The following is a 144,179-nucleotide window of genomic DNA, read 5'->3' as shown; positions in this document are numbered from 1 at the left end:
CCTCAAATATCTCTGCGGTTCAGGGACAGACTGACCTGACAGTTTCAACATGGCTGCTGCTTGGTTCCAGCGTGTGCGACGTCAGATTCGTTTGGACTGCAATGACACCGTTAACAAATTGTCTCTCAATAAATGCAAGGAATTTCATAAACGCTTTACAAATTCCATGTGCATCTAAACTGGCTGTTGTGGATTAATGACACTAAACGAGTCTGGACAGAGTCTGTTCCCGTCTGAGGAGATCCGGATCTGCGAGGACAACAAACTGTTGGGTGTTGAACCCCATCTATTCCGATTCCAGTGTCCTTGCTAAAGGCCAAAATATGTGAAAACACAATAGTTATAAGGAGTGTTAAAAAAAAATTGATTCTGCGATATATTGCAATATTATGTCCATATCAATTTTTTTTATTCATTTATTTTTTTTTTTAAACCTTTATTTAACCAGGAAAGTCTTTTCCACTACAGGAGACATTGTAACTGCACAAAGAAGTGCTGAAACCTGGGCATGTTGACCAGCTTGTGTTGTTTAAATAAAATCTAAAAAAAAAGTATTAATTTTCTGCTTTTATTTGTTGTTCTAGACATACAGTATACCTCAGTTAAGTTGCACTAAAGTCAAAGTTGGTTTAAAAGCCACAGACAGATTGTGTGTTATTTTTTTATTTTAAGTTGTTGGCACATGGCATGTTAAAGCCAATGTTTTGAGTGTAAAATATGCCAGTAAAATATATTTCATACATAATGTTCCCATAAAGGTGTACACAGTTACAGATTAGTTGTTTAAGTCATATATTTAAAAAAAAAATTGCAATAATCGTATGGAATCAAATTAGGCTCATAAAGATTTTGTGCGTAAAAAAAATATTTAGACCTGTAAAAACCATTTTGTCTGCAAAGTTGCATTTGTGTGCGTGTGAGAACTTTTCTCTTACAAGTACAAAACCAAATACACAGATGACTTGTGACCCTGATTTAACTGCGTTTGTACATCAGCCAATCAGCACTCAGCTTACTAAACACCATCGGACGGCTTCCCACTGGAAACGCCCACTTCCTCCTTCATTGCACGATGAGCAATGGCGGAGCGGCATAATGCAAGTGAACAGGTGAGTTAAAAAAATCTGTTCACACGGAGTTTGGAAGTGAAGTTTAATTGTTAATTACACCAAAAACAGGGTTTGTGTAGCTTTGAACAAATAAATAAGGACAATTACACTTATAGAACTGCTTTCAAACTAACCACATTTATTGTTATTGAACCCATAAACAAGTAAGAACAAATATATATATATATATATATATATATATATACCAGTGGTTCTACAACTTTTTTGGCTCATGTACCCCCTTTCTCTCATTTCTGAATCCATGTACCCCCTTATGTCCAACTACCACATTTTGCTCAGAATACTATGAAAAAACAACTATAGATCATAATGATGGAAATAATGAGTGATAACACACATTTTAAAGAATCTCATTTTGTAAATAAGTGGAAATAATCAGTATTTAGTGCCTCATGAATAGATTTATTTCTATAGTTATCATTTATGGTCATTTCCCTCCTGATGTGGGACCATGAGAATTATCCTTGTTTTTTCAGTTAGTGTTCTAATCAGTATCATTTCTATCATCATTTTGTGTATTTTCTGTATCAATGTGTGTGTTTCTGGTGTAATTTTGTGTATTTTGTTTTTGTGTGTGGTTGGTATTATCTAAATTATTCCTTCTCAGTCTGTTTCTTGTGTCATTTTGAATGTTTTGTTGTCGTTTTGTGTGTTGCTGGTTTAATTCATTATTATTTTTATGTCTCACGCAAACAAGCATTGTAAGTGGTGGGGCGGCGCCCTAGCGCCCTCTATTGGTGAGACAGTTTAAGCAGCTGCATGCTGGTGGGTTGATGGTCTCCAATGGCAGACTCCCCACATCACCTCACAGGTCACGTGATGTACGGCCCTCCGCCATGATGGAAGAACAAGACACCACAGGAAACGTTTCAGCGCAGCAGAGAGCCCACAGCGATGGTAAACAGCGCTGTGTTTGGGTGTTCTAACACGGCTGGGACACAAGTCTTTTTTCAGGAAATTAAATTAAACTAAGCTAAATTAACTAAATTGTTTTATTTGCATTGATCCAAGTGTGCAGATCTATTTTTTACACAAAAATAAAATAGCTCAGATTCTGAAAAACCAGCATTGCACACACATACTACAGATTAAAGGGCCCATGTTACGATAAATCAACTTTTCTGTGCTTTAAACATCATAAAGTGTTATTAGGGCTTCATACACATGTTCAAAGTGTTTTTTTTTTTTTATTGATTCCCTCAATCATTAGTTCGAGGGTGATTTGCTCCTTTCTTACTACAGGGTGAGCCCAAACACCTCGCTACAATTTGATGACAGTGAAAAATTAGCCTACTTACTGTATTTAACCACATGGAGTTCATTATGAATAAAAGCAGCTTCTTCACAAATCCAGCAACAAACAAACTGGTTGTAAACTTCCAGTTCCTTGAAACTTTTCATGTGGTCCACTGTGTAGGAGCTAGATGTAAAGACGAGGTAGTTCACAATGTCAGGATATGTCACTCCTTGGAAATAAGAGATATCTTCATTCCATTTGTCAACAGAATTGTTGTAGGCGTCATTCCAGCCAATCAGACCCAGTTTCTCCTTGTACTGACTTCTCTCAGCTTCTAGTAGAGTGTCAACATAAAGTAGACGACCTTCGACAATCGTTTAGCACATGGGCTGCTTTCAATAAGTCAAAAAAAAAATAACACGATTATTCAAGTAAACACACCCACGCAGGTGCATCCGTATAGGGCCATCATCACCAAACAGTCCAAGCTGTTCTAAAACATTCTAATGACCCTGATTCATTAGAAACAGCTGTTTAATCAACTCAACAGGTGAAAAACAGCAGCTCTCTGCAGTTGGTTTGTGGACAGTCATGGCTAAGAAGACAAAGGAGCTCAGTGAGGACCTGCAGCTGTGCATTGTGGCTGCGCACAAATCAGGAAAGGTCCATAAGGCCATATCCAAATGTTTTCAAGTTCCAGTGGCTACAGTGCAAAGTATTATTAAAAAACACAAGACGTTCCACACTGTGAAAAATCTTAGCAGACGTGGTCGGAAGACGAAAGTGACATCTGCGCTGGCCAGGAGGATAGTGAGAGAGGTGAACAAGAATCCAAGGATCACCACCAAAGTCATTCTGGTGAATCTGGGCTCTGCTGGTGGCAACATCTCAAGGCAGACAGTCCAACAGACGCTTCACACTGCTGAGTTCCATGGACGCAGACCAAGGAGGACACCACTTCTCCAGATAAGGCACACAAAAGCCTGTTTGATCTTTGCAAAAGCTCATCAGGACAAAGAAGATGACTTCTGGTCCTCTGTTTTATGGTCAGATGAAACAAAAATTGAGTTGTTTGGTCACAATGATGTATCCTTCATTTGGTGTAGAAAAGGAGAAGCCTTCAACCCTAAGAACACTGTCCCCACCCCACTGTCACATATGGTGGTGGAAAACCTAATGTTTTGGGGGTGTTTTTCAGCCAATGGACCAGGGAACCTAATCACAGTAAACAGCATCATGAAAAAAGATGCATACATCAAGATTCTCAACAACATCATCATGTCATCTGCTGAGAAACTTGGCCTTGGCCACCAGTGGACATTTCAGCAGGACAACAACCCAAAACATACAGCAAAACCACAAAAGTGCACGTTTTTGTTTAATGAAGGCCAGTAGGTTTTATTTAATTCCAGCTCCACTGACACCACAGAGATGATCAGATCCTACAGTCACTTCTACATCAGTCTCACGCCTTCGTTAAGTCACGAGTGCAGCGTGCAACGTCATTAATGTGCCTGAAGGAGCTGCTGCTTCTTCTTCGGTGGTGTCGGGGATGATCAAACCCAACCAACTGATACGTTTCACAAAGTGGGATAAAAAAACACTCCAGTTCAAATATAAATATTAACACTGTGTTAGACGTGTTTCCCATGGTGTTTGCTCAACTCAAAGGTGCAGCTGTATGATCCTGAACGACCTCTCGCACACAGACAGTTAACCTCTGAGGTATTTAACATTCTCCAAAGGAATGTTTTTAGAGTTAAGTTTTACTGTTTTTCCCTTTGGGGCAAAATATAAGTTTGACAGTTTAGATTTCTGGTACTTGTCAACATATGTGACATTAGGTGGAAAGGGTTAATAAGTGCTGAACATGTCGTAGAAGTGGAAAAAGATTGCAAATAAGGGATAAATATTTGCTGGGGAAGTGTCAGAAATGGGAGTAATGTAGCAAAAATGCATTAAAAGGAGCAAAAATATGGCCAAAAAGTGATAAAATTACTTTTTGTCAAAAATATGTTAAAATATGGCAAGTTTGGTGTAGTTGCAGAAAGATGGTTAAAAAAAAGCAAAAATTGACTCAAATTGTTAAAAAAAAAAAAAAAAAAAGGATATTCTGAGTTTCTTGAAGGTATCTGGCCACCCCCTCTCCCAGTGTCTTACGACTCCAAATGGGGTCTTGACCACAAAGTTGAGAACCCCCACTTTAGCAGATACTATTATGCGTGTTTTGGTGTGAAAGTTCAACATGGGACGATGACATCACTGACTGAACCATTTAAAGAGAGAGATTATAAATAAAGGTTAAAAAAAGCTCATATCTCAGTTTTGTTTATCCCACTTTGTGAAACACACGCCGCACTAGCTAGCAGACGAGCGTCTTACAGCGCCACAGAGTCCGTAGCTCTGAGGATGTGGTCCACGCTCAGCCTGTCCAAAGGAGTCTGTGACGGGTGAGACAGGATGACGTTTCCCTCTTCGTCCAATAGGAAGTCTCCTCCCATCTGTGAAGGAAGAGCAGAATCCACCCCATCATCATCATCATCTCATTTATAAAAGCAAGAGTTTAAAAATCGTTTAGTGCTTTTAAAAAGGTGATGAAAAAAAAAAATGTAGACAGAGGATAATAAGTTAAAGTATAATGATGTGCAGGTGCTTTACTATTTTTTTTCCATACATTTTTCTACTTGTTTCTCTCTGCGTTTCCCTTTATTCGTTTGTTTCTCTTTATTCGTAATCCATGTATCCTTCATTCTTTGGTTATTCCGTTTGAAATCCAAATCAAAATAACAAACAGTGTGGTTATTTTATTTTACCGATTTAACACCAAAGCAGAAAAATCAAGGAGGAGCCCTGGTAACACGCCCCACCAGGCACGGCGCCAGGGTTTTTTCTCTCCCGGAAGAGTTGAGGCGCCAGGGTTTTTTCTTGCAGGAAAAACTGCGCTCACATGAAGCAGAGGTGACAGGTAGCGAGATAGAAATGGGTAAAAGTTTGTAGAGGCTTCCTGGGAGACGGACTCTTGGTCTTTATTTACTAGAGGAACTCTTTTTTTTCTTAATTATCCATTGCATTGGACTGTTAGTGCAGTGGTTCCCAAACGGCGATGCAAGTCTGGGTGTGCCGTGGCATTTTGTGACAACCATACATTATTATTGCAATATACAACAACACAAAAATAATTATTTTTTCAATTTACTACTTTGTATGCACTCATTTCATAATACAAAGGCAAACTCTATACTTGTATAGTAATATAGCTGTCTTTGTCACATTTTTTTTTGGCCATCAGCCAATCAAGTGTGTTTGTTTTCAGCCAATCATATGGCTTCTTACATTTTCTCCACACTTTTAAACCAATTGCAGAGCTACTGATATGTGTGCGCATGCGCAGTATTCAAACTAGAGTGTGGAGAAAATGTAAGAAGCCACATGATTGGCTGAAAGCAAACACACATGATTGGCTGATGAATCTGTCAATAAGTTTTATCAGCAAATGGTGACGTTCATTGACCCGCGACGTCAGGGCAGTCTCATAATTCACCACACACACACACACACACACACATTTCTCTCACAAATACACAGAGGTTTCACAGCACAGAAGCAGTTTGTAAATGCACATTCAGCAATTTGCATTATCTGTGGATTTATATTACGTGTGCCTCAAAATAATATTTGAAGTAGAGCGTGTGCATTTCAGAATTTATATTACAAGTTTGCATAAAATATATATTTGCAAAACAAAGCATGTGCATTCATGAAAAACCCTGCAAGAGTTGATTCATTATGATACTGTTGTGATTCTATACTAAAGCTACCTTAGCTAAAACAAACTAATCACCAAGAAAGAAAACCCAGACAACAGGATGACCAACAACTACAGGGAAGCTAAAATAACAAAACCCAGCAATAGAAGGTTCAAACAAAACAACAAACAAACCTCCCTACGTCTCAGTGCTCAGCTCTGCTGCCAACCTTAATAATGTCCCTCACTCTGAGTGCAACAGCAACCAGGTGTGCTGCAGCCACTCAGCAAGAGGGAGGGGGGAGACCAGAGGGAGAGAGAACACACAACAGCCTGCCACACAAAGACAACGGGGAACGTTTCTCCCTCCGAGATCAATCAAGGCTCAACATCGTTTTTGGATTTTAAACAGCCATTTATTACCATGTCTTTACATGTCAAATGCCATCAGAAGTAAGAAAATAAAAATTCATTCAACTCGCTTAAAAACACACATTTTACACGTTTGACAAATGAAATACCTCATTAGCTGCATCAACTCCAAGGTAATAAAGCTGAAGTCTAACTAAATATCTTTTTATTAACTTTTCTCAGGTAGGCTATCATCACCTTGTGCCACATGTACTTATTACCCCAGCAACGCAATAAAACGGAACAAAAAAAAAGTTCTGTAATTTCAACCAAAAACGTGAATTACATCTACATGAATTACCTGAATTATTACTTATTTATTGAATATCTCTATGTCCTATTTATTTGTATTTTTAAATGAATATAAAAATGATGAATTGCATTCACGAGAGAATCTCTGACAGCAGCTACAGGGACTTTATTAAGATTTTAAAAATCCTTGAATCTAAAGAATATAAATAACTGTAATTTTTTATCATTAACTATATTTAGAAGAAAAAAAAATTAAATCTAGTAAGATTTTATAAAGTGAAATAGTAAAAAAATGTATATAGCATAATTCAAAATGTATAAAAATTGATATGATTGAACTTAAACATTAGTAATTTCTAAAGAAATTATAAAAATTATATGAAGTATCAAATGATGATGTATTTGATCAATATTTTATTCATTTATTTATTAAAGTTAAATAGTGTAAATGCATAAACAATAACATTAAAACTATACAATTGGGTAAAACAATAGCGGTAACCAATAAAAACTGGATTAACATTGTAAAATTACTTGAAAAATAAAACTTAAAATATCGATTTAAAATTAAAACAATAGGCTGTAAATACCAGTTTGATTTGTTGGATGTAAAATGTGTTTCTCTTTAAAATAAATAAAGCCAGCGTTGACTGATAGTGGCCTAAAGCATGCACGACAGCACCCCTCTAGCACCGACAGAATGGAACAGTCCATACCTGGTAAATATCTTCCATTAGTCGTGGAGGAACATCAGGATAGCCTCTGTTCAGGACCCCGTACTCTGAATAGCGCAGCAGGCAGTCAAAGCCCATCACCTTAGAGTAGGACGAGCCCAGGCCCAGAGTTTTGTAGAGCTGCAGAAAATCCACCAAAAAGGTTAAAAATCACACGTCAGAAACACTCCCGAGGACGCCTCCCCGCTGCCCCTGCCCACCTGTCTCTGCTGGTCCAGAACCAGCTCAAAGCTACTTCCTGTCTGTTGGAGCCAAAGCGCGGCTGCATCCAGACCGTTGAACGACACCACCACAACACGCACGGACCGAGCCTGTAGGAGGCGCTGCAGAGACAAACATCAAATAATCACACGAGCAAAGGTGGCAACATACGATTACACAGATGAATAATTAACCTAACCTCCCCCCCCCCCCCCCCCAAGATAATGTTTTTCTAAGCTTCTACATGAGCTACATGGCTGATTTCTGTTCAGATTGAAGTAGAACACTCAGTGGTTACAGATCATTTGACATTTTTGAAATAAATGATACCGAGTGACAATAAATCATGTTTTAAATACAGAAATCTGTAGTCCACCTAAAACACCTAGAGATTTACATAAAAAATGAAGCCAATTATCATTAACAAAGGCTATAAAATCAAAAACAATTGAATTACTGTATGGACAACAGCTGCAGCAAATGTGTTGATAAACATTAGGCCAAAGATACACATGTTTTTGTACAAAACAGTTCAGGTGGAAGCTCACTTTGCCACAATTGTGCCAAGGTTTTCCACAAGTTTGGAAACAAGTTTGTAACTGTAACATTGGGGTTAAAGACGTTAAACAGAGTAAAAAAAAACTATAAATAGATAAATACTGTAAATCCCGAGGAAACGTAAAAACTTTTTGCAGTCATTATTACATTATGGGGCATGCAAAATACTTATCCTAATAGTTTAATTACATTTTATATAGACACATATTTACACAAACATATTTGTGTATGATACTACTCTCTACATAGAAGCAATAAGCCCTGTAATCCATAAACAATTAATGCACTCTAGTAAGTAAGTAGTTTATTAATGAAGCACTTTTTACAGATAAAATCACAAAGTGCTGTACAGAGTTGTGGTAAAAGTACAAGTGCAACACAATAGAATAAACAACAAGAGTGCATAAATATAAGAACAGCAACATTAAAGGATAAATAAAAATTTAAATCCAGTAACTAAAAGTTTTTCTGTAAAGTGTAGTCTTCAGCAGTTTTTAAAAAGTGTCCACACAGTTGAGCTCCCTGAGAGACTGGTGCAGGTTATTCCAGAGTCTGGGAGCTACAGCCTGGAACACCAGGTCTCCTCTGGTCTTAAATTTAGTTTTTGACCTGAAGACCGAAAGCATCGCCCTGATGAGTAGGGGCACAACAAGTCCGAGATATATTTAGGGGCCTGACCATGTAATGCTCGGAACGTGAGAACTAATATTTTATATTCTATGCAAAACTTAACTGGAAGCCAGTGCAGAGTAGCAAGAATGGGGTGATGTGGGATGTTCTAGAAGCACCAGTTAAAAGTCTGGCAGCAGCGTTCTGAACGATCTGGAGTCTGTTTAGGGTCGACTTATTAAAACAAGTAAAAACAGAATTACAGTAGTCAATACGAGATGATATAAATGCGTGTATGACCAGTTCCAGATCTGATTTTGATAATAGATGCCTCACTTTAGAGATATTTCTCAGGTGGTAAAAACAGTTTTTAGTCAATTGACGACAATGTCCCTCCAAAGACATGGACTGATCAAAAACAACCCCAAGGTTTCTGAGGCTGGTTTTAACAGATGAGTCCAGATCACCAAGAGAGTTTTTAATTAGAGGATGTTTTTATCAGGAGCAATGATCAGAGTTTCTGTTTTGTTTGAATTTATCTGGAGATAATTTGATGACAACCAGTTTTTGATACAGGATATACAGTCTAAGAACTCTGATAAAAAGTGAAACTCAGAGTCATTAAAGGAGCAGTACAACTGGATATCATCAGCATAAAAATGATAAGATACATTTTTAAAACCACGGATCAACCGACCAAGAGGCATTAGATACAATAAAAACAAAACAGGCCCCAGAACAGAGCCCTGGGCTACTCCACATGACAGGTTGACATATTGGACATAACATCGTTAATAGCAACATTAAAGGTTCTTCCATTAATGTAAGAGGTAAACCACTGGAGAACACTATGATTTAATAAAACTGTTACATTATTAGGGGAAAAATATTTTGTCTGCCCTGTTCGAGCCCAAAATGTAACAAGACACAAATTATTATTTTAAAAAATGGAATAAAACCTGAAATGACCAGTTGTAACATTTTGGGTTTTATATAAAAATAAATGTTACATTTTGGGCTCAGCAGTTTTGTTACATTATTGGCCAGATACTTCTATTTTTTTTTTTTTTTTTTTTAAGAACAATTGGGATCTTGTTACATATCGGGCTCTAACAAGCCCACTCACTGTAAAGTTAAAGTAATTTAAAAACATCTAATTATTATTTTTTTAATGTACAGCAAAATGACTCGTTGCATACGTTAAATGTTTGGAGTTAAAATGGTTGAATACTAGGGATGTAACGATTAATCGTAAGGCAGTTAAAAATCGATTCATAGGTATCACGGTTGATATCGATTTTCTGACAATTGAATCGCAGTACTTTTTTTAACCAGCAGAGGGCGCTATCCGGGAGTGTTGGCGGCGGGCGGAGTCTGCTAATACTTTCTTTCTGGCTGCCTTCTACTCTTAAATATGTTAATAAATGATTCATTACCCCTTTAGCACCGAAAGAATATCTATAATATTACTTGAATATCTGTAAAAGTCACGGTTTTCTATTAGCTCTGTCTGCTAGCATAGCTTCTCTTCTTCACTGCAAGATATCTGCATGCCAACCAACCACTGTATTACCAGCGCCCTCTGTTGGTCCAAACAAATATGACGTAAATCAGTGTAATCACGGTTTTTTTTTTTTTATTCCAAAGTCCAATTGTTAAGGCACAAAATACATTTTCAGTTGCACTTTTAAAAGAAAAAGAACTATTATGCAGTTCTGCATAGTTTATTATAGAACCAGAATTTAAATTAATAGGCTTCATTTTCATTTGTATTATTCATTTATTTATTTAATTCAAGATTTATTTTTAGTTAAATTGCATTGTTTTGAATAGTTTATCAAGGAATTCTTTTGACAATGAAAAATAAAAGAAAAATAATACAGTATTTTCTAGTTTTTTTCTCAAAAAAAAAATTGTCTACAGTCCCATTTTGTAAATGAAAAAATCGTGAGAGAATCGTATCGTGAACCCAGTATCGTGAATCGAATCGTATCGGGAGTTGAGTGAATCGTTACATCCCTATTGAATACTGATGAGAACAAACCTGATTGGTCTCCAGCAAGGTCACATGGTCGCGTCACGGCAGTCATGCAACGTGTCTCAGAAGAACAAGCAGCAGCTTCTGACCTGGACTCAGATACTGGCCCAACGTGAGGGTCCTGTAGGTGGACGCAGAGTCAGACGTTAAGCTACATCACATGACCCTAGTTACCCCCACCAGTACCTCCCACTGCGTCCGTCCACCAGTGGCGTGTCAGGACTCAGTCTGTGGGCCGCCTCTTTGGACAGCTGAAGGTCAGTGGTCTGCAGACCCTGGTCCACAGACTCCAGGAACGTGTCCCATTCAGTCTGTGGGACCAAACACTGACTCAGATCCACTTCTCTCTCTCTCTCTCTCTCTCTCACGCACGCACGCACGCACGCACGCGTGTGTGATACAAACCTCCAGCTGCAGGAGTTCCTCCACCTGCTCCCTCACCTCAGCATGACTGCAACACAGAACACACGTGAGAACTACAACTCCAGACCCCCAGGGGGCGCTACAGCAAAACTGGTGAGATTAACTGGCAACATAGTGCTCACACGCTAATGTTTTGGTTTAAGTGGTGATCGTTTTAGTTGGTGAGCAAATTATCATTGGTGCTATAAGTTGCTGCAGAGAGGTCAAATGATATTTTTGATATTTGTACTTGAATTATAGTTAGTTACAATTTACTCCATCTCGCAAGTTTAAAAAACATCAAATCAACTGTATTTACCATTTTCTAACTATTTGTAATTGATATTGCGTTGTACATCGTGATGTTAACTTTAGGCATACATCGTATCGTGACATGTAAATTGTGAATCGTATCATCAGATTCATGACAATGCACAGCCCTAATGTATCGTGTGTAGGGCTGTGACAAGATATCGTGCCACGAGATCTCGCGAGTTTAAACCAGACATTTCTTGTCGCGTTAAAAAAAAAAAATGTCTCGCAATTTTTTTTTTTGTGAGCTAGTCAAACTTCTATTTATGACCTGTGGGGACAGTAATGTGCCTTTGCTATGTCTAGCCTACCAGAACCTAAAGCAAGACAAGGAAAAGAAGAGTAAATTCTAGTTTTAGTTTCATTTTATGGAAGAAGTTGTTCATTAACAGTTAAAAGAACATGGCTGTGTAGTTGCAGCATGTTGTTAAGCTTTGTTTGCACATTTTGCACTCTGTGTTGACAGAGTAGAACTTTCATTTGGTTTTGTACATAATATTGTTTGCACTTGAAAAAAAGAACAAAAATACATTATTTTATTTAGTTTCAATTTGTGGAAGTAGTAGTTCACTGAAAGCTGAGGCTTACATCATGCATGTAAAGAGTTATAATAAAACATTTCAAAATGCATGTGCAACTCAGGTCAATAAAAGTCTGTTGGTCCAGTCATAGATTTTGTCATTGTAGTTTTCTTAAAATCTCATCTCGTTCTCGTGAACCCAATATTGTCTCATCTCGTCTCGTGAGCCGAGTATCGTCACACCCCTAATTGTGTGTATATACAGTTAGGTCCATAATTATTTGGACTGAGACATTTTTTTTTATTTTGGTTCTGTACAGTACCAAAAGGAATTTTAAATTAAAGAACTCAGATGCAGTTGAAGTGCAGACTTTCAGCTTTTATTCAGTGGTTGTAACAAAATATTGCATAAAAACCTGAGAAACTAAAAATTTTTTTAAACACAATCCCTTTTTTTCCAGTGGCTCAAAAGTAACTGGACAAACTAAATAACAAGATAAAATGTTATTTTCTAATACTTGATTGAAAACCCTTTGTTGCCAATGATTGCCTGAAGTCTTGAACTCATGGACATCACCAGACGCTGGGTTTCCTCCTTTTTAATGTCTTTCTTCTTGAAGTTTAGTCATTATCAGGTAAAATGCATACTCAATTGGGATCAAGTGACTGACTTGACCATTCAAGAATATTTCACTTCTTTGCTTTAATAAAGTCCTGGGTTGCTTTGGCTGTATGTTTAAGGTCATTGTCCATCTGTATTATGAAATGCCGCCCAATCAATGCGGCTGGATTTGAGCAGACAGTATGTCCCTGAACACCTCAGAATCCATCTGACTGGTTCTGTCCCGTGTCCCATCATCAATAAACCCCAGTGACCCAGTGCCACTAGCAGCCATGCATGTCCAACCACCACACTGCCTCCACCATGTTTTACACATGGAGCTTTGGATCATGAGCTGTACCACACCTTCTCCATACTTTTATCTTACCATCATTCTGGTAGAGGTTGATCTTAGTTTAATTTTTTATTTTTATTGAGCAAAGTCCAATAGTCTTTCTATTCTTGAGGCTTGTGAATGTCTGGCACCGTGCAGTGAACCCTCTGTATTTACACTCATATAGTTTTATGTAGACCTTGACAATGACACGCCTACCTCCTGGAGAGGGTTTTTAAACTTGGTTGGCTGTTGTGAAGATGTTTCTCTTCACCATGGAAATGATTCTACAATCATCCACCACTGCTGTCTACATCCAGGTTTTTTTGCTTTGCCAAGTTCACCAGTGCTTGCTTTCTTTTTCAGAATGTACAAAACTGTAGATTTAGCCACTCCTAATATTGTAGCTATTTCATTAATGGTTTTTTTCTGTTTTCGTAGCTTAAGAATGTCTTGTTTCACCTGCATGGAGAGTTCCTTTGACCACATGTTGTCTTCACAGCAAAATCTTACAAAAACAAGCACCACACCTCAAATCAACTCCAGGGCTTTTGTAAGTTTAATTGGTGATGACATAATGAAGTAATTGCTCATACCTGCCCATGAAATGGCTTTAGAGTCAATTGTCCAATTATTTTTGGTCCCTTTTTAAACAGGGTAGCACATGTTAAGGTGCTGAAACTCCTAAACCTTCATTCATTCATTCTGAATGTGGACACCCTCATATGAAAGCTGAGAGTCTGCACTTTATGTCCATTATGTCACATAATAGGAAAATGTTTCATTATACAGGTAACAAAACAAAACTTGTGTCCGTGTCCATATAGATATGGACCTAACTCATATATTGATTAAAGGCGTCACAACGTATATATATATATACGTTGTGACGCCTTTAATCAAGCAGATTTTAAAAGGCTTTGATGACTTAAAGGAAAAAAGTTCCAGTGCTCTTTGATAACTTAGAGTAAAGGTTTCAAAGAAACTCATCGTGCTGGTGGTGAGAAAATCACTGATCTGCTTCCTTTTAAAATCTGCTTGATTAAAGGCGTCACAACGCTTTGGTGGAATCTTTGAACCTTTATTTTCCATAATGTTATGTGTATAATGCATATGTATTTAGTCAGGATTAGTTTCCAGGAAACTTTGAGCTGCTTGTGCAAAAAAAAAAAAAATCTCCTTTTCTTCCTAAATCATCTTATGGATGCAAAAACTTGAGGTAGGGTTCTAATCGAGTTTATTTGTTCCAATGCTTTGATGGACCACCCTAATACAGTGTGTGTGTATATATATATATATATATATATACACACATCTGTCAATCACTAATATATATATATATATATTAGTGATTGACAGATTCGTCAGCCGGCCGATTTTTGTGTGTTTCATGTGTATCGGCATCGGCGATGCGTGCTGCTGCGTTCGCCGACCCGCCTTATATACTGAGCGGCCGCCACAGGCTGCTCCGTGTTGCTGGAGACAGAGGCTCCAGAGCCCCTCCCCCCACTAGCAGAGCGTGAAGGAAGCTCTTCAACCCCAACGGCAAGTTTTAAACTCTTTTAACTGTTTTACTTAGCATTGTTCCGTTTTGTCGTCGCAGTTGTATTTAACAAGCAGCTGGCTGGAGGTTTGGCATTTGTGTTTCGCTCTCCCTCCCTCACTGCTTCTCACTCAGCACAATGTTGAGAAGGAGAGTTTGAACAGTTTGTTGCTTAATGCGCATCTGACATCACGTTATTTTCCTCTGCTAATTTATGTTCTGGAGTTGTGTTGGAATGGACTATTATTCATATTTTTTGTGTTTAATACTATAATTATATATCGTTATACTCAATAATCCTGTTAATAAAATATCTTCAGTCAGGCCAACTTTTGTCAAAGCTATTTTCAGGACAAGGACGAACAGTTCTTTCATAATATTTCACGATGTCTCTATTTTTTTTTTTTTACTTGTTCTTGTTTTACATCACCTGTTTTTATTTGTTAAATATTTTTACTTGGTGCCATTCTACCTCCCCTTTGTTAATTTCAATAACTGTTCCTTTTTTCTTTATTTGAGACGTGCAACATTTGTTATCACCACTGTGTAATTTTATGATGTAAATTGAGGGAGCAAAAGTAGTATGAGCTCCAAATATCAGCTCAATAAAATCTTAGTCTGTATCGGTCATCGGCTAAGGTTGATGGGAAAAAAAAAAAAAATCAGCATCGGCCCTAAAAAAAAAAAATCCATATAAGTTGATCTCTAATACAGTATATATATATATATATACACACATGTGTATAGGGACACGGACAAGTTTTGTTTTGTTACCTGTATAATGAAACATTTTCCTATTATGTGACATAATGGACAGAAAGTACAGACTCAGCTTTCACACATTCAGAATGAATGAAGGTTTAGGAGTTTCAGCACCTTAACATGTGCTACCCTGTTCAAAAAGGGACTAAAAGTAATTGGACAATTGACTCTAAAGCCATTTCATGGGCAGGTATGAGCAATTCCTTCATTATGTCATCACCAATTAAACTTACAAAAGCCCTGGAGTTGATTTGAGGTGTGGTGCTTGTATTTGTAAGATTTTGCTGTGAAGACAACATGTGGTCAAAGGAACTCTCCATGCAGGTGAAACAAGACATTTTTAAGCTATGAAAACAGAAAAAAAAAACATTTGCAAAATAGCTACAATATTAGGAGTGGCTAAATCTACAGTTTTGTACATTCTGAAAAAGAAAGAAAGCACTGGTGAACTTGGCAACGCAAAAAAACCTGGATGTAGACAGCAGTGGTGGATGATTGTAGAATCATTTCCATGGTGAAGAGAAACATCTTCACAACAGCCAACCAAGTTTAAAAACCCTCTCCAGGAGGTAGGCGTGTCATTGTCAAGGTCTACCATAAAGATAAAACTATATGAGTGTAAATACAGAGGGTTCACTACACGGTGCCAGACACTCACAAGCCTCAAGAATAGAAAGACTATTGGACTTTGCTCAATAAAAATAAAAAATTAAACTAAGATCAACCTCTACCAGAATGATGTAAGATAAAAGTATGGAGAAGGTGTGGTACAGCTCATGATCCAAAGCTCCATGTGTAAAACATGGTGGAGGCAGTGTGGTGGTTGGACATGCATGGCTGCTAGTGGCACTGGGTCACTGGGGTTTATTGATGATGGGACACAGGACAGAACCAGTCAGATGGATTCTGAGGTGTTCAGGGACATACTGTCTGCTCAAATCCAGCCGCATTGATTGGGCGGCGTTTCATAATACAGATGGACAATGACCTTAAACATACAGCCAAAGCAACCCAGGACTTTATTAAAGCAAAGAAGTGAAATATTCTTGAATGGTCAAGTCAGTCACTTGATCCCAATTGAGTATGCATTTTACCTGATAAAGACTAAACTTCAAGAAGAAAGACATTAAAAAGGAGGAAACCCAGCGTCTGGTGATGTCCATGAGTTCAAGACTTCAGGCAATCATTGGCAACAAAGGGTTTTCAATCAAGTATTAGAAAATAACATTTTATCTTGTTATTTAGTTTGTCCAGTTACTTTTGAGCCACTGGAAAAAAGGGATTGTGTTTAAAAATTGTTTTAGTTTCTCAGGTTACTGTAGCTACTGCACAAAACCAAAATAAAAAAAAAATGTCTCAGTCCAAATAATTATGGACCTAACTGTATATACACACAATTAGGGGTGTGACGATACTTGGCTGACCAGACCAGATGAGACACAATTTTGGGTTCACGAGAACGAGATGAGATTTTAAGAAAACTACAATGACAAAATCTATGACTGGACCAACAGACTTTTATTGAACTGAGTTGCACATGCATTTTGAAATGTTTTATTATAACTCTTTACATGCATGATGTAAGCCTCAGCTTTCAGTGAACTACTACTTCCACAAATTGAAACTAAATAAAATAATATATTTCTTTCTTTTTTTCAAGTGCAAACAATATTATGTACAAAACCAAATGAAAGTTCTACTCTGTCAACACAGAGTGCAAAGACATTGTCAGTGGCTGCAGGATGTTCTAAGTCAGTGTTTTTCAATCTTTTTTAAGCCACAGTACATCTTTTTATCAAAAAAAATCCTAAGGCAAACCATCAACCGAAAATGTAAAAAAAAAAAAAGAAAAAAAAACAACTTTGTAGCCTATATTAACAATATACAGTCATTCTTATCAAAGTGTCTGGAATAGCAATCAAATAAACACAAATAAAAAATTTTTTTTAAATTTCATATTTCTTTTCTCTAGTAAAAACTGCAATTAACAATCTGCAATCTGTGTTTTTAGGGAATCAAATGGAACATGAAATAACAAAGGTATTAAAAACAAAAACTCTCTTCATACCTCTTAAATGAAATCTAAATAGCACAAATAAATCATAATTACATTAACACCTGGAAAATAGATCAGTCCACGTCACATGATTTTACATGCGCGCCACTATACGTTATACAATAAGCTTTCCGTAAATGGTTGGGTTTTACACCCTCGCCCACACATGGAGGTGGTACACAGGAGAGCAGCAGATGAGATGAGTAGTAGACATCGAGTGTGTCACGGTACAGTGGTTGAAAACGCTGTTCTAGGTAATATTTTTATGCAAATTTCAGTTAGTTTTTTGCAGAACAAAACCATAATTTTTTCTAATGTGCCTTTTTAAATTTTTCATCTGGCTCACTGTGTTTTAGTGTGGAGCAATTGTCTTGCGCAACCTTTAAAAATGAATTCGTTTGCATAGAATTTGGAGCCATATAATTTTGCAAGATATGAAACCAAATGCAAGGTTTGAACCTAAAATTTTTTTAGACTATGCCAACACATATACTGTGTGTGTGTGTATATATATATATATATATTATATGTGTGTGTGTGTTTTATGAGTAAGTGCAAACTAGAAGACAATAATATTGAAATTGCTCTGTCCCTCCCCCAACCCAAAATGTGTGGCCCCGTGAGATCAAACCATTCCTCCATATTTGGCCCCTGAGCAAAAATTACATCATGCTTTAAAACTCTGAGTGTGTTTGAGAAAAGTCATAAAAACATATAAGAGCTGCAACGTTATCCATTTATAGGGTTTTATTCTTCATCGTATCTGTTAAATCAGGGGTTCTCAACCTTGGGTTCGGGAGACACTGGACACTGCAAGAAGATTGTTTTAACATTTTGAGCCAATTTTTGCTTATTTTTACCCTTTTTGCTACGACACCTGATTTGCCATATTTTAACCTATTTATCACTTTTTTGTTCTTTTTAACGCATTTTTGCTACATTACTCCATCAAATTTTAATGACTTCAGCACATTTCTTTTACACTTATAAACCTTTTCCCCACTTCAAAAAGTACCTAAACACTTACTTGTTAGAGCAAGTATTCTAGTCCAATCTGACCTAGCATTGTGTTTTGTTACACTTTATACTAGATTACGTTCTCTTATACTTGCCATATTTTAACCTATTTTCATCACTTTCTTACTCCTTATAATTCATTTTTCTTACATTACTTTTATTTCTGCCACGTCTCCATCACATGTTAATGCATTTTGTGCAAATTCTTGGCACTTAAACTCGTTCCACCACTTTATGTCACACATGTTGATCCATGATTGTCACTTAACCCCTTCTCACCATATTTCATGCTTATTTTTTTAACCACATTCACAATTTGTCATGCTCATTTTTTGCCAGTTTAAACTAAATGTTCCAATGTTGACACTTTTAACCCTTTTTACCACTTTTCCATCCTTTTTTGGCCACTCTAATCTGCAACTTTTAACCAATTTCTGGGGTTTTTAAAATCCCAAATCAACACCTTTTCCACCGTTTTTGTCACTTTTAACCCATTTTCACTACATTTTATGTTTATTTTTGCCAATTTATACAAATTTCCCCCCCACCCCAAAAAAAAAAAAAAAAAAAAAAAAAAATCTAATTGCACCATCTTTTCCACCATTTTTGGTCATTTTTAACCCATTTAATTTCTGATTAAAACTAGGATTTATATCTTTAAGATGACTATATATTATGAAGCAACAGTGGATATTATTCGGATGAATAAATGAAGAGATGTCCAGAAATAAAACAGTATTTGGCAAAAAAGAAAAAGTAGATGCCGTCGCTGCGCGCCAGTGACACGCGACACCATCCATCCCCCCCCAAAGAATTTGGCAAAAATTACGCTATATAGTGGCTTTTGGTGCATTACATTAGATAATGTTTAATTTAGTTGAATTCAGTAATGTTGTGAATGTTAAGATTTATCATATTACTGGGGAAATGTTTAGAGAGAATGTGTTTCTCTTCAGTTGCAGCCACCAGATATTAGGTTTGACCAGCAGAGGGCACTGGTAACCCAGTGTTTGGCTGGGATGCAGCTATTCTGCATAGTGAAAAAGAGATGCTACGCGCTAGCGGACAGAGCTAATAGAAAAACGTGATTTGACAGATATTCACGTCATATTACAGATATTCTTTCAGTGCTAAAGGGGTAAGGAATCATTTATGAACATGTTTAAGAGTAGAAGGCGGACAGAAAGAAAGTAGTAGGCCATTCCGCCCGCCGCCTACGCTCCTGGACATCCCTGAATGTCGTTATCACAGATCCATAGAACAATGGACCATCATTTGACCCGGGGTCAACAATCTCTGGGACCTTTATTTTGGGGGTCGTGGACTGAAAAGGTTGAGAACCAACATGTTAAACTGATTGCGATATTAATAATTAACACTTACTGATAAAGTTTCTGCCACACCGCCTCCGCCTCACTTCGATTTCTCACCCCGATGCTGATCAAACACAATCAATCATTAATAAGCTGTTCATATCCCAATAAAACCATAAAGAATGGAGGGACTTGTTCTCGTCACCTTTTGTAGAAGTCGGTCCCCGCTGTGATCAAACCGAACAAGGTCGTGATTTTATGAGGAACAAATTCTTTCAGAGATGCTGCGTAGACGGAACAAAAGGATCATTGTTGGTTAATTAGAGCTGTAACCAACGGCATGAACGGGATTATTTCTCAACACCTTCATACCCAGCAGGCTTAGAGTAAAGTTCACCCCACACTCAACTACAGGCTTGGAACACAACATCGGGATTTGATCAGACTTTCCCTGAATTAATAACACTGTTTGGAAACAGCCTCAAAACTGGGCAAATATAAAATAAAAAAAACAAGCACCAAATTTCACTGATTTTTTATCAAATTTAAGCTCAACACTCAGAAGGAAACAGCTTTAATTCTGCAGACGAAACGTTGCATTAACTCTTCAGCCCTGGGAATTAAAATAACACAATTTTATAAGTATACTTAAAAGTACCTACATTTCACTTCAACTTATGTTCAATTTCCTACTTTCCCTAATGTTTTTAAAATAATGATTCAAAAGACTAAAAAGCCAATGTACCAGTTATTATGGTATGGAAGCATAAAAATAATGTTTAAATGAGAACTATAAAATTCACTAAAACTAAAAAAAAATTAAAAGTAGTTTAAAGATGCCTGAACCATAAGGAAATGAAAATTAAGTATGTTTACATTTTCAAATGTCAGAGTAAAATAACTTCGATAATAAAACAGGTATGTTTTTTTCAGAATTGAAGAATTAATAGGACATTAAATTTACATTTAGAAAAAGTCAAATTTATTTTTAGCAACAATTTAAAGTTTGAATATGGATTTTTGAGTCATAATGGGTTTTAAAAAAAATTTGTCACAAAATATGTAATATGTACAGACCTTAGGGAAAAATAAATCTAATTTGACAGAAATTGTAATTTTAAAGTCTTTAAAAACTTAAAAAGGAAAAAAAAAAAAAAAAAAAAACTTCTCTCAGGTAATTAAAGACTAACTTTTGTTTTAATGCCAAAAATTTAGGCGACACAGACACATTTTAACAATTTGTCTTAAGTCTTTAAAAACTAATATATACATTAAAAAAATTATACAAAAACCTTTTTTTTTAAAAAAAAAAAGTAATTAAAGACAAACTTGTTATTTTAACGCCAAACTTTAGACTACATAAAGACACCTTTTAAAACAAACTTTGTTTAAAATTTTAGTTTAAGTGTTTAAAAACTGAAAACATTAATATATTTAGTTATTTATACAAAAAACATTTTTTCTCAAGTGATTAAATACTTACATGAAGACACATTTTAACAAACAAACTTTGTTTAAAAATGTATCTTGAAATTATTTTTTATATATATACACATATATACATACACACATACAAGTATTTTCTCAGGGTAATTAAAGACTAATTTGTGTTTTAATGCCAAAAATTTAGGCTACACAGAGACACATTTTAACAAGCAAATTTATCTTAAAAGTCTTTAAAAACTAATATATACATTAAAAAAAATACACAAAAACGTTTTTTTAAAAAAAAAAAAAAAAAAAAAAAAGTAATTAAAGAATAACTTGTGTTATTTTAATGCCAAACTTTAGACTACATAAAGACACCTTTTAAAACAAACTTTGTTTAAAAATGTATTTTAAAGTTATTTAATATATATATAAAATTACTTACAATTTTTTTTTCTCAGATAATTAAAGACTAACTCGTGTTATTCTAATGCCGAACTTTAGGCTAACTAGAGACACAGTATAAAAACAAACTAACTTTGTTTAAAAAGTGGTTTCCTGGTATTTTATATATAAAAGTTTGTTAAAATGCCTGTTTTTTAAACGGAGCTCGTCACGTGTCTGTCCTCACCTGCTGCTTCCTGTTTGGCGTTCTGCAGGATGACTCTGCTCAGGCTGACCAACAGATTCAGAGCAGCTTTCAGGTTCTCCTCCACCTGGGCTTCGTCCTCAGCCATGACACCGGTCTGTTGCGACCAGTACACGACCTGGGAACCAGTGACAGCCACAGAACGCCAGCGTGCCCTCAAATACCATAGCGACAGCCTGAGCAACACGTGTCTGAGTCACGTGGTCACACCGCCCCGCCCCTCACAGGCTTGTTCTCTGGTTCTTAGAGTAAAGTGACATCTAGTGGTGAACAGGAGAATCTACAGAGGTTTATCGTAACAAAAAATAAATAAATAAATCAACGCTAAAAGACACTTAATGACATAAAAATACACAAAACTGAAGCAAAAATAGACACAAATATTCCAGAAAATACAGAAGATGACTACAAACATACACAAAATGACCAAAAAACATGCAAACATTTACAAAAATACTTCAAATATACGTAACATCATACACAAAATGATAACAAAAACACACAAAACATCAAAAATATGCAAAAATACTCCAACTATACACAACGAAATAATGATAACAAAAATGCACGTACAGTTATACACATATGTCGTTAGCAATTATTAAAATGTTTCATATCAAGCTTTCCCACATTTTACCATTGAAAAAAAAAATTAAATCAAGGGGTATACTGACACAAAAAAGTTTAAATCTATATCTAATATATCTTATATCTGCCAAGTTTCAGAAAATGACAAGAGTGAGACTTCAGTGACCTGATGTGTTCCGGTGAAAAAAAATGTCCTTTTTGACCTTACATTTTATTTATAAGCACATTTCAAAAACACTTTACAAGTAAATAAAATTTTTAAAAAAAACTATCAACAATAAAAGTAAATAGAGAAAATACAAAAGCAGGAAGCAGAGGAGCTCTAAATATAATACTGCTTCTCACATTGGATATGAGTATCATCAACTGTAATGCAGATTTCACTTGTTACAAATACACATGTGGCAAATGTAGAAAGAACATCACCATGGCAGTGCCAGGTATGTTCTGACCAATGCTGAGTGAGGGAGTGAGAGCTGAAATGACACACACACACACACACAACTAATAATGCATACTTTTTTTAAATTGTAAATATTTGTTTTATTACTTGTATTTTGTACTATTTTCCTGTTTTCCTAAACTATGATAAAAGCAAACCAAAAACAAATCTCAGTTGTTCTTTTGTATATTTCTCATGTCACACACTCCTCATCAATAAACCTCAGCAAGAACTGAAAAAAGTGGCTCCCCCTCCTGTTGTGCCTTGTGTACATAAAAATATCTGATATTAATATTGGATCAGGACACCACTATATTTTAATAGCCTCGTTTCAACCCATAGAGGACAGTCACTCTTACATTTTTAAAACAAAATATGCCAAATTAAAATATTTTCAATAAAAAGTCAAGAGTTGAAGAAGAATCAGTCAACAACATGACTTCATACCCAAATATATTTGCTTTCAGTTGGTCAGTTTATTGCTAACGTTGCACATTTAGGATGTATTGTCTGCTTATTGGCAGGTGGTAGGACGCTACGCACTGTTAAATCATCACATGTGCTCATGAAACATTTTTGCCACTTCTATTCAATTCATATTTAATATTAATACCTCAACAGAGTTTAAGTATATGACATAACTCTCACCTTGAGTTATTTGGTATGTTTTTTTATTTACATTTTTTGTTTTTTATTGTTCTTAGCCCTGTTTGGATTTTTTATTAAATATTTGTTATGATTATTTTATTGTTTGTTTGTAACTCGTGTGCAGCACTTTGGTTAACTCTTGTTGGCAAAAAAACTAAAAAAAAAACTAAAAGTCCTCAATAAATAAAGTGGTTTGGATTATTAATTATATTTAATCATCAAAATTAAATGTTTCATGTAAATAAATACAATACTAACACGAAAAGGTGCTTCTTCGTAGCAGCCAATCAGCATTCAGAATCTATTACTGTGGATTCTAACCATGACATCAAAGGCAAACACAGGAGTTCTAAAAAGAATCAGACACAACAGTCAGTTCCTTTCTTGCTTTAAACAAAGGTGGACGCTTTTTCTCTCTGCACCATCGACCCATAACTGGAGCTTGTTGCACTTTTTGTCTTGTACTGTCTTTTGTCAGAATCTAACACAAGCCTCTATCCAAAACTGAAATTATGGAATGGATCAGCTGGTCTCTCGATGCAATCAACAATGTTTTTACGACAGAAGTAATGGACATAGAAGCACCCACCTGTCCTACCGGAACGTACGCTGCCGGATACACGATGGACTCGTCGGACAGTTGGAGGGTCACGTGCCTGTCTATCCCTTCTGTTAACGTTGAGGAGTTCGTCCCAATAATTGGACTTATGATAGCATTTTTGCTGCTGCTTTTAGCTGTCAGTTTTCTGATTTACTACAAAGTCCGGACTCTGACTAATGCGAATAAGGAACTCAAATGCCAGCTGAATGCAACTTTAAAGCAACTACACAAGATGGAATCCAACGTGGAGAAGTTAGCAGCCCAGGTTGGGATTAAAGATGTGGAAAACACCACTGATCCATTTTAACAATTTTTATTTTGGCGACTTTGATGAAGATGAGCCTGTGGCGCATCAATCCACCTGACGGGAGAACCAAAGCAGGCTTGTAGGAAGAAGGTTAGGAAGCAGAAGAAGAAGAAGCAGAAGAAGAAGAAGCAGAAGAAGAAGAAGAAGAAGAAGAAGAAGAAGAAAGCCACTGGGCCAAAAGGAGACCAATCTGCATCTCCTGAAAACAAGAGTCAGGTACAAGTGAACCATCCACCAGCCACTCTGTATCAGCCTGTAGCTGCTCCAGTGAGTCCCTGTGAACCACGGAACATCCTGCTTCAGACTGTACACTGACTGTACACTGACTGTACACTGACTGTACACTGACTGTACACTGACTGTACACTGACTGTACCTGACTCACTGCGAGTTATTAAAGTGAACTGAGAAGACTTTGCCTTTTTGTTTTATTGGAAATAAGAAAAGTTGATTAAATTTTCACATTCATCAAAGTGTTTACGGCACTGAAAATAAACCGAGGTATGTCTGGATATAAATAATAATAATAATAATAATAATAATAATAATAATAATAATAATAATAATAGTACTTCTGACAGTGAAATTATAGTAATATACATGAAGTGGTTCTAAAGCACAATAATATAAAATATGTGTAATGTATTGAGTGGTTCAGTCCTCAAAGTGTGAACAAAGGAGAATGGACATGATGGCGGCCATCTTACTACAGTGTAACCACGCAGAGCAGCTGCCCGTTACGTTTACTGTAAAAATACAACACTCAAGTAGTGAACTTACCTCAGGCTGCTGACAAACTTTCTTGCCAAGATAAAATGAATGGCCAGACTTGCTGCTCTGTCACCTGGTGACTGTGGTCCGCTGAGTATTTGCTGCGATGAAGGCATGACTATTTATTTTGAAAGTATAAAAATAGTTTATCCTGACAAAAAAACATGTATACTGTATATCAGTTAATACTTTAGATTTATCACTGTTACAAAAAAAAATAAAAAAATTACAAGCTACAATTTTTTTATTTGTCTTTTGTGAATCTGGATGGGGAGGCACCAGGGCCACCCATGTGGCCCCTCCCATGGATATATCAACCAAAACCAACCAAAAAAACAAAACAACGGATATAAGATTTTAAAGATACACTAACTCTAAAACTGAAAGTTTGACCTGATGGTGGCGCTGCATGAAAGGTCACGTCATCACCACAACCAATAGGGTTCACACTGTAGTGGTCATTAATATTGTTTGTAAATTTGAGATTATTTGGATGAAAACTATTCAAGATGAATTCATTCTAATTTAGAACAGGTCAATGTTTCATTATCAAGGGCTTATTTACTGTATGTATTCAACAAATAAACAAAGTGCCTGACATAAAAACATGGTCAACAATTTTCTGAAAATCCTTTTCTGGAGACAAATATCTCTGAGGTCAGATTGACCCCAATAGTAAAATGTGTTTGTAATATTTGAGAATAACAGGAGAGTTAAATGTGGACCTGTCAATCACAGTGTTGTTCAGCAGGAACTTTTTTATTCAATCTTTTGTCATGGAAAAGCAGGAAGTCAAGTCTTCCCGGGACAAAAAACTCAAAGTCGAGTTGCAAGTCCTTCATGATTATGTCTAAAGTCACGTGACTCCAGTTCATACCTCTGGTAAATAGTTCCATTAGCTCCACCATTATCTCCTCACATTTTCACTGACTTTTATTTGTTATCAGGATGATTTCAGCAAAACTTTAACCAAAGACAGACCTTAGAACAGGGAAGATTCCATTACATTTTGGACGTGATCTGGATCAAAATACTGATTCTGGATCAGTTTGAAAAATGGAAAAATCCTATCATGGCGGAAAATTCAAAGATTCATATCTCGGTTCATAATTGTTTCATTTGGATCAGAACTGGATTGTTCATTTCATGGTGATTTTTTTTAAAAAGGTGTTGGTGTCCATACATTTATAGATAATTCATAATATCTGGAAAAGAGGGGAGTTTTTTTTTTTTCTTTTACATCATTTCACAACTCAGAAAACAGTTTTGTAATTTCAGGATGTGTGCATGTATAAAAAAAGGGGAAATCTGATGTTTGTTCCTATAGGGTCACTCCATGTCATTTCAACACATTTCCAGGACATCCCACGCACTTTGGTCTCAAAATTTTTTGAAATTTTTACCAGTTGTTCCGTGATTATTTCATAGGCACAGTGTCACATTTCTGTTTGATTGGATCAATACTTTTTGAGATATGGACAATTTAGTGAGGGAGGTATTTGACAATTTTTGCACGTCCCTTTTTTTTCTTCATTTTCAGCTTCCAATATCTCAGGAACTACATCACATAAGAAACTGAAATGTGGTATAGTAATACAGCTCCACCTACTCTCTCAGAATATACAAAAAGATCTGCTATACATCCCATCTGATGGACATGCCAGCTCCTCAAAATCAGATAAACATGTGTGGGTTTGGGTCTGTAACATGTTTGGGCCTTCAGTAAATAACTTAGCATATGCCTCAGCTTCCTGTAATTATATCAACTTTGAGCTATGAACATAGACTGTTCACGTCACTAATGATTAGTCACATATATACATTGGTTTATGGGGTGGCGGTCTCTTGAAATGCAAAATAATACTTTTTTTTCTTTGGCCCATAACTGCATGTGGGAATGTAAGAAATAGTGGGATATAAATGAATATTGTTTTATGAAACTTCTACATTTTTATTTTGGACCCAAACTTTAGGGTTTAGGGGCCATAGTCATGTAAAAAACATTAAAACATCAAATTATTTTTGATTGAATGAATGTCTTAGCAGCAGACTCAATGTCTATAGAAATACACCGTAGGTCCTACGGTGTATACTAAAAAAATTGTGGGTAATCAAACTTTGGGGCATATATATTAGCTAAAACCACTTTAAAGTTGAAGAGTTTACTTCTATTTTATTTGGATCGGTAATAATAAAATGTGGATCAAAAGATATTTGCTTGTTGATCAATATTGCCACGCCCCTCGACTTGCCTTGAAAAGTCAAATGGAAAAGCTGGCCAACCCATCCACTTCTTAATTGACCGTTATCAGAGTTTTTAAGATGGTTTTCCTGAATACATTCAATTCCAGCATTTAGACTTTTCAAGTGTGCAAGAGCCTTCTTTGTCTTCACAGGACGGTTCAATCCTGAAACATTCCAGGTAACCATGTGTAATGAACAAGCCATCAAATTGTCTTGGCCGATAACATTAATTTAATTTAAACAGTTTTGGCTTAATCTCAGTGACAATGCATTCAAACCCTCCCCAGAAACCCCCGGTGAAACTAGCTGCAGGAACAAACAGCACACCGTCCCTATCTAAATTAAACACCTCCATAACAACCGTTCCCAAATTAACTTTGCTGAACGATGTTTTGAGGTCAGCCAGTAAAGTCGATCTGTGTTCAGCCAGGCTATCAGCTTTGCTAATAGCGGGCTCCGATTCGGTTCTATCGCTGGGTCCCGTCTTGGCAATTTTAGGTGGCATTGTCGTCAGCGAGGCAGTCCCTCAATAAGCACATAATGTTTCACTTATTGGCCTGTCCATCTTGTGCACTTCCTTCAAATTTGTAAAATAATATCTTAAAAATAATCATGGACCTGGTTAGAGAATGGTATACCTCGTAAATGTACCTTTTCAAAGTGAGAACTCATACTGTGCTTTTCACACTCGAAAATTTAGCTTTACTATCAATAATAACAATACATTTTATTTATAAGCACATTTCAAAAACACTTTACAAGTAAATAAAATAAAAAAAAACTATCAACAATAAAAGTAAATAGAGAAAATACAAGAGCAGGAAGCAGAGGAGCTCTAAATATAATACTGCTTCTCACATTGGATATGAGTATCATCAACTGTAATGCAGATTTCACTTGTTACAAATACACATGTGGCAAATGTAGAAAGAACATCACCATGGCAGTGCCAGGTATGTTCCGACCAATGCTGAGTGAGGGAGTGAGAGCTGAAATGACACACACACACACACACATACACACACACAACTAATAATGCATACTTTTTTAAAATTGTAAATATTTGTTTTATTACTTGTATTTTGTACTATTTTCCTGTTTTCCTAAACTACGATAAAAGCAAACAAAAAACAAATCTCAGTTGTTCTTTTGTATATTTCTCATGTCACACACTCCTCATCAATAAACCTCAGCAAGAACTGAAAAAAGTGGCTCCTCCTCCTGTTGTGCCTTGTGTACATAAAAATATCTGATATTAATATTGGATCAGGACACCACTATATTTTAATAGCCTCGTTTCAACCCATAGAGGACAGTCACTCTTACATTTTTAAAACAAAATATGCCAAATTAAAATATTTTCAATAAAAAGTCAAGAGTTGAAGAAGAATCAGTCAACAACATTACTTCATACCCAAATATATTTGCTTTCAGTTGGTCAGTTTATTGCTAACGTTGCACATTTAGGATGTATTGTCTGCTTATTGGCAGGTGGTAGGACGCTACGCACTGTTAAATCATCACATGTGCTCATGAAACATTTTTGCCACTTCTATTCAATTCATATTTAATATTAATACCTCAACAGAGAGTTGAAGTATATGACATAACTCTCACCTTGAGTTATTTGGTATGTTTTTTTATTTACATTTTTTGTTTTTTATTGTTCTTCGCCCTGTTTGGATTTTTTATTAAATATTTGTTATGATTATTTTATTGTTTGTTTGTAACTCGTGTGCAGCACTTTGGTTAACTCTTGTTGGCAAAAAAACTAAAAAAAAAACTAAAAGTCCTCAATAAATAAAGTGGTTTGGATTATTAATTATGTTTAATCATCAAAATTAAATGTTTCATGTAAATAAATACAATACTAACACGAAATGGTGCTTCTTCGTAGCAGCCAATCAGCATTCAGAATCTATTACTGTGGATTCTAACCATGACATCAAAGGCAAAAACAGGAGTTCTAAAAAGAATCAGACACAACAGTCAGTTCCTTTCTTGCTTTAAACAAAGGTGGACGCTTTTTCTCTCTGCACCATCGACCCATAACTGGAGCTTGTTGCACTTTTTGTCTTGTACTGTCTTTTGTCAGAATCTAACAGAAGCCTCTATCCAAAACTGAAATTATGGAATGGATCAACTGGTCTCTCGATGCAATCAACAATGTTTTTACGACAGAAGTAATGGACATAGAAGCACCCACCTGTCCTACCGGAACGTACGCTGCCGGATACACGATGGACTCGTCGGACAGTTGGAGGGTCACGTGCCTGTCTATCCCTTCTGTTAACGTTGAGGAGTTCGTCCCAATAATTGGACTCATGATAGCATTTTTGCTGCTGCTTTTAGCTGTCAGTTTTCTGATTTACTACAAAGTCCGGACTCTGACTAATGCGAATAAGGAACTCAAATGCCAGCTGAATGCAACTTTAAAGCAACTACACAAGATGGAATCCAACTTGGAGAAGTTAACAGCCCAGCGTGGGATTAAAGATGTGGAAAACACCACTGATCCATTTTAACAATTTTTATTTTGGCGACTTTGATGAAGATGAGCCTGTGGAGCATCAATCCACCTGACGGGGGAACCAAAGCAGGCTTGTAGGAGGAGGAAGAGGAAGAGGAAGAGGAAGAGGAAGAGGAGGAGGAGGAAGAGGAAGAGGAAGAGGAAGAAGAAGAAGAAAAGTGAACCATCCACCAGCCACTCTGTATCAGCCTGTAGCTGCTCCAGTGAGTCCCTGTAAACCACGGAACATCCTGCTTCAGACTGTACACTGACTGTACACTGACTGTACACTGACTGTACCTGACTCACTGCGAGTTATTAAAGTGAACTGAGAAGACTTTGCCTTTTTGTTTTATTGGAAATAAGAAAAGTTGATTAAATTTTCACATTCATCAAAGTGTTTACGGCACTGAAAATAAACCGAGGTATGTCTGGATATAAATAATAATAATAATAATAATAATAATAATAATAATAGTACTTCTGACAGTGAAATTATAGTAATATACATGAAGTGGTTCTAAAGCACAATAATATAAAATATGTGTAATGTATTGAGTGGTTCAGTCCTCAAAGTGTGAACAAAGGAGAATGGACATGATGGCGGCCATCTTACTACAGTGTAACCACGCAGAGCAGCTGCCCGTTACGTTTACTGTAAAAATACAACCCTCAAGTAGTGAACTTACCTCAGGCTGCTGACAAACTTTCTTGCCAAGATAAAATGAATGGCCAGACTTGCTGCTCTGTCACCTGGTGACTGTGGTCCGCTGAGTATTTGCTGCGATGAAGGCATGACTATTTATTTTGAAAGTATAAAAATAGTTTATCCTGACAAAAAAACATGTATACTGTATATCAGTTAATACTTTAGATTTATCACAGTTACAAAAAATAAAAAAAAAATTACAAGCTACAATTTTTTTATTTGTCTTTTGTGAATCTGGATGGGGAGGCACCAGGGCCACCCATTTGGCCCCTCCCATGGATATATCAACCAAAACCAACCAAAAAACAAAACAACGTATATAAGATTTTAAAGATACACTAACTCTAAAACTGAAAGTTTGACCTGATGGTGGCGCTGCATGAAAGGTCACGTCATCACCACAACCAATAGGGTTCACACTGTAGTGGTCATTAATATTGTTTGTAAATTTGAGATTATTTGGATGAAAACTATTCAAGATGAATTCATTCTAATTTAGAACAGGTCAATGTTTCATTATCAAGGGCTTATTTACTGTATGTATTCAACAAATAAACAAAGTGTCTGACATAAAAACATGGTCAACAATTTTCTGAAAATCCTTTTCTGGAGACAAATATCTCTGAGGTCAGATTGACCCCAATAGTAAAATGTGTTTGTAATATTTGAGAATAACAGGAGAGTTAAATGTGGACCTGTCAATCACAGTGTTGTTCAGCAGGAACTTTTTTATTCAATCTTTTGTCATGGAAAAGCAGGAAGTCAAGTCTTCCCGGGACAAAAAACTCAAAGTCGAGTTGCAAGTCCTTCATGATTATGTCTAAAGTCATGTGACTCCAGTTCATACCTCTGGTAAATAGTTCCATTAGCTCCACCATCATCTCCTCACATTTTCACTGACTTTTATTTGTTATCAGGATGATTTCAGCAAAACTTTAACCAAAGACAGACCTTAGAACAGGGAAGATTCCATTACATTTTGGACGTGATCTGGATCAAAATACTGATTCTGGATCAGTTTGAAAAATGGAAAAATCCTATCATGGCAGAAAATTCAAAGATTCATATCTCGGTTCATAATTGTTTCATTTGGATCAGAACTGGATTGTTCATTTCATGGTGATTTTTTTTTAAAAAGGTGTTGGTGTCCATACATTTATAGATAATTGATAATATCTGGAAAAGAGGGGAGTTTTCTTTTTTCTTTTACATCATTTCACAACTCAGAAAACACTTATGTAATTTCAGGATGTGTGCATGTGTAAAAAAAAGGGGGAAATCTGATGTTTGTTCCTATAGGGTCACTCCATGTCATTTCAACACATTTCCAGGACATCCCACGCACTTTGGTCTAAAAAAATTTCTGAAATTTTTACCAGTTGTTCCGTGATTATTTCATAGGCACAGTGTCACATTTCTGTTTGATTGGATCAATACTTTTTGAGATATGGACAATTTAGTGAGGGAGGTATTTGACAATTTTTGCACGTCCCTTTTTTTTCTTCATTTTCAGCTTCCAATATCTCAGGAACTACATCACATAAGAAACTGAAATGTGGTATAGTAATACAGCTCCACCTACTCTCTCAGAATATACAAAAAGATCTGCTATACATCCCATCTGATGGACATGCCAGCTCCTCAAAATCGGATAAACATGTGTGGGTTTGGGTCTGTAACATGTTTGGGCCTACAGTAAATAACTTAGCATATGCCTCAGCTTCCTGTAATTATATCAGCTTTGAGCTATGAACATAGACTGTTCACATCACTAATGATTAGTCACATATATACATTGGTTTATGGGGTGGCGGTCTCTTGAAATGCAAAATAATACTTTTTTTTCTTTGGCCCATAACTGCATGTGGGAATGTAAGAAATAGTGGGATATAAATGAATATTGTTTTATGAAACTTCTACATTTTTATTTTGGACCCAAACTTTAGGGTTATTTCACGACTCGTGAATACTGAAAATTCTTTACTTTGGCTCTGTGTCTTATAATCATTTATTGTTTATTAGTATGTATATAGAAAATTGAAACATACACCCCCTCACTAAATTGTCCTCATCTCAAAAGGTATTTGACATGTGATTACAGAATCTAGGGCGCACGGTGGCTTAGTGGTTAGCACGTCCGCCTCACAGCAAGAAGGTGGTGGACACCTGGGTCCTTTCTGTGTGAAGTTTGCATGTTCTCCCCGTGCTGCGTGGGTTTCCTCCGGGTACTCCGGCTTCCTCCCACAATCCAAAAACATGACTGTAAGGTTGATTGGAGTCTCTAAATTGCCCATAGGAGTGAATGAGAGTGAGTGGTTGTCTGTCTATGTCGCCCTGCGATGGACTGGCGCTCTTTCCAGGGTGTACCCCCGCCCAGCGCCCAATGAGAGACGTAAATTGGCACCGGCAGATCCTCGCGACCCTGACAAACGGGAATTAGCGGGTTTGAAGATGGATGGATGGATTACAGAATCTCTCCTGATCAGTTCTGGTCAAACTACCCTAAGCAGGCCAGATACCATCGTACTGAAAACACCAAGGCCTCTTCCTCAGAGGCTCTGTCATTGTTTTGGCTAGTTCTATCAGAGCACTGAACAACTACAGATTCATGGGACGCTCACACTGACACCTCTGCATCCCAGGGCGGTTTGCTTCAAAACCCTTAAACCAAATAAACCCTGTGTCCACATTTGACCAGCAACCCTTCAACTTGACTCCGTCTCATTTCATTCAAAACCGCAACAATATTCATCAGATCAAACTAAAAATTTACAGTGTGTCTATTGAAAAATCACGGAACAACTGGTAAAAATTTCTGATTTTTTTTTTTAGACCGAAGTGCGTGTGCCATTTGTTAAAATGAGATGGAATGACCCTATAATCCTTGTTTGTATTCAGTTGATGTGTGACGAGAGCATTGTGCTGTGCTGCTAGCACTGTGTGTGGGAGCAGGAGGTGAAGAGGCACAGCAGGATGAAGCAGTCGATGAAGAGGATGGAGTAGAAACATCTCTGTGTGTGTAAACTGCGTCCTCTCTGAAACCGAATCAGCAGCAGAGCCAGCAGACAAAAGAAGGTGACGGTGTTGAGGAGGAGGAAGAGGCGGATGTAGGAGGCGGAGCCGGGTAGACCGTCACTTCCTGCTGTGGCCACCATGTGAACCTCCTTAAATTTGCGGCCCCTGATTAAAGCCGCCTTCCTGTTCCTGCGTCCCTGTGAATAATCCATGAAGGCGTCGCCATCCTCTGGACTGTCCTCGTACGTCCGCTTTGACGTCCTCTGTTTCTCCTTCTTCTCGTTCAACTCGATCTGTGTAAAAATGTCCGGCAGGCTCTCAGAAAGCTTGGCTCTCTTCCCTGCTTTGCCTTTGCTCTGTTTCTTGGACATAGCAAACATTTTCTCTATCACCTCCTCCGTCTTGCGTTTGTCGGAGAAGTGGAGGAGGCGCTCTGCGGTCTTGTGGAAGCTGGCCGTGTTGAGGACTTGTCCCAGGATGTGTCCCTCCATCTGCTGGAAGACAGGCTTCACGTGCTGCAGATTGTCCTCCATCACGTTGACGTACTCCTCCACCTCCTCTGGTGTTCTGTCCACCAGGGCCGCCGTCTTCTCAAACACCACCTTCTTTTTATCCATAAGCACCATGGCAAACAGAGCCTTAGAAGCTGTTTCAGCGGTCAGTAAGTAGACCGTGTAGCTGTGGTATTTCATGTTCACGTAGATGTCTACTCTCTCACTGTCTCCACGCAGGGTAAAGCTCTGAACATCCACGTCTGGTCCAAAGAAGATGTAAGCCACCCTGGTGTGAGGGTACCTTAGTGGGACAGTGACGTTGACGTAGTTGGAGCCATTGTACGGGTATCCTCGAGGGTAGTTCCAGTAACCCATCAGCCCTGGTTTACTGTAGCCTGTGTCATCCATCCAAAACATTTGATATTTGTCCTTCCCATGGGACACAAACGCTCCATTCACGCCATCTACTGTGGTGCCTTTGAATGGAAGCTCTGTGTTGTGAAAGAATGCACTCATGGTCCTGGTGGGGCTGTCAGGATCCACATGGATGTGGTCCACCAAAAGCAGGAGCTGTGGGTGGAGAAGGATGAGGTTCCTCTGGAAGCTCCTGATCTTCAGGCCTGGATCATAAGCAGAGCGCCCCTCCCCTCTAATGAAGACCATCCCGTCTCTTTCCATCGCAGCTTCCACTCGTCCCTGAGCGTCTGCTGCCAGCCCCACTTTGTACTTGAGCCACTTAGAGTCACAGGCCTCCGTCACCTGTCCCGCCCACGGCTTGAAGCAGCTTCCTGACAAGTCTGAGCCAAATACCACAGCGTTGTTTAAGAGCGTGTACTTGGGCCCGTACAGAGCCTCAGTGATGAAAGGGACTCCATTGGGGGCGAAGGTGAACGTGTTCTGGTCGGGGTGCTCGTGGCCAGCATTGAAGTTCCTCCAGCCTTTGATCCACTCTCTGTACTTGTTCTTATGGACTATATCAAAGATGGCCCGTCCTCCCAGCTTCCCAGACTTAAAGGACAGGAAGGTGTTGTTGGTGTCTGCAGGTAAAGCACTCCCGTACGTCACCACCCCCCAGTCCTCGAAGTAGTGAAGCCTGGAGGCCCCAAAGTCTGAGGGGGGTTTGGGGATCAGATCTGGGTTATACCTGAAGAAGAAGGAACCAAATGAAAATCATGGCACTCAGCAACCCTACAGTATGTTTCATGTTTACATGGGCCGTGTTGTAAAAGTCATACTACTCATACTAAATGTGACATCTAAATGAGTACGTAGTGTGTTCACATTAGATCAGTGGTTCTCAACCTTTTCAGCCCCTGACCCCCAAAAATAAAGCTTTCAGAGACTGGGGACACCCCCACTGTTGCTCAAGGTGGTTGAACACAGACATGAACATTGAGGAACAGCCAAATGGAGACAGGGTCATCTATAAGGGGGAACAAAGGGGAGAGTTTTTGGGGTCCATCCATAAAGTCAGCAAAATGATCCTTCTTTCTATGAATCTGTGATAACCACATTTATTTATTCATTTGAATAATATCCACTGTTATTCAGAAAGTTTAACATTATCATAGTCATCTTAAAGATGGAAATCCATGCTTTAATTAGAAATATAAATGGGTTAAAAGTGATTTTTTAAAAATGGTGGAAAAGGTGGTTAAATGGGATTTAAAAACCACAGAAATTGGTTCAAAGTTGCAAATTAGAGTGGACAAAAACAGACAGAAAATGTAGTAAAAAGGGTTCAAAGTGTCAAGATTGGTTTAAAAGTGGCAGAAATAGGAGAGGGGGGGTTGGGGCAATGTAATTCAAAAAGTAGGAAGAATTAGTTTAAACTGGCAAATCGTGAATGTGGTTAAATTGGCAATAATAAGCATGAAATATGCATAACCCATCACACTGCTTCACACCATTTACACTGATGTCCACCCCATATATCAATACTTGCGACCAGTACAAGACGAAACCTTGTCTGTAGTGGTTGCATTTCAGAGCATGGTGGAGGCCGCAAGACGTTTAATGTGAACCCAACCACTAGGAAGGAGTGCATCATAGTGTATCATGTTTCCCTGCAGTCTGTGCCTTCTCCTCGCTCTCTTTTCTGTTTCAGGCGTCTTGATGCTGGAGCTGACGGTTCCTGACCGATGGTTCGCGGCTCAACTAGTCTGGAACACTCTGATGGTCTATCCTTCTATCCTATTCTGTTTGCCCCTCTGTTCACTAACCCACCCAGTCGAAGCGGATGGGGTTAGTGAACAGAGGGGCACCTCTGAACCTGGTTCTGCTGGAGATTTCTTCCTATAAAAAAGTTTTTAAGAGTTTTTTCTTCCCACTGTTGCTAAATGCTTGTTCATGTGGATCTTGTTGGGTTTTTTCTTTCTTACTAAGGACTCTATATTTTGTTAAGCGCTTTGAGATGACTTTGTTGTAATTTGCGCTATGTAAATAAAGTTGAATTGACCTGCATTAAATATGGTGAAAAAGGGTTAAAAATGACAATACTGGGTCAACCTGTGATGTGGGAAAAGTGGTGGAAAGTGTTTTTAAGTGCCAACTATGTCTTGAAAGTAGAAAAAATGTGCAGAAAAGGCATTGAAATGTGGCAGAAATGTGAATAATGTAGCAAAAAAAAAATCATTAAAAAAGCAAAAATATGGCAAGAAAACGTGATGAAAATATTTTAAAATATGGCAAGTTTGGTGTTGAAAAAGGGTAAAAAATAAGCAAAAATTGCCTCAAACCAGAAAAATGCTGCTTATCTGGTTTTTGATGTTTCTGTATTTCTGTTTAGGTTTTAAGTCAGTAAAACAAAATAACCACACCGTTTATTTGTTATGCTGATTTGGTTTTAAAACGGATTAACCAAAGAACGAACAGTACACACAGCCTTTTTTATTAGGAGGAGAATATGAAGTAGTTACCAGATGAACTCTGTGTGGAGCGTACACCAACGCTGGCCTTTCCCCGCCTGTCCGGGTCCCTCTGAAACCCTGTTCTGATGGATGAGGTCTGCCAGCCAGTTCCCACTGCCATTCCTCATCACGTAGTGGTCTAAGAAGACCAGTTGACTTTCTGGTCCATAGAACCAGTTATAGTTAGAGTCAGCAATGGCCACAGTACGCTGAAATCCTAAAAATATCAAATAGATACCATTAAAAAAGTATCCATGGGGATGTGACGATCTCTGAAGGTCAATGAACGAGACAATATACAGTACGATAATTATACGGGACAATATTTTTGGAAAGGGAAAAAAAGACCAAAAACTCTACATCAGACATGGTCAACTGGTTGCCCTGGGGCCACATGTGGCACTCAGTCTAATTTTGTGTGGCCCCCAAAACAAATCTCCAAAAATAGTATTTCAAGTTGGAAGGAAGATAAAGCTCAATGTAATACACAAAAAAATACACAAAGGGCCTCTTATCGCTCTAACTATGGATTTTAATTATTCATCATTTTAAACTTAAGCAACACCTAACCTGGACGGGACCAAGGTATGAAGTGGATCAGATCTAAGCGAGTATAAAAGCTCCGCCTCCTGCTGCACTAACAGTGTTGCTCTTCAATGTCATCATGGATTTATATTTATTATATTTATTTAAGATCATAAGCTGTTCCTCCATTCATTGTAAAGACGCTCAGTCTGCCAGTTCTCTCCATTGATTGGTCAGACGCTGCACTCTCCACCCCTTTAATGTGAACGCGCTCGTACCGAGGCTGTAATCACTTGGCTTAAATTAGCGTGATTTGATTTCAGCTCCTGTCTGACGGGGAACGTTTGGTTAGTTCAAGCTAACAGAGATGAATCCAATCTAGATTCGTAGTACAGGACACAAAATGACAACAAAGTCAGACACAACAACCACTTAAACAAAATGACAAACAACAACACAGTATTACAGAATGGCTCCAAAGACACTCAGACTGTCAACAAAAATGACAGAAAAATACAGAAAACAACAATAAAAACACAGTGACATCAAAAATGCACAAATCGACAACAAAAATGTAGAAAATGACAGAAAAATACATAAAAATTACAAAAACACACATAATGACTAAAAAGTGAAAAAACCAACAAAACCACAGACCCAAAACAACCCTTTCCCCCCTTGTATTAACGCTCAGATTGGTCATTATTTAAATGCTAACATGAATGTTGATAATGTGGCCCTAGGATCAATGTATACTATTATATACATGCAATACAAGGATAATCCACCATGGGGCAGTAATTAGCTCAGCAAAGGCCTTACACGCAACTCTGCAAGATTATCATTTATGAGGAAAGACGCACATTAAGGTAAGAAAAACATTCATATTTTTACTGAAACATCAATAGTTGATGCAGTGTGATATTAGTTTATATTTCATAATCTCTGTTTTACTAAAACAGATTATGTCAGTTCCATTGGTGATATCTCATTGTTGCATGAAAATAGCACTAAAAAATGTTCTTATGTTACTAATTTGTTGACATGTTGGCTATTTAATATGTTTTTGTTGGTTTAAAAATATATATATATATATATATATATATATATATATATATATATATACAGTATATATATATATATATATATATTTGAGCACTGAGACCGGATATAATGAATATGATCCAAATTAAAACTCATAAATGAAAATTTATATTTGAATTATTCTTTTTTATAATTATATGTGTGTGTTTTTAATAGTGAAATTGTGAGAGTAAACAATGATGTGTGGATTTATTCCATGTTTTAAAATTCTCCCTTTCTGTGTAATTCACAACCAACAACGCTCTATGTTTGGGGTTCTCAAAGCGTGGGGCACAGATATTGTAGGGTAGGGATGTCAAAATCATTTTAGTTCAGGAGCCAAATATGGACCAGTTTGACCTCAAGTGGGCCGTAGATTTTAGGTGGGAAAAAATAATTTAGATTTTGTCACCAATTTTTGTGTAATTTCGACGATGTTTGTAAGAAATTGCAAGATTTGTGGAAAAATTGAGACTTATTTCCACAGTTTGTAACTAAAAATGATTGCATTCATGTGATATAAACAAAAGAAAAATGCAAACCCCTAAAATAATGCTGAGTTTTATTAAATTGGTGAATTTGAGATACTGTATGTATCCACAACTGGGTTATTTGGTAATTTACACAATAGATCATGTTTTCTCAGTCATTTTTACTTTGTTTTGCGGGACGATTTGGATGTTCTAAAGGGCCAGATTTGGCCCCCTGGCCTTGAGTTTGACACATGTACTTGACAGACAACATGAATTATTGTGTAATTTACCAATTAATCTAGTAAGAGATATCTCAAATTCAGCAATTTAATAAAACTCAGCATTATTTTAGGGGTTTGCATTTTTCCTTTTTTTATGTCACATGAATGTGATTTTTAATTACTAATTATGGAAAAAACTCAATTTTATTCCAAAAATTTTGCAATTTCTCATCAAATAAATGGTAAAAAGATTTTTTCAACTGAACAGATACAATTGAAAACTAAGGCACAATAATATTAAAATGGTTTAATTTAAATCTATGACACCCCTGCTCTAAAGGGCTGGATTTGGCCCCCGGGCCTTTGGTTTGACACATGTTGTAGGGCCTTCATTCAGTATATGTCACTTACTGTATATGTAGAAATACAAACTAATATGAACATTTCCTGAGATACACACAAACATAGTATTGTGAACGTCAGAGGGTACCAGGCAGGATGGTTCTGTAGAGGAAGTCAAAGTGTCTGAGGAGCCAGGGGTGCTGGAAGTGGCTGATAGCAAAGTGACGCTGCACCAGGAACATATACTGGAACAGAGAGCGAGTGGTGTAGGTCCCATAGGCCACGCCCTCGTACAGCGAGCCGTCAGTCACATCCTGCAGGAGCACCATGGACTTCTCCATGATGGACAAGACCTGCTTGGTCCACAGGTAGGCCTCCTGGAGGTAACCTGGAGCACAGGAGGTAACACACCATTCATTTCATTACATTTAACCCTTATTCTAAATACTGTGGAACAGAATTGCATAACAATATTTGACACGAAAATGACCATTTTCCAATTTAAATGGATTTTGGTAGATCAATAAAAACCATAAATTATCTTAAACAACAAAATAGTGTTTATTATTTCCATCACTGAGTGTGAACATAATGTGTAATATAATTAAAGAACATTAGGACTGCATTGTTCACAAAGCATAAACTTAAGTTTTAATAAGATATATTCATGCTTTTCTGGATTTTCTTGTAAAATTTCTCAAACAAATGTTTTGTTGTGTATTAAAATAAATAAAAAACAGCACTTAGTCCAGAACATTCTCGAAAAGTATAAATTGAACAGTGTAAAATAGTTAGAATATCTGTGGATATCATGAAACAAACAGAGCAACTAATAACGCTGATGAATTTAGTTTGAAATAGTTTTTCTACATAATTTATGATTTATTTATTTTGGTTCTGAACCCTGTCTGAGTGTCAGTGTGGATTGGAGACACTGTCTGCTCCACTAGGACCATTGTCCCTGCTAGCTGCTACATGTTAGCATTGAGGTGCTAGCTGCTACATGTTTAGCATTGAGCGATTAGCTGCTACATGTTTAACATTGAGCTGTTAGCTATTACATGTTAGCATTGAGGTGCTAGCTGCTACATGTTTAGCATTGAGCTGTTAGCTGCTACATATTAAGTATTGAGCTGCTAGCTGATACATGGTTAGCATTGAGGTGCTAGCTGCTACATATTTAGCATTGAGGTGCTAGCTACTACATATTTAGCACTGAAGTGCTAGCCGCTACATGTGTGCTAGTCGCTACATGTTTAGCATTGAGGTGCTAGCTGCAAGCATTAAGGTGCTAGCTGCTGCATGTTTAGCATTGAGATGCTAGCTGCTACATATTTAGTGTTAAAGTGCTAGTTGCTACATGTTTAGCATTGAGGTGCTAGCTACTACATATTTATCATTGAGGTGCAAGCTGCTATATGTTTAGCATTGAGATGCGAGCTGCTACATGTTTAGCATTGAGGTGCTAGCTGCTACATGTTTAGCAATAAGGTGCTAGTTGCTTCATGTTTAGCATTGAGATGCTAGCTGCTACATAGTGTTAAAGTGCTAGTTGCTACATGTTTAGCATTGAGGTGCTAGCTGCTACATATTTAGTGTTAAAGTGTTAGTTGCTACATGTTTAGCATTGAGGTGCTAACTACTACATATTTAGCATTGAGGTGCTAGCTGCTATATGTTTAGCATTGAGATGCGAGCTGCTACATACTTAGCATTGAGATGCGAGCTGCTACATATTTAGCATTGAGGTGCTAGCTGCCACATGTTTAGCAATAAGGTGCTAGCTGCTATATGTTTAGCATTGAGATGCAAACTGCTACATGTTTAGCATTGAGGTGCTAGCTGCTACATGTTTAGCAATAAGGTGCTAGCTGCTTCATGTTTAGCATTGAGGTGCTAGCTGCTTCATGTTTAGCATCGAGGTGCTAGCTGAGGCTAGAAGAGCCAATATCATCCCACCAGCAGCAAAAAGGGGCGTTTTGGTTTGTAAGCAGGTACACGCCCATCACAGGCAGAAACACCCCCTTCTTCTTATTTTCTTCTAAATTGTAACTAAACATACCGTCTTGATCGATATTTCATCTGACCAGATGCAAAAAGGGTTAGGATTACTCCTACTTCTGCTTTGACGGAAGTCAAGTAGCGGAAATGATGTTTTTTCAAAACCTTTCTGATTGGTTGGTGAAAAGGTACCGCAACCCCCACTAAGGTGGTTTTGTAGCCCATCCAAAACGCCCCACAACTGGCCTGAACCTGCTCAGAAGAACTCCGGCGATCCATAAACTCTTTTTTGCAATTTTTTTTTTTTTACACAAATGGCCTTTTGTTTTCCATCCAGTGTTTTTATTTAAACTAAAATTAACTCCCACGAAACACAGCCACAACTTCTCGTCTGGTTCTCCTGTTTCTTGTGCTGTGGTCAGTATTATTGGTATTTATATAACATCTGTAATGGACTGGAAACACAGCTTCTAATGCTTTCTCCAAACAAACGATGATTGCCTGTCTTTAATTAGTGCTGCTAATGAAGACTTCCTTTTCAGTTGTCATAAATAACTTCTAATAATGGTTAATGTTGTGCATTCCAAGCCTGTATGGATGAAATGTTCTTTGGCTCCTTCACCATCTCTACTAGCTGTGCAGAACAAACAAAACAACCAAACAAACACACGTTCATGGGTCAGAATCCACTACCTTGGGTCATGTAAACCAGACTTCCTGTGAGCAGCGCCACACAGTTGGTGGGTTGATGGTTATGCAGGTACTGGAAGCCCCATCCACGGATGTACGACTTATCATACATCTGGCGTGACGCGTTGCCGATCACCTGCAGGAAGCGCTCCTGTTGACCCTTGTTCAAGTACTCATACAGGAAGTCGTAGGCCGTGGCGAAGCCAACCAAAGAGTGTGCTAACGGAACCTCGTCCCAGGGGGCGTCTTTCACCAACCTGCAGTGGATACCAAGACAGAGTCAGGCAGAGACACATGTGGAACACATGGAGAAAAGATTCACTGCAATAATAACAAGGCTTCTCAAATTCCTTTAATGTCCAGTCCCTTTGAAAGCAAACACAACTGCGCTCAGTAGCACTTTACACATTGTTAGCAGCTGCTAGAGCCAGTGTAAAGAGTACTGATATCTCTTAATCAAGTAGAAGTATTGTTACTCGATTGAAATTGGACTCATGTACATATAAGTCCTAGATAAAATACTTAAGTACAAGTAAAAAGTAGCTGAATATGAGAAAAGAGGAGTGTACAGAGAGAACAGGAGCGTTGAGGATCTCCTTTGTTTTGAAATCTGTATACCAACGCTTAGACAATGCAAAATCTCACGCGAGAATGTTGTTCATTAGGGATGTAACGATTAATCTTAAGGCAGTTAAAAATCGATTCACAACCATACTGTGAAAATTGAATCGCAGTACTTTTTTTTTAAACAACAGCTATATCCTCTTGTCCAGAAGTGTTGGCGGCGGGAGGAATCTGCTACTACGTTCTTTCCGGCCGCCTTCTACTCTTAAACATGTTCATAAATGATTCCTGACCCCTTTAGCACTGAAAGAATATCTGTAATATTACGTGAATATGTGTAAGAGTCACGTTTTTCTATTAGCTGTCTGCTAGCATAGCATCTCTTCTTCACTGCAAGAATTTCTGCATGCCAACCGACAACTGGGTTACCAGCGCCCTCTGCTGGTCCAAACAAATATATGATGTAAATATAGTGAGATTATTGATTTTTTTTTTTTTTCTAAAGTCCAATTGTTAAGGCACAAAATACATTTTCAGTTGCACTTTTAAAAAGAAAAAACTATTATGCAGTTTTGCATTGTTTACTATAGAACCAGAATTTAAATTAATAGGCTTCTTCTTCATTTGTATTATTCCTTTATTTATTTCATTCAAGATTTATTTTGTTAAATTGCATTGTTTTTAATAGTTTATCAAGGGATTCTTTTGACAATAAAAAATAAAAGGAAAATAGTACAGTCTACATTTGTGTACAGTCCCGTTTTGTAAAATAAATCGTGAGAGAATCATATCGTGAACCCAGTATCATGAATCAAATCGTATCGGGAGTTGAATGAATCGTTACATCCCTAATGTTCATTGATTACAACTCTGCATTTAACTCTCTTGTCCCAGGTAAACTGGTGGAAAAACTCACGTCTCTTGGTCTCAGTGATGCTATGTGTAAGTGGATTTTTAGCTTTTTAACTGGTAGATCACAGAGAGTAAAAATCTATGACTGTCTTTCTGACGTACTGTTTGTGAGCACTGGATCTCCTCAGGGATGCATTTTTAATCCTTTGCTTTTTGCTTTGTACACTCATGATTGTGCAGCTTCTTCTGACTCCAGTTTGATCATCAAATATGCTGATGATACCACCTTTATTGGTCCATCACTGAGAATGATGAATCATCTCACAGAGCAGAAATTGAAAATGTTGTTCAGTGGAGTAAAGAAAACAACCTCCTGTTGAACACATCTATAACATATTAACTTGTTTTTGCAAAATCCGTGCATCATTCGTTCATTTGTTTTTCATTATGTAACAAAAACATGAAAAACGAAAATAAAACACTCATTATTTGATATTTGTTTCCAAAACCAAAAAGGAAAAAATGGAAAACGCCTTGTTTTTCAGATTCAAGCCATTTTGCTTCGGTACAGAAAACAAAAAACAAAAAACTAACACCTTTATTTGTTTTCTCCATTACCGATTTGCCAAAGTACGTGACCCGGAAGTGAAGCGTTACACATTCCGAGATATCTTTGGCTCTGCAACACTTAGGAGTCTCTAAATCCTCTGAAATGAGGAGGTTCTGTGCCCAACACCAGCTAAAGCGTTTGGGATGCACAGTTGGAAGCAGCGATCTTGTAATGCCGAACTGCTGCTAGCATAGCCGTTACCGTCGGATGAGAGTACACTTCCATGAAAAACGAATGAACGAATGATACACGGATTGTGCAAGTTTCTGGGTTTAACTGGGTCTAATGACCTGCGATGGGACAAAAACACTAATCGCATTGTCAAGAAAGCTCGTCAGCGTCTCTTCTTTCTGCGGAAACTTAGGGAATTTACAAATAACTCTAAGATTTTGCTTAACTTTTATCGCTGCACAATAGAAAGTCTGCTTGTTAGCTGTATGGCTGTGTGGTTCAGTAACATCACAGCCAAAGAAAGGAGAACTCTGAACAAGGTGGTTCGCTCTGCAAGAAGGACTGTGAGCTGCCTGTTCTGGAGGATCTCTATGATTGCAGCTCTGAAAATCATCAATGACTCTTCTGGTACTGGCCACACTAGTAAAGCCATGTTCCAGCTCCTTCCCTCCAGGAGAAGATATCGTTCAGTGAGATGCAGGACATCTCGCCACGATAACAGCTTCTTTCCACAAGCTGTTATCAGGCTGAACAAAGCACTTTGAAGGCTGTTCTTGCACTTTTTTGTTTTATTGTTGTATTGTTTTAAGTAAGCTATATGTGTGTTTTTATAGTGTCAAATGTTTCCCTTTGTACTTTTACTGTGTTAATTATATTTGTGTATTTTGGTGTTTGTTGATGCTGTCTCTGGTGCACACTGGTGTATTTTTGCACAAATATTCCAATGTGGTTTTTTCCCACTGCAAATGGTAAATAAACTGAAACTTGAATTAAATAGTACTCAAAGTAAAAGTTACGGTAACACTTTATAATAACTATCCATTATAAGTAGTTAATAGATCATTAATAAACTGTTAAATGATGAGTTATAAACAGCTTATTGAATATTTGCTAACAGTTTAAGGGTTTATAACTATATCTATAGATAGTCAATAGATAACTTACAAGCTGTTAGTTAACAATTTAAAAATGACATTAACTGTGTTTTAATGATTTATAACTATACCTTATAAATTACTAATATAACTACTACTAAGTAATCTAATTACTAATGGCTTGTTAGGTTTCAGTTAAAACTTTATATACGTTATTCTAAACTATTCCTCATTTACTAACGTATATTTATATATAAATATAGTTATATAAGTTGGTTTAGAACTACAGGAAACGTCTGACATCTGTAATTGTTAACAAAGGTTTCAGTACTAAATATTAAGTTCATTTGCTCTCTCAGATGTGTGTGTGGGGGGCGGTGGCTGCTTCTCGGGGACATCTGAGGACTGCTCTACTGTGGGGGGGTGGCCTGGGGCTCCCTGGCCCCCACTCTTTCTGCTGGCCTGGCTACATCTGTGGGCCCGGGGCGGTTCCTGGGTTTGGAGTAGCAGTTTTTGCACATATACTGGTATACGATGCACTGGCACGCCTTGGGATGTGAGATAAAACTCATACTGGGCTTAACTTTAGACACGTTAATCCCAAATACCTGCTTTAGGTACTACCATTCACTCCTTCCCTCTGTCCACAGCCACCACCATTATAGCTAAGCTTCACATTAGTCACCAGACTGGCTTGATTACACAACATAATAAGCACAATTTGTTCTACTTCACATCTCAACCTCACTGTATAACAATCTATTCTTCCCCACCCTTTATATTTCCTACCTGTCACAGAGCAGCTGTACTACAAACCAGGTTATCAGCAAGTTTACTAAACCAGGTGATTTCAGCCTGGCTACGTGCACATCCACATAAAAGGGGCAGAGATCTGACCAATCACAAACATGGGGAAACTGTGGAGAGCAACTTATGTCACAATTGAGGAATATTTCTTTAAAAATATACAAAATTTAAATCCATAATTCGGACTAAAAACAACACTGTTGCGGCAGAATAAGCAGGACTAAAACAACACAGGCAGAGAATTGATGAGTGTCAATGCTTATATGAGTGAGATTAACCATTGCAGGCAAGCACCACGTACTCTTACACAACATGTTTTGGTCCTGGGTCTTAAAAAAATGACATTCACAACGTTTACAGATGTGGGGGGGGGGGGGGGGGGGGGTGTTCAACTCCAAAATAGACATACACCAAAAACAGTGTTTGTGTAGCTTTGAACAAATAAGTAGGAAAATTACAGTTACAGAACTGCTTTCAAACTAACCACATTTATTTCCACAGAACCCATAAACAGGCAAGAACAAATGTAGTTTATACCAGTGGTTATCAACATTTCTTGGCTCAACTACCTCCTTTCTCTCATTTCTGAATATAATATTTTGTCTAACTACAACATTTTACTCAGAATACTGTAAGAAAAACAACTATAGATCATAATGATGAATGAGTGATAACACACATTTTAAATAATCTCATTTTGTATTTAAGTGGAAAGAAACAGTATTTAGTGCCTCATGAATAGATTTATTATTATTATTATTATTATTATTATAATATTAATTTGAGAAACTCTGGTATATACAATAGAGTGAGTGAGTGTGTGTCATGGTTATTATACTTCTTGTAATTTAATATGTTTGGTTATTTTGTTTTTCAGATTTTACCTATTTTTTATTTAGTTATTTTCCAATGAAGTTTAAGTTTTGCTTCCACAAGATTCTGATTCTGTTAAGTTTTTAAAGCAGAAATAAGTAACTTTTTCGCCTTAATAAATCCTTCTCATAGTCCCTGTGGGGGGTCTTTCATCACCGCCTGCTGTCTACGGCCAGATAACAGCACTTGCAACGTTCCTGTCTCCAACCCGGTGGCAAGACTTACTGATTTACGGCAGCCCAATACAAACACACTGTTGTCGCGGCAACAGGAACGCACACACACTCTCAACCCAGCGCTCCATCAGGCAGCACACACACAAAAAACCATCCATCCATCCATTTTCAGAGCGCTGACCAGCTGCCCGACTGGGCGTGTCTTACTGCTACGGGTGTAACGACCATAATTATGGCATTTTTTAAATTCCCCCCCGATTGGCAGGTCAGCAGAAAGCAGGGGTTTAGTCACTCTTTAAAGGGACCAGCTCATCAGAGTGTTCATGGAAACTCACAAAGACTGAAAGAGACGCAGATAATGCAATAATACGCCTTGAACAACTTTAAATAATGTAAAACCAAAGAATGCTTTGTGCTGTTGTACATTCCTATAATGTTATATAGGCCTATACCTCTCATAAATGTAACAAATTCATAACATCATACTTATTTTAGATTAATGATTCGTGAGTGGAATTTGTAGTTTTTTCACCACGGCAGACGTCACTAACCTTCACCGCCGTCGGATTATTACGTCACCCAGTGGAAGTGCGTCTGATTGTCAAAACAACGTGATGGCCTTTCCCTAACTCCTTTAGGAAGTCTCCTAACACCTTTCCTCAACCCATTGACGTCGTCTACAGGGTTAAGGAAACGTGGATAGGAAAGGAGATAGGAGGGACCAGTCTGGTCTGTTCACTACCATCTGAGAATCTCATTTCCTCTCCGTGGTGGGGGTGGGGCAGGGCTAAGCTAGACCAACAGCTGCTGAGCATATTTCCTGCATTGCAGACTGATCGGGGCCACAGTGCATCTTCAGCAAAGCTCACAGAAAGAAAAGATGAGACTGTTGAAACTTCAATTTAGGATAAATGAACTGAATTCAGGGATTGGGAACTGTACACAGTCTCTGTACCAACATTTAACCCAACATAAGGAAACTCCAGACTGAGTTATACGTGCGGAGGAAAAGGTTGAATGTGAATGTTATTGTTACAATGAGATGCTGCAGTTTGTCCAAAGAAGTGTTTCCTGTTATTCATGGTGAGAGCAACAGATAAATATTATTAGCGTATAGGAAGGAACATGTGCAGTTCCAGGATTCATACATCTGTTTGTCAGGGCCGTAGCACCACATTCTGGGCCCTGGGTACAAACATCTTGTTGGCCCCTACTGTAAGTTATGTACACAAAAACCATAACGGTCTTCTATTAAAATGTACTTAAAGGTATAGTGGACGATTTTCCAGATGTTTACAAAACAAACGCACTCTGCACATGCAACACACTACCTGCTTCCAAGTGGGAACGGCTACGTGTGCGAGAAAGCGTGCACAGCTCTGTTTACAAGATGAAGTCAGCATCGCTGATGCAAGCTTACCTTTCAAAAGAAGATTTGCACTTTTCCCACAATGTCAGACTCACCACCAATAAGGGAAAATCAATTTTCAAAGGACGCGGTGTGCTCGGGCACGAGCATGTACGACGTCCTTATGTAAACATATCACCAGAATGATTGACAACTACAGTAGGAGGACCAATAGTGTTGATGATCCACCCGGAATTACAGTAGAAGCCAAAAAAAAAAACAATGTCCAATATATCTTTAAGTACAAGTAAAATTACTGATTTTAAAATATACTCAAAAAAAGTAATCTGCTGCTTCGTAGACGGCATGAAGAAGAGAAGAGCAAAAAATCCCAATACAGACTTTTTCGAGTCACAGATTTTGTTAATCAGATTTTGGTAAAGAAAAGAGATTTACATCAACTTTATTTACCTTTTACTGATTTTTAGAACAACCCAAAGCAGCACAAGTTGTCATTTTGACTGAAAAAGCTGCTAAATGATCCAGAATGCTTCACCTCCTATAGAACTCAATGGACTAAAAGGGACGATTTACGTCATCAATGACATCATTTCAACATGGTGACGTACAGACTCTCAAACGGTAAAGTAGTCCCATTTTTAAAGTTAATAAAATGAATATGGTGCAAAATAATGTGTTTTGTTAGGTATAGATCTTCTAATAAGTAAATTTCAAAGGTTTTAGGCCACATTTGTAAAAACAGTGGAGGATCTCTTTAATCTATTTTCATCACTTTTTCTTGCCATCTTTTTATGCTTAATCCAATTTCTGCCACTTCTTTATCACATTTCAATACATTTTCTACACATTTTTCCACTTTCAAGACATTTTCAGTACTTATAAACCCTTCCCACCACTTTTCTACATAATGTTGCATATGTTGACCCATTTTTGTCACTTTTAATCTCTTTTCACCATATTTCATGCTTATTTTTGCCAATTTAAACACATTCACCATTTGTCACCCATTTTTTGCCAGTTTAAACTAATTGTTTCAACTTTTTAAATAATTGGGTTGTTTTTTTCGGTGCATCACTACATACTGTACAACCGACTCATGAGTCCGCCATCTTGTAAACATTGCAGCCTCTGAGCTGCTACGGGAAGCAGGAGGGTCAAATGCCATTGTGCTGCTGCTCTTCTTTTTACTTTACTTTATTTCGTGACCCTTTTAATTTTATATCAATGTTTTTTTTTTATTTCGCAAATTTTCGTGCCGCTTTCAGATCAAAAGCTTTTTCTTCACCTTCAATAATAACAATAATATGTTATCACAGGTGTAAAGAGTATAAAGATATATTCTACTCAAGTAGAACTACTGGTACTTGACTGAAAATGTACTCAAGTACAAGTAAGTCATACATAAAATACTCAAGTACAAGTAAAAATGAGCTGATTTAAATAGTAATCAAAGTAAAAGTTACTTTCACCCCCCATGTTTATTTTGGTAATAAATCTTGCATACAGTAAACATCTCATGTATAAACTTAAAAAGGAAGAGACACAATCTTAATTTATTTTCCACAAAAGCATCTGTATAAAAAGGTTTGTCAAAATGTATAATTATTTTTTAAATAAAATAGAAAGTGTCTATCTGTACGGTTGCCGTACAGACAACCCCCGGTGCTATTGGTACGTTACTGAAGTACAAGTACGTAGCGTCTTAGAGTTAGGTTATAATCCAATATTGCAACAATTTTTAGGGTTAGGGTAAGGTTTAGTCTCAGTCACATGACCTAAACTGACCACATAGGGGCGCTACGTACGGATAGAATGTCGGTATATTGATACGGCAACCGTACGTTAGCCACTAAAATAAAACCAATATATTGAATTCAAATTAAAAACAATTCTCAGCCTCTAAGTATAGATACATTTATGAACTCTTTATGAAAACTGAGAAAATAACCTCCACTTAATGCTGTTTTGGTGCCGTACATTACGTTTAATCTGATTGGTCGTCTATAATGTGATGCATTTGACTGTTGTCTGATCATTTCATTTTTTTTGTAGTTTCACAATGTCCATTAATCATTTTAAAACAAAAAATAATAGAGGGTTTTCATCAAACCAGAAGTGGCCATATTGGAGGTACTCAGCAGGTAAACACAGAGGAAATGGAGAATTATTGCCGTGTTTGTGGCTGTACCAATTAGTCAGACCGTGAAAAACATTTGGAGTTTTATAGACTGTCAGAGTTATCACAAATCAGGGAGAACAATGTCAACAGTTATCAGAGGAAAGGAGGAGCTTGTGGTTAGCGAAGCTAAACCTGAAACGATGAGGCAAACATCTGGACAACATCCAAACATTCTAGTGTGATTATGATACGAATATAATTCATATCAAGCTACTACGTGTGGCATTATTGACTTATTCTAATCACATTTAATAGAAGGGCTGCTCGATTATAGAAAAAATAATAATCACGATTATTATAGTCATAATTGAAATCACAATTATTTGTCAAAAAAAGTTCTTTCTTTTTTGTACAAAAAACATAAAACATTCTTTAAACATAAATAAAATCCTTCAAACACTAAAATCAAATATGTTCACTTTTGCACAAAACAAAACACTTGTTGCACGTGATGTGTCTTTGTTCTAGATCATCATCAAACACAGATCATTTCACTTGTTTAACATTGTTTTTGCTGCGTTTCTCTTCCATGTTTCAAGACCACTAGCAACAACTTTACTCACGTTAGCCTGCTAGCTTTGGCTTTGAGAGGGGCGGGGCAGAGGGGAGGAGCTTGCATGCGAGTGGATCAAAGTCGGTATTAATCATAGACATCATATACGTAGACGCTGCATCGACTGTGGAGGGACACGGCAACAGTGCCGCCATCTTGGACCGGTGGTGATGGAGGCAGCGGTGCATAGACATTATGACAGAAAGAGGTAAATCTCTAAGTAGAATTATTCGTTGAATTTTGAACCAATTTCCAAATTGTTTAATCTTTTAAAAACGTCACATGTAGCGATGATACAAGGTGCTTCATTATATATATATATATATATTTAAAATTCTGGTTTTACCACTCAACACAATCTCCACACCCACATCCTTGAATGTTTCAGTTCTTTGTCCACAATAATTAATGATGATAGTAAAATAATAATACAAAATAATATAATAAAAATCCAGTAATAAAAATAAAAACAATATTATTAATAATGAACAATATTTATTATTAATAATAATAATAAGGTAATATAAGAATAAAAAAATAAAGCAATAATAATAATAGCAATACAAAAATAATACAATGAGAACACCAGTAACTATAATATAGAAAAATATTAATAATAAAAAATATGAAAATATGATTATATGATTTATTTATTTATATGATATGATTTATAAGAATAGCAATGACAATAATACAGTAGTAGTACAATTATACAATAATAATAATAATAGTCAAATGCAATAATAGCCTTCAACAATGTTGTCAATAAAAACCTGAGCACATCTGAACGTTTTCTGGGTTACTTTTGCTCTATTTCTATCTATCCATCTATCTATCCATCATCTATCTATCCATCTATCTATCCATCATCTATCTATCCATCTATCTATCCATCATCTATCTATCCATCTATCTATCCATCATCTATCATGTCTGACGTTTGTTACAAACAAACCCCCCTAAAAACTGCTTGAGAATTGAGCGATTTATGATAACTTTAATAGTGTAAACATCATTTCTCTATAGATGTAATGCACTGTAGGAGCGATTGCCATCGGTCCAAGATGGCCGCCCTGTTGATATACCGCTCTAGTGGGTGGCAGCAGTCGATGCGGCGTCTACGTATATAATGTCTATGGTATTAATAACAAACCATAGACATATCAATCTTTGTAGATGTCCGAAATAGTGGTTTTGTTCATTTAGGGTTCTATTCTCCCATGTGCGTAAGTCCAAAAAGCCGTGCAGCGGCGCTGCTTTTGGCTGTGTGCTATTCTCCTCCTGTACTTAAGAATGGTAAAATGGTAAATGGACTAGATTTATATACTGTAGCGCTTTATCACCACTGAAACAGTCTCAAAGCACTTTACATATGAGCTCATTCACCCAATCACTCTCACATTCACACACCAGTGGGACAGGACTGCTATGCAAGGCGCTAGTCAACCACTGGGAGCAACTTAGTGTTCAGTGTCTTGCCCAAGGACACTTCGACACATAGTCAGGTACTGGGATAGAACCCCCAACCTCTCGATCAGAAGACGACCCTCTACCACCTGAGCCACAGTCGCCCTTAAGACTTAAGACAGTCGCTGTGCGCCTTCATCCCAGCTACGCACTGTGTGTTCCCATTCAAATCTGGCTTTACGCGCATTCTCCGGTGTGCGTAAGTTCTTTTCCTCTTACGTTCTTCTAACCCTGGAATAAGTGCAGCGCCCCCATAAGGTGAAACATTATATTGCACTAGAAATGTGGACTTAGTTACATTTGAAGCCACATGGACTTGTGCGTCGTGCAGCAGCAGCTGTGATCACTCAGCTGCTGCTGCGCCATTAATTAAAACTCTGACAGACACAGACTTCTGTCCACGTTGGTCACAGTGATTCAACTATTTTCATACTATGTCCAACGTAAAGTCACAGTTTGATCCACTACAGAGTGAAACAAGCTGTCATATGCAGATGAGGATGGACCACAAACTGTTCCCACACATAATTTAATGAGGCTCAGCTCAGGTCACTTTAAACTATTTATATTTAAAACTGTTTATTATAGAAGTTAATAATTCTGTTTCACTGTAAACATCCCTCTGTATTAAAGCAGGACGCTCTGTGGATGCGTTATATACTCATATCTCCATCATCTAACTCTGTCACGCTTTACAGTGATGATGGAGGAGAGATATTTTAACTGTGACTCAGTCACTCTGCAATAATCTGATCAATGATCTGATCAAATCAACCTGTTACATTGTTTATTAATGAAGGCGTTTCAAATTAAAAGATTTTAATGACATTTACAAGCGTTGGGAAAACTCCATGTTCCGTGATTTCTAGACAGCCCAAAAAAAAATGACATCACCGCCTCCTTTCCTTCAGCCCGCCTTCGATCACAGACTACGCGCTTTTTGGCTCCTTACGCGTGGTGGGCGTGTCAGCAGCCTGGACCGGAGAATAGGCATTGGAGAGAAGTGCGTAACTGCAGGTGCGCAAAAAAGCGCTAAAGTCCAGACGGGAGAATAGAACCCTTAGCAAATAAAACATCTGTAAAAAAAATTAGACATATATATATATATATTATTATTATTATTATTAGTTGTTTTTTTCTCATTATGTTATTTTTGTAATTGTTGGGTGTAATAATCAAAATCGTAATGAAATTTCGATTAATTTAATAGCCTGCTACAGTAACAACACAGCGCTGTATTTCTCATTGTATTCCAGGTAAAAGGTCTGACCTTTATCTAAATGATGACCCAGATTGGGTTAGGGTTAAAACCAGGTAGTTGATAATATCGGGATAAGCAATAGATGGAAAACTCTCTGGGTCGTCATTGATCCAAGACAAGAGAGCCAACACGTATTGATCTACACCACCAATAAAACCGAACTTTTACAAAATTTGTGCTCTTTTCTGCAGACCAAGTCCTTCCCTGTATGCCTTTGCATCCATAACGCATTTTAAGGAGCTTTTCTGTGGTTTATCCATCACACTGTTTACCTCCAATATGGCCGCACATCCGGGTTACTGCTCAGAACGAGACCCTCTATAGTTTACTCAGTAATGGTTGGGTGTAGAAATGTAACTCATTACTTTCCTTATTTTAAAACATACTTAAGTACAAGTACAATTACTGATTTAGAATAATACTCAAAAAGTACAATATTTTTATATTATTATGACCAGTTTCCCACTAATGTCCAATGTAGGTTCAGCTCATCTTTGCATGTATTTAAAAAACAAATGTGTGATTTTATTTATTTTTATCATTTATTTTGATTTAGGAAATGTTTTATTTGAACACGTACGTGATGAGTTTGCTTTACAGAAAATACACTTTTGCTTTTGTCTATTTTATTTGTAAAGTGTAGGAAAAATGACAACAGGTTTTGTCTTCAGCCTGAGGAGTTTAGTGGTTGGATGGATGTGCTTTGTCACTGTTTTTGTTTGTGAAACTGGCCTGTTTATTTGTTTATTAGGGAATCCCCATTAGCTAGTGCCATGGCAACCAGCTAGTCTTCCTGGGGTCGTCGTCTGTTTGGTGTTTATTTTTGGTCCAGTGTCTTGTAAGACCATGTGCATGACACTGAAATAAAAATCAATCAATCATCAAATCAAAACATGATCTGAACTATTAAAGAGATTCTTGGTCTGTTTTTACTTTAGTCCAAACATCTGTTTTATCTTCTGAAAGCTCCACATCAGCAGTGGTTTATGACTTTAATCTATGAAGTCTGTTTCTAGGGCCTTTACTATAGTTCTCTACAGTCAGGACTAAATCCTGGACTTTGTGTCCGCGCTACATCAGGGTTTCTCAAATGGGGGTATGTGTACCCTAGGGGTGCGGGGGGAGGGGGGGGGGGGAATACTTGAGAGAGATGAAATTTAACATTCGAAAGCATTAAAAATATGGGGCTTTACAATGTTTGTTTAGTTAATGATAATCATACTAAATATTATCAGCAAATCACAAAACGACAACAAAATACACACAAAATAACAGAGAAACAAACAAAACGACATGAGGAACAACCAAAAACACACACACACTGAGAGAGAATCATTTAAATAATACCAACAACACAAAAAACAAAAACAAAAACACACAAAAAAACAGAAAAACAACAAAATACACACCAAATTACAAAAAACAAAATGATTTGATGAGAACATTAACTGAAAATACAAAGTTAAGTTTTGGAGATGACCAGAATTCATAAAAATTATATAAATAAATCTATTCAGGAGGCACTAAATCTGGTTTTATTCACTTATTTACAAAGTTAGATTCTTTAAAATGTGTGTCATTATGATTCATAGTTGTTTTTTCACAGAATTCTGAGCAAAATGTAGAAGTCAAACATAAGGAGGGACATGGAATTAAAATGAAGAGTGATGGGTGACGTGAGCTAAAAAAGTTTTAGAACCACTGCTCTACATCAGTGTTTCTCAAATGGGGGTACGTGTACACCGAGGGGTACGGGATGACACTACAGGGGGTCCTTGAGAGAGAGGAGTGAAGTCTTGGTCCCACCCCAGGCGTGAGATGACTGGAAATGATAAAAACTATAGAAATGAATCAATTCAGGAGCCACTATATCAGTGTTTTACAACCTTGGGATTGTGACCCCATGTGGGGTCGCCTGAAATTTCTGAAAAATTAAAATAGATTTTTAATTTTATTTATTTTTTTATTAAAACTACACATTATCTTAAACAGCTGTATTTCTATATTTTCACTTTGTGAAATATACATAAATCTAGTTCAACTAAAATCCAGTAAAAAAATATCTGAGCTGAAACATGATCAAAAATGAATTCTAAAATAAAAAAAATAGTCTTTGGGGTCAACCACTGCACTAAATACTGATTATTTCCACTTATTTACAAAATGAGATTATTTAAAATGTGTGTAATCACTCATTCATTATCATCTATAGTTGTTTTTAAATAGTTTTCTAAGCAAAATGTTGGAGTTGGACTGAAAAACTAAAATGTTGGTACTTGGATTCAGAAATAAGAGAAAGGGGTACTTGAGCTAAAAAGGTTTGAGAACCCCTGATCTACATGATGCAGATCTTTCCTACAGCAGGGCCACTGGGGGCCCGTTCCCACAATTCAAACACAGGAAGAAGTAAAAGACAGAAAAAGTACCAACTAGGCTGAGCCGCCATCCTCTCCATGTAGTCCCTGGCCAGGCTGAGGGCCCCCGCTCTGTGGGGGTAGAGCAGGCAGAACATGGACAGCACTCCCAGGTTGTTCCCGTACACCTCGTTCCAGCGGGCGCTGAACTCAGCAGGGCTCCAGGGGGGCAGGTACTCCTCGGGGTGCTCCAGCATGGTCTCCCCCGCCTCACGGATCCTCCTAGCCATGTCCCGGTGGGTTCCCGCCGCGGCTTCCTGCAGCCGCTCCACGTCTCCGCGGCTGAAGTACAGCATGGGGTGGCCATCGTAGTTCCCCCCCATAAATGGTATTCCTTCAGCGGGGTCGGCGTCAGCTGCAGTCAGCAGGGGCCACAGCAGACTTAAGAAGAAGACTGTGGGGGCCCCACGGGTGTGGCTTCTCATGGTCTCATCAGCGATGAAGCTGTGGCATTGCTGAAGGAGCTCAGCTGAGGAAGAGAGAAAGGATTTAAGGAAGGCGGCCCTTTTGCTTTCTTTTTTTTACTGAAGCTCTGCATTCCTTGAATGATTGGATCCAGCTGTGGCTGATGATGATGATGCAGCCTTTCCACTGATGGAGCAGCAACAAGTTCACATTTATTCAGAGGTCACAGATCACCAGCCCATGGCTGCAGGAACAACCGTTTGGTCATGTGAAACCAAGCTTTAGCACTTTAAAAGTCCAGTTTTATGCTATTTTCACACATCTCCATGTGTTCTAACAATGCCATCAACATAGTATTTAAGGTTTATTTTACTAAACTCTCCTGTTTTCTGCAGTTTTAGCCTCTGAAAAGTCACTTTAATGGCGCTTCTAAAAACAGGCTGTTTTGGGGCCTTGATGCATATGCATGAGTGGGCGTGTCAATCTTTTTTTATCCCATGTACCCCCTTTGTATTTTTGTCAAATCATGTCTTCATGTGTACCCTAGTAACAGCGTCTCTCCTAAACCCCTAAATGTTCCTTAATCTACAAATAAAAGCAACAAATGAAATTTAAAGTGTCATTTAGTTAAACCTTTAGTTGTCCTTTGTTGAATGTAGCTAATTATTGTCTCTTATGTGTCCCGTGTGATAAAATGGCCTCTACAGCAAACAATAAACCTGTTAATAAATTACAAAAATGTTTTACCAATTTTACTGTTAGTTTGTGGTGAATTTGTCCAAATAATTGCCTAAAAAGGAAATAGGGACATTACCCGGTTATTTTTTAATTAATTGTTAAATCTTTTTGAGTACCCCTGCAATGTGCTCTGGTACACCTAGGGGTACACGTACCCCTGTTTGGGAACCACTGCTGTAGACGCAGACTCCACACCACAGCTGATCACCATAGCAATTTTTTTTTCTTGCTATTAACTCTTGTTATTGTTTTCAGCCCAAAAAACTGCACAATACAGTAAAACACATGGATATTTAAGAGACTATTGTGATTGTGAGTCAGACAAACGCTGCTTCAGGGTGTGTGTGTGTTTGTCACAGCAGCAGCGGAGTCAGTCACATGTTTCAGACGTTTCAAACACTCGCCAGAGCTGCGACAGCGCTTTCTTGTCATCCTCACCTATTCTGACGACAGAAATATTCCATTTAGGACGATAATCATTTGTTTGACCAACCGCTGCGTCGCATTGGGCCACAAACACGTCATATCATGTCAAAGGCGATATAACGGCTACTAAAAGTGGAACTGATTGTGAGCGCTCACACTGCGCTTTGGATTATCTACATACTAGATAATCTTATACTAGATAATCTCATACTAGATAATCTCATACTAGATAATCTCATACGAGACAATCTTATACTAGATAACTTATAACTCATTTTAGTTCAGAGTAGTTTCATCTCAAGTGGGACACAGATTTTTTTGTGGTAAAACAAGTAATTGTAACATTATTGTTCCCTAGTTTACAGTTCTACATATACATAAAATACTAAATATCTAAGAAACCGACCATATCCAAGTGACATACTGTATATCAGTCCCAACAGGTCTATGACGTTAGATTTTCTAGATTTTTTGACCAATTTCTATTCAATTAAATGAAATGTTATGTTATACTTTGAGGAAAATTGAAGGATTTTGAGTATTTTTAACAGTTTAACTCTAAAAAATAACTGCAATCATGTGATAAACGCACCAGGATTGTTGAGTTTCATTTACACAACGATTCATGTTTTCTATGTCATTTTTACTTTCTCCTGCGGCCGACTTGGATGCTCCAAAGGGCCGGATTTGGCCCCCGGGCCACGAGTTTGACACGTGATTTATATACTGAAGGTAAATATATTATGTGTGGACAAAGGGGCGAGTGGTTAAGGGAGAAGGTTTGTAATGGTAGGCTCACTGGTTCTAATCTCCCGTAAGTAACCCAAGGTTTGATTAACCCACTTCATACCAGCTGTAATGAACCAGATACCCAGAGTTTCCCATCGCTGGGTATGTTGACCTAGAGTTTATGGATTTGTTAACCCTCCTTTATGGAACACCCCTCTGCACAGAAAATAAGCTTAACATGACTCACTGACGCACATTTGGAGTTGGAGGCAAAAGCCATAAATGAGGAAATGAGGTTAGAACCAGAATCTCCCTCTGTGTGTGTGCGTGTGTGTGTGTGTGTGTGTGTGTGTGTGTGTGTGTGATGAATATTTAGCAACTTTAACTCATAACTATGTTTATGACAATTATCAATTATAAAAATGAACAAAATCTGTGTTTGTATTAGTCAGTTCATACCTCACTTACAAAGACAAATCCCATATTTCAACACAATGCATATACATGTGTGTGTATCTATCTGTATATTAATAAATATATATTACTGAGTCGCAATAAACCATTTTCTGTCCAAATTCTCCACGTCTGATTGCTGAGAACACCTTCACTCCTACTTTGCAGCAATTTCTGCAGATGACAAGCCTTGTTTTTCCATTTCAGAAATGATTTCAGATTAGAAAAACAAAAACAAAGACATTTCTAACAACAGGGAAAATTACTTATATATTTTGGTACAAGAAAAACCTCATATGTGCTCTTATTTTGAAACGAACAACTTCCGGTCTCTCCATAATGAAAAACGGGCGTTTTTTTGGTTTTAATCTTCTGGTATTTCTGCCTTTTTGGTTTTAGAAACGAACATTGAAAATAAACCTACTTTTAAATGTTTGTTTATTCCGTAATGTCCTCGATAAATAAATATGTCTTAATTTCAACTTTGGTTTTTTTAAATTTGAAAACGAAATCAAATAAGTTGTTTTTTGTTTTGGATTTTTCCTTTTTAGAACGGAAAAAGAAAAGAAAAGAAGAAAGAACGACTTTAAAGTTGAGGACAGTGTCCAACATGTCAGTAACAGACCGTTTAAAGGCTGGGACTCACTGGGTAGGTACCCCAGGACCTGTGCGCTCTGCCCGGGCTGGACCGCACCAGGACAGGCCCTGGTTCCCCTGGTTCTCATACATACCCTCGGTAGAGAGGGTCCCTCAGCATAGCTCCATAGACCCTGGTCCTGGTCCACGGACAGGCAGCAGGAGTCCGGCTTCAGTGCGCCATGCGTCCGTGCTCTGTGTGTGTGCGGGTGTGCGTGTGTGTGTGTGTCCCCTCCCCCTTAACTAGGAGCATTAAACAGTAACAGTCTGTTTTTAAATCTGTGTTTGACTCATTTTCACTTTGTTTTATTTCATCTGTTGTTTTTGTGTTTAGCAAAAAAAAAAAAAAAGCAGGAAAAATACAATAATAATAAAATAATAAATTAATTTACTAAAACCCTAATAAAGCTGTTATTAGGTCAGTTATTCTCAACATGTGGCTCTTTTTGTCTTCATTTTAATTATTATTTCCCCAGAAAACCTTAAAGGAAACTTTTTTCTTTGGCTATTTTGCAACTTCTTTTGTCGCATTTTTGCTGCTTTTCCAAAATATTTGACACTTTTTTGTTTTTATTTTTCAGATTTTTGGCCAATAAGTTCTTTTTGACACTTTTATCCAATTTTTGTCGATTCCTTAACCATTTATTTTTTCATTTTGCCACTTTTCATCTAAATAAGCTTCCCTTTGCCCAATAAATAACAGTTTGTTTGTTTTTGCCCCTTTTCACTAATGTTTGCCACATTTTGCTCATTTAAGCTACTTTTAGACATAACACACCACCCGTTTCCTCTTTTTTTATCAGAAAATAGGAGCTGTATTACTGTAACACATTTTAGTTTCCTATGTGATGTATTTCCTGAGATGGTGGAAGTAAATTGGTCATATCTAAAAAAAAAAAATGTTCCTCTAATCAAACAGAAAAATCTACAGTGTCTATGGAATAATCACAAAACAATTGGTAAAAAAATGCAGAATTTTTTTTTAGACCAAAGTGCGCGGCCCATTTGTGAAATGACATCGAATGACCCAAAGTTGTTAACTGAAGGCCCAAACATACGGTGGCCGTAAAAGCTCACGACGTAACACAATGAGAAAGTTGACACAAATACAAACCCCACAAGACGACACGACACGAAAGCAGTTCGGTAAAAATCTACGTTAACGTTGGTGTCAGCGCCCGATCCTTTCCGTCACGCTTCTTCGTGGATTTTCACCGAACTGCTTTCGTGTCGTGTCGTCTTGTGGGGTTTGTATTCGTGTGAACTTTACCTTTGCGTTGCGGCGTTCTTCATTTTGTGTCGTGAGCTTTTACGGCCAACGTACAAACATTTTGAGTGGATGGCATGTCCATCAGATAGAATGTATAGCAGATATTTTTGTATATTCTGAGACAGCAGATGGAGCTGTATTAATATACCACATTTCAGTTTCATATGTGATGTAGTTCCTGAAATATTGGAAGAAAATATGTAAGAAAAACACGGGAAAAACCACATAACCCCCCCCCTCACTAAATTGTCCTTATCTCTAAAAGTATTTTATCGAACTAAAAAAAATGACGGTGTAATTATTAAATAATCACAGAAATGGTAAAAAAAATTCTAAATGTTTTGAGACTGAAGTGCATTGAAATGACACTGAATGAATATTAACATGCAGAGAACAATCAGTAGAAACCATGTAAGAAACATGAAGAACATTTTATTTGAACACGTTCCCTGCGTTTCCACATGTGACACCACTAATGAACCAAAGGCAGATGTGCACGTCACATTATCCAGGGCACGTGAACATGGAACCAGTTCATTCACACTTTTCTTTAAATGTTCCCACACTCAGAGAACCCCAACCTCACGTGTTCCACACACACTGTAGGAACATTCTGATCAATATCTCTGAGGTTAGGGGTGCTGTTACATGTTCACTCACTCATGATGATTATCAACTTTAACACAGCTGCAGGACAAACACATGACGACACAGCGAGGGTCACATGATCAACATTTAGAATAATCACCAATCTGAGAATTAATACAGGAAACGACAAAGGCTTTTGTCTTTGTTGTCATTATTTTGGAGTTCTCTGCGTATTTGTCTGATTTTTTGTTGTCAATTTGTGCGTTTTTGGAGACATTTTGTGTATTTATGTGGTGGTGATGTGTGTTGTTGTCATTCTGACTGTTTCATGAGCCTGTTTGTGTATTTTCTGAATATTTTTGTTGTTTCTTTCTCTACTTTAGTTGTCGTTTTATTGTTGTTTTGTTTTTATTTTGTGATTTTGGAGTCATTTTGTGTATTGTGGCTGTAATTTTTTTTGGATATTTGTGCATTTAATAGACATTTCCTGTATTTTTGAGTATTTTTGTTTTGGTTATGTGTCGTTTTGACTGTTTCATGAGCCTGTTTGTGTATTTTTTGGAATATTTTTGTAAGTTTTGTGTACTTTGTGGTTTTGGAGTCGTTTTGTGTATTTGTCTGTCCTTTATTTGACATTTTTTGTTGTCTATGTGTTTTTGGAGACATTTTCTGTATTTTTGTTTTGGTTATGTGTGTTGTTTTGACTGTTTATATAAATATTTTCTGCATTTTTGTTGTTTTGAGTATTTTTGTGGTGGTTTTGAATGTTTTTCACGAGTCATTTTCTGTGATTTTGTACGTTTCGTGGTGGTTTTGTGTATTGTTGCAATGTTGACTGTGTATTTTTTTGTCGTTTCATTTTTTATTTTGTGATTTTGGAGTCAGTATGTGTATTTGTCAGACCTTTTTTTGATTTTTGGTTGTCTATGGTTTCTGTAGACTTTTTCAGTATTTTTGTTTCTTGTGTTTGATGTCATTTTGACTGCTTCATGAAAGTGTATTTTCTGAATATTTTTGTGAGTTTGTGCTGTTTCTTTCTGTACTTTAGTTGTGGTTTTATTGTTGTTTTGTTTTTATTTGGTGATTTTGGAGTTATTTTGTGTATTGGGTCTGTAATTTTTTTTGGGATATTTGTTGTGTATTTGTGCATTTATTAGACATTTCCTGTATTTTTGTTGTTTTTAGTATTTTTGTGGTGGTTATGTGTCGTTTTGACTGTTTCATGAGCCTGTTTGTGTATTTTTTGGAATATTTTTGTAAGTTTTGTGTACTTTGTGGTTTTGTTATTGTGTGATTTTGGAGTCGTTTTGTGTATTTGTCTGTCCTTTATTTGACATTTTTTGTTGTCTATGTGTTTTTGGAGACATTTTCTGTATTTTTGTTTTGGTTATGTGTGTTGTTTTGACTGTTTATATAAATATTTTCTGTATTTTTGTTGTTTTGAGTATTTTTGTGGTGGTTTTGAATGTTTTTCACGAGTCATTTTCTGTGATTTTGTACGTTTCGTGGTTGTTTTGTGTATTGTTGCAATGTTGACTGTGTATTTTTTTGTCGTTTCATTTTTTATTTTGTGATTTTGGAGTCAGTATGTGTATTTGTCAGACCTTTTTTGATTTTTGGTTGTCTATGGTGCATTTCTGTAGACATTTTCAGTATTTTTGTTGTTTGTTGTCATTTTGACTGCTTCATGAAAGTGTATTTTCTGAATATTTTTGTGAGTTTGTGTTGTTTCTTTGTGTACTTTAGTTGTGGTTTTGTGTGGTTTTATTGTTGTCTTGTTTTATTTGGTGATTTTGGAGTTATTCTGCGTATTTGTCATTTCTTCAAAATGTGTGTGCATTTTTGGAGACATTTTCTGTATTTTTGTTTTGGTTATGTGTGTCGTTTCAAGAGTCATTTTTTGTTGTCTGTGCCTTTTTGGAGCCATTTTGTGAACTATGTTGGGCTTCAGATGTACATTCGTTTTGGGGGCGTCACTAAATAACTAAATAACGGCCCCGAAACGCTGATGAAGTGAAGCGTGTAGGCGTGTTGGATCCAAACAATTCCTCTGACGTTATGGCACGAGTGGACGACGTCTCATCATCGTCATTATCATCATCGTCACACATTCACACTGTGTTGAACCAACAAGAACACAAAGAACACTGAGTATCACGTCACTATTAGGTTAGTGTGTGTGTGTGTGTGTGTCTGTGTGTAGGTTTACCAGCCAACACATGAGCAGAAGATCAACACTATCTACAATCACACACACAACTCTGACCTTATGGTTAAATATACAAATATATACACACACACAACATAACAGAGACACAATAAGAAACACTGGCACACGATGGATCCACAGTTACAGCAGATCAATGTTTGAGGTAAAAACCATCACACATACACAGTACTGTTACACACACAAATACACAAGCACGCACACACATACATACAGTATGAGCACTACGTAGTCTACTGTTACACACACACACACACACGCAATCATACATACAGTACACACTGTCTCACACACACTGTGTCACATACACACACTGTATGGGGGGTGAATCCGTTCTAAATTCATGTGCACCAGTCTAACACACCTGCCTAACTTTCACTAAACTTACCTAATGTCAGTAGTTAGATGTAGTGGCAGGTGTGGCGTGAGCGAAGCTACAGTAATCAGGTGACCTTCACTATGTAGCACCGTCTACGTAACATGTAAACACTTAGAAAAAATTGTTAGGCGTTACTTTTGACAGTAACTCGTACTGTAACGCAATATTTTTCTAAAGAAATAACCCCGTTACCGTTACAATATGGTGCGTTTGTCCGTTACTTTGCTAGCTGCAGTGTACTTCCTGTTTACAGTGGCGCTACATATTTTTGCAGGATGCCGTGCCAAACACGGTAAAACAGTAGAAGAAGAAGCATTGTCAGCGTGTTTCTGTTTACATCACGTGCTCCAATCATGGCGAGTCAATGCGAGAACAGGACAAGCTTCTCAGAGTGGAAATACATGCATTATGTTTGTCTCCAAAAGATGCATCAGTGAAGCTAAGCTAACGCTGCGGATGGATTTTAAAGGACTGTGACTGTTATCCAGGAACAGATCAGCCAAACTATTGCACGGTATGTTATTGTAAATATGCAGCCTGTCGCTGCTGCTGAGTCACTGCTAACAGCAGCTCATTAGCCTGATATATTTAGCATTGTGTAGCTGAGAAAAATGCTGTGAATTAGTTTTTCTACATTTATTTTTATAAGCATTTTCAACAGCAGAATGTGCACCTGGAATACACACAGCTTACTTTACATTACTGTGTTAAGGCTGAAAAATTACTGTTTTAATTTTGGAGCAGCTGTTTTGTGCTTTATATGCACATCATTTATGGTTGTTTTATAGCCTGTTGATCAACAGTGCATTATTATATTATTACATCACTAATATGAAGCTGTATGGACACAAATGACCCAAAATAAATAAAGTAACTCAAAAGTTACTTTTTACAGTAACGCATTACTTTTTGGTGTAAGTAATTAAAATAGTAACTGAGTTACTTTGTTAATGAAGTAACTAGTAACGGTAACTAGTTACTTTTTTTCAGTAACTAGCACAACATGAACGGGTGTAGTGACACAGACTGTAACCAGACTAAATGGTGGTCCGTTATACACTCACACTTACATACCTGCACACGCCTCGTATTTTTTTCTGTGTTTACATGTCACGTAGACGGTGATCGATAGTGAAGGTCACCTGATCGCTATAGCTTCACTCACGCCACACCTGCGTCTACGTGTGACTAATATATTTGTGTTTGTTAGGTGCACATACAGGTGTGACGTAGGTATGCACACTGTCTCAAACACACGCGCACACACACACACACACACACACACACACGCACACGCACACGCACACGCACACGCACACACACACGCACACACACACACACACACTGAACCACCAAAGGACGTATAAATTAGGCCTCGTTACATTCACATGTTTCTCTGAGCCATCGCTGATGATCAGGTTAGAACTAAACATTCCTGCCCTAAGGGGGCGGAGCTTCACTTTCTTTACATCTTACAGCACGCCCACACACTTCTTCAGCAGAGACTCGGGGGGTCGTGGGAAGTATCCAGTGGTGCAGGGTTTGTCAGGGCAGAATCTGGGGAATTTATAATCCAGAGGCAGTTCTAGAAAACATAACAGATACAAAATGTGAAGTTAGAGAAATAGAAAACAGATTCAGCTAAATTCATCCACATTTTGTTATGTTACAGCCTTATTCCAAATCATATTCAATTATCTCTTTCCTCAAAATTCTACACAAAATACCCCATAATGCCAATGTGAAAAAGTTCTTTTTTTTTTTTAGATTTCATCAAATCTATGAAAAACAGAAAACTAAGAAATAGTGTTGTTCCTTTTTTTCTTTTCTTGTTTCTTTAAAATCCTCCTGTTAACATACAAAGCTCTACGTGATCAAACTCCTGTATATCTTACAGACCTATTAGTGCCCAATCGTCAGGGAAGATCACTCCACTCTCAGTTTGCTGGTCTTATGGAAGTTCCTAAAGTGTCTAGAAGTAGAACAGGAGGAATAGCATTCAGCTACCAGGCTCCTCGCCTTTGGAACCAGCTTCCAGTCTTAGTACGGGAGGCTGCTATTCTCTCCACCTTTAAGGCTAAACTCAAAACCTACTGATATGCTGAAGCGTATACCGTATAATAGCATTAACTTAACGGCTAGAGCGGACATGGGCTCATCCGTAAACGGTTGCTGTTATCTTACCAATAAACGGGAAGAGATTGATCACCTTTATAATAAGTGCTGACTAGGCCACTGGGAGTGAGGCCCAAGGCCAAGACAGGCTGACTTGATAATAATGTATCATGTTTTTCTGCAGTCAGTGTCTTCTCCTCGTCCTTCTCTCTCTGCTCTGTTTCAGGTGTCGTGAAGCTGATGATGTCACTTCCTGATCTGTGGTTCACGACTCAACTAGTCTGAGACACTCTGATGTTCTATCTCTCTATCCTGTTCTGTTGGTCCTTCTGTCCACTAACCCCAACCAGTCGACGCAGATGGCTGCCACCTCTGAACCTGGTTCTAACGGAGATTTCTTCCTGTTAAAAGGGAGTTGTTTATTTCCACTGTCACTAAATGCTTGTTCATGTGGATCTTGTTGGATTTTTTCTTTATTATTATGAATTTTATATTTTGATAAGTGCATTGAGATGACTTTGTTGTAAATTGAACTATACAAATAAAGTTGAATTGAATTGAATTAGAGTCACCTGTGGTCGATTCAGTTGATTGGATATGATCAAACACCCGGTGACATTGCATGTCAGAGTGTAAACACCAAGCATGAAGTCAAAGGAATTGTCTCCAGACCTCAGAGACAGGATTGTGTGGAGGCCCTAATCTGGGGATAGATACCAATGAGCACAGTGGCCTCCATCATTGGAAAATGGAGAAAGTTTGGAACCACCAGGACTCTTCTTAGAGCTGGGTCTAAACCCTAGGTTCCCAAAGTGGGGTAAGGGGACCCCCAGGAGTATGCAAATTGTCATAGGGGGTACGTGAATGAAAATAAAAAAAAAACAATGATTAAAGTACCCAAGTTTGTAATTTACACGATGTACAAATCATACATAAAGTATGTAAGGCACCAACAATATCCAAGCAATAAGTAACATCAGTCCCTGCAGGATTTGCTCTTTCAAATTTCATTAATTTTGTGACCAATTTTAATTTGATTTGTGGAAATTGTGTTCAGTAATTGCAGGAAAATTGACTTCTTTGAACAATTTCAAATTTAAAATGACTGCAGTCATGGGGAAAAAATTGTGGAATATACATCGAATTTGTGTATTTAGATATCTGAGATATCCTAGCTGTTTTATCTACAACTGAATTTATGTTTTTTCTGTCTTTTTAACTTTCTCCTGAGGGTCTAAAGAGCCATATTTGTGCTGTAGGGCTATGTTGTATATGATATTACATTATTATGTTTTGAAGTGTGCAGTGGTAGGGGGTACATGGCTTTAGCTTAAATGTCTGAAGGGGTACGGGACTTAGTCAGGGAGGTGAACAAGAACGTATGGAACGTTGTCTCTCCTTCACTGCAAAGCTTAATGAATATTCTTTTAACGTGATTGGTTGAATATTTTCTTGTTTCTTCACAGACAGAAGTTCAGTATCAGCGGTCGAATGCTGACCGTGTCTCAGTGACAATCCATCATGTTTTATAACAGATTAACAGGAGACAGAAATGGCTGTGTCACGGCAAATTTGCGGTTGACCTCATTTGGAGACATGATTTATTGCTCTGGTTGAATGATGGAGTCCAGGCGAGGCATTGATGATTTTATAAAAAAGATTCATTATAAAATAAAATAAAAAGGAGTAAAAAAGAAGCTTCCATCCTGAAAGAATGAAAGGCAAAAGGCTCGTGGCAGAGCAAAAAGGCAAGACCCACTCTAACTAACAGTTTCACTGCTTAAGCTTTTATACAGATAACGTTCCACCCTGAGGTGAGGAGAAGGGGGGAGTCAGATGCCCAACAGTGGAAACATCTGAGGATGATGAAGACGTGTATATTATGAGGAAGATTGGGCGCCACTCTTATCTATCCTTGATAGTGTGTGCGTTCGTGTATATCTGCATGTGAGTTTGAGTTTTGGCCTTCAGCAGAGACTCTGTGTTGCACTGAGTACAATACGATCTGTACTGTTTAATCTAACATGATTCAGCTGTTCAAAAGTGCAAAGAGTAATGAAGTCATCATGTATTAAAACATGACAAATTGTACACATGAACATACATTTGACGATATGATGATGAATATAAAAATTGCCATAACAGCTGGAATCCTTTCTACATCTTTGTATTGATCTGTGGGATCTGCTGTTGGTTCAGAAAGCTTGGCTCTGATTGGCCGCTCACACAGAGGAGCTGGGAGCGTTTCAGACTCACTCAGAAACTGGTTGAATTTCCTGGACTTGTTGAAACATGTTGAAAGCAGGAAAGCTCATTTTAACTCAATTCTTTGCATTGTTTTCTTTCATGCTTTTGTTGTTCTGTATATGTTAATTTAGTTTATTCATTTTCAGCTTCCAATATGTCAGGAATTACATCACACCTTCTCTCTCAGAAGATACAAACATATCTGCTATACAATCTATCTGGTGGACATGCCAGCTCCTCAAAATTGGAAAAAAGTTAGAATGGGTTTGGGTCTGGAACATGTTTGGACCTCCAATAAACAACTTTGCATTGGCGTTAAATGTTTAGTTTAGCACGACAAAGATGCAGAAAATGGATACTATGGTATGTGGAGGTAAAACACTGCTTTTTTCACCCAGATTGGGTGCCGCGGAGCGACCAGAATCATCAATTAGTCTGGTTACAAACTCTGTCACTACAGCCAATATGACTCTTATATGACCAAGCAAAACCACTGCAAACGTGTCTCACAAATGGAAGTGTTAACTTATCTCCTGCTGCTCTAGAATAGAACCAAACCAAACCTCTACGATCACATATGATCATGTAAGTAAAATTCACTAAAGGTATGGTTTAAAACGATAGCAGTGACCATTTTTGTTGGTTTTTGTGCCTCCTCGTGGCATTTCTACTTACAAATTTACAAATCAGAACACATGTGACAACAGTATATGTAGCAAAAGTCATAAATATTCCTTCATTGAGAAGATTCTTAAAGGAGAAGTAGCATTTATTTTGGGATATTTTGCTTTACAAGAGTAACTAAACCCCTGCTTTCTCCTGTAATGCCATAGAAGGGAAATTCAAAAAAATGCTTTGATTAAGGGCGGGGCTCCTGGAGCAGTTAAGACACGCCCAGTCTAAACTATAAAATCTCCAATGAACAATCTATGCTATGCTAACTAGCTATTCATTACTCAGTGTTCCTCTCTATTCACTCTTCTCTCAATCCAACCTACTCACCACAGATTGTAGAGCCCACAGGTGCTAGTTTTTTATAAAAGGGGCGGGGCTAACAGGGCTTGTTTGTGACGCAAGATGGTCGTGAAATGTCACATGAACTTGTTCTCAGCCAATAGTAAAAATAAATTGTAATAGCCTGGTTTCAACCCATAGAGGGCAGTCACTCTGATAATTTACAACTAAATGTGACAAAATGAAATACTTTGACTAAAATGTTGAGAGTTGGACCAGGATCAATCAACAGCACTAATTCATAACCAAATACATCTGTAATCAGCAGAAAAAAGTGCTTTTGAGGTTTAGTTACTCTTTACGTTTATTTTGATAAATAATGAATTGCAATTTTCCATTAATTTCCTGTCATTTTAAGGAAGAAACATTATATATATTGTTATCAGGATACAACATTTTCTCTATATCGCACAGCACTAGTCACATATATGCATTGGTTCTTGGGTGACAGTCTATTGAAATCTGAAAAAATTCCTTGGCGTGTTGAAACATGTTGAAATGTTGAACAGTAAAGTTGATTTGAACTGTATCCTGTGCATTGTTTTCTTTCTTTATTCTAATTATTTCATGTTTTTGTTGACCTCAGACCTAAACTCTGGTTGTTGTTGTTGTTGTGTAAAGACGTGACGCTCAGTCGTACTACCTGCGATGTGCTCCACACTGGGGATGGCCATGGTGCTGTATTTGTGGATGCAGTAGCTGCACCAGGTGAGCGTGTGTCTGTCCTCGTCTCCGCCCACACCCCTCTGGACGTCGACAAAGTAAGAGCCCCATTGGTCGGACTGGGCCGAGGGCGTCTTCATGCCTTGCTCCTGTTAACACAGACAGACAGTGTGTTAGGAAACCATCAGGGACGAGTGCAGACCTGAGGAGAGGAGGAACACTGCCTGGAGCGCCGCTTTTATTCACTCCCACACGTGTTTCTAACAATCAGTCAGACCACTTCAGAACGACTGCAGTAGACACGCAAACATCAAACATCTGTTAGGGATGAAAACTCATCTAAAGACTGTCTGTTCTTTATTTAAAAACTAAGAAATGCTTTCATGGAACCAAGAAAATAATGATCTTTTTCAGTGTTTATAATTACAGATATTAGTAGCTCTAGTAGTTGACTTTGAAAGCCTTTGACTTCCCTATAAATATAAATGAGTCATTCCATATCATTTCAACAAATGGCCCACGCACTTCCGTCTCAAAAAATTCTGAATTTTTTTTTACCAATTGTTCCGTAATTATAATAGATACACTATACATTTTTAGTTTGATCTGATGACTATTTTTTCAGATATGACCAGTTTACTGTTGATTTTTGTGCATCCTTTTCTTAATTCCATTTTCAGCTTCCAATATCTCAAAAAAACTACATCACATAGGAAACTGAAATGTGGTATAGTAATACAGCTCCACCCACTCTCTCAGAATATACAAAAACATCTGCTATACATTCTATCTGGTGGACATGCCAGCTCCTCAAAATTAGAAAAAAGTGAGTGTACTTAGGTCTGGAACATGTTTGGTCCTTCAGTAAACGTCTTTACATATTTCTCAGTTTCCTGTAATTTGATCAGCTTAGAGCTATGAACATAGACTGTTCACATCACTAATGATTAGTCACATATATACACTGGTTCTTGGGTGACACACTCTTGAAATCCAAAAAAATACTTTTTTTAAACTATTTTCATTGGCCCATAACTGCATGTGGGAATGTAGGAAAATAATCTGATCTGTTTTTATTTATTTATAGTATAAAGGTTACTCTTTTTTGGGATATAAAACAATTTTTATTCATGCAAGTTTTTCACTTTTTATTTTTATCAAATATTGAAAATCCTTTACATGAGGCCATTGTAGCGATCTCAAAAATTATTAATCCAATCAAACTGTACAAAATCAAAATGCACAGTGTGTCTATTGAATACTCACGGAACTATTGGTAAAATAGACTATAGTGCGTGGGCCATTTGTTGGAATGACATGGAATGACACATCATTTGTTGGTCTCTTGTGATATTGTTTGATAAAAATGTCAGGGTCTTAAAATGTTTGGAGGTTTTATGGTAAGAGAAAAATGACGATGCTAAAAATGTTTGAGTGAACGATCATTGAACTTTATCCAAGTGACATGTCATTTATTTTAATTCATACTGAAAGCTTTAAAAGTGAATTAATCATCAGACTTTCCTCTTTGACTTTGAGCTGAAGGATGGGGACAAAATTAGGAATTATGGTTGAAATGAGGGCAGCACAAAGCTCTATTATACATTTTTACATATATATACAGGAGGTTACATCATGCTGTGGAACTGGGAGTAACAACGATTCTCCTCCATATGAGTGAATTCTTGAGAATAATGTAGAAGAATGTGTCACAAAGGAGCCAAAAACTGGATTTTGACTCATTATTGCAGACTTGGGACACTATTAGGTCAACAGGGGCCAAAAAAACCTGAATTTCTGCCACATCTGTGCATTAATACACAAAAAAAACAGAGGCTTTGTGTGTTTTGTCTTTAATTTTGTGCTTTTTCTCTTGTTGATTTGTGTATTATTTTTGCCATTTTGGAGTCATTTTATTCTTTATTTGTTATTGTTTTGTGAGGGTTTGTTGTAATTTTGTACATTTCTCTGTCATTTTGTATCATTTTCTCTCATTTCATTGTTGTTTTGTGTGTTTTTTGAGTCATTTTGTCCATTGTTGTTGTCACCTATATATACTGTAGTCATTTTGTTTGTTTGCTTTGGGCCCACACAGAAATGGAGCAAGGGCTGCATGTGGACCCTGAACCACCTGTTGCCAACGTCTGCACTATTGCCACACAGAGAAACAAGTAGAACGATTAGGAAAGATCGTCCCAGTTTGCAGACTTTAATGTGTTTCAAACCAACCAGATAACTTCAACTTGTTGATACAAAGACCTGATGATTTATAAATGACAAAAATTGCAATTCTATGTATTGGAAGCTAACTTTTCATTGAATTTGTAAATTTGAAAGTATTTCATGACGATTTCCTCAGTTTTTCTTCTGTGGTTTTTCTCTATGATGTTTACACCAGCCTGGTGTAAAGGACAAATAGGTGATTGTTGTTTCTTCTTGTGTAAATGCTTTGTCAGTGTTTATTAACTTTCTTTCAAAAAAAATGGGGGAAGTAGATCCTTCCAGAGGATTATTGGGTGATATTTGTGAACACACACAGGCTGAAGCCTGGAGGGCGTACTCAGGGAACAGGAAGCAGCTGCTGAGGTGAACCTACTTCAAACTTTCCCTTCTTCTCCAGTGGCACAGCCTGGGCTTCGTTGGACGTGGCTGCGTCGCTCTTTGGGACGCCTTCTCCTTCCATCTCCTCCACGATCATCACAGTCTCCCACTTCCCAAAGCTGCTGGCAGGGAACATGTCCGACCTCATGCTGTCTCCAAAGTAAACCACCTGCAGGGACACAGAGGGGAGAGCAGCTTTGATTCAGCTCAGGCTAAGCTAACGTCTGAACGTCCAGAGTCAATGGATGTAGAACGCTCATGTGAGCCACTGCTGGACTTATTTTAGCTTCTTTAGGTTCTCCTCTGTTAGAGGTCAGGTCACGACTCCTCCACTGTTTTTACAAATGTGTCCTAAAATCTTTAAAATGTACTTATTAGTAGATCTATGTCTAACAAAACACATTATTTTGTTTTATTAACTTTTAAAAATGGGACTACTTTACAGTGCCTGTGTTTCTCCATCTTGAAATCATGTGATTGATGATGTCACATGGCCCCACTGCCTGTAAACATCCCATTGTTTTCTATTGGGATGAAACATTCAGCCTGTTTATTAGATCATTGAGAAGCTTTTCCAGTCAAAATGACAACTTGTGCTGCTTTTGGTTGCTCTAAATCAGTGTTTCCTAAACTTTTACAGTCCTGTACCCCTTCAGATATTTAACCTGAAGCCATGTACCCCCTACTCCTGTACATTTAAAAAACATAATAATGTAACATCATATACATTGTACCTCTACAACAATGAAATTTGTCCCAGAATATTACCTGTCCTGTTGAGTAATAATATATAATAAAAAATAATAATATGTAAGCAGATTATTAGCCTACTGGTATTTTCAGAACATTTTTTTTTTATTTTTTTTTTTTTTTTAAAAGAAATCTACCAAACATTTGTTGATTGAACATATATCAGTAACACAACATATTGATCACCCTGAAACTGTGAAATACAACAACAAGTCTGAGGTTGATAGGATGAACAGAACTCTGAAATGTTTGAATGAATGAGTGCTTTACGTGACCTGATGCGGTTCAGTTAGTCTGAAATAAAGAGTTAGTTCAGGATATCGTGAGGACAAATTCTATCACTTTTATCTGCTTCTTCTTCCATGCACCAGTTTGCTTTCTCATCATAGTTCACCTTCAACCCCAGAATGGATTTGGAATGTTACTAAAAAAGCTGTGGGATTAATGGAATAATTGTAAGTAATAAATAGAAATCTTCAAAAAGTCTGGTTTAGAAATGTTTAAAATCATAATTCAAGTGACAAATCAAATATAATTCCAGTAAACGATGCAAATAATCCAGGCTTTGTTGTAATAAAGACATTGTTCATTTCATTCTGATACTAATCATGTGATTTCATACAGTGATATAATTTTGTTCAAACCAGGTGTCGGTAGTAGTCTGAGGTTATTCCATGAGCGACCCTCCCCCTCACCTCCCAAAGTACAGGAAAGGTCGGGGCCTGTGGGGGCCTGTGGGGGCGTGTGAGGGCCTGTGGGGGTGTGTGGGGGCTAGAGGCTGCAGGACTCCCCTTTCCATCAGACATGAAGCAGAAGCAGCCTCAGCTGGCCGTGGTATCCTGCCACCGCTGAGCGGAGCGTAAATATTTACAGGACTTTCATACAGACGCTGAGAGCGAGCTCGGGTCAGACTCTGACGTTTCTCTCCCAACAATCACACAAACATGACACGCAGTGTGCGATGGGATCTGTTGTTCCTGTCAGCCCAGCCGTGGCCCCGCCCCCTTTCTGAATGCTGTAATCTTCCCTGAATGCCTCCTTTCAGCCCACCTGCCTTAAGTCCTGTCAGGTGAAAGTGGAGAGCAGTAAAAACAAGAAACGCCTCAGGTCACCCACACAAGTGTTTAAAGCAGCCATAAGTGCACGTCCACATTCCTCAGGAGGGAAGTCCACGTGGCTGCTGGGAACAGAGGAGGCATTGAGCCGGAACGTGAGAGGAGGAGGAGGAGGAGGAGGAGGAGGGAGCATTGGGCTGACCACGACCATTACTTTACATTACATACATCAGAGAAACACTGTAAGAACACGACTGTGGCCAAGTGTAAACTTCACTCAAACCTACATGTGATGCATGAGCTCACAAAATCCTACAAACATTAGTCCGACTAGTTCACCTGGAGGAAATCAGAGACCTCCACAATAAAAGCATAAACACACCTCCACTAAGTAAACTCTACCAGGGCTCACTCTGGTTAAAGGACAGCTGATAATTGTATCACTTTGGTTTGGTTTAGTTTACATTCAGATAACAACTTCTGATTGGCTCAGAACAGCCTCTGGTGCAGTTCCATAAGTTGAGGGCACTGTTACTAGAGTAGAGCCTTTTCTAGGCAGAGAAACAGAAACCTGAAGAAGAGGCTCTCATCTACATATGGATCACAGCCAGCGCTTAAACCTCTTCGACCCCTCTTTTCTCCAAAGATCACAAACCCATAACAAATAATGTTTTTCAAAGCTTCTACATGACTTACATGACTCATATTTGTTCAGATTGAAGTAGGACCCTTAGTGGTTACAATAAATCCATTTTTTAATACAGAAATCTGTAGTTCGCCCAAAAACATCTGGAGATTTACATCAAATATAAAGCCAATTCTCAATAGGGAAGGCTACAGAGGCAGAAATATCTAAACTAATGTATGGACATCAACAGCAGCAACTCAGGTGGTAATAATAAACATTGAGCCAAAGATACATTGTACATGTTTTTGTAAAACAAAAATTCAGGCAAATTGATTCCAATCATTTTTAGTCTTATTTTTGAACACCAACGCCGGCTCGTACGCTCTAAGTCATTGCCTATTCGCTCAAGAATTCTCCCATTTGATCTGCTCTAAACTTTGTTTGTGTGTTCACACCGACCAAACAAGGTGGACTATCAGAGCAAAAATAAAACCAAAAGCGTTTTGACCGCTCTAAGGTTTATTTGCCGTAATAGTCCACCTTGTTTGTGTTTTAATCGCTCTAGGATCTGTAGGTGTGAACGAAGAACCAGTGAAGAACTTTGTCTGATCATCATTACTGAAGGGAAAATCAAGTTTTGTCTCATTTTCAGACCCTGAGCATCAGGAACACTGACCCAGCTTTGTGAGACACTTGTTTGATAGCACACAGATATTCCAGTAATTTTGTCTTCTAAGTTTGTTTACTCAGACATGGTTTTTAATGATTTTTTTTTATCTACTGACATGTTTCGACTGTCAACTGCCAGTCTTCCTCGGAGGTGATATACTTTGATGTATCCCTACGAGTTCCCTCATAAGGAACCTGAAACATTAACATATAGCACAGAGAATTTTTAAAGAAGAAGAAGGAAGAAGAAGAAGGAAGAAAAGAGGAAGAGGAAAGAGGAAAGAAGAAGAGGAAAGAGGAAAGAAGAAGAGGAAAGAGGAAAGAAGAAGAGGAAAGAGGAAAGAAGAAGAGGAAAGAGGAAAGAAGAAGAGGAAAGAGGAAAGAAGAAGAGGAAAGAGGAAGAAGGAGAAGAGGAAAGAAGAAGAGGGAGAAGGAGAAGAGGGAGAAGGAGAAGAGGGAGAAGGAGAAGAGGGAGAAGGAGAAGAGGGAGAAGGAGAAGAGGGAGAAGGAGAAGAGGGAGAAGAGGATGAAGGGAGAAGGAGAAGAGGAGAAGGGGAGAAGGAGAAGGAGAAGAGGAGAAGGAGAAGGAGAAGGAGAAGGAGAAGGAGAAGGAGAAGGAGAAGGAGAAGGAAGAGAAGGAAGAAGGAGAAGGAGAAGGAGAAGGAGAAGGAGAAGGAGAAGGAGAAGGAGAAGAAGAAGAAGAAGGAGAAGAGAAGAAGAAGAAGAAGAAGAAGAAGAAGAAGAAGAAGAAGAAGAAGAAGAAGAAAGAAGAAGAAGAAGAAGAAGAAGAAGAAGAAGAAGAAGAAGAAGAAGAAGAAGAAGAAGAAGAAGCCTAGAAAGGCAGCATGTTTGTGTATGAGCTGCTTGGAGGAATACTTGCTGAGTCATTGCTCAGCACGGTGGCTCAGTTCCATCTACAGCTCAGTGTGAACATGTCTGAGCTGACTTATCACTACGTTCTCATCTCTCACTCACTGAAAACCGCTGGCTGTGGACACAACCTCAAAGTCACCTTGGGCTTTGGCAGTGGGCAATGATGATGAAGATGATGATGATGATGATGTGTGGCTGTACCTTTGGTTCTGCTTTTCCTGTCATCGTCTTCAGGAGCTCGTGGAGGTGTGGCCAGTTGCCCTGAGAATACCAGCCTGGTTTGTCCAGGGACGGCAGCCCCTCACTCTCCTCCATGTCATTCACTGAACGTAAGGAAACAGAAACAGATAATATCTCCTAACGCTGTGGGCAGGGTTGGGGTTAAATAATATTGTAATTGGCCTGAACACTATTAAATTGTCATTTACAATGTAATTAAATGCAAAACTGGGGGTTAATACATAGCATGTAGTAATTATCAAAATATGTTTCATATCATGTTTACCTGTCACTTCTCTGGAGGATAATTTTACTATTTCTTTTTTTAAGGGGTATACCAACACAATAATCATTGATTAGGAAGCCTGACAGGGCAACCAAGTGAACTGAAAACAAATTAGATCACAGATAATATTTTACAGCTGATTTAAGACATGGGTCAAAACTGACCCGTTACCATAAGAGATGCTAACAGTATGCTAACATAAGAGAAAGGTTACGTTTTATGGGATTCATTAAAGGATCAGTATTTGTGATTAAATTTTAAATGAACTTTAGTAACTGAGAACATAAATGTAATTGACTTTTAGGGGAAAATAATAATTATAATTGTAAATGGAAAAAATGCTGGTTAAAGTAATCGTAATTGAGTTGTAATTGAACATGGATTATTTAAGACGTAATTGTAATTTAAATTTTTTTTATTTCAGGCTCAGTAATTGTGATTAATTGTATTTGAACTTTAGTAATTCAGAACGTAATTGTAATTGATTTTAGGGTGGAAATAATAGTAATTGTAACTCTATTAAGTACTATCTACATCTGTCATACAGTATGTATTTATCTTTACGAGTTTAAATAATGGAAAGTGAATCAGATTTTAGATGGAGCTCATTGGTGACTAGAGCTCCTGAGGGCCCCTCACATGGTCCATGCGTGCTACCTGCGGCCCACGAGCACCATGTTGATGACCACTGGTGTAGAGCAACTTAAGTCACAATTAAGGAGTAATTCTTTAAAAATATGAAGGATTAAAATCCATAATTCAGACCAAAACTAACAATGTTGCTGCAAAAAAAAGCAGGAAGAAACGAATACAGGCAGGAAGCTGGTCTAGGCCAGGTTATGTATATTCAGCCAAAGTTACCATGGTGATTTAGCCTGGTAAGAAGTTAGCTAGTGTCGTAGTACAGCGCGATAAGGTGAAATCCTGCTTCGTAGTACAGACCCTAAGTGTCTATTTGAAAACCTGTGTCTACATTGGTGTGAGTTAAATGCATCACGTGCTTTTATTACAGCAAAACCACAAACACGTGACTGTATCTGAACTGATGGTCACATGATCAAACATTCATTTCAGCAATAAAATAATTCGTTTGTGGATTTACGTTTTCAGTTCGTGTATCTTTGTTGTTCTTTTGTGTGTTTTTCGTTGTCGTTTGTTGTGTTTTTGAAGTAATTTAATGTTTATTTGTTGTCATTGTGTGAGTTTCTGTATCTTTTCTTTGTCTATTGGTATTTTTGTGTAATTGTGTAAGTTTTTGGAGTCATTTTGTGTATTTTGGCTGTATCTTTCTGTGATTTGAATGCTTTTAAAGTAATGTGGGGGCCAGTGGCTAATCAATAACAATGATTCATTAAGGGGTTTATACTTCCGTCTGGACTTTAGCGCTTTTTTGCGCGCCTGCAGTTACGCACTTCTCTCCTACGCGTATTCTCCGGTCCAGGCTACTGACACGCCCACTGCGCGTAAGTAGAGCAAAAGCGGTATGTGTGAATGAAGGTGGGCTGAAGGAAAAGAGGTGGTAATGTCATTTTTTTGGGCTGTCTAGAAATCACGGAACATGGAGTTTTCCCAACACTTGTAAATGTTATTGAAATCTGTGAAAATGATAAAGTTCACTTTTAATTTGAAACATCTTCATTGATAAACAATGTAACAGGTTGATTTGATCAGTTCATTGATCAGATTATTGCAGTGTGACTGAGTCACAGTTAAAATATATCTCCTTGATCATCAGCATCGTCATCATCATCATCATCATCATCGCTGTAAAGTGTGACTGAGTTAGATGCGCTGGAGATATAAGGAAATAACGCGGCCGCAGAGCGTCCTGCTTTAATACAGAGGGATGTTTACAGTGAAACAGAACTATTGACTTCAATAATAATAAAATAGTTGAATCACTGTCTGCGTCTGTCAGAGTTTTAATTAATCGCGCAGCAGCAGCTGAGTGATCACAGCTGCTGCTGCTCGACGCACGAGTCTTTGTGGCTTCAAATGTAACTAAGTCCATATTTCTAGTGCAATATAATGTTTCACCTTATGGGGGCGCTGCACTTAATCCAGGGTAAGAAGAACGTAAGAGGAAAAGGACGTACGCACACCGGAGAATGCGCGTAAAGCCAGATTTTAATGGGAACACCCACTTTTCAGGGCTCCACCCACAGTGCGTAATTGGGAAGAAGGCGCACAACGACTGACTTAAGTACAGGAGGAGAATAGCACACAGTGCCACTGCACGGCTTTTTAGACTTACGCAAATGGGAGAATAGAACCCTTAATAAATAATTGAGCTTCTTTTTAAATAAATGTAAGGTTAGGAAATACTGTCATAAGAGCAAACATGAGTAATAACAACTGCTTGGCTTATATCTGTGTTTCTCCAACATTCCACTGATAACAGCCTGAGATGAGAACTTTTCCAGTATTTGGACACATCCACGTTTCCTCTCCTGAGCTCTAATGAAAACTGTCAGCCACAAACTGTGGTTCTATCTGATCAACATTCATGTCAGCATTAGAATAATGACCAATCAGAGCAATGACACAGGAAACAACAAAGAGTTTGTGTTTTTGTTGTCATGTAGTAAGGTTTTGTTGTCCTTTGGTGTATTTGTGTTGGGGCCTGTGCCTGTGCCCCCACCTTGTGGATTACAAATATTCTGTGAATGCTTTGGTTCCATCTGCAGAGCAGAGGGAGTGAGTCTGACTAACTCAGGCTGAGCCATGTACACGTTGAGACGTTTTCCTGTGAAAACAGCAGTGAACAACTCAGAGTTCTTTAGAATGACGAGCACGAATTTTCCGTTGGGTTTCCTCAGTTTAATGTTTACACAGGAGAAGCTGTTTAGTGGAACACCTGCACTAAAGTCCAGCAAAGAACAGCAAGAATCTCTTAGGCTGTGTTGTAAATGTCACACTACATACTATATACTACACACTCAATGAGTATATACTGTCTACTATATACTATAAGTATGACTAGGATGATGAGCGTTCCCACTGAAGTATACTACCAAGTTTCCCAAGATGCATTTAGAACCTACAACAACAAAAACCTGAATCACACACAAGTGAGAAAGTGACCAACATGTGCTCATTTGATCCATAAAACTCATGTAGACACATTTCATAGACCATCCATTGTGCTACAATGACTAAACTTGCAGTTAATTTCAAAACAAGAGCCCTATTTAAAAAAGCATTCAAAAACTAATCAAGAAGACAAGAAGAGATGCTTTTATTTTGAAAAGGAGATGTCAGATTTCTAGCTTGAAGCCGGTCCCAGGACCATTTTACGCTCAACTCGCAATGCATCATGGGACGGACGAGTATGACGAGTGTGCCCACCGTGCATACTTAAAAAATGTATAGTATACATCTTGGTATTTCTCACCTAATCAGTCTTTTCATACTATCTAATGTGAACGCATTACATACTCATTTTGACATCAGTCTGCGAGTATGAGTAGTACGCTAGTATGATTAGTATGTCAGAATGAGTAGTATGTTAGTATGAGTAGTACGCTAGTATGAGTAGTATGTTAGTATGAGTAGTATGTTAGTATGAGTAGTACGCTAGTATGAGTAGTACGCTAGTATGAGTAGTATGTCAGAATGAGTAGTACGCTAGTATGAGTAGTACGCTAGTATGAGTAGTATTAGGTATTAGTACGCTAGTATGAGTAGTACGCTAGTATGAGTAGTACGTTCGTATGAGTAGTACGTTAGTATGAGTAGTACTTTAGTATGAGTAGTATGTTAGCACGAGTAGTACGTTAGTATGAGTAGTACGTTAGTACAAGTAGTACGTTAGGATGAGTAGTACGTTAGTATGAGTAGTATGTTAGTATGAGTAGTATGTTAGTATGGGTAGTACATTAGTGTGAGCAGTACGTTAGTATGAGTAGTACGTTAGTATGAGTAGTATGTTAGTATGAGTAGTATGTTAGGATGAGTAGTATGTTAGGATGAGTAGTACGTTAGTAGGCGTTGTACGTTAGTATGAGTAGTACTTTAGTGAGTAGTACGTTAGGATGAGTAGTACGTTAGGATGAGTAGTACGTTAGGATGAGTAGTATGTTAGTATGAGTAGTACGCTAGTATGAACAGTATGTTAGTATGAGTAGTCCACTAGTATGAGTAGTATTTGGTATGAGTAGTACACTAGAATGATTAGTATGTCAGAATGAGTAGTATGTTAGTATGAGTAGTAAGCTAGTATGAGTAGTACGCTAGTATGAGTAGTATGTCAGAATGAGTAGTATGTTAGTATGAGTAGTACGCTAGTATGAGTAGTATTTGGTATGAGTAGTACGCTAGTATGAGTAGTATGTCAAAATGAGTAGTATGTCAGAATGAGTAGTACGCTAGTATGAGTAGTACGCTAGTATGAGTAGTACGCTAGTATGAGTAGTATTTGGTATTAGTACGCTAGTATGAGTAGTACGCTAGTATGAGTAGTACGTTGGTATGAGTAGTACGCTAGTATGAGTAGTATGCTAGTATGAGTAGTACGTTCGTATGAGTAGTACGTTAGTATGAGTAGTACTTTAGTATGAGTAGTATGTTAGCACGAGTAGTACGTTAGTATGAGTAGTACGTTAGTACAAGTAGTACGTTAGGATGAGTAGTACGTTAGTATGAGTAGTATGTTAGTATGAGTAGTATGTTAGTAAGGGTAGTACATTAGTGTGAGCAGTACGTTATTATGAGTAGTACGTTAGTATGAGTAGTACGTTAGGATGAGTAGTATGTTAGGATGAGTAGTATGTTAGGATGAGTAGTACGTTAGTAGGCGTAGTACGTTAGTATGAGTAGTACTTTAGTGAGTAGTACGTTAGGATGAGTAGTACGTTAGGATGAGTAGTATGTTTGTATGAGTAGTACGCTAGTATGAACAGTATGTTAGTATGAGTAGTCCACTAGAATGATTAGTATGTCAGAATGAGTAGTATGTTAGTATGAGTAGTACGCTAGTATGAGTAGTATTTGGTATGAGTAGTACGCTAGTATGAGTAGTACGCTAGTATGAGTAGTACGCTAGTATGAGTAGTGCGCTAGTATGAGTAGTATTTGGTATGAGTAGTACGCTAGTATAAGTAGTACGCTAGTATGAGTAGCACGCTAGTATGAGTAGTATGAGTAGTTGGTTAGTATGAGTAGTACGTTAGGATGAGTAGTACGTTAGTACGAGTAGTACGTTAGGATGAGTAGTACGTTAGGATGAGTAGTACTTTAGTGAGTAGTACTTTAGTGAGTAGTACGTTAGGATGAGTAGTACGTTAGTATGAGTAGTACTTTAGTGAGTAGTACGTTAGGATGAGTAGTACGTTAGTATGAGTAGTACGTTAGGATGAGTAGTACGTTAGTATGAGTAGTACGTTAGGATGAGTAGTACGTTAGTATGAGTAGTACTTTAGTGAGTAGTACGTTAGGATGAGTAGTACGTTAGTATGAGTAGTACGTTAGTATGAGTAGTACGTTAGGATTAGCAGTACATTAGTATGAGTAGCCAACTAGTATGAGTAGTACGTTAGTATGAATAGTACGTTAGTATGAGTAGTACGTTAGTATGAGTAGTACGTTAGGATTAGCAGTACATTAGTATGAGTAGTCCACTAGTATGAGTAGTACGTTAGTATGAATAGTACACTAGTATGATTTTTACAACACAGCCTTTTTCCTCTGCTTCATGTTTCATCTCTTCCATTCAGTCCTCAAACCATCAACCATTTTTACAGAAACCCTCTCACTCTTTTTGCACTGCTAAATGATTTGTCATTGGTCGTATTAACCCATGATCACAGTCCTCTGCACATTTAAACCATCTCTGATCAATCAGATGTTCCATCACACATTCATTCTAATGTAGTTTCAAATGTGCAAGTCAGCATTGCTCATGGATGGAGTTTTCCTTTGGGGACCTTTGGGGTCCTTCTTTACAAGTGATATGTAATTATAGAACTCTCTCCTGGTCGGTTCTGGTCAGACTGCCCTAAGCAGGCCAGATACCATTGTACACTGATAGCGAGAAAACAAAAGAAACGATGTTTAAAGTGTGGGAAAGTGTGGGAAACGGCCTCTGACGGATAAAGGTGTGTCATCATTGTGTGTGTTTTCTGTGTGTTACCATAAACAATAGTTCCTGTTCACTGAGGCCAGGGTTGGGGTCAATTATAATTGAAATTGCATATTTGATAATTAATTACAATGATGGCATAATTATAATTGTAATTTTAAAAATCTGTTTTTGTCGTAAATAAATTGTAATTGAGTTCAGATAATCGACTTTTGTAATTGTAATTGCCATGAAAATTCTATAAAAATTGTCAATCATAATTTACCGCAAAATTAGGGAACCGTGTTACAGTTCTATGTAAAGTTCTACACATATGTAGTCAAGCTTTCCCACATTATTTTACCATTTAAAAACATTTAAATCCAGTTTTATACTGACACAAAAAAGGTCCAGATGTCCACACCATAAATATTAAAACCTATATTTTCATTAATTATAAAACCTAACAGGGTAACCAATAGATATGAAATAAATCAGATAGTAGATATTAGTTTTTAGTGTATTTTACAGCTAGTTTAGAACCCGTTAGCATTAGAGATGCTAACAGAAAGCTAACAGAAGACGGAGGGTAACTTTTATTAGGTGATATATTTCAGGCTCATCAATTTTGATTAATTGTATTTGAAATTTAGTAATTGAGAACATCATTGTAATTGACTTCATGATGATAAAAAATAATTGCAATGTAATTGTAATTGGGAAAAATGCTGGTCACTCTAAACGTAATTGAATTTTAATTGAACATGGATAAATGAAAACATATTTGACCCCAACCCTGACTGAGGCACATGGTTTGTTTTCTGATGTCAGAGGTTTGACTAATAATGTGGTGAGTGGGAGGAGCCTCAGCACTCACCCAGGGTCCTAAAGGGTCTCTGCTGTGGGACTAAAGAGAAGAACCCTGGCTTCAGAGCGTTGGTAATGATGATGTCAAACAGCTCCTCAAAGTCCTTCCTGCAACACACACACAAACAAAATGATCCTCAGCAACAGAGAGAGTTGTTAAACTGGTGAGAACATCTGGGAAATATCCAAACAAATGCGCTGTGGAGCAAGTGGTAGGCCACACCCCTTTCTAAGGGTAGAACCAACTGTGGACAGGACAGACTATAGCAGAGGAGCATGGAAACATAGGGTGAAAGGTGAAGAGCAGTGGTTCTCAAACTGTTTTGGCTCTAGTACCCCACAACTATAGAGCATAATGATGGAATGAACGAGTGATAACACACATTTTGTAATAAAACAATATCATTAACAATGGTCTTAAAAGTGGTTCCCCAGAGTTCTACACAGTACGTTATATATTAGAGTATGAAAGTACAAGTAATTGTAATTAAGTAAGTATTTTGTTTTATAGAACCAAAAGCAGTTTTAAATAAACATTGTTTAATGCCTGACGGAGCTGATGTGAGCGGTATCTATCCATCCATTTTTGGTATCGACACACATTTCACCAACCTCCGTATATGACAGCTTGTTTCTCTTAATATTTATTCTGTAGTGGATCAAACTGTGGCTTTACATTGCACATAATATGAAACTAGTTGAGATCACTGTGACCAACGTGGACAGAAGTCTGCGTCTGTTTTAATTAATCGAGCAGCAGCAGCAGCTGTGGCACAACTCCGGTGCGTACAGAGCAGCTCCACGACGCACGAGTCCATGTGGCTTCAAATGTAACTAAGTCCATATTTCTAGTGCAATATAATGTTTCACCTTATGGGGGCGCTGCACTTACTCCAGGGTTAGAAGAACGTAAGAGGAAAAGGACTTAAGCAGACGGGGAATGCGTGTAAGGCCAGATTTAAATGGGAACACCCACATTTCAGAACCGCTCCACCCACACTGCGTAACTGGGAAGGAGCCGTGCAGTGACTGACTTAAGTACAGGGGGAAAAAGCGCACAGCCAGAAACAGCGCTGCTGCGTGGCTTTTTGGACTTGCGCGCATGAGAGAATAGGACCCATACCGAGTCAGAGGAACCTGTGTGGAGTCTGTTCCTCCTGAGCACGTTTGTGCCTTTATTCTGTTGCTTCTCCACCTCGATCTTCCACTTTCTGCTTGATTTTCCGTGTTACCGCTGTGTTAAAAGCCACGTTAGTGACTTCTGCTGGGATATCTGCCAGATTGACTTTTGACGAGCAGCTCGAGCAGCCAATAGTGACGCCCAAAACAGCTCATAGATCTCTCTGTTGGTAGAAAGATCTCTGATTGGCTGAAGTTCAGCGTCACGCTCCTGGATTTCTAAACTTTATTTACAGCCAGGAGAAAGAAAGAAATCACTGTCCACTCAGAACACTTTGAATTACAATACTGTATGCTCAAAGATGATTATGGATTTTTGACAAAATGATGCCAAAAAAAAGAACAAACTTACATACTGCAGCTTTAAGTGATATTTTGTTCATATCAAACCAGCTTTTATGCACTGCAATTTGTAAGTGAGTTGCTTTTGCAACAGAACAATGACTTACAATTAACGCCTAATGTTCAATTGTAGCCATCACAAAATGAATCTGCATCTGCAGGACATATAGCTGATGTGGAACATGTGACGATCACACACACACACACTCTCTCAGTGGGAGCAGCCAGGGTAACTGCATGGGGTCGGCTGAGGAAGGGCAAATGACCGCGTGGCTCCCAGTTCAACAGGAAATGATGGTGTTTTCGTTGACCTGCTTTGTTCCACAGAGGCAGCAGAGGAGCATCAGCTCTGAGTCAGGACCACGTCAGTTCATCAAGTGTGAAACAGGATTTGGAGCAAAGGGTGGAAACGAAGTCTTAGAGCATGATTCACAAACCTTTGGCTTATTTAGTTTAACTCTAAGTCACATGGAAAGACTTCTCAGAAGCTTCCACAATTGTAATGAATCTTTTTCCATTTTTAAATATGAGTTTTCCACATTGGATGTTCTAGTTGGTAAAAATCATTATATTATTGTAGATTTGCTACTAAATCACAAGGAGAACTTAAACGACTAATCAGGATTGTGAAGTCAACACAACTCAGCTTAAAGGTGCAGTCTGCAACTCTCAGATCTCTCCCTCCCCTCTCTCCCCGCTGCTGTCTTGTCCTGCCTCCAAACTTTCCAAAGTCCCTCCCTCAGAGGAGCTAACAAGCTAACGTTAGTCCGACAGCAACATCACAGTAATATAACATGCGCTGTTAAAGGCATATTAATGCAGCGCTTCCCTCTCTCTATGTGCACACACCTCAGCAGCAGCAACAACACAGTGTCACTTACAGCAGCCCACACGGAGGCTGCTGCGTGGCCATGAACAACACATGCTGTAAACTATAAATCAAACATAATGTAAATCAAGCAGCAGTAATTACCTTTCAAGCAGAAAAGTCACCAATTCCATCTTCTACTCCTCCAGACCATACACTGTAAAAAAGACAGCGCTCTAGCTCCGGGAAAGGGGCGGGGCCTGTGAGCAACAGCTGTCAGACAGTCCATCAAACACAATCCTGGCTCTGATTGGTTTTGTTTTGCTCGGTCGCGGTGCATTCTGGCAATCTGCCAAAGGCTGCAGAAGCAGCAGGGGGCGGGGCTCAATGAGTCTGTTTTTTTCACACAAACTACTAGTTTGATGTAAAGCTGTCCTTACATAGTGAGGACAGCTTTATGACAATATGACAAAAAGTCACTTTTATAAGAGTTGCAGACTGCATCTATAAGGGGGAATAAAGGGGAGAGATTTTTGGGGTCCATCCATAAAGTCAGTAAAATGATGGTCCATTGTTCTATGAATCTGTGATAACCACATTTATTTATTCATGTGAATAATATCCACTGTTATCCAGGAACGTTTAGTATTATTATAGGGTTAAAATGGGTTAAAAGTGACAAAAACAAATGGTAAAAAAGGTGGTGAAATGGGATTTTAAAAAACACAGAAATTGGTTAAAAGTGGACAAAAACAGACAAAAAGGTAGTTAAAAAACACTTCAAGTGTCAATATTGGAACAATTAGTTTAAATTGGCAAATAATGGGCATAAGAAATTGTGAATGTGGTTAAATTGGCAAAAATAAGCATGAAATATGGTGAAAAAAGTGATAATAATGGGTCAACATATGTGACATTAGGTGGAAAAGTGGTGGAAAGAGTTGATAATTGCTGAAACTGTCTTGAAAGTGGAAAAGAAGTGTGCAGAAAAGACATGAAATTTGACGGAAAAGTGTCAGAAATGTAAGTAATGTAGCAACAATGTATGAAAAAATATACAAAAAATATGGCAAGAAAAAGTGATGAAAATAAGTTAAAATATGGAAAGTTTGGTTTAGTTGCAGAAAAAGGGTGAAGACAAGCAAAAATGTGCTTTTTCCGGCAGCAATGACTGCGAGCATTAGCTTAGCTAAGTCTTACCCAAGGATGTGGTCACAGATGAGCCTGCAGTAGTCGCTGTGGGAGCTGGTGATGAGGAGGAGAACCTTTCCAGCGTTCTTCATGCTGCGCAGCCAGGATTTAACAGAGTCTGAGCAGGGTTGCAGGTACCGACCCGGGTCCCTCTTCACACTGGGGAAGTACGTCCCTGTATCGTCTGCAGCAAACGGATAGAAAACGCACAGGAATGTTTCTATTGGCTGGTTCTGAGCACATCATTAGTATATTATTTTATTTTTCATTAACAGACACAGCATCAATGAGAGAAACACGGTGTAGGCCTCACTTTACATTGGCTTTCTCCTGTGGGACACATTGGATGCACAAAAAGACCAGATTTGGGCCCCGGGCCATGAGTTTGACAGATGTTCTAGTGTTTTCTCGACTCCAAATGTTTTAATTTTAGTTTTGCTTCATTCAAAAGTTTACCCGTTGTTAAAAATCCTGCAATATTACAAATACTCTGGTGATAAGTTAAATAAATGACACAGTAAAACTATTTTTTTTTTTTTACTTTTGGCTCCAAAATACTAATTAATAATATTAATATGGTTCCCGGTGGTTAGTGTGGCTAACGCTTTCAATTACCCATATTGAATTACAATTCAATAACGATGACAGTGACCAGCATTTTTTTCCAATTACAATTATATTTTTATCCTCAGAATGTCAATTACAATTACATTCTCAATTACTGAGCCTAAAATAAATAACCTAATAAAAGTTAACCTTCCTCTTGTGTTAGCTTTCTGTTAGCATCTCTAATGATAAAGGATCTTAACTCAGCTATAAAATACAATAAAAACAAATATATATCAACTAATTTCTTTCCTATCTATTGGTTACCTTGTTAGGCTTCATAATCAATGAAAATATAGGTTTTAATATTTATGGTGGGACCATCTGAGCCTTTTTTTGTGTCAGTTTACCCCTAGATTTATATATTTTTTTTAATGTTAAAAATGTGGGAAAGCTTGATATGAAACATATTTCAGTAACTGTCAATTCCATATGTGTAGAACTGTAACATGGTTCCCCATTTCTGTGTAAAATTATAATTAACAATTTTTATAGGAATTAGAATTTACCTGCCATTCATGGCCAAGATCATTGAGAAGGTGGTCTTCAACCAAATGAATCAATTCTTAACATTCAACAAAATATTTGATACATTTCAGTCAGGCTTTCGTTCTCATCACAGCACTGAAACTGCTCTTATCAAAGTGATCAATGACATAAGGTTGAACACTGATTCAGGAAAGTATCTGTTCTCATTCTGTTGGATCTAAGTGCTGCATTTGACACTGTAGATCATACAATTTTGTTGCACAGATTGCAAACATGGGTTGGACTAAATGTTAAAGTAATACAATGGTTTAAGTCCTACTTGGAGGAGCAAAGTTATTTTGTAAGCATTGGAAACTTTGAATCTGACAGATTACCAATGTCCTGTGGGGTTCCTCAGGGCTCTGTTCTTGGACCTCTTCTGTTTAGCCTTTATATGCTTCCTTTAGGACAAATTTTACAGAACTGTAAGGTTGATTATCAGAGCTACGCAGATGACACACAACTATATCTATCACTGAACCCAGATGACCATGGTCCCATTGAGGTGTTGTGTGACTGTTTAGAAAAAATAAACTGCTGGATGAGTGAAAACTTCCTTCAACTAAACCATGACAAGACGGAGGTGATTGTCTTTGGTAACAATGAAAAGAGGACTGCTGTCAGCAAGTATCTGAGTCTGGATCTTTAAAAGCTAAAGACCAAGTCAAAAACCTTGGTGTTCTGATTGACTCAGATCTTACATTCAGCAGTCAGATCAAATCTATCACAAAAACATCTTCTACCACCTAAAGAACATCTCCAGAGTGAAAGGTTTAATGACTCAGAAAGATCAGGAGAAACTGGTCCATGCTTTTATCTCCAGCAGACTGGACTATTGTAATGGTCTTCATCAAACATCTACAGCTGGTTCAGAACGCTGCAGCTCAGGTCTGAACCAGAACAAAGAGGTCAGAACACATTACTCCAGTTTTAAAGTCTTTACACTGGCTCCCAGTCAGCCTCAGAATAGACTTTAAAGTTCTGCTGCTGGTGTATAAATGTGTGAATGGGTTTGGTCCAGAATACATCAATGAGATGTTAGTCAGGTATGAACCCAGCAGGTCTCTCAGATCTATGGACACAGATCAGATAGTGGAGCCCAGAGCTCACAGTAAACATGGTGATGCTGCTTTTAGTTGTTATGCTGCAAAGAAGTGGAACAAACTGCAGCAGAGCTGAAGTCAGCATCACATGTGAACATTTTTAAATCAAAGTTAAAGGCACTTTTTTTCTCTACTGTGTATGATTGAGAGAGAGATTTATGGTCATGATGTTGATGTAATGATGATTTTACTGATGATTTTAATTGATTTTACTGATGATTTTAAATGTTCTTATTGATTTTAAGCTGCTGAATGTTTTCTGTTGCACTTTTTGATCATGTAAAGCACATTTCCTTGTGTGTGTGTGTGTGTGTGTGTGTGTGTGTGTGTGTGTGTACAAATGCAACACATGCATAACAGCGGACATTTTTGATGCAAAGTGAACTCACGGCAACTGTTGTAAACAGGAAGTTACGTATTTTTTGCATGTTTATTGATATGTTCTTTGTTTGCCGTTTATAATTTACAATCTGTATTATAATTTAATGAAACAATGAACACGTAGGTGTACAATATGTCTCATTTAAAAAAACAAAACACTAAGTTGCTTCAACGAGGGACCGATCTTTCGCGATTGAGAAAGAAAATTAAGCAATAAAACACGGCATTAACCACTTAGCCAAGAGGTTTTTAATTATATATATATATATATATATACATACAATACAATTATTATTATCAGTATTGCATCACTGCTTTTTGCAGATGATGTGGTCCTGTTGGCTCCAACATACCGTGACCTTCAACTCTCACTGGATCGGTTCGCAGCCGAGTGTGAAGCGGCCGGAATGAGAATCAGCACCTCCAAATCCGAGTCCATGGTTCTCGACCGGAAAAAGGTGGAGTGCCTTCTCCGGGTTGGAGATGAGGTTCTGCCCCAGGTGGAGGAGTTCAAGTACCTCGGGGTCTTGTTCACGATTGAGGGAAGGATGGAGCAAGAGATCGACAGGCGGATTGGTGCGGCGTCTGCAGTGGTGCAGAGTCTGCACCAGTCCGTCATTGTAAAAAGGGAGCTGAGCCAAAAAGCGAAGCTCTGTATTTACAGGTCGGTCTACGTTCCAACCCTCACCTATGGTCATGAACTTTGGGTCATGACCGAAAGAACAAGATCACGGGTACAAGCGGCCGAAATGAGTTTCCTCCGTAGGGTGGCTGGGCTCTCCCTTAGAGATAGGGTGAGAAGCTCAGTCATTCGGGAGGGGCTCAAAGTAGAGTCACTGCTCCTCCGCATCGAGAAGAGCCAGATGAGGTGGCTCGGGCACCTAATTAGGATGCCCCCTGAACGCCTCCCTAGTGAGGCGTTCAGGGCACGTCCCTCCGGAAGGAGGCCCCGGGGAAGACCCAGGACACGCTGGAGAGACTATGTCTCTCGGCTGGCCTGGGAACGTCTCGGGGTCCCCCCGGAAGAGCTGGAGGAAGTGGCCGGGGAGAGGGAAGTCTGGGCCTCCCTACTGAGGATGCTGCCCCCGCGACGCGGAAACGGCTAAGCGGGAGAAGATGGATGGATGGATGGATGGATAATTATTATAATAACTTTAAGGTATAATAAAAACATAGGGTTGACAATGGGAAACTTCCTGTTTGAACAGCTGTGGTGAGTTTACTTTCAGTGTTATGCATGTGACACTAATTTGTGGCAACATATTTAATTTTTTTTACCATGTCATGTCTGGTGTTCTGTCAAAAGCTAATTTATTTATTTAAGTCTTTTTCTCCTCCCCCGATCTTAACACAGTATGTGACAATTGTAAATATGAACAAGTAAATTAACAGAATATCACAGTTTATCAGTACAAATAAAATGTTCATATGAATATTCATGAATAATGGGCTGGAAATCTTCAGGCACGTCACAAATCAATTATTGATGCACATTTTTACAGCATTACATTGTCTCACTGTCAGCAACAAAGAATTGATTGTTATTATTTGTTTTATTTTTTTAAGTAGTGTTTGCATTCAGTCAGGAGACCAATGGACATATTTTAGCTTTTATCAAAGCAGCAGAAAACATATGTAAACTGTTCACTTAAAACAGCATGGTAAAGAGCCAATACAGCAGCATCCCAATTCTAACTAATTCTAAATAATAAAGGCTGTTCTAAACTTTAGTTTATTATACATAATCAATCATTGTGCTTTTGGCTTTTCCTCTCATCAAGGAGAGCATGTGTGGGAAAACGAGCAGGCCTGTCGGTGTTTGGAGGAAAAACGTTCCTTAAACAGCCATAAATAAAGCATTAAAAAGTCTCATGGGTCTGAACCAATGAGGATCCATCTAGAGTCCTGTCCATGACCTTTGAACCTTTACCTTGTGTGCAGTAAAGCAGTAACACACATTCACCAGAAGATGGCGACAAACACCAACAATCCCATCAGAATGTCCATATTTTCTGCTTCATTCTGTACAGCAGGCATGTCAAACCTAAGGTCTGTGGTCCCAATCTAGATCCCCCCATTCCCCTATTCCTGAAAGATATAGTTTAGAAAGGTATTGATTATCAATTAAATCATCTATCGTTCAGATCACATACCTGTAACTAATTCTGAGCGTTTTTAATATCTGAACGTGGACAGAATATTGTCTTAAATAAGATCAAGTTCAGATTAAAGTGGACTGGATGAGCCGTGCTGGTCACACTGGGAACACCAAGTCTGTGAAACCACTACAGACCATTACACCCTCAGCTAAACAAAGCCTGCTCTGCCTTTGAAGGCTGCTGGTCCTCAGAGACCAGCAGCTGGACCTGCTTCATTACCCACAGTCACGGAGGTCAGATCCCACAGTCCAAAGACTCCATGTTGGAATGATGTGAGAAAGTAAACACAGTCAATCTGATCCAGTACAAACAGGAGTGGACATGTGAACTGTTTATGATGCGTTTTATACACGGAAGGTCTCCCTGTCAGGAACCAGGATGTGCACGTGATCACGTGGAGCACATTCACGCTGCTGCATTCTGGGACTGGGTCTAAGAAGCTTCAGAGACGCAGTGACTCCACCACTGACAGGACACACACATTAAAGCAGCATGACGGGACACACACATTAAAGCAGCCTGACGGGACACACACATTAAAGCAGCCTGACGGGACACATACATTAAAGCAGCCTGACGGGACACATACATTAAAGCAGCCTGACGGGACACACACATCAAAGCAGCCTGACGGGACACACACATCAAAGCAGCCTGACTGGACACATACATTAAAGCAGCCTGACGGGACACACACATCAAAGCATCCTGACGGGACACACACATCAAAGCAGCCTGACGGGACACACACATTAAAGCAGCCTGACGGGACACACACATTAAAGCAGCCTGACGGGACACACACACCAAAGTAGCCTGACGGGACACACACATTAAAGCAGCCTGACGGGACACATACATTAAAGCAGCCTGACGGGACACATACATTAAAGCAGCCTGACGGGACACACACATCAAAGCAGCCTGACGGGACACACACATCAAAGCAGCCTGACTGGACACATACATTAAAGCAGCCTGACGGGACACACACATCAAAGCATCCTGACGGGACACACACATCAAAGCAGCCTGACGGGACACACACATTAAAGCAGCCTGACGGGACACACACATTAAAGCAGCCTGACGGGACACACACACCAAAGTAGCCTGACGGGACACACACATTAAAGCAGCCTGACGGGACACACACATCAAAGCAGCCTAACGGGACACACACATCAAAGCAGCCTAACGGGACACACACATCAAAGCAGCCTAACGGGACACGCACATTAAAGCAGCCTAACGGGACACGCACATCAAAGCAGCCCGACAGGACTAGGGATGCACTGATCTGCATTTTTCACCTCCGATACCGACACCGATATCTGATGTTTATTCTTGGCCAATACGATCCAAACCCAATACATATATAAGCGTCTCATTGTGTGGAAAAGAGTGGAATCATTCTTTCATGCTTCAGACTCGACTTTTGTATTTTTTTGAAAACAAATAAACATAAATGTAGAGTTAGTAGTTGATTTAATAACTCTGCACCAGTACAACAATCTCTAACCAATAGATTCTCTAACTTGGTCAAACAACATGTAAAACATAACAAATGTAACCGGTTCAGTTAGCTAAGGCACTAAAACTGAGGGGAAAAAACTGCTTACCTAGCTTGGCTGGTAGACATAAAAAATAAACAGAAATCTTATCTTTAAAATGGTTCACTGCAAATAGGAGTAAAATATCCATCAAAAAATCATAATTAAAAATGTAAAATTAAATCAATTTAAATAATTAAAGAGCTAAAATTGAGAAGAAAAAAAAAAACCAATAGCTTCACTAGCTTGGTGGAAATACATTATAACAATCAATGGTTTATTGCAATCGTAGGGGGTTTACATTTTTATATTTATAACTCTTTGACGGCCAAACTTTGTTTCAGCCTTACTTTAAAACCAAAAGTTATTTGTTGAATAGGTGAAGGTGATGATGAATGACGTTAGAGAGTTACTTATGCTTGGTATAGGTCCTCCACTAATAAATACTCACAGACACTGTATAGAGAAAAAATAACGACTGATTCCAAGACGCACTTTTCATATTTAAATGAGTTATTTTATGGGACCCGACTCATTCATTTTCTATTTTTCTATCGTTTTATTTTGTTGATTGTTTTTGTTTAGATTATCAAGCAAACTGTTTATATTGGACGGTGATTATCGGTTATAAAGCGGAGGATGCACACAGTAGAACACGGCCCTAATCCGTCCGACCCGTCCGCCTGTAATAAATTGTACTGTATTTAATTCTGAGTTATGCAGATAAAAAGAGAGTAAAATCAGAACTAAGTAACTTTTTCACCTTAATGCTACGACCCCCTATAGGACGTGATATCAAGGCGTGAGGGGCCGCAATATATATATGACGCCACACAGAAAGCAACGATTATCAAAAGTATTTATTAACAAAATCCTAAAAGTAGCAACAGAACAAACTAAAAGGGACTGGAGACCCTGGCCCAACTGAACAAAAGTAGGGAGGACACCGGGCCAATCCTATACAGGGCCGTCGACCCAGCGTCCACCCTCTAAACTACAAAACATACAAAAGACTAAAACTACCTAAAGACGAAAACAGGATGACCAGAAATCTCCAGTCCAAACTAAAATAACAAACTTACAAAGCCGTCGAGTGGGCAGCAGAAGAACTCTCCCCACATGTCTGCTGCTGGTCTGTTGTTGTGCCTTTCTCCTTCTGGTCCTCTCAGCCCTTTATAAGCTCCTCCTCCCTCTCCACCTGATTACTGATGTGAATCAGGTGTGTTAGGAGAGAGGAGGAAGGGCAGGCTGAGAGGCCATGAGACACCAGCCTTAACCATAATAAATCCTTCTCATAGTCCCTGTGAGGGTAATACAAGTGTTTATGAGGTGATTGGGGGGCAAGAAATACTGCTTTACAGCAGCCTAATACAAAGTAATGCTAGATTATGACCAGCCCCGTGGCTGCACACGGTTGTCTACTAATTCACTTTTCTCAAATTTATATCATGGCGGAGCCAGCAAAAAAAAAAGCAGAAAATACCTTTGTCTGAGGAACGGAGCAACTCCATGCAGTGACAGCTCAGCAGCAACACACAGCAATCACACACACTGTCGTCAAGGCAACAGGCACACACACACTCACAACCCACACACACAAATAACGATCCACCCATCCATTTTCAGAGCCTCTTTTTCAGCACACAAACAAACACACACACACACATTTCCACACTCCCTTCCGTATGACTCCCACATCGTTCATTTATTTTACTTGTCTCTCTTCCTCATACTGTTCACATGGGACTATATGTGTGAAAGCACCCTTAGTGTCACTGTTGTATTAGGACTTTTCAGTGATCGGTTGCTATTGTCTTGGGAGAGCAAATATGCGTATCTAGCTGAGGGGTGGGGCAGGGGGCGGGTGCAGAGTGTTTACGACAGTGACATAACCAAAAGGGACCTTTAGGGGGAGTGCTAAGCGCAAGTTACTTAGCTCTGCTTTAAAACAACCCATGCATGCCTGGACGTCCCTTTTGTGCCCAAGTGTGCCACTAGACCAGGGCTCCACATCAACACTTGGTCCCTCGCCACATACAAGTGTAGATTACAGTCATTACCCCAACGTGTCTGAGAAAATTGACTTATTTATAGCTCCGCCCCCCACCGGCCCTGAGAGCGACTTTATGGACCGAGGAGTCAGCTAGTGGGTGGAATCGGTGTGTGTGTGTTTGTTCTGACAAGAATCCCCCAGAAGAGCGTCAAACATCTACAGCTGGTTCAGAACAAAGAGGTCAGAAAATGGCTAGATGGAGTTACTAACACATTTTCAGCAACTAACATTAGCATTTTTTCAAGATTTTATTTTTCACTGTAATGTTGATGAGGAACGCTAGAGTCCAGGGCTGCCATTGGTCAATGGACATGAAAGTCTCTCTCTAGCTGGGTTTCCATTACAGATTTTCGCAAAATAAAAGCGATATTTCTAAATGTCGACAAAGTATAAATGTATAATAGTATAAAGTATAATTGCGCTTTGAACGTGTTTTCATTGAACGTTGTTTTTGGCAGGAGCCTCGCAATTCCAGTGAAATCTCATCACGCGAGACTTCGCTGCAGAACGACGGATGCTCCAAACGTACTTATAACACTCTGCATTCCTTTGTTGTTTCACGTCTAATGTGGCACCAATAATTTTAAAGTATAATGTTAAGAAATGTCTCGGTTTCCTCCTCTGTGTGTCGCATCATGTTTTCTCGGAGAGCAGTGTTTCCATGGCGCTTTAGCGACACATATCAATACAGAAACATCTAAAAAAAACCTCCTCATGAAAGTGTCAAAACTTTTTTGGTGATATTTGAGTGCTTTATCAAAATTCAGGTGTTTCCATCGCCAGTTTTTATTGCGCTGTTTAGATTTTGCGCATTTCCAAGGGTAATGGAAACACAGCTTCTGTAACACCAACTCTAAAGGCTTCTTATTCCAAAGGTAGAAAAGTGTGGTTGAAATGGAGATAAACAGAGACATGAAGAACAAAAGTGCTTTTCAGACACATCAGTGCTCATGCAAGCACACACGCACGTATGGGGGGTGAATCCATTCTAAATTCATGCACAACAGTCCATCCCATGTGTACCTGCCTGCCTAACTTTCACTAAACTTATTTCATTTAAGTATTTAGGTGTCGTGGCAGGCTATAGCGATCAGATGTCCTTCACTATGCAGCACCGTCTACGTGACATGTAAACACTTAGAAAAAATACCAGGCACTTACGCATGCACTTCTGTAAGTGTGTGTGTGTGTGTGTTGAGTGTTGTGTCCTGTCCAATCACAGCAACGATCTGACTCAGAGCGTAACACTACAGTCACTACTAGAGGTCAACGGCCGACATATCAGGCTGATATATAGACTTTTTTCATCGGCCAAAAACACCTTTTGACCATCACCAGCCCTCCCTAAGGAACACTTTATTATAGGGAGGATTTAAAAAGAGAGAGCAGTGTTACACCTATGAGGGGGAAGGGAACAGGGAGGAGAGACTCAAGGTAGGAAATGGAAAGTGTGGGGAAGAGTTGATTATTCTAAAGTGAGAGGTGATGTTGTAGTTGTGCATATGGTGACAGGTGTGAAGCTTAGGTATAATGATGGTGGCTGTGAACAGAGGGAAGGAGTGAGTGGTTATACCTAAAACAGGTATTTAGTTTAAACCCACTTTACTGCTACTTACATGTCCTTGTACTTGTAAATGTTAAAAGTTCTATTGGTGTACAGTATCTAATTTGATTTATAATATATACATTCATATCATATGAGTGTTTCAATTGTGTTTCATAATCAATGTGCTTTAAAAAAAAAAAGTGTGCATACACTTTATTATGTATGCACATTAAAGCGTCTGCAGACGTGTAAGCACACATGCAGACGTGTGCCCGTGTACCCATTCTAAGCGTTTTTGTTTACGCGTTCGTTGGACTGGTGCGCGTGAATTTAGAATGGATCCATCCCTTATACACACACGCACACACACTCAGAGCTGTGTGTCATTAGAGCGCAGCACAACCATATTTAGTCAGAGGAGAATTCCATCTGAAACACACACTCGTTATCCTGAAAGGTGCCAAAGCATCAGAAAAGCACCGCAATCAGACACAAATTAAACAAGTTGCACAAGGTAAGTGTCTGAAACTTAAATATAACATCATCCATTCTGCTGAGTCAGAAGCGCACAAAGAAAGGAGAACGAGGCCAACTAAGCCAAAGCAAGTCTGCCTAGCAGTGGTATGATGATGTGGTTGTGTTAATGACCCATCTTTGTAATTTACTTTCACTGTATAGAGCTGCAACTAACGATTACTTTCATAATCTATTAATCGGTGAATCAGATTTTTTTTTTTAACACAGTTTATCTATAAATCACATTTAAACCCTGTTTAAGCTGATTTAATGAAATGAAAGTGTCTTTCATGCACAAACAAACCCGTGTGCACGCAAGTCACACACAAACACTGGCGCACGTGCACAAACTCACAATCACTCGTGCACGCACACACAAACACTAGTGGTGTGCGCACAAACACTGCACGTGAATACAAACACTCGTGGTGAGCGCACACACAAACTCTCTGCGTAAGACACACACAAACACCCGTGCGTGCACACACAAAAACACTCGTGCGTGCACACACACAAACAATTGTGGTGCGCACACAAACAATTATGGTGCACACACACAACACACAAACACTCTTGGAGCGCACACACACAAACACTCTTGGTGCGTAAACACACAAACACCCTTGGAGCCCACACACACACAAACACTCTTGGTGCGTAAACACAAACACTCTTGGAGCCCACACACACACAAACAAACAATTGTGGAGCGCACACACAAACACTCTTGGTGCGCACACACACACAAAGACTCTTGCAGCGCACACACACACAAACACTCTTGGTGCGCACACACACACAAACACTCTTGGTGTGCACACACACAAACAGTCGTGGTGTGCACACACACAAACACTCTTGGTGCGCACACACACAAACACTCTTGGTGCGCACACACACAAACACTCTTGGTGCGCACACACACAAACACTCTTGGTGCGCACACACACACAAACACTCTTGGTGCGCACACACACACAAACACTCTTGGTGCGCACACACACACAAACACTCTTGGTGCGCACACACACAAACACTCTTGGTGCGCACACACACAAAAACTTGTGGTGTGCACACACAGAAACACTTGTACGCGCGCACACAAAGCTCTGCAAGTGAAGCAAACGGCTCTGCGTCACGGTCAGTGACAATCTCATGATGCAAAAAAATCGATAATGAAATTCGTCGCCAATGCTTTTAATAGATGATTTTATCGATTCGTTGTGGCAGCCTTATCACTGTATATACATTTCATCAATTATGATTATATACTGTGTGTTTATTATGAGGAAAAAGTATCTGAAGTATCACTGATGTCCAAAGTGTTGACATCATTTATGATAATAATGTGACTGGTGCTATGAGGCACAGGATAAATACATTGAGTAACCAAAAACTTGTTAAATGTCATTTAAATTTGATAAAAATGCTTTTTGGTCATATCTATGTTAGACATGTCTCACAACTACTTAAAGACGACGACCTTGTTTATTCAGAAAACAGCTGAAATTCACAGAACCAACACAGATTGTTAGACTTTTGCATATTCTCCAAAACGTTACAGCACAGCATTAATATTATTTTATTTTTAGGCATTTTTGGGGTTAAAGTTTGATAGTTGCATAGCATGTCTGCAATGCTGTAGGATTGTCAACATTTCTGTTGTTTTTAAATCACTAATAAATAATACACAGATCATTTTAAGGCCATCTTTCAGGGAACACCACACTGATGACATGTCCTCACTATGAAAAGTAGATTCCTACATCTGATCTGCATTTGTTCAGTGACTAGCAGCAGTGTTGGCTTTGATTTCTGTGTGATCACTCTTTAACAAAACAGATCCAAACCAACAGCAACTGTTAGTGTTACAGGCAAAATACAATTTCAGCTAATTGTTGAAGCAAACAAGGACCAGATAAAATCACAGGCGCCACTACAACCGAGGCAGACATAACAGTGTAGATCTCCACCCCGATGGGTCACGTCAGTCACACCACAGGACAGCTTCACAATTAAAGGTTTACAATGAAAGGACAAAGTGGACATTAACAGGCCCTGGTAGCAATAACCTGAGGCCTCATTTATAACCATTACATACGTTCAAAAGGGGGCGTGAAAGATGTGCATGACACTTTTCAAGCAAAGGTTGTGATTTATAAAAATAAACGTATCGTGGGATACCTGGAGACGTGGGGAAAACGACGGGGGTGAGGTGATGAATTGAGGCAAAATTCATCTCGTACATTTAATGTGCTTACATATGACAGTTATAGATCTACATAATCATACCCAAGCCTACTGTGTTATAGATGTGAACATGTGAGACATTAGCTCATGTATTTAAATGTTCATATTAAGGCTGTCAGTGAAAATCAATGCATGTACCAATACGTGAACCGTAAAATATGAATACAATCAGACAAACTTGGAACATGGTGGCATCAGCACATGATCCATGTGACGCACAGCAGTGTCTGTTTGTCTGTAACAGACTGCAGTGGAAAGCAGTTTGACGTGCTTCACCAACCTGCGCAGCATGGAGGAGGTAAACTGTGCACACGCTCGATGCGGTCCTACAACTTCTGGAAATGATGAGTTTGACTGAAGGTGTGACAATGTGGGCTCAGGTTTGTTCTGTAGCAGAAACACCTCTGACACATTTCACACTGTTTACAGCAGTTTTCATTTATTTACGCCATTACTGTGACCAGCAAATAAATCCTCTTTTTTCTGGCCTTCATCACTCACACACTTTTCCTTGTCACTTCTGCCACAAACAATGGTAGAATCCCATTGGTCAGCAGCTCGTTTTGATGTAAAAACCATTCATGAGCTCCTTTCAATTGACAATCTATGGTAGAATGTGGGCGTGTCAAGAGCAGGATATGAAGTGAATTTTACTGCACCAACTTCTAGCTGGGCTATGATTTATAAAAGGAACAGTGTGTGCAGGTGAGCCGTGCAAGGTTTTAGAAATGGACCTGTAGCCTTTAAACTGGCATGTGTGGAAGCAGAGGTTAGATAATTCATCCACTGTATTACCTGCCAGGACCTGTGGAGACATATAAGGATGTGTCTTCTTCAGTCCACCGAGCAAAGATCAAGTCCAGGTTAGAACCTGCCACACAAACACTGTGGTGCGTTATCAGTGACCTCACTGGTGGTAAAGTTATGATATTGTATTGTATAAGGAACGGAATGTCCCTTTGATGTCAGGACAAGTAGCTACATTATGTTTGTTAAACCTGACTAGCATGGACTAGTTAACTCTGGGGTTCCACTGTGAAGAAGAGATGCTCCACCTGGCAAAGACCAGCAATGTCCTGCTGGTCTTTGAGCAGGGATAGTGGCTGAGTTCTATGTCAGGAACCTGGAACAGATCAACAACTTCTAGTGGTGAAACAATCCTATGTTGAAAGTCATGTTTCTGTGCTGAAGAGTGGCCCTGGTGGTGTCCTTTGTTTGCTTCCTCCAAAGGTTAACAACAGGGGTGGACTGGCCGTCTGGCATACCGGGCAATGCCCGAAGTGGGCTGATCCGCTACGTTTTTCTTTTAATGATTATTATCAGATAGAATATGTGGGTTTCTTCATTTCCTAAATGACATTCAATTGGACCTGCCAGCCACTCATCATTGGCTAGCAGTGTGTTGCCAGCGGACATCGACACATATTATTGGCCCAATTTTAGTCATTGTGAATCAAGACAAGACAAGAGACCGACAGGGCTGTCAATCAGTACATGAGCCAGGCTGGGGCTGGACCCCATGGGCGCGATGAGCAAACCGTCTGCTAGCGTTAACAAGTAGTCAGGAAAAAATGAAGGAGGACAGGAGGAAAAAACTCCTGGTGGTGATGAGAAACATCGGGCCAAAAAGATAAAGTCACTAAAGTCCCCACCACAGCAGCACTGCTGATGCTGGGCCAGGAGACGAGCGAGAAGGGGCCAACTCAGCAATGGAAGACAATGGTGATAAAGTCTGTGACCGGTCTGTGTGTAGTAAAGTGACAAAAGTGGCATAAATTGGTCCAAAAGTGTCAAAAATGTGGCAAGAAAAGAATGAAAAAGTGACAAAACTGGGTCGAAAGCGGTCAAGAGTGGCAAAAATATGGGCAAGAAAGAGAAAACTTAGCTTAAATAAGCAAAATGTGGCAAACAATAATGAAAATTTATTGGCAAATGGTAGCTAAAATTAAAAAAAAAAAAATGTTGAAAAGGAGCAAAAATGGGACAAAGGAAGTTGCAAAATGAAAAAAATAGGGCGAAAGGGGTTAAAAGGTTTCCTTCTTTTAAGGTTTTCTGGGGGAATAACAACTGTATCATGGTTTTAGTAAATATTTACAAATCCATTTTTGGTAGCTTCAGACCAGACAAAGTCTTGTCTCCCCCACCCCTCCCTCTACTGATAATGTAGTGAACTGGTCTGGACACAAAATGCCAGCGCAGGATTTTTGTCCCAGTCCACCTGTGGTTAACAACCAAGTTTGATGTTCCTGTGGAAGGACCAGTAAGGCAGTGGTAGCCCCAGGCTCCCAGACAGTAGAAACTCCTCCTAGTGGCGAGTCTGACTCTTTTTGTGATGCTCATAAACATGTCTAAGCATGTGGTCTACTCCCTTTTATATTTCCATACAGCTAGAGCTCCTACTAGAAAAAGACAAAGTGCAAAGTGATGCTCTTCATCACCTCGTGTCCTGTAAACAGACAGGAAGCAGTGTCACAAAGTCCAGGAAGACTTCCTCCAGAACTGGGAGTGGAAAGCCACCAAATTCTGTTTGTACAACTACATCATAGCATTAAAAAAAGCACTTTGTAAATAAAGTACAACAACTGTAAAAGCATGTCTTTTTTTCTCTTCAACCATCTTGATTTAACCAGTTAGTCTAAATCGTTCTGCTAGTGTCTGTAAACCCTGGTTAATGCTCGCGGTAAGTCCGCTCCAGGGACTGGTGATCCTTAGAACAAGAACGAGGTATGAACATGGTTTTTAACTGGCTGTCAGCAGTAATGGTTTGGTGTGTCCTCAGAGACGGACAGGAAGTTAAACAAGGAACTTCCTGAACACTATGAGAGCTTTTAAATTCTATTTATTTTCATTCATCTGCAGAGCATTTGCTTTTTTTTGGTGTGTGTGTTAACTGGGCTAAGGAACGTTTCTACTGTATTCCATTCACACTAATTGTGTTACTGGTGCACCACAGCATTCATGAAGCCAGTAAAGAAAGAGGATGGAAGTGGGGAGTCCCACAGATTCTTAACAAAAACCACTAAGAAAATACTCATGACCCACCAGTGATCCTTCGCGGTCCCACACATTCCACTGGGTTGTGAAGAAAACCCCAGTGGGTCTTAGTAGAACACCACAGACACCTCTGCTCTTCTCCTACTCCTCTCTACAAGCTTGTGTTTAATCATCTAATGCTCCTGTTTCCACATTCTGATGAATGATAAAGTCAGGCTCGATGCATGAGAGCGAGCGCTGGTGGAAGTTAAACGCAAGCTTACATCAAATGCACAAACAACTTGTTAGTCAAGGCTACAAATAAAAACGTGACTATAAAAACAACATAAGGCCGGATACACCCTGGACAGTCTGTCTCTGGGCCAACACAAGTATAGGCCACACAGGCACACCTCGGGTAGTGCTGTAGTCCAGAACATTCCAACAGAGACCAAGACCAACACAAGACTAACACATTTTAAGGCTGAGATAAAAGCATAAACACCAAATCATATACTGTATGTAAATGACAACAACTGCTTTTTTAAAAGTGACACAATGAAACAAATCTCGTCTTAGCAAACATGTTAAACTAAAAAGTATTGGAGCAAATAAAAAAGGAACTACTCAGTAAAACTAAAAATGTGTTTGCCTATAGAATGTGCAGCGCTTCAGGCAGGATCTGGCACTTATTTGATTGGATCTAGCACCTCATTAAATAAATAAATAAATAAATAAATAACCCCTTTTTCACTTTTAGGTGTTAAAGACAGTGAGAGACGGATGCTCCATGACGGGCAATTGTTCGTGCTTCTTTAATGCTGATTGGTTGTTTGTGCTCACATGATATTATTGGCCCATTTAGTTAGTAGAAGGCGCTGTAAAAAATGTATTCCATGACATTTTTGTCTCGCTCTTAGTCCCTGAACAACACCCGGCATTTGTTCTGGAACCTGATGATTTACAAATTAAACACTGAGAATATGTAATATGCAGGGTTCCCACACTTTTTTTCCCCACACAATAATTTTCCAAACATTTAGAAAACTTGCAAAAAATATTTTACCAAATTTCCATGATTTAGTTCTGAACCGCTAAGATCTATTCAACACCATTAGAGAGCAGTGCACTAATATAACAGTGTGGAAATAGGCTATATTTCCAAAATAGTTAAATTATTCCATGACTTTTTCAAATTCCATAACATTTCCAGGAATTTTCTGACCGTGGGGACTCTGAATATGTGATAATACAATTTTTGTTATGGTGAATATTTTGTTTTAAAAACAAAAACCACCTTTTTGGGTAAAAATGTGTTGTATTTGGTGTATTGGTGATTAGATCAGTTGGGAAGACCCCTCAAAAAACGTATTGGTGCTACACTACTGAGAAGTTTTAATACAAGTGGTTTTTCAACTAGAAAATGAAGAATCCTACATTTTGAAAGATATTTCTTAAGATAAAAGTTAAAAAAAAAAACTAAACTTTCTGTCAGCAGTTTGTTAGATTTCCACTGAGTGTCAAATCCACTCCACTTGCCACTTTGCAGACTAATTTGAGTTGAGCTTGTGGTTTGGTTGACTTCATCGTTGTACTTAAATGTTTATGACACTATGAAGACATGGATACAATCGCTATGTCAACAAGCACACGCTCTGTTGAGGATCAGGTCATTTAAGTCAACCTCGCACTGGGAGAGGACTTCTCGTTATGATTGTTGGTTGTTGGACTTTAACATACAATTGAAATGAATTGTGACGGGGAGATATCTCTGAATCAAAGGCATGAAGTTCAAAGTGTTCATCACATTCAGGACAATCACTGTGTGCAGCTGTTGTTTTGTAGCCGTGGATGCAGAGGTGGGTCAGCGGTGAGAGACGTGGTGAATTTGATGAGTGTATTTAGGTATTTTTGCAGCTTAATGCCATGTTTGAAATGAAACTGCTGACTTTAAAGCCATCCCTTTTTGGATGTGCTGGATTACCATAAAACCCAAGCAGTTAGTTCCCTTACTGCGGCAGTCGCCTATTTTACAGAGAAAATGACCAACTTTTTTCCTCTTGCTATATCTTCCTCAGCCGATACTAGCTATAAACTGACAACCCAACCACAGATGGGCCTCAATCTAAAGGTAAGCCTGAAACCATATGAGAATCCTCTGCAATCTTTCCTCATATGTGCAGGAAAACAAGTCATAAACTCTGGTGCTTTTTATTCAAAAACACACAATGATAACATTGTGTTAAGAGCAACATTTGAGCCTTTCTCAGCACAACAAAAGATCTATCTATGATTAAAGTCAGACATTAGTAATGGCTCCTCACACAGCCAAAGAAAAGTTCATCTCATTACAATACTTGACACGAGAAGCAACGTTTTTGCAATTTAAATGATTTTTTGTATATGACTGAATCAATGAAAACAATAAATCAGCTTAAACAATAAAATTGTGTTTATTATTTCCATCACTGAGTGCTCACATAATGTGCAATATGAATAAAGAATATTATGTCTTTTAATGCTAATGGTTGACAATGAGTCCACACACATTGAACAGATTGTGTGATACATATTCTTCTGCGTCTCCGGGCACAAATTTCCCGCACAGTTCTGCAGACGTGAAGTCAAATGACGCTGATGGTGACGTCAAATGACGCAAGTGCACATTCTCGACAGCTTGGAGAGGCATCCCAATACCAAAAATAAAGAAGAATTAGAAGAAGACGTCTTGGAGACTGAAAGAAGATGAGCACAGTGGACTAAACTACTGTTTGGTTGCACAGATGTACGCAGAGGCATGTGCACAGGTCTTGCAGTAAACAGTCACATGAATGGAGAGTAAATAAATAACTGTGTCACTGTTAGAGTGCAGATCGGGACGCATTTTCTCGTCCGAGACCGACCCAACAGTGAAAACCTCTTTTTTCTTTTTTTATGAAGAAATTACATTTTTGCATTTGTTTTAGTGGTAAGAACCAATTTTTGTGACAAACAAATGTTAATGTCAACATTAGATCAGTGCATGAGTAACAAGCGAAAGTGAAACGCAAACAAGAGACCCATCGGATCTATTTACATAATCCATGTATCAAAGATAACCACTGCTACCCCTCGGGGAAAGTGGGTAAAATGCAGAGAAAGAATTTCACTACGGTGATCAATAAAGGATACATTATTATTATTATTATTATGAGGATAATCCATGTTGTGCAGAAAAAGGATCGTTTCAACGGTGTATTTCTTTATAATTGTCCTCCTCTGCTCCATTCTCCCTCCATTGTAAATCACTGCTCTCACTGTTACAGTTAAAGCTGCATTCTACAGCAACAACATCAGCAGCAGCAGGAAAGGAAGAACGCTGCGCGCAAATGACACTATGTGACCGAAGACGAACACCAGTTCTAAATATCTGTACAAACCCTACCCGTCCGGTGCCGTCAAGCTTCAGTCGGGTGTCCATCCTCTAGTTGCAGTAACTAATCAGCTGTGCTCCGGTGATAAACTAACAGTTAGTGTGCACCCCCGCGGTGGTTTGACTGATGGCTGCAGTTCCACTAACCACCACGGTGTCACTATGGAGTCGGATTTATACATCCTGCCTTATGCGCCTTTAATTTTAAGTAAGCTACATTCATGCTTTTCTGGATTTTTTTGTAAACTTTCTAAAACAATTGGGATTTTGTGTATTAAAATTAAAAAAACAGCACTTAGTACAGATTATTCCAGTGAAGTGGAAAGTGAACAAAACAGTGTACATGAAATAAACAGAGCAACTGATGAAGCTGATGAATTTAGTTTGGAATCTCTTTTACACAACTGGGCTTTTATTTTCCATCTGATGTTTTTATTTTAATTAAAGTTAACGCCCACGAAGCACAGCAACGACTTTTTCTCTGGTTCTCCTGTTTTCTTGTGTTGTGGTCTTTGCATCAGTACTATGGGTATAACTGGGGAACTCGTGAAATAAGAAAAGTTCTGTGCTGATTGGAATGCAAAAAAAAAACCCCAAAACAAGTGATTACTTTTCTGTAATTAAATAATCATAATTAACAAGTTAAAGTCCCAGGCCTAATTAAATGGTTTATCATGCAATCAGATTTCAACAGAAAGCTTGAAAGAAAGTTTTTCCAGTTGTAAAAAACTGTAGAGATGTTAGAAAAAAGCCTTTTCCAATGTTCTGTGATAAAGCTATGTAGCACAATGATGATGGACCCACATGGAAACAGCATCACAACTGCTTTTGTGAGCGAGTTAAAGCCACTGTGGCCTCAGTCATGCTTTAAGGAACCATTAAATGAAACGCACCACAAGACTAACATGGCCCCAAGAAACGACTTCCAGTGTTTCACGTTGATTCACTCATTCTGAAAGCAGATGTTGCCCCAAAGTCTACTGGAAAGCGCTGTTTACACTTCACCACATCATATTTATACACCTCAAATAAACAGAGGAAGCACTATATTATTCACAACATCTAAATCAATGGCATCAATCAATCATTTCCATTTAAACTCAGAGATGCTCCGTCTTTTAGGATTTGGAAAAAAAATTAAAAAAAACAACAAACACAGGTCTGCTGAAATTCCTGTGGAGTTTTTTTTTTCCCATGGCTAAGAATGGTTCTCATGGATCCTTCCCAGACTGACACCTAAAATAAAACCTAAAAACAACTGCTTCCTCAAATATTCAGACTGGCTTTACTTCATAGTCCAATAAAGAGTTCTGGAATATCAGGCTCAGAATATGAGTTTGTTCTGGTTGAGAAACCGTTCAAAGTTTAACAGACCTTCATTAATAATGACATCAAACAGTGTTTTATTTATTATTATTTCAGTATACAGCCAATTATTTGAGGATTATATCCAGGATTCTTGCCATCGCTGTTGAGCGTACGAGCCCCCATACACTGTGATGTCTTTTCTGTTGTTTTTTCCTTTTTTTTTTTTTTTTTAATCGGTACCGTTGTAATAATTGTTGCACACTTAAACACAAAAGGGATTTCCAGTCGTGCACAGGTTGTTTAATCTCTCTTTTAATCTGTATAACTCAGAAACAAATACACCAGCCGCACGGTATACTTAATACAGGCAATTTGCTTGGATGCCCCCGTCTTTACCTGAGGACCCCTGCAGCCACTTGGCTGTCTTCAATATTGCCTGTGCGCTATGTAACCCATAATCACCGTCCAATATACAGAGTGTGCTTCAACCAGACGTAGTGTGTAGCATCACACGAAGCTGCTCGTCATGTTTGTAACTCGTACTACATGTGCGTGCACGGATGTGAATGGTGTCTGGTTGAAGCGTGTTCGGTATTAGGTACAGGCCGTGTTCTGTTGGGCTCAGGTCTTCTTTTTTTGGCCCGATTAAAGCTCTACTGTGTGCATCCTCCGCTTTGTGACCCACAATCACCGTCCAATGTAAACAGCGGGCTTCATAATCTAAACTAAAACTATAGAAAAATATCAAATTAATGAGTTTTGTGTCCCTAACAGTCGCAGTATCACTGCAGGTCCCACGTAATAAATTTCAGAAGTGCGTCTTCAAATCAGTCTTTTCAATAAATTGATATTTCTTCTCTATACAGTGCGTCTGTGAGTATTTATGAGTAGAGGACCTATACCAGGGGTCTGCAACCTGCGGCTCTGGAGCCTCGTGGCTCTTTAACTCTTTTGCAATGGATCCCTATAGCTTTAAAATAAAAAAAATAAAAATTAAATTATGAATTGGTATTTCTTACAGAGGGTATTGATGATTAATGCAATTAACTTAAAATAAAAATCTGATAAAACAGTTGTTTAACCTAAAAAGAAATGACATCCACTACAGACCATCAACTTTCATTGCCCCTGTGGCTAACCTAGGTTTTAAATTCCTTTTAAGATAACTAAACTAACAAAAAGACTATTCTGAAAGAAAATAGAGATTGTATTTGTGTGGGGAAAGATTTATTTCGTTGCCAACCTGCCAGCTTATTATGTATGCTTGATATGCTGCAAGAAATTAGCAATTAGCATGTGTTGAACGACATGATCAAGTTATTTTTTGTAGCTCTTCAAATCATTAACTCTAAAAATTATTCGATATTATTTTTTATTTATTTTTTTTCTTTGCACCCGAGGGAACCAGGCCAAGGCGCCCAGACCGGCCGGCGGAGCAACCCACCGCACCACCCCGCCACCCAACAACCCAGAACGCAAGTGCCGCCCCCAAGAGCAGCCGCCCCCAGCGCCACCCCCATCCCGGACCCCCCGTCTCGAGGCCACGAACCCCACCACCCCAGGCCCCCAGATGAGCCAACCCCCGAGCCACCCACCCGGCGCAGCAATGCCGGCCCCCCAAGCGAAGGCCACAGCCCCCCCACCAGCACCCCGGGCCGACAGGAGCCCCCCACGGCAAACCCGACGGGAGAGCCGGCGCCGAGCGAAGGCGGAGGGGGGGGGGGGGGGTGAGGATGAGACAGGGGGACAGAGAGCAAGAGGAAAGAGCGGCAGAGAGGCACGCAGGCCCCCGGCACCAAGGGCCACCCAGATGTGCACGAAGGGGGCAGGAGAGCAACACCAAACCGCCCAGGGACCACAAGAGCACCCGAAAGGGACGCACGCCCCCACAGAGGCACCCAAAACACCCCAGCAACCCACTCAAGCCACCCAGGTCAAGGCCACCCCACAAGCCCATGGAGGTCCAGGACTACAGTTAGATCAGTGTGTTAGTAAAGAGTGGTGCTGGCAGTTGCTTGCAGGCTAGATCATCAGGCTAAAAATGAAAAATCAAGATTCAATGCAATTAGAAAAGGAGTCCTTCGATATTATTTTAACTGCATAGCATTTTATACACTATTGTTTTCCTTGAGAAGGTATTTTTTACGGCTCCAGAAGGACTTCAATCCTGGCGAGATTAGGCAAAATGACTCCTTTGAGAGTAAAGGTTACAGACCCCTGACCTATACCAAGCATGAGTAACTCTATAACTACATTCATCATCACCTTCATCAATTCAACACATAACTTTTGGCTTTAAAGCAACGCATAACAAATATTTCAAAAAACGGTTAGCTTTACTTCACAAAATGTGTCTCTCGGAGAGTTATACATTTCACTCCCACCTTAATATAGTTGACTCTTCTCCAACCCTTCCATTTTCCTACCCTGACTCCCTCTTCCCTGTTCCCTTACCCCTCACATAGGTGTAAGAGAAAAGAGAAGAAAGAAGAAAGAAGAGAAAAAGAGGAAAAAAGGAATGCCCCTACAACACTGGCAAAGGCAGCGTTCGCTTGCGCACCTCGCGATCCCCCTACACCGTGAAACATTTCTGATGAGAACCATGTATATTATCTACAGTAAATGATACAACTGATGTAAAAAAAAAAGAATTCTATTTAAATGGATTATTCCTGTCTGAGTTTCAAAGACACTGAACACTTGTTCCCATTAGAAAGTGAGCAAAGTTTTCCAATATTAGCATGTATAATTTAAAACCTGACTCATGCCTGAAGGCTGTGTGGAAAGTGGAAGTGGGCAAATAAGTTGGACTGTATTTTGGCCACATTTCTAAAAACTGCTGCAGGTGAGAATAAGTAAAGTATATACTGTAGTCCCTGCAATAGAAAAGCTTTTTTTTTTTTTTTTTGCCGTGCAAGCCGACACAAAACACCAGAAGCCGTTTTAAATATGATGTTTCATCACAGCACTCACTCTGCTTTGATTGAGATAATTGGTTTTCAAGCAACTCATTATCTGCACTGAAAAAACACTAAAAATGAGACCAACATTTTTTTGCATCTCTGCTTTTAATTTTTCTTTGGCATGACACTAACCGCTCCATAATTTCATAATTACTTGAGAAAGAAAGATCAGGATGGGAGTTTTGGTGTAGGGTGAAGGGTTTTGGTTGCTGTTCAGATTTAAAGTCAACCTCACATTGGTCACACATCAAAGCATGGTTTGTTTCCATATAATTTTACCCAGTAATAGCCCTGGAGGTCAAGCAGTGGATGCTTCATGCATAAAGCTCCAAGTAGCCATTAGTGGTATTTTGTGTTTATTAAAACTGTAGATCTGAGCCAGTAACTTCCTACTTTAGTCACTAGGTTTGTGAAAGTCCTCTCAAATAGTATCACAATATAATGATAATGTTATATGAATTATTGATCACTGTGAAATGATCTCCTCTGCATGTCACCCATTCCCCCCCAGGGGCAGCAGTGGGCAACCACATCTTTACAGGTGCTGGAACTGAACACAGACCCTCCAGTCGTCCCCCCACCTTCACTGAGCACAAGGTCAACCATTAAACACAATAAGTGCACCTTTTTGTAAAAAAAAAAAAAACACAATAAAAGGACTTTTTAGAACAATCATTGCTTTACATTTTTTGAACAATGGTGCAGTGTAAAGCCAATGATTGCTATAACAACATGAGAAAAACCATGTAGAAACATTTATTTTGCATCTCTAAGGCAAATAACACTAAAGCCCTATTCACACAGGAGTCATTTTACCTAGAGACCACATGTGATAAATAAATGACCCCCCCAATGTCTGCTTTTCATGTGGCGCATTAGCACGAGATAACCAAAGCCTGAGATTTTGCTGAAATTTATGGACATCTCCTGGATATGATATCAATACGCTGCATAAACCAAATTTTAAAAATGTGAAAAACTGATTTTTTTTTATAAACAGGAAAACAAAAAAACAAACAAGCAGAATTTTTCTGTTTTAAAATTAGATCTGGTTCTGTTTGCGTGATATTTGGATACATACAAGGAAACATTCTCCACAACTATTACAAATTGCATGTGGTCCCAAGGTAAAACTAATCCCGTGTGAATAGGGCTTAAGTCAGAGTTATACAGACGTTGGCTCCATAATATCGGTACGGGATACACACTTAAAACGTTAACGTTCAGACGAAATTCTGTGGTATGTGCAGACCACTTCAAACCAAGCTGCGATGAGCGGGATCAGTGGGCTACGCTAATGGGCACCAAGCAAAAGTTACGTCTAAAACTAGACGCGGTCCGACAGAATTCATTCACAGAAAGTCGTTGAATGCAGCTTGTAAACATACAATGGGGGGTGTCATGGCACTAACTGCACCCCCACCACAATGTTCCCTCTGATTTCCTTGTGGCTAAATGATGAACTCTGTCAGGAGAACTCACCTGTTCGTTAGGGCGCCGCCAGGTGCCGATCCTCTGAGGTAATAAATAGAGCATCATCCCGTCAATGAACAGTTATCCTTTCACGCAGCTTTCATCACAGTTGCTAACCATATTTGTGCATTTCCAACACCCAACTACTCAGCCATGGCTTGTTTCTGCTGATAACAACAGCTCTGTCCATTAAGCTAATTCTGCATGCTGCGTCAGCACAGGACTGCATGCAAGAAGCAGGAATTTGATGAGAAAGGTGGTATTTAATCCTCTCCTTACATACAACCGAGATGCTGCACTTTATCACTAAAGGAGAAGTTACACACGGCTTTGTAAATACTACACTTCCACAATGTAAACAGACCTGTTACGCCTCTACCTCCCACAATGCACCATTTCCTTAAAATGACAGGCCGTGCCGATTATCCTACGTGCGTCATATCCTGTCCAAAATGCCGGCTCTGCATAGTTGATGCCCCAAGGTATAAAACTGTTCTGAAAAGTCATTTTTTTATTTGAAAAAATGTGAACATGTTTTTTTTTTTTATCTGTAATACATTAAAAACATTTTTGTTATTTACATTCCCACTACAGCAGAAATAGGCAACTGGCGGCCCTCGGTCTAATTTTGTGTGGCCCCCAAAATAAAACTGTAATTTATAAAGTTGGAAATTACATGAAGCCAAACATAATACACAAAACTCCAGAAACACAGAAAACGACAGTAAAATGCACAAAATGTCAACAAAAGTACACAAACTGATAACAAAGACACACTAAAGAACACAAAATGACTACAAAAACAACATGTACAAAAGGACTTCAAAGACAAACAAAATGCCAACAAGAAATTCTACACAAAAAGTAAAACAAAAACACACGTAATGGCTCAAAAAATACAAAAAACAACAAAAATTTGCCATATTGACAAGAAAATAGACAAAAAGAACTAAAAAAACACAAAGAGAACCCACACAAAAGGACATCAAAAACCCTTTATTATTTTCTGTATTAATGCTCCGATTGGTCATTCTGCTAACATGTTGATAATGTGGCCCTTGGATCAGACAATCATAATTTGGGGCCCCGCTCTGATATAAGTTACACATCTCTCCTTTAATGGACACACTATCTTTGTTTGAATTTTCTAAAGGTGACCAGAGGATTAAGTCCATTACCTGAACCGCTCCATGTTGTGTGCTCACTGTGGAAAGCCTCCAACCCTTTCCCAACACCTCCCACAAATACTGAGGATGATTTCACGTCACACTGCATCAAAGCAAGCTTTCCATGCACTTCATCTCTAATGATATGTTTATGCTGCTGTGTGATGGCCCTCGGCCATGCACAGACAGGCTGTGAAGCTAAGTGGTGGTTTACATTAAACCTCAGAGGAGCTGGATTTAAAATGGGAGGCATTAATTCAGACGCCTCAAAATGAGAAGAAAAGTCCAATTTGAATAACAACCGCTTTCTTTGGGAAGGTTCAGGGACAAATGTACAGCTTAAAAACTTGTTAATGTGAACTCCACCCAATTCTACTCTGTTATTTCATTCAGAGAGTTAACCAAGTACCACAGCAGGCCACGCCCTCAGTGCAGCAGCAGACACTATAAACATATGGGAGAATAGGTAGAATAAATACTCCAAAACAATAAGAACTTAAGTCTATTCCACATTGCAAAAATATGCTTTTGAAGTGTTACACATGGGACATTCACCCGTGGAATACCAACTTAATGTTCAATCATTAATAAACGTGTATGATTTAAGCCACTTTCAGGTATTTCTGTTACATTTTCAAGAAGTTTCAAACAAAGATGCATGAGTCCACTTTGATACTGTGATGTCATTTTATGTGTTTTTCAGCATATGAAAGAATCTTAAAGAAATTTAAGCTCTGTGTTCACTGCTTCCATTCAATCAGCACTCAGTTTAGTTCATGAACTATAAACCAGTGGTTCTCAACCTTTTCAGCCCGCGACAAAAAAAAAGCCCCAGAGACAGGGGACCCCCACTGTAGCTGAAGGTGGTTGAACACAGATATGAACATTTAAGAACAGTCATGTGGAGACAGGGCCATCTATAAGGGGGAAAAGGGTAAAAATAAGCAAAAAATTGGCTCAGAGTGTTTTTTTTAAGGCATCTGGCGACCCTCTCCCAGTGTCTCACGACCCCAAATGGGGGCCTGACCTGGTTGAGAACTCCTTATAAAGAGGGCCAGCTCAGCTATCTTCAAAAACAAACAAATAAATGAATAAATAAACACAAATATAGTGGGGCAAGAAATTATTTCGTCAGCCACCAATTGTGCAAGTACTCCCACTTAAAAGGATTAAAGAGGCCTGTAATTTTCATCATCACCCCGTGGGGTCAAAATGATCACAAGAACGGTGATCAAAAATCCCAGAACCACACGAGGGGACCTAGTGAATGACCTGCAGAGAGCTGGGACCAAAGTAAGAAAGGCTACCATTTAGGGATGTAACGATTAGTCATATGTAAGGCAGTTAAAAATCAATTCATAGGTATCACGGTTCATATAGATACTCTGAAAATTGAATCTCAGTACTTTTTTTTAAACAGCAAAGGGCACTATATATTTATCCTTCTGTTGTCCAGAAGTGTAGGCGGCGGGCGGAATTGCCTACTACTCTTAAACATGTTCATAAATGATTCCTTACCCCTTTAGCACCGAAAGAATATCTGTAATATTACGTGAATATCTGTAAAAGTCACGTTTTTCTATTAGCTCTGTCTGCTAGCGCGTAGCATCTCTTCTTCACTGCTAAAATATCTGCATGCCAACTAACCACTGGGTTAGTTGGCATCGCCCTCTGCTGGTCCAAACAAATGTCTGCTGTAAATACAGTGCAATGACGGTTTTTTAAAGTCCAAATGTTAAGGCACAAAATACATTTTCAGTTGCACTTTTAAAAAGAAAAGTGCATTGTTTACTGTAGAACCAGAATTTAAATTAATAGACTTCTTCTTCATTTGTATTATTCCTTTATTTATTTCATTCAGGATTTATTTTTAGTTAAATTGCATTGTTTTGAATAGTTTATCAAGGGATTCTTTTGACAATGAAAAATAAAAGGAAAAGAGTACAGTATTTTCAAAAAATAAAGGAATATTTTTTAGTCATTTGTCTACAGTTTCATTTTGATGAATAAAACGTGAGAGAATCGTATCGTGAACCCAGTATCGTGAATCGAATTGTATCGGGAGTTGAGTAAATCGTTACATCCCTACTACCATCAGTAACACACTACGCCACCAGGGACTCAAATCCTGCAGTGCCAGACGTGTCCCCCTGCTTAAGCCAGTACATGTTCAGGCCCGTCTGAAGTTTGCTAGAGAGCATTTGGATGATCCAGAAGAGGATTGGGTGAATGTCATATGGTCAGATGAAACCAAAATAGAACTTTTTGGTAAAAACTCAACTCGTTGTGTTTGGAGGAGAAAGAATGCTGAGTTGCACCATACCTAAAGTAAAGCATGGGGGTGGTAACATCATGCTTTGGGGCTGTTTCTCTGCAAATGGACGACTGATCCATGTAAAGGAAAGAATGAATGGGGTGAAAACCTCATTCTATTAGCAAGGGCATTGCAGATGAAACGTGGCTGGGTCTTTCAGCACGACAATGATCCCAAACACACCGCCACGGAAACGAAGGAGTGGCTTTGTAAGAAGTATTTCAAGGTCCTGGAGTGGCCTAGCCAGTCTCCAGATCTCAACCCCATAGAAAATCTTTGGAGGGAGTTGAAAGTCCGTGTTGCATAGCGACAGCCCCAAAACATCACTGCTCAAGAGGAGATCTGCATGGAGGAATGGACCAAAATACCAGCAACAGTGTGTGAAAACCTTGACCTCTGTCATTGCCAACAAAGGGTACATTACAAAGTATTGAGATGAACTTTTGTTATTGACCAAATACTTATTTTCCACCACAATTTGCAAATAAATTCATTAAAAATCCTACAGTGTGATTTTCTGGATCTTTTTTCTTCTCATTTTGTCTCTCATAGTTGAGGATTACCTATGATGAAAATTACAGGCCTCTCTCATCTTTTTAAGTGGGAGAACCTGCACAACTGGTGGCTGATTGAATACTTTTTTGCCCCACTGTACCTACTGATAAAGTGGATATAAAAAGTCTACACACCCCTGTTCAAAGGCCAACTTTTTCCACCTTTAATGTGACCTATAACCTGTACAATGCAATTGAAAAACAAACTGAAACCTTTCAGGGAGGTGAAGTAAAAATAAAAAAACTGAGAAAATGAGGTTGCAAAAGTGCGCACACCCTCTTATAACTGGAGAAGGGGTTGTGCTGCCCTGCGATGGACTGGCGCCCTGTCCAGGGTGTACACCCGCCTAGCGCCCAGTGTGAGCCGGAGATAGGCACCGGCAAACCCCCACAACCCTCAAGTCGGACAAAGCGGGTCTGAAAATGAATGAATGAATGAAATTGGAGTCAGCACACACCTGTCACCATTTAAAGTACCTCTGATTTAACCCAAATAAAGTTCAGCTGTTCTAGTAGCTTTTCCTGACATTTTTGTAACCACATCTTCCAGCACAAGCCGTGGTCCTCAGTGAGCTTCCAAAGCATCAGAGGGATCTCATTGTTCAAACATATCAGTCAAGTGAAGGGTACAAAATCATTTCCAAGGAATTAAATATAACACGGAACACAGTGAAGACAGTCATCATCAAGTGGAGAAAATATGGCATATCAGTGACTTTACCAAGGACAGGACATCCGTCCAAAATTGATGACAAGACAAGAAGAAAACTGGTAAGGGAGGCTGCCAAGAGGCCGACGGCAACATTGAAGGAGCTGCAGGGATTTCTGGCAAGTACTGGCTGTGTAGTACATGGGACAAAAATCTCCCGTCTTCTTCATATGCCTGGGCTATGGGGTAGGGTGGCAAGATGTTAGCCTTATCTTATGAAGAAAAACATCCAAGCCCGGCTATATTTTGCAAACACACATTTGAAGTCTCCCAAACGCATGTGGGAAAATATGTTATGGTTCGATGAAACCAAGGTTGAACTTTTTCGTCATAATTCCAAAAGGTAAATTTGGCGCAAAAATAACACTGCTCATAGCCAAAAGAACACCATATCTACAGTGAAGCATGGTGGTGGCAGCATCATGCTTTGGGGCTGTTTTTCTTCAGGTGGAACTGGAGCCTTAGTCAGGGTGGAGGGAATTATGAACAATTCCAAATACCAAGCAGTGTTGGCACAAAACCTTCAGGCTCCTGTTAGAAAGCTGAAGATGAGGGAGAACTTTATCTTTCAACACGACAATGACCCTAAGCACACAGTAAAATCAACTAAAGAATCATCAAGATGTGCCACACTGATAGACTCTGACCTAAAAACACTGAGCGCTGTAATAAAAGCCAAAGGTGCAACAACAATGTATTAGTTTAAGGGTGTGCTTGTTTATGCAACCAGGTTATCTGAAGTTTTTAATTTTTTATTTTTCCCCTTAGTTTGTTTTTCAGTTGCATTGTACAGGTTATAGGTCACATTAAAAGTGGAAAAGGTTGTGAAACTATTTATTTTAACTTTTTATATCCACTGTATATGACATAAATCAGTGGTTTCCAAACCTTTTTGGCTTAAGAACCCCTTTCTATTACTTTTGAATCCCAGTACCCCTTAGTCTAACTACCGCATTTTTCTCCAAATTCCATAAAAACAACAACTATAGAGCATAATGATGGAATGAATGAGTGATAACACACATTTTGAAGAATCTCATTTTGTAAATAAGTGAATGAAACAGTATTTAGTGCCGCATAAATATTTATTTCTATAGTTTTTATAATTCATGGTCATCTCCCACCTGGTGTGAGACCGAGACTGAGCCTATGTTCAGTTCATGTTCTAATCAAGATCATTTCTATCATAATTGTGTGTTTTTAGTGTCATTTTGTGTATTTTGTTGTTGTTTGTTTTTATTATCCAGAATATTTTTCTGTATTTTTGTGTGTAGTTAGGGTTAGGGTTAGTTTTGTTTACATTTTTCCATCTCGGTGTGTGTTTTTTGTTGTTGTTTGGTTGTTTCTTGTCGTTTTGTTTGTTTCTCTGTTATTTTTTTGTGTTTTTCTCTCATTTAGTGTGTCTTTGTTGTTGTTTTGTGTGTTGCTGGTAATGGTCAGTATTTTTCTCTCTTCGTGTGTGTGTTTTTGGTGTCATTTTGTGTATTTTGTTGTTGTTGTTTGTCTGTTCTTTTAGTTATTCAGTATATTTTTCTCTTATTTTGTGTGTTTTTGTTGTCGTGAGTTGCTGGTAATATTAAGTAATATCATTTTTAACTAAAAAAATAAACATCATAAAACCCCATATTTTTAGTGCTTTCTTTTATTAATTTCCACACTCTCTCCCTCAAGTACCCCCTGTAGTGCCATCGCGTACCCCAACTGGTACACATACCTCCATTTGAGAAACACTGTGATAAATGAATAAATACAATATTCGATATCTAAATATAAGCCATACATGTGATTTAATTTTTACTCTCTCAACATGTCACCGACAGTCAAACAAACAAGCAGTCTGTTTTTTTCCTTACAATTCTGCAGCAACAATGAGCTGAGTGTAGGGCGGGGCAAAAAATCGATTTAATCGATTAATCAAATTTGTAGATAAAAACGATTTTTATTTTGAAAATTCGAGTTTTAAAAAAAAATACATTATTTTTTTCTTTTTTTAATTTTTAAGTTGTTTTTTTTCCCCCCACCACAGTTTTTCTGACTTTTTCGCGTTCCGATGTGAGCACGCCCCCTCTTTGTTTACACTTGTTTACCCTTTGAGTAGGCTATATGTGTGCCACAGGCATGCAATTTTTTATTCGCACTATGCTGAGATGCTAAGAGAAGAGTTTATTATTTTTTTAATTGTAATGTTACATAATATAAAATATGTAGTTATCTGATTTCTTAATCACAACATTTAATCTACTGTGAAGTTTCTGTTGCACTTATGCTTAAATCTGGGTTAAAGCTTCAAATTGTTGAATGACAGAGAATCATTTACTTTTTATTTTGGGACTTTTCTATACATTTTAACTCTTGAAGACAATCACAGCAAATCGAAACTCGAGATCGGAGATTTTTTTTTAGGTTTTTTTTTTTGGTGTTAGGTGATATATATTTGTAGGTATGTATTGTTTTATATTCAATCATGGCAGAGTTGGTCCTCTATAGCAGTGTTTCTCAAATGGGGGTTACGCGACAGCACTACAGGGGGTAACTGAAAGAGAGTGAGAGAGAGAAAGAGAGTAAAATTAACAAATGAAAGAATTAAAAATCTGGGGTTTTATAACGTTTATTTTTAGTTAAAAATGATAATCATACTAAATATTACCAAAAACTGACTAAACAACAACAAAAACACACAATAAGAGACTAAGAGAAAAACCTACTTACCATGACCAGCAACACACAGAAAAAACAACAAAAACCCACTAAATGAGAGAAAAATACAATATACACAAAAATAAAAAATAAAAGAAGCATGCTGTTAAAAACCACATAAGAAACAACCAAATGACACCAAAACACACACTGAGATGGAATCATTTGAATACTACCAACAACACACAAACATTACAACAAAAACACACAAAATAAGAGACTCAATAACACTCGAACCCAATAATACTGAATAATAAAAAATAACAGACAAACAACTACAAAATGCACAAAAAAAATGATGATAGAAATTATCTTCATTAGAACATGAAGTGAAATTTTAGTATTCAGGAGGCACAAAATACTGTTTCATTCCACTTATTTACAAAATAAGTGTGTGTTATGACTCATTCATTCTATCATTATGATCTATAGTTGTTTTTTCATAGAATTCTGAGCAAAATGTTGTAGTCAGACATAAGGGAGGACTTTAATTCAGAAATGAGAGAACTGGGGAACTAGAGTGAGCTTCTGGTGAGGGTTAGGGAAAGGAAGAGGAAGAGGAAGCCACAGCACGAGAAAGTGAACTTTTAAGCACAGGATACGTCTCAGTGAGTGACTCAGCACCTGGTGCCCCCTTGTGGTCAGTTAGAATATGACAAACATTAGGATACTCTACAATGAAAGCCATTGTAGTAAAGAGAGTCATTTGTTGTTACTATACGGTTTACAGCTGTTCGATGTTGACACTGTGTTATAATACTGACCAAAAATATAATGTTCTATAAGCTCCTTCATGATTCAACAATGTGTAGTTACAGGCAAACCATTAAACCTTCACCTTTATTCCTCCTATACTTATATAACTATAACTATGGTCATGTACTTTTGCAATGTGCCAACTGTATTCACGTTTTATCAAAGGCTTAGTTCATCTTCCTTCCATGTGTTATCCAGACCAGTGTTTCTCAAATGGGGGTACGTGTACCACTAAAGGTAGGCGATAGCACTACAGGGGGTACTTGAGAGAGAAAGAGAGTAAAGTATCAGTCAAGGTTCCACCCCAGGAGTGAGACGACCAGAAATTATAAAAACTATAGAAATCAATCTATTCAGGAGCCACTAAATCAGTGTTTTTCAACTTCAGGGTCAGGACCCCATGTGGGGTCACCTGGAGTTTAAATGGGGTCACCTGAAATTGTTGGAAAATTGAAGTACATTTTTGAAATTCTTTAATTATTATTCTTTGTGTGTTTTCATTTTTTTTTTCAATCTTAAACAACTGTATTTGTATACTTTCACTTTATGAATTATAAATCTAGTTCAACTAAAATGCAATGAGAAAAAAGACTATTGAGCTGTCTAGACAATGACTTGTCATGGTAAGTGTAGGGAGATTTTAAATTTCAAGACATCAGCTACAGAATTGTCAGATCATTCTACTCCATAACAACCTCAAGCCTCCAATTTTCCATGATCGCAGAAAACGAACGGAAAATACAGAATTCACTTAACGAAACGGCAATATTCTTATTCTTCCTTAAATTATTTCTATTTTTTAAACAAAAAAAAAAAGCAGAAATTGCAACCCGACACTAAATATATATCCTCACATGCATGATTTGGGAAATTATCACACATTTACACACAATTTTATCTTCGTAAACGGGACGTCAGAGAGACAGAAATGCCAATTCATGCACAAAATGTGATGAAGCGAAACGAGGTTGTGATGAAATGAAAGGCTTCACTTGACAAACTAAACTCTCACCCACACTTTTTAGAACAACATCACACATTTATACCAAACTTTTCACTGTAAAACAGGTAGTGCTAATGTTAGCATTTAGCGGCTGGATGTCAAATCTGGTGTAAAACTGCTGGATGAGTAAAAACTTCCTTCAACTAAGTCTTGACAAGATGGGGTTGATTGTCTTTAGTACCGGGAAAAAGGACTGATGTCAGCGAGTATCTCTAGTCTCCATCTTTAAAAGATAAAGACGTAGGCTCCGTCCGAATAGTCTCTTCGGTCTCTTTTCATATCCACTTTTCCTTAACCCCGTGGATGATGTCACAGGGTTAAAGAAAAGAGTTAGGGAAAGGCCATTAAGTTGTTTTGACAATCAGACGCACTTTCACTAAGTGACGTAATAATCAGACAGTGGTGAAGGTTAGTGACGTCTGCCGTGGTGAAAAATCTACGCATTTCAGAAAAGCACATTTCTAACACTAACCTCTAACACTAACCTTTAACACTAACTTCTAACCACTGATATAATCTCAAATATCACAAGGTTTGAATGTAAATCAAAGGAAAAGAGGCTACGAGGAAGTAAAGAGAAACTAAAAGAACGTCACATTGAAAATGTTTGCTCACACTCACCTTCCACTCACTAATCAACATTAATCTAAAATAAGTATGATGTTATAGAATTGTTACATCAGTGTTTCCTAGGCTAAAGGAGGTTATCAAGGAAGCATTGAGCCTCCTTTCTTTAGCTTTCAGAGAATTGGAACTCTCCTTATCACGGCCGCCACTTAAACACTTCCAGGGCTTAAGGAAGGAGATTGGAGGGAATATTTGGATGCAGACCAAGTCCCAACCTTGGTGTTCTGATTGACTCAGATCTGACATTCAGCAGTCAGAGCAAATCTATCACAAAAACATCTTCTACCACCTAAAGAACATCTCCAGAGTGAAAGGTTTAATGACTCAGAAAGATCAGGAGAAACTGGTCCATGCTTTTATCTCCAGCAGACTGGACTATTGTAATGGTCTTCATCAAACATCTACAGCTGGTTTAGAACCAGAACAAAGAGGTCAGAACACATTAGTCCAGTTTTAAAGTCTTTACACTGGCTCCCAGTCAACCTCAGAATAGACTTTAAAGTTCTGCTGCTGGTGTATAAATGTGTGAATGGGTTTGGTCCAGAATACATCAGTGACATGTTAGTCAGGTATGAACCCAGCAGGTCGCTCAGATCTATGGACACAGGTCAGATAGTGGAGCCCAGAGCTCACAGTAAACATGGTGATGCTGCTTTTAGTTGTTATGCTGCCAAGAAGTGGAACAAACTGCAGCAGAGCTGAAGTCAGCATCACATGTGAACATTTTTAAATCAAAGTTAAAGGCTTTTTTTTTCTCTACTGTGTATGATTGAGAGAGAGATTTTAAATATGTTAAGGTTTCATTTATTCAGACAACTGTCCTTCAGGAAAATTACTTTGATCTCCTGACATGTTTGACTGTCAACTGCCAGTCTTCTTCAGGGACATCTGCTCATTACTTTCCTCGACTTCAGCTTACGAGTTCCGGCAAGTGTTTTTTGTCAGAAAACATATGAGGAGATTAAAGTAGATTTCCTGAAGAACAGTTGTCTGAATAAATGAAGATATTGATTTTATTGATTTTTAAACTGTTAAATGTAAACCACGCCTTTGGTATGAAATGCGCTATGCAAATACATTTGCCTTGCCTTACCTAAAATGATGCATGAATGTTTATTCCATTAACCATATTAGGCATATTTGGCATGATTTTGAGAAGTTTAATAATGATATGCAATCAGGAAAAACTGATTAAACAAAGCGTGTAGGCTGATGTGGAGACGACGCAGAAATGGGTACACGCTGAAACGGAATTGGGGAAACTTTAAAAAGGAAAATCGGAGGGTCAGCCCTAGTGGATTATGGGAAAACTTTCTGAGTTTGAGCTGCTAACGTTTAAGCAATGTGTTGTTTAAAGAGACACAAAGCTTTACAAAGAGAACGCAGGTAAAACAAAGTTACCACAAAGAAAAAAGCTCACACCGATCAGTCTGCAGCAGAAACGACATGAAACTAAACTTTCTCGCATCAAACAAACTAAGTATGGGATGCTAAAAAAGGACAGTGGTCATGAGTCAGCAAGAACAAAAAGTGAATTAAAGATGTGTGACTAACCAAATTTCTAAATTTATCCAATAAAGACCAGACTCAGAGTGAGGCTGATTCAAGCAAACACACACACTGTGAGGGAGGACTTTCACCCTGAAGTGGCAGGCCTCCTGGGGACACAGCACCCATCATTATAGATGATGTCATAGTGGGGTGGGAACAGTGAGGTAGATCCTTCAGACGCTTTGAAGAGAGCGGCTCACTATAAATGCTTGAATCCCGGCACCCCGGGAAGCAGCAGCCTTCCCAAAGACTAACGGATATACGGAAGCCTCCAGGGAAGCAGCTCTGTCCTCATCTCTGCTGGTTCACTGAAGCCGGAACCTTCCTGGTCAGTGCATGGACGGGTGGGGGGGTTAGAGCAGGACAGAATGTGTGCATGCTTTTTTATTCTGCCAGAGGAAGTCATCTTTTCTCACTGGTGTTTTGTTTGTTTTCTTTGCAGGTTTAGCTTCACAACATGGATCCGAGGGTGACCAGTGTCGTCCTCCTCCTCCTGGCCTTGGCTGAGGGAACCCCTGATAGGTACTACCACAACCAAAAATCCAGCAAATCTATCAAGGCTCAGCATCAGTACCCCGTCAAGAGTCAAGGTGAGTTCCCAATGTGTTGCCTGTGACTTGACACACACCTGTTGTTCACCAATCCAAGTCTTTGTGTGTTAAACAATTTTGCACAAAAGAGGAGTCTGTGTGGAGTAGAATTCAGTCGATAGATGGTATCATTGCACAGGGTTCCCACACTTTTTCACAATGATTTATCAAAACTATTCCAAAATAATTTACCAAATTTTTATCATTTTTCATGCCAGTATGCAGCACTTTCACTTTGAGATAACGCTTAACATCTTTGGGGTTTAATATATTTTAAACATTAAAATAAAATAAGCTGTATTTTCAAAACTTTTCCAAAACAGTTAAATTATTCCATGACTTTTAATTTTTTCAACTTCCATACCTGTTCCAGGAATTTCATGACCATGGGGGCTCATTTAAAAGGTTGGATAATGGTAAACGCAGTTCAGATAAAACACTAACATCTGCAGGTCGACGTGTTTCTCATATTTTGGATTTGTAAACAGTGAGCAAGGACTAGAATGTATTGGCAAAATGGGAAAAATCTGCAAATTAGCACAAAGTATCAATAACTGTGTGAAATGCTGGAGAATTTAGAGTTTGGAGCTCATATTGAATCACAAACAAAAACCAACACTAGTCTATCATGGTTTAGAAAACTCCAATCTCCCCAGTAGTTCATTGCCGCATTAAGACTACTTAAAAATGACTTTTTTCACACCTCTGTGTGTAATTCATGCAAACACAGAAACACTTCATTAGCAGAGAAGGCTTGTATGTATGCAAATCAGAGAAGAAGGCATGAATCTATGAGAAAAACCCAGAAATGAGCTTTAACACCATCCTTCATGCCCAAATTAAAACAATACGCCACATTCTCTGTGGTTTCAAAAGAGGCATAGATGTGGTTTGCCTCCACGTAAGCATTGAAGTCTACAATTAGTGCTCATACTTGTCAAATCTCTCAAACAGATGGTGGGAACCATGCTGCACACACCCTCACAAACAATCTTGTGGTAATAAAAAGTCCCAACAAAAGTCAGACACTGTCAATTTCAGAATTCACAGCCACGAGTCTGCACATCACAAGTGGAGCAAACACACCTAAAATAAAGTGTTTGTGTTCAGAGGCCTCATTTTGAGCTGCTCCAGCCAACCAAAACATCCACTTCTGCCACAAACATGTCCTGTGGGATCTAGGCAGTGCCCTCGTGTGGTTAGAAAATGACAGTTGTCTGAGAAAGCTCCATTCCATTTCTAACACTTGCAATAATTTGTTCGACTGGCAGCATAAACGATAAAAGAGAGTTATTGCTGCTTGTGCACTCTTTCAAACTTCATTCTTTGTGCTTAATAATATTTCATTGATACCTACAGGGTCAAAATCTGACCCCAGAGAAGTTTTGGCACATCTGAGGGCATGTGAAGAAAACTGAGGCCAAAGTTCAAATGTCTGACTGCTTGCTGCTAGCTTACTATAGCGTCAATAACAACCGCTCTACTTAAAAAGACTAAACCTAATGGGTTTTCCTATGACAATAATTGATACGCCTCAGTGACCATGGAAAAACTGTTTCTCAACATGCCTGGCCTTCAATGAATCAAATCCAACCCAAAAGAAAACAGACAACAACAGGGTGTCCATTTGTGGTTGGATGAGAGACAGCAGCGCTTAAAGAAACCAATGACATCATTCGCCACATCGATGCTCTCGTCTGACCTCTGTGCAATAGGGCAGGAAACGCATCAATATGGCGTTGACAACCTGCTAACCACTAACTACACACTCACCACCACGAGTCGTTCAGAAAATTAAAGGCTGCAGTAGAAAAAAAGGCAAACCAGGCGACAAAGGGCAGGAGCTGCTGTGCAGACGAGGAAATGAACTTACAGCAGAGCATCAGCCAACGTTTTAAAAAGCAACTCCACAATGACATCATCTATAGGCTCCAAATTTACTTTCAGTTTTTAATGGTAGAATATCAATTATTCAGATTTTTTAAGATCTTTGGCTGCTTTTTACCTAAAATTCTGACCAAAAAATGCAAATAGTGAGAAGGAAAAAAATATCCATTTGCCTGTTTATTGTGCAACATCTTTTCACAAATGTGTATTATGCAATGATACAATGTTGACCTTGGTGTTTTGTTTTACTCAGCTGTTGCAGGACATCCTGGTTCACCAGGTCCACCAGGTGAGCCAGGACCAATGGGACCACCTGGAGCACCAGGGGAAAGAGGCATAGGATACAGTGGACCACAAGGACCACCAGGACCCCCTGGACCCCCTGGCTACTCTCAAGCTGGCAAGCCTGGTACTCCAGGTGGCCCTGGTAAACCAGGCACCCCTGGCCATCCTGGTGAGAGAGGTGCACATGGCGCACCTGGAGCCATGGGTCCCAGAGGTGCTCCCGGTTCACCTGGCACCCCTGGACCTGCTGGACTTTCTGCTGCTGGAAAACCTGGACCGGCTGGATTCCCAGGCGCAATGGGGCAAAGAGGAGAGCCTGGTTTGAAGGGACATCCAGGTATTCCTGGTCTTCCTGGTGCCAAAGGAGAGAGAGGTATTGGAGTTCCAGGTTCTCAGGGGGCACCAGGTCCAATGGGGCCAATGGGTTCTACTGGTATGCCAGGCAAATCTGCAACTGGTAAGCCTGGTCCCACAGGTTATCCTGGAGAGCCTGGCAAGTCTGGCACACCAGGAAGAGATGGTTCTCCTGGATCAATGGGTCCACAAGGACCAAAGGGTCATACTGGGGCTCCTGGCATAGGTGCACCAGGAAAACCAGGTCAAAATGGGGCCCCAGGTATTCCTGGGCCTATGGGGTCTAAAGGTCCACAGGGTCATGCTGGTCAGCCAGGCTCTCCAGGCATGCCAGGTGCTGGCAAACCAGGTGAACCTGGAATACCAGGTAATAGAGGAAGCCCAGGAACCCCAGGAACTACTGGTCAGAAAGGTGAGCCAGGTCCAACTGGATATACTGGTATGCAAGGTGCCACTGGTCCCATTGGCCCACCTGGTCCACAAGGAGGAAGAGGTTTTCAGGGTGAGCCTGGCCAAGCAGGACCAAAGGGTGATAATGGTATGATGGGTGCACCTGGCCCAAGAGGAACCAAAGGTGAACAAGGAGCTCAAGGTTTCTCTGGAAAACCAGGAATGCCCGGAGCAGTTGGTCCACAAGGAGCTACAGGTCATACTGGCCCCCAGGGTCAAAAGGGTTCACAAGGTCATGCTGGATCCCCCGGGCAGCCCGGAGCAAATGGTGCCCCAGGAATAAAAGGGCACTCAGGACTTCCAGGAAGTTCAGGAAAACCTGGTGAAAATGGAAGGCCAGGACCAACGGGTCCAGTTGGACCACAGGGTCCTGCTGGACCCCAAGGAGTTAAAGGTCATCCAGGTAATCCAGGCCCACCAGGCCCTGCTGGCATGACTGCTAAAGGGTACTCTGGTCCTCAAGGTCCTCCTGGAACCCCAGGTCCCAGAGGTCAAGATGGACTTCCAGGCCCCTCTGGCCCTCGTGGTCCACCTGGACCACCTGGGGAGGTGGTCTATCACCATGAGAAGAGCATGCCAATCAAGTCCCATGAGGTTGTGATGTCTCATGAAATGGGAAAGCCTCAAATGTCGGCCTTCAGTGCAGTGCTGACCCAAGCATATCCGCCAGCTGCAACACCCATTGTATTCAACCAAGAGTTGTACAATGGAGAACACCACTACGACTCCCACAGTGGTGTGTTCACCTGCCAGGTCCCAGGCCTCTACTACTTCAGCTATCATATGCATGTTAATGGTGCAAATGCATTGGTGGCACTGTACAAAAACGAAGAGCCGGTTGTTTTCACCTACGATGAATACAACAAAGGTTTTCTGGATCAAATGTCAGCCAGTGCTGTTCTCATGCTGCATGGAGGCGACAGAGTCTATGTTCAGGTCCCTGATGAGGACAGTAATGGTATATTTGCTGCAGATAATGTTCACTGCTCTTTCTCTGGGTTCCTGATTGCCTCAACGTGAGTTCAACAAATCTTAATCAGACCTTAAAACCATATTAAACATTGTAATAACTCACAAAACAGATCAATTGTAATGGTTGGAAATAAATTTGAAAAAATATAAAAGAGCAGTATTAGCTGTATTCTGGTTTTCAGGGCAATTCCCCTTAATTATGAAAATTCCTATTGTCAAGTGATACATTGTTTCAGTTTATGCCTCGGTAACTTTATACAAACTATGGTGCTCAGCAAAGGTCCTGTAACATTTACAGCACATATTTCTGTCTTTGTGTTTTCAATGACTTGTTCCTTTAGTATACAGAACACACTAAACTGTTGTGGTAATGTTTGAGATCAGCACTGTGACCATGGGAATATCATAATGCACTCAAACTGTAGGACTTCTGTACCACTCACTGAGCTAAACACAGAATAAAAGTTTGTCTTTGAAAACCAAAATGCCCTCTGATTGATATGTTCCCATGTGATTTGTATTACATCAAAACCATACCTTTAAATGCAGACGTGTTGTAATTGTGGTCAATAGCAGCCACCATGTCTTTCCAAAAATCCGAATTCACTTCTTTTCCTTGCTGTAAAAAAGAAACCCAGACACATAAGAATGTTAACATGTTTGTTATTTTACTTTGAAACTACCTCATCACACACCTTGTGTAACATATCCACGACTCGTCCACAGAGGAGTGCTCCAGGTAGGTCAAAGTAGTTGTCGTAAAAATAATATTTAGCTGCCAAAACAAAAACAAAGAACAACAGCAATAAGTAAGAACTTGATGACAGTATAGTTTCCTCAGGTGAGGTCATACCTGATCTTGTAAAAGAGCTATTGAGACTGTTGAAGTGCTTCCACTCTCTTTGAGGGCCATAGTGCTTGATAATTTCTTCTGTGCTGAGGTCTTTAGTCCCATGAGTCGCTCTAGTGGAGCAGGAAGTAAACGTGACACATGTATAATCTCACCTCAAAGGATGACAAATAAGAGCTTTATTAAAGTAAGAAAGTACCGCAGAACTGTCCCATCTTCAGAGAGCTTCACAAGGTTTCCTTCCTCCAGATCCACCACCAGACCTTTAAAACTGGACCCACAGACAGAGCCTCACAGACACCAGTCCATCTTTTGAAAACCACATTCTACACCAGGGCTCACCAACCTTTCTGAAACTGGGAGGTACTACACAGGTACTGAATAGTCCAAAGGGCTACCAGTTAGAAAAGCACTTATTAAATACTAAATGTTCATGGTTTCATTTTAATTTGAAGGTAAGATAATAAAGAAGGCTAGCAGTCACTAAAAAGGTAGGAAATGTTTAAGTTTCAACATGCAATACTTTATTTTTCCTAATTTATGCAATTGTTTCATTTTCATTACATTTCATAGAAAATTATCATCTTCCCATTTTACGAGCTACTAACATGGAATAAAAAAAAAAAATAAACACCAACACAGGATAATAGTGGAAAAAACTAAATACTAACATGGAATAATAGTGAAAAACAAATACCAAGATTTAAAAAAAAAAAAAAAAAAACATTGAATTTTATATAACGGTGGTGGTAAGCTACTATTGTAGCCACAGCTGCCCTGGGGCAGACTGACAGAAGCGAGGCTGCCTCCGACCACCACCAACACTCACTCACACACACACCACATTCATACTAGGCAATGTGGGATTCAATCACCCAACCCTTCAGATATTGGACGACCCACTCTACCACTGAGTCTGAATGTTAAATCTAAATGTTAAATCTAAATGTTCAATGTTAAATCTAAATGTTAAATCTAAAAGTTAAATGTTAATGTAACATGTTAATGAAAAATAGCATCATACTGGACCTTTAACATTTAGCATTTAGATTTAACATTTATATGTAAATGTAACATTTATATTTAAATGTAACATTTAGAGTAACATATATATTTAAATAATAACAATGGCTTGAATTTATGTAACGCTTTTTTCAAGGAGACTCGAAGCGCATACAGAAATAATTATTAATTCAGTACAGTAACTCATATCAGTCAAACTGATGGTGGTAAGCTACAATGTAGCCACAGCTGCCCTGGGGCAAACTGACAGAAGTGTGGCTGCATTTTGCGCCTACAGCCCCTTTGACCACCACCAACATTCATGCACAATTCATACCCATTCATACGAGGCAATGTGGGTAAGGTGCTTTGCCCAAGGACACAACGACAATGACTTGGATAGAGCGGGATTCAAACCCCAACCCTTCGGTTACTGGACATCCCACTGAGCCACGGTCGCCCCATATAATAAATATAACATTTAGATTTAACATTTATATTTAAATGTAACATTTAAATTCAACACTTAGATTTAAATATAACATTTAAATGTAACATTTAGGTTTAACATTTGTATTTAAATGTAACATTTAGATTTAACATTCATTGCTGTATATCTGGTCAAAAGTAACATAAACAATTCACATACATTTTTTAAACATGGTCTGTTGCTAAATGTTGCAAAAAGTTGCTGTTTGTTTTAGCGTGCACACAAGCAGCTGCAGACTTTGATTGGTGAGATGTTGTCCTGGGAAGGTTTAGATGTTCATGGATTTGACTTTTCTGATGTTTCCTGTTGGTCCTGTGAGGTTTTCTGATTTGTTCTTGTATTTTGGTTCTTGCTTCCTATGTTTCATGTTGCACTGCCGTTTCCCTGTCTGTAAAACTTCTATAAAGAAACCTAACCTAATATTAGAGGTGTAAAGAGTACTGGTATATTCTACTCAAGTAGAAGTACTGTTACTTGATTAAAATTCTACTCAAGTACCAGTAAGTCATACATTAAATACTCAAGTACAAGTAAAAAGTTGACTCAGTTAAATAATACTCAAATTACTAGTTACTTTCACCCTCCATGTTTATTGTTGGTAATAAATCTTGGTACGGTTCCCTTACATAGAGTAAACATCTCATGTAGAAACTTAAAAAGGAAGAGACACAATCTACCACAATTGGAACTTAATTTATTTTCCACAAAAGCATCTGTAATAATTAGAATCAGAAATACTCTATTTATCCCAGGGTGAAATTACTTTTGTTACAGAGAAATATTATAAATAAAAAGAGTAAACAAGAAAGAAAGAAAGAAAGAAAGAAAGAAAGAAAGAAAGAAAGAAAGAAAGAAAGAAAGAATGAAAGAATGAAAGAATGAATGAATGAATGAATGAATTAAAAGACTGTTAATTAAATAAGGAATAAATACAAAAATAAGGATAAAAAATAAAATGAATTTTTTTTTTTTTAAAATAAAAAAACACCAATGAAATTTAATTTAAAATAAAAACAATTATGCAGCTGAAATAACCTCCATTTAATGCAGCTTTGGCACCGTACGTTAAGTTTAATCTGATTGGTCGGCTATGATGCATTCGATTGCTGTCTGGATATTTCATTTTTTATAGTTTCATAATGTCTGTTAATCATTTTAAAACAAAAAAAGCAACTTAGTTACAGTAACGTAGGGTACTTGTAATCCATTACTTTCACCTCTGCCGAATATTGTAATTTAAACAAATGTCAAAATGTTGTTATTCATACACCTCTCCAAAAAATTTTAATAATGCATCCTGCTTGTGTGTGTTGTGCATGTGTGTGTGTAAATATTGATTTCTGTTGGATGTGGGTTGGTTGGTGGCTTACTAAAAGCTGACAGTGGAACAGTCATGTGCCCCATCAAGATCGAATCACTTGTCTTGAATTCAGTAAATGCCAAATACTTTATCACTGTACTTAAGTAGTTTTTTCTGGTATCTGTACTTTACTTGAGTATTTCTTTTTTTTGCCCTTTTTTTGCCTTTTTACTTTTACTCCTTACATTTTTAAACAAATATCTGTACTTTCTACTTCTTATGCTGCGTTCACACCAAATGCGTCTTCTGCGGCACCGGACGCATCTTCCGCACGAAACGTTTCGCAGGAAACTTTCCACATGTGTCGCAGGATCAAAAAATGTCCCAATTCGCTTTATATGCGTGTCTGGAGCGAAGCCCCGCCCACCAGCGACACATCCAACCCGGTGAGTTTCACTGTCTGCTGAAGCGACGAGAAGCTGTGCTCCTTTTTCTCCTCTCATAAACATAAACCACCAGTGAAAAAAGCCGGTGGGATTAGCGGCTAATGCTATCCTAGCTCAGTGCTACAGAGAGAACTTTTACCTGCTACTACCACCTCCTCACTGATTCTCCTCCACACTTAATCCTTCCTAGTCTGGTCCTGGTTATAAAGGCCATGTCATACAGCTCCAGGTGGTCACACACAGCTTCTACTCCATGGTTGAATGGGTGAACAGACTGGTGTCCATGTTGACGGCCTGACGTCATTATCAACAAAGATTCTGATTGGCTTTCATCATGCGAAACGGTCGCAGGAGTTCATATTTTCAACTCTTGCGAATATGCGGCTATGTGTAAAATCAGAAGCGCGCTCGCACGGGCGGCTCGAACCGCACGCAGCACAGGAAAGATTTCGCATCTGGGACACAATTATCCATTGACTTTGTGTGTAATCTGGAAGTACGGACATTTCATGACGCATGCGGTGTGAACGCAGCATAACATTTTAAAAATGAGCTTGTTACTTTTAAGACCTTCGACGATGACGCCATGTCGTAAAAAGACGCAAACCAAGCTAAGACTCATTTTCAGACCAAAAAGGCCAACATCGGTTAGACGTTACAAAGTGCCATGGTCAAATCGTAATATTTTTAAAAATTCCTTTATCCCTAAAGCAAGTGGGGTACTGAACACCATGTCCTGTTGATGTGTTGTATACTGCCACTGCTGTCCTGCCTTCTTGCCCTGAAGATGTCTGTGTGTAAGTGTTGTTGTTGTTGCTGTCATTGTTGTTATGCTGTTCTGCTTGTTGTTTTTATATGAGACCAAAGATAAATTTCCACACTGTGGACAATAAATGAATTAACTAACTAACATCTCTATTCCAGAAACCTGGAAAACTTGATTCTCTTGAGGCTAAATAAAAAAAATGTTGGTAGTTTGAGCTTTTTTTCTGGCAGACAGAAGTTCTATTCAAGTTCTTAATACTTCCAGTGACCAATCACTGTTCTTCATGATGATTGGCTGAGAGATAACAGGAAGTGTTGCTGACAACTCACCAGAAGTCCCAGGTAGCAGGCGTGAGGTTCAGCAGGTCTTTGTCATACCCTTTATGTTCCACCAGGAACCTGGCAAAGCTCTCATAGATCAGCTGTGGACATGAAGAGCAGGAAATAAGCACAACCATCACATGACAACATGGCTGCACAGATAGAGCTCATATTATTGTTCAAAATTAGCACATAAGAAGCACGTGTTCATAGAAAAGCAGCTGCAGGAGTTCATGTGACATCAGACACATGTACAAGCACAGAAATGTGCTAAAGAATGTGCAAGGAAAATCCTTCTCTGACCTTTTATAGTATGGTAGTAGGGCTGGGCAGTATATCGAGAGTCAAGATATATTGAGTTTTCTATTTTGGCGAAATAGAAAATTACCATATTGCCTATATCGATAGATACGTATGTTTTCTTTATAGCTCTCCTAAGCCCCAAACACTTTTCACCGAAAATCACATACCCATAACAAATAACGTGTGAGTCTGCTTCTACATGACCTACATGGCTATTTTTTATTCAGATTGAAGTAGGACCCTTAATGGTTACAGATGATGTGAAATTTTGGAAATATATGATACTGAGTGACAATAAATCATGTTTTAAATACAGAAATCTGTACAAATACAAAGCCAATTATCAATATCTGTAAAAGCAGAAATAATTGAACTAATGTATGGACATCAACTGCAGCAAGTTTGGTGGTAATAATAAACATTAGGCCAAAGATACATGTTTTTGTACAAAAAAGTTCAGGCGGAAGCCCACTTTGCCACAACTGTGCCAAAGTTTTTCCACAAGTGTGTAACTGTAAATATGTCAGTCAAATTGATTCCAACCACTAGTGGTTTCAAATGCATTTTGGCTTGAAATAATCATACTTTATCCATTTTAACTCAGGTCTCTGCGGTGCCATGCGCTGTAGTTCCACTCTTTGGTGGCGTTATGCATGTGTCTAGTTCAGTATTGCTTTGACCAATCAGAATGCTTGACACAGCGATGCAAAGCAGAGATCCTGTAGAAATTGGTGATAAACACTATGGGGTGGTTTTGGTATGAAAATAATCGACCTTTATATCAGTGGATTCAGCTCGGCTCGTAGTTTCACGTAGGCTCTTGTTATAGAGCTCTGTGTTTATTTTGTGACTCACCGCAGTGGAAAAAGGCTGAGCTGGCCGAGTTGTCGACTTTTCCCTATTTTGAACATAATGGCCTGATGTGTGTGCTGTGGTTTTTTGTTCAGAATGTGGGTTGGCTACAGTTTTAGCTGTGTTTCTTAAGATTATGGAGAGATATAGAATGTGTGATTTCATTCATTCAAATATTAGGCTCCGACGCGAGTGGCTGCGTATCCGGTAGCTCCATCCCTGCAGTACTCGTTTTAGAATTTTATTTTATCGGCTTTGTGCCAACTTTAATCCTTTGTAGTACAATTACTTTATATATCCTATGGATTCTTCTTCTTTTCGGAAAAATAGCAGCGGAAAACTCATTCATTCAAGGGAGAAGCTGCTCTCACTCCAGAAGTACAAGCCCTCTGTTCCGGTGATAGTTATGGGGAACGTCAACTGTTTAACCAACAAGACAGATGAGCTGGCTGCCCTTGTGATGAATGACCAGACACTTAGAGAGTGCACTCACAGAAACCTGTCAAACACAAAACACCCGAGACTCTAACATGGATCTACAGGGCTTCACAACAGTGAGAGCGGACAGAGACACTAAACGCAGTGGTAAACGGAAAGGAGGAGGAACACCAGGGACATGTTACGGTGAAGTAGGCAACGTGCAGCAAGGACATTGAGTTGCTGGCGGTAGGTCTCCGACCATACTACATGCCGGGGGAGTTCTCCCACGCTATTGTTGTCTGTGTTTACATCCCCCGCGAGCGACCACGTGTGACGTCATCGCGAGATTACAAACACGGCACCCTTATGCATTCATTGCCATCTCAGGGGACTTTAATCATGTTACATTGGACTCAACACTACTGGACTTTCACCAGTTTGTAAGCTGTCCCACCAGGAAGAACAGGGCAATAGAACTCCTGTGTGCAAATGTGAAGGACGCTTATGGCGCGTTCACACCAAATGCATCGACAGCGGCAGGTTTACATAGACAATATATGGTGGACGCGCTAGAACAATGAGAAGAAGAAGAAAAAAAAACACTAAACGGAGGCGAAGACAGATGGAGAGGTGCTCTTCTGCTGGAATAGAGCGCCTGTAGTTGGGGTCCTGGTAGGAGATGCGAGCGCAGATGCCGGTCAGCAGGTCGTCAAACTGGGCACGGGAGAGACAGAAGTATCGCTGAAAGAGACTCTCATCCAAGCGTAGCTCTGGTGAATCCAGAAACAGCGCCAAGGAGCAAATAAAGCCAAGTCACTCTCTGGATAATGTAGAGCCGATGAACGGGAGTCAGAGGCGGCGTGTTCAGCAAGGAACTCCAAACTTTATTCTCCATTCACCCACATTTCTCTATAGCCCACTGACATCACAGTGCACACACTCAGTCACACCAAAATACATCCGACCTGAAACACCACCTTCTCAACACAATAATGTTCCACCACTTCACAGTCACTGGGTGAATTATGAAAGTAACTGATTGCCACATACCATTGTATGAACACCACCGGCAACAGAGAAACAGCTCACCTCGACGTGCGTACCGAGCATCTTCGACACTGGTGACAAACATCTGTATTCAATGAGCACAAGCGTTCAACAACGCGCGTGAGGCACAATTTTGACGCCCGAAACGCGTTTGGTGTGAACGTACCATTACACTGCCACCCCCTACCACCTTTGGCAAAGTCTGATCACAACCTGGTCCTTCTCAAGCCACAGTACAAGCCAAAGATCCAGAGACAACCAGTAACCACACACACCTTCATAAAATGGTCTCCTGAGGCAGAAGAGGCTCTCAGACTGTTTTGAGTCCACTGGCTGGAGTGCCAGACACATGGTGAGATTATTGACGGGGTCACACACTGCACAACTGACTAAATGAACTTCTGTATGGATATTGAGGTTCCTATAAAAATTGTGTGCTGCTTCTCAAACAACAAGCCCTGAATTACCAGTAACGTCAAGGACATTCTTAACAGGAAGAAGAGGGTATTCAAGGAGGGAGACCAGGCAGGGATGAAGCGCGTGCAGGGGGAACTCAAGGTCCAACTCCGAGAGGCAAAGGAGGAGTACAAACGGAAGGTAGAGTAGAAGCTGCAGAACAACAACATGAGGGAGGTCTGGGAGGGCATGAAAACCATCACAGGCTGTAAGAAGAACAACAGCAACAAAGAAGACAGGGACCTGGCGGGTCTGTTGGGGTTAAAGAGGTTATTTTGCATTAAAATACTCGTTTTAGGAGTCGCTGCTTTCGCTACTTCTCAGAACAGCATGAAAAGCACAGTTAGATCTTACTGAACTTCCCCTAAACAAGCCACACTACAGAACTCACACACACACGTGCTGTCCCTTAGAGTGAATAAAGCCAAATTTGGCACATTTTGTGCAACTGTTTGTTAATAAATGAGCCTGTGTGACATTTTACATCAACAAACTTAACCCTGAATTGTTTTTCTGGTCAGATTTTATTTGAATTAAAAATATTTAGATTTATATTGTATATCTCCATTTTGAGAAAAAGCATTAAGATATGAGTTTTGGTCCATGTTATCCAGCCCTATGCGAGAAGGGGACACTTAGGGTTCAGTTTGTTGTCCAAGGACACTTTCTGATTCTGATTTTTTCCACTTTAAAGTCATTTTCAGCACTTATAAACCCTTTCCACTACTCTACCACCTAATGTCACATATCGTGACTAATTATTGTCACTTTTAACCTCTTTTAACCATATTTCATTATTACTTTTTACCATTTTAACCACATTCACAATTTGTCATCACTATTATTTGCCAATTTACACTAATTGCTCCAATATTGACACTTTGATCCCATTTCACCACTTTTTCTGTCTGTTTTTGGCCATCTCTAATTTTCAACTTTTAACAAATTTCTGTGGTTTTTAAAATCCAATTTCACCTCTTTTCTACCATTTTTGGTCACTTTTAACCCATTTTATCTCTGATTAAAACCAGGATTACCATTGCTACGGTGAAATTTACGGTTACCTCGTCTTTGACTTGAAAACACACTCTGTGGTGATAAATGATGAAGACCAGACAGGAGAGATGATGAAGTAATAAAAAATGATTTAATCTAAACTAAATAAAAAGGTACAAAGCGGGATAGACAAAGAAGTGGTCTCCTCTGGCCAGAGGAGAGACGCGAAGAAGAAGGGCCCAAAAGTTCCTTTCACACACATTTATACCCCACTGTCCCACCTCCCCCCTTCCACAGACAACAAAGAAGAGACCAGGGGGGGAAGGTCAGTCTGCCGGAGGTGACACCTCCGATGTCGGGGTGGGTTTGGACGTGCTCTGGCCTTGGAGATTAAACTGAGGCCAACTGACATTCCTTTAGAGAAGCTGTATCATGGGAGTATGGGTCCACTGACTTTGCAGGAAGAGGAAAAGACATCACACAGGAGTGGAAAGTTACAAATTGGGGTATTAAGTTGAATGAGATCAAAAAGCAAATATATGAGTATACATAATTAATCAATTTTGCCACCACACCATCTTTAAGATGACTATAATAATAGTAAACGTTCCTGGATAACCAGTGGATATTATTCAGATGAATAAATAAATGTGGTTATCACAGATTCATAGAACAATGGAGCATCATTTTGCTGACTTTATGGATGGACCCCAAAAATCTCTCCCCTTTATTCCTCCTTATAGATGGTCCTGTCTCCACATGACTGTTCTTCAATGTTCATGTCTGTGCTCAACCACCTTCAGCTACAGTGGGGGTCCCCGCTCTCTAGGACCTTTATTTTGGGGGTCGTGGGCTGAAAAGGTTGAGAACCACTGCTTTAATGTACACATGAGTTAAACATTTTATTTGATATTGTGAATTATTGGAACGTCAGTGCTAAATATGTATTTTATATCTTTAGATTGATTCATTCTTCTTTTCACTGAGGTCAGTAACACAATCAGAGCCAGAAATTCAATGCTACTAATAATATATTTCAGTGTTTTTGATTTTCCAGCTTTAGTTTTTCATCACAGAGGAATAAACTGATCACATGGGGAGTTTTTTTTTCTCCTAAATGTAAACTTTGATCTTAGTGAAACGTCACTTCCTGTCTGTGACGCTGTGAGCTTCTCACATCGTGACCTCCAGTGATTCAGACACAGCAACATCTACACACATGTACACACATGTACAACACTTCAACACACAGGTACACACATGTACACGACACACATGTAAACAGCTGCACAAACGTACACACATCTACACACACATGTACAGACATCTACAAACACATTTCCACAAATCTACACGAAGTACACACATTCACACACCTACACACATCTACATATACTTACACACATCTACACACAGGTACACACACATCTACACACAAGCACACACACAAACATACATCTACACACATGTCTACACACGTACACACATCTGCACAAATGTACAAACACATCTACACAAATCTACAGACATTCACACACATGTACACACATCTCCACACACGTCAACATATACTTACACACATCTACACACTGGTACATACAAACACATATATTTACACATGTCTACACACAGGTAGACACATCTACATACATTTACACATCTCCACACACACACACATCTACATATACTTACACACATCTACACACCTCTACACACAGGCACACACACATCTACATATACTTACACACATCTACACACACAAACACATCTACATACATTTACACATCTCCACACGCACACACATCTACATATACTTACACACAGGCACACACATCTACATACATTTACATCTCCACACACACACACATCTACATATACTTACACACATCTACACACAAACACACATCTACATACATTTACACACGTCTACACACAGGTACACACATCTCCACACAGTTACACATCTCCACACAGTTACACATCTCCACACACAAACACACATTAACATACATTTGCACACGTCTACACACAGGTACACACATCTACATACATTTACACATCTCCACACTCACACACACATCTACATATACTTACACACATCTACACACACAAACACACATTTGCACACGTCTACACACAGGTACACACATCTGCACAAATGTACACACATCTGCACACACGTTTACACACATACCTGCACACATGTACACACATAAACACACATGTACACAGTGTGTACACAGTGTGTATATGTCATTGGTTTACATGTGTGTGTACTACACACACATGTAAACCAATGACAGTGTGTGAACGTACATCAGTGACTGAGTCACCCAGTGACTGCAGCACCGTGCTGGTGGGTGTGGGGTGGGGGTGTTACAGTGATGACACTCACCCTGGAGGTCTCCTTTAGATGGTAGCGGCACAGCGTGTGGTCCAGGTCGAAGCCGATCACATCGCAGTCCGACAAGCTGAAGTAGTCCGTCATTGTTAGCTTAGCCCCCCTCCCTGGCCTCTGTAGCAGCGGTCTATGGAGGCTTCGTCCCTCCCCAGGTGATGTTCACCGACCACTTACCGCCGCTCAGCTTCACCTCCCCTCCTCCCCCCTCCCGGAGCGAGGCAGTGACGCTGCTGCTGCGGAGCGTCACTGCTTCCGGGTGTGTGACGTCACACGACCAATAGAGGCGCACACTCAGATCAGAATCATTAGACTTTATTATTTAAAAGCTTTTTAAAGGTTTTTCGGTTTTTATGACTTGATGTGATTGAAAAAATAAATATTATTTTCTGTTTTTATGGTTAATGTTTTTCGTTTTTTCTAAAAGTTTTTATAGAAAATTCAGGAAAAACGAAAAATATTTCCCATAAAATGTATCTCATTAATTCAGAAAAAACTATTAAAAAAAACAGGGCAATTTTTTTTTTTCTATTATATTCTTTTTATCTCAACAATTCAGAAAAAAACCCACACTTTGTTGTCTTCAGTGAATGCAAAAAGCTTCTGTACGGTTATTTTATAACGCACAATATTTTAAGCAATTGGGTAGATTAGAATGAATAATGGGCTGGAATTAAAATGTTTCTAAATTGTCAGTTAAATTATCAACATTTTACCAATAAGCTCTGCTATCTTAGAAACTATGCTATTGTCATTATTTTTTTTCCTCATAGTGATATAATTTGGAATAATGGTAACATTACTGTATCTGATAGATTTGTTTGAGGAGAATTGATGTATTTTTGTCATGAATATTTTCTTATCACTAAATCATTTCCTGTATAAGGAGTTTAATTCAATTTTAAAGACTATCCCTTCAGGCACAATTACATTTTTTAAGGTAAAATATCAGATATGCAAACCAAAACCCCCTTGTTTAATGTTAATTGGTGTAAAACTAACTGATAAAAAAAGACTAATAATAAACATATAAGAAATAAATTACACATTTTGAAAATTTAAAGTGAAAAAAAAGCTTGGTTTTGCCCTTTTCAATTTTGTATTAAAATAGAATCAGGGAAGTACATTTAAAAATTTTACATAACATTTTTCCCTGTAACATATTAATTTACAAATATACTGATAAGAGTGATAAATGTACATTTTGTGTTAATGAAGCTGAAACGATTTTACATTTGTTTTGCCCATATATGTTACTTTTCTAGAATACGGTTAAGGATTTTGTTTACAATGGAACCAAAAACATGACAAAAATAACACAGAAATATGTTGTTTTTTATCTTTGAAAACTACAATAAACCAGTAACTTTCATCATTGGTCTCATAATTTTAATGGAAAAGTTCTATATTCATAAATCAAAATTGTTGTCAAAACTCCTTCCAAATTTTCATCTTTTCTTAACTGAATTTAGTTATTAAATGAATACTTTAAAGTTTTACAAAAAAACACTTTGTAACATGTCATAATGTAGCAATGCAAACATCTATTTAAAACTATGGTCTGACCAGATGTGAAGGTAATGGATTACACTTACATTACTGAAATTGAGTTGCTTTAAGGGTACTTGTACTTTTTTGTCAAGTTTATATTAATAAGTCGTAATTTTATTTGTACTTAAGTGCACTGTAAAAGAAGTTAAGTAAATAATTACATCTCTACACCCAACCGTTACTGAGTAAATTATATATTTTTTGTTTTAAAATGATCAAAGGACACTGTGTAACTACAAACATGAAATGATCAGACAACAATCAAATGCATCACATCAAAGCTGACCAATCAGATTAAACATAATGCACGACACCAAAACAGCATTAAATGCTGGTTATTTCAGCCTGAGGATGTTTTTTTATTTATTTTTTATTTTTTTTAATTGATTGGTGTTACTTTATTTAAAAGAGAATTGTACATTTTGACAAACCTATTATTTATATACAGATGACTTTGTGGAAAATAAATTAAGTTCTAATTGTGGTAGATTGTGTCTCTTCCTTTTTAAGTTTCTACGTGAGATGTTTACTGTAATCACTTACTAGTAACTTTTACTTTGACTACTATTTAATTGAGTTACTTTTTACTTGTACTTTAGTATTTTATGATTGTCTTACTTGTACTTGTACACTGCAAAATACATACAATTACTTCCAAAACACACAAAATACACAAAAACATACAAAACCGAAACACACAAAAATAACTTACCGATATACAACGAAAAGATAATCAAAATACAAAAAAATGACTCCAAAAAAACATGCAATACTGAAGAAAAATTTTGTGATTTTTTTTTTGTTTTTGTTTATTTAAGTGATTTCTTTTTTATTGAAAAGGTTATATATATATATATATATATATATATATATATATATATATATATATATATTTTTTTTTTTTTTTTTTTTTTTTTTTTTTTTTTTAATTGATCACTGGATTTTTAATTGAAAACTTTTTTGATTGAAGCGATTTTTATTATTAAAAAATTATTTTGGATTTAAGTGATTTTTTTAAATTAAAATTATGTATTTATTGAAGTTATTTTTTTTAAACTGAAATTATTTTTTATTGAAAATGTTTTTATTGAAGTTATTTTTTATTGAAAGGGTTTTTTGATTGAAATAATGTTTAATTCAAGTGATTTCTTTGTCATTAAAAGTTATTTTTTATTGAAGTGACTTTTTTATTATTATTTTTTATTTGTGATTTATTAATTAGTTATTTTTTTAATTAATTTTTTTTTTTTAGTGAATAATAATGACACAAACATACCCATAAATATCATATAATAAATTAATAAATATGTCTATGAATATATCTCATAGTCTGTAGTTGTGACCGTAATGCTCCAGGGGGCGTCACACGCGCTGCTCGTGCACAGGTGAGCCCCGCCCCTTTCCTCCAGCAGGTGTGTGTGTGTGTGTGTGTGTGTGTGTGTGTGTGTGTGTGTCCTCCATGGAGCGGCAGAACAGAGCAGAAGGTGGTGGAAAATGCACCTTTCTCTGATAAGTGCCACCCGCCAATAAACCACTAAATAAAGGAGAACGGAGCAGAACAGAGGAATCTTCCGCAGTGATTAAAGAAGATGGAGGTCCGGGAAACACTCCGTAGGTTCTGGAACAATGTGACCAAATGCTTTAAAAAGCCGGAGTCTAAAACCAAAGCGGACGATGTGACCGTCATCCCCAACCCCATCACCCAGAGCCCCTCCGCTCCAGCACGGAAGCCTAAAGTCCCGGGGCCCGGGGGGGCCCAGCGGGGGGAGCTGTACGTGGCCCTGTACGACTACTCGGCCCGCACGGACAAAGACCTGAGCTTTAACAGCGGGGACACGTTGGAGGCCCTGGATAAAAGCGCCGAGGAATGGTGGTTCGCCCGGGCCCTCAGCGGGGTGTCCGCCTCCAAAAAGGGCTACATCCCCGCTAACTATGTGGCCCCTATGGAGAGCATCGACGCAGAACCGTGAGTCAACATTTATCACTTACATTATACACTTTAACCTTTTTCAATTAAAAAAAAAAAAAAAAAAATCAGTTCAATAAAAAATATTTTCAATAAAAAAAATAAAAAAATTACTTAAATCAAAAATAACTTAAAAAAAAAAAAACTTCAATAAATAAAAAAATCACTTCAATCAAACAAATCTTTATGTTTTGGTTGCGCTTGGTTTGGTTTTCTTCAGTATTGCAATACTCCAAGTACGTTTTCTTGGAGTAATTTTTGTGTAT

At 38.6% G+C, this 144,179-nt stretch overlaps 5 protein-coding genes across 6 annotated transcripts in view; 2 read left to right on the top strand and 3 right to left on the bottom strand.

Annotated features, from left to right (window-relative positions):
- Window positions 1–3,727: 3,727 nt before the first annotated feature.
- On the bottom strand, window positions 3,728–22,035 carry selenol (selenoprotein L). Its single transcript, XM_028440656.1, has 9 exons — window positions 21,835–22,035; window positions 19,981–20,059; window positions 19,846–19,899; window positions 11,321–11,366; window positions 11,102–11,226; window positions 10,922–11,036; window positions 7,710–7,832; window positions 7,492–7,629; window positions 3,728–4,868 (listed from the first exon to the last, which is right to left on the bottom strand). The coding sequence occupies exons 1-9, from the start codon at window positions 21,938–21,940 to the stop codon at window positions 4,746–4,748; spliced, it is 909 nt and encodes a 302-aa protein (XP_028296457.1). The 5' UTR covers window positions 21,941–22,035; the 3' UTR covers window positions 3,728–4,745.
- A 10,926-nt stretch (window positions 22,036–32,961) lies between these two features.
- dse (dermatan sulfate epimerase) lies at window positions 32,962–60,208 on the bottom strand. Of its 2 annotated transcripts, XM_028440442.1 has the most exons (6): window positions 60,078–60,208; window positions 56,608–57,064; window positions 42,428–42,681; window positions 39,882–40,121; window positions 37,099–37,306; window positions 32,962–35,324 (listed from the first exon to the last, which is right to left on the bottom strand). In XM_028440442.1, exons 2-6 carry the CDS (start codon window positions 57,018–57,020, stop codon window positions 33,602–33,604), a joined length of 2,838 nt encoding a protein of 945 aa, XP_028296243.1. In that variant the 5' UTR covers window positions 57,021–57,064; window positions 60,078–60,208; the 3' UTR covers window positions 32,962–33,601. The 2 variants fall into 2 exon arrangements, with proteins under 2 accessions (XP_028296243.1, XP_028296245.1); XM_028440444.1 differs by lacking the exon at window positions 60,078–60,208 and having other exon boundaries at window positions 56,612–56,723.
- A 5,186-nt stretch (window positions 60,209–65,394) lies between these two features.
- On the bottom strand, window positions 65,395–140,615 carry nt5dc1 (5'-nucleotidase domain containing 1). Its single transcript, XM_028440446.1, has 12 exons — window positions 140,394–140,615; window positions 133,934–134,025; window positions 129,800–129,871; window positions 129,604–129,713; window positions 129,446–129,525; window positions 129,288–129,369; window positions 88,021–88,195; window positions 84,502–84,599; window positions 77,263–77,384; window positions 73,082–73,255; window positions 70,466–70,634; window positions 65,395–66,031 (listed from the first exon to the last, which is right to left on the bottom strand). Exons 1-12 carry the CDS (start codon window positions 140,484–140,486, stop codon window positions 65,919–65,921), a joined length of 1,380 nt encoding a protein of 459 aa, XP_028296247.1. The 5' UTR covers window positions 140,487–140,615; the 3' UTR covers window positions 65,395–65,918.
- On the top strand, window positions 124,410–129,184 carry col10a1b (collagen, type X, alpha 1b). Its single transcript, XM_028440445.1, has 3 exons — window positions 124,410–124,540; window positions 124,655–124,802; window positions 126,943–129,184. The coding sequence occupies exons 2-3, from the start codon at window positions 124,670–124,672 to the stop codon at window positions 128,796–128,798; spliced, it is 1,989 nt and encodes a 662-aa protein (XP_028296246.1). The 5' UTR covers window positions 124,410–124,540; window positions 124,655–124,669; the 3' UTR covers window positions 128,799–129,184.
- Window positions 140,616–143,403: 2,788 nt separating the features above from the next.
- Window positions 143,404–144,179, top strand: part of frk (fyn-related Src family tyrosine kinase) — a 22,996-nt gene continuing 22,220 nt past the window's right edge. The window contains exon 1 of the mRNA XM_028440481.1: window positions 143,404–143,913. Coding sequence (XP_028296282.1) covers window positions 143,537–143,913 — 377 coding nt within the window. The 5' untranslated portion in view covers window positions 143,404–143,536. The remainder of the gene's footprint in view (window positions 143,914–144,179) is intronic.

Source organism: Gouania willdenowi (genome assembly GCF_900634775.1).
Source record: "Gouania willdenowi chromosome 24 unlocalized genomic scaffold, fGouWil2.1 scaffold_320_arrow_ctg1, whole genome shotgun sequence".
NCBI classification, from domain to species: domain Eukaryota; kingdom Metazoa; phylum Chordata; class Actinopteri; order Blenniiformes; family Gobiesocidae; genus Gouania; species Gouania willdenowi.
The sequence above is the reverse complement of the archived record's forward strand: the minus strand, read 5'-3'. Positions and strand labels throughout refer to the sequence as shown.

Excerpts from the sequence above, each read along its gene's own strand:
- dse (XM_028440442.1), bottom strand. The coding sequence starts at position 57,020 with ATGAGAAGCCACACCCGTGGGGCCCCCACAGTCTTCTTCTTAAGTCTG. Across the intron at positions 40,122-42,427 it reads TCTGGTTTACATGACCCAAG|GTTACCTCCAGGAGGCCTAC; the intron begins GTAGTGGATTCT and ends CCTGTGCTCCAG. Across the intron at positions 37,307-39,881 it reads CTACAGAACCATCCTGCCTG|GATTTCAGCGTACTGTGGCC; the intron begins GTACCCTCTGAC and ends TGATATTTTTAG.
- col10a1b (XM_028440445.1), top strand. The coding sequence starts at position 124,670 with ATGGATCCGAGGGTGACCAGTGTCGTCCTCCTCCTCCTGGCCTTGGCT. Across the intron at positions 124,803-126,942 it reads GTACCCCGTCAAGAGTCAAG|CTGTTGCAGGACATCCTGGT; the intron begins GTGAGTTCCCAA and ends TGTTTTACTCAG.
- nt5dc1 (XM_028440446.1), bottom strand. The coding sequence starts at position 140,486 with ATGACGGACTACTTCAGCTTGTCGGACTGCGATGTGATCGGCTTCGAC. Across the intron at positions 77,385-84,501 it reads GAGACCCTTTAGGACCCTGG|TGAATGACATGGAGGAGAGT; the intron begins GTGAGTGCTGAG and ends CCTTACGTTCAG. Across the intron at positions 73,256-77,262 it reads CAGGAAAAGCAGAACCAAAG|GTGGTTTACTTTGGAGACAG; the intron begins GTACAGCCACAC and ends GTGTCCCTGCAG.